Below are 140,732 nucleotides of genomic sequence, written 5' to 3'. Positions count from 1 at the left end.
TTAATCACAGCACGGCTGGTTTCTTTTGACGGAATAAGCTGTGTCCTTACAGCGGTCTGGGACCATGCGTTCAGAGCCGGGGCTCAGGTTTGTGTGTGGTGCCCATCACCCTGGGATCTAAGCTGGTACTGTCGGGCACTCAGTATTTCATGCTTTCCAGTGCTGCCTGAAAGGGGAAAGCCCTTGGTGAAGTGCAAAAGGCCAGGGAGCTTTGTCCCAGGATTCACTCTCTCCTCCTCTCTCTCAGAAACACCTCGTCTGTGGGCCAGTGAAGGTCGCTAACTCCCCCTCTCCTGTGGGGGCACCCCAGTATTTCCAGTAAGTTGGCACTGAGCAAGGACTCTGCTGCAGCCGTTCAACCGAGCGCGTTTCACTGTGTTCTGCTGAGGTGGCTGATAATCCGGGTGTTTTTTCCTTCTGGAAAAGGGCTGCCCAACCTGCCAGCGTTGTAGAATATTCTGTAACCCTCGCAGTGCTTCTTCAGCACAACTCCTCTGTACAGAGGTGGGTAGCACAGCCAGGGAGGAGGGTTAATCGAAGTTCCACAGGGAGCACTGGGAAGAGAACCTTGGTGCCATGACTTCCAGTCTCAGTTTCAAGCCGTTAACCCTGATCTGCATAGCCCTGCAGGGCGGAGGAGCAGGCCTTGACTCCGCCCCACTTGCTCAGTGGAGGGCTAATGCTGTGGGAGGTGGAAAGAGAGGGGAAGCCCTTCTTCCAGCCTCTGTCCTGCAAAGACACTGTGGGGAGGTGAGGACAGAAGGAGGCAGGCCTGATAGGGTGTTGCTGCTGGATTGACAGCTCCCTGCAGCATCTCTGACGGGTGGGTCTGGGCATGGACAGTTGCGTATCCAACCTACTGTCTGCCTCCATTTCTTGCTCTGCTCTGGCCAGAGATTCGTGCCCGGGTCCGTGGCTGATGCAGGGCCCCGGGCAGGAAAGAGGTCTGCATCCTTAAGATTCTAATCAACGGCTTTCTGATTTCCTCGGCCACTGAAAGGCGGGAAAGGCCACTTAGACCTCCACTCTTCTGCTTCCTGTGAGGGGCCCAGCTCGATGAGGTGTGGCAAAGGCCCAGCTGCCCTCACATCATGAAGCAGGGTCCCATATTACCGGTTCAGTAGCAGAGGGGCCCAGTCTCTGGCAGCGTGGTCAGGAACACAGCCTTTCAGAGAGTGGGTTTCAGTTTGATGCTGTCCTTGCTGCACGAAGCTCTGTCCCAGGTTGTTTTCACAGCCAGTTCCAGCTTGCTGGGTTGCCACTCTGCTGCCCAAGAGAAATGAGCCCTGGTCTCTTAGCCCAGCCTCTCTGGGCTGGCAGAGCTGGAGCCAAAACCCTGGCAGCCAATGGGAGTGGGCAGAGATGTGACCAAGGGGGGATTCATTGCTACAGCACGCCAGTAGGAGTGCCCCTTTCTGCAAGGTGGCTCTTTTGGACGCTGTCCGATCCCCAGCTCTATTGGGTGGGTGTTGCCATGGTACTCAGATGGGCCAGGGCAGTGCCAAGTGCAGCTGAGAGCTGGCAAGGGGACGATAGCCCTGGGCTCTCTTGCATCACTGCATTTATTCCTCCCAGGCTTCGCAGGTGCCAGATGTACGAAGCCTCAGTCATGAAGTATGGAGACCTTGTTCAGGGTAAGGTTTCATGCCTTTGCTTGGCCAGTGGATGCTTCCTCCTGCTCCTGCACCTTCATTGGCCCAAGGAGACCAGGCAGCCCCTGGAGTCTCTTCGCCCTCAGGTTGCATTAGTGCAGGCAGCCGCTCACCAGAGCTAGTGGCACCCGCGGCTCCTCCTGCTGCACATTGGCTGTTGTGTGTGTGTGAAGTCTCTGGAATTAGCTGCTGGAGGAGTAGTGCTCATGGCTCTTCTCTCCCTGGCAGCACTACACCACGCTGCCACAGGCCTGCTTTTTCCAGAGTTCAGAGCCTTTCAGTAGCGCACCCGCATCCGAGCCACAGACATGGTCCATGGATTTCAAGCAGATTTGCAGGGTTCTCCCAGCCAGATCAGCAGGGACTTTAAGTCATTCCCACCATGAGTGTCTGCTGAGCCTCCGTGAAGGGTGGACGTCCAGTGAGGAGGCGTCCAAACCACCATCACCAGGCTACTAGCTGGGGCCTCAGCAGAGACCAATCGCTTCACAAGCAACAGCCAGCAAGCTCCCTCTTGCCCCCAGGCCAGGCTCCTGGGCAGGGCTGAGATATGACGATGGGGAGAGAAGTAGGGAGCATGCCCAGCCAGGGCCAGCATGGCATGTGGAGAGAGGAGGCGCTGGCCCCCACAGCCGTACCCCAGCTTCCTGCACTAAGCTCACAAAGCCCGTGTTCCCCAGGTGGTGGCTGGGCTGCCACCCTGACGTGCCCTTCTCTTCTGGCGAGAAGTGGACCTGTCCCAGCTATGACCACGAGTGCCCTGCTCATGGTGTTTGACTAGGGAGTGTGCAGGCTTAGCAGGTGGCATGGCTGATGGGCTCAGCCAGGCACTTCGAGTTGTATGTTCTTTGCCACAATTTCTGTGCAGATGACTCTTGGACTGAGATCATCAGCGTCTTGACATCAGCTGCCATGAGGTTTGAAATGCTGAGTACAGCCCATCAGAGTCAGGTAAGCACAAGAAGGAACCACGTTGCTTTTCCTTCCTGGTTACTAAGAGGCAGTCCCTGTGTATGCTGCCCCTTGGCATTAGAGGGGCCACAGGCAGTGAGCAGCATCCCACCATCTACAGCAGGGGTCCCCAACGCAGTGCCTGCGGAGGCCATGGCACCTGCAGAGGCATCTAAACGCGCCCACATCCTGCCCGGTGGTTGAGCAGCCACCGAAATGCCACCAAAATTTGGCAGCGACGCCTCTGGATGACGCTGCTTGCCACCAATAAGAAGCATCATCTAGAGGCATTACCGTCACAATTCGGTGGCATTTTGGTGGATGCTCAAAGGTTGGGACCACTGGTCTACAGGGCCTAGGAATGTAGGGAGGACAGATAGCTGGGAAAAGGCAGTCAGTACGTTTCAGGGAAAGGACTCTGAGACAGACAAGAACCTGGAAAGCCGTGACCCTGAGAGACCGAGGAGATAACACACAGCAAATCAGAGAGGAGCTTCTACAGCGATATTGTAGTGGAACAAGTTATTCTGAGCTACAAACCCAGAGCAAGACAGCAACAGCAAGTCTCCTGCCAGTCACCTGCAGCAGCGGGTTTGGGTGTGGCTCTTAGCACCAGGAGGAGGGGGAGAAATTAGAGGGACCTCAGAGACAAGTAACAAAAATAGGGATGGGTCAGGAAAGGCTTAGGAGGAAAGGTTAGAGCTAGACAGCTCTCTTTTGGGCTCCTAAATGGCTAAGGAGCAGGCCTTTGAAGGAGGTTAACGTGGGGAAGGAAGGGAATTGGTCAGGGTGTGTGTCATAGCTTCCTACTCAGATCTGAACCTTAGAGTTCAGAAAATGAGATGCTAGTATGAAACCTCCAAGCTTAATTACCAGCTTAGATCTGATAGCGCTGCCACCAGCCAGGAGTTCCAGTGCCTGGCTCACTCTGGTCTCCCCCAAAACCTTCCCTGGGGGACCCCAAGACTCAGATGCCCTGAGTCTCACAACAAAGGGAAATAACCCCCTCCCTGGATGACCCTGGAAGATCACCCTGTTTCAGTTCCTTGAAACGCAAACCAGAGAGATCAGGTTTCTCTCACCCTCACTCAGAGTCCCTGCAAATGCAAGCTTTGTAACTCTACCCAAAGAGATTTTCTCTTCTCCCTGTCTTCCCCTCTACAATTCCCTGGTGAGCTGCAGACTCAATCCCTTGAGCCCCCACTAGGAAAAAATCACAGGTCTAAAAGAAATTTATATAAAAAGAAAGAAAAGCATAAAAAATGTCTCTGTCTCAAGGTGACAATATACAGGGTATTGGCTTAAGAAAAAAAATGAATAAACAGCTTATCCAAAAGAAATACAATTTAAATATTCCAGCAACTACACACATGTAAATACAAAAAAAACAATATAAGCCTATTGTCTTTCTACCTTTGTACTCACAACTTGGAAAGAGAAGATTAGAAAGCCTGGAGATAGAGTGATCCCCTCAGAACTAGAGAGCAACAGACGACAAACACAACGCCAACTTCCTCCCTGAGATTTGAAAATCTTGTTTCCTGATTGGTCTCTGGTCAGGTGTTGGTTCCTTTGTTAATCCTTTACAGGTAAAAGAAACATTAACCTTAGCTATCTGTTTATGAACGCCCCCAAATCGCAGACAGTGGGGAACTCACTGCGGTGATATCTTTCTAGAACTTAAATAAACAGATTATAAACACATGCACTTTTACATATACTACTAAGTATGTAACATACAAGATTCTACATTTTAAGGACATTTTTAACAGTGTATTCTGGGAAACTCTCATAGGAGAGTGCATCAGCTACTTTGTTAGAAGCCCTAAATATGTTGAATTTCAAATCAAATTTTGGAGAGCTAAACCCATTGAGAAATTTCTTATTTTCCTTGGAAGTATGAAGCACTTAGCGCCATGGTCCAGTTTGTAGCGGAACCGCCGTCCCAAACGTATGGGCGTAGCTTTTCCAGGGCGACACAATGGCATAGCATTCCTTTTCACTGACTGACCAGTGACTTTCCCTTCAGACATTCTTGCTGGAAACACCGACAGGATGGAATGTGATCCGGTCCTTCCTGCAGAGAACTGCTTTATACCCGCTTAGATGCATCGGTGGTTACTAGGAATGGTTTTGTCAAAGTCCGGGCCTTAGCACCAGGTCAGACATGAGCATCGCCTTAAGTTGGGTAAAGGCCTCCTGACACTCATCATCCACTTAACTGTATTTGCTGGTCTTTTTGGTCAAGTCGGTCAGTGGGCGCGATTTGGCTGTAGTGTGGTACAAATTGCCTGTAATACCCGGACAAGCCTAAGAAGATTGGACCTTTTTTTTGACTTTGGACAGGCCACTTTTGGATAGCATCCACCTTGGCCTGTAGGGGGTTTATGGTTCCTCGACCCACCTGATGTCCAGAAGTCACTCTGTTTTGGCCGATTTGACACTTTTGGCCTTAACAGTTAGTCCGCCGCTGATGCGCTTAAGACCTTTCAGTGTACTAGTGTTCGGCGCAGGAGTCTGAAAAAATGGCCACATCATCAGAGGTAGGCAACTGCATATTCGCCCAGTCTGCTAGTAGACATCTACCAGCCTCTGGAAGGTGGCAGTGCATTCGCAGCCTGAAAGGACAGTACATTAAATTCATACACCCCCGCCTGGTGACGAATACTGACCTCCTTGCAGGTTCATCTAGCGGTACTGCCGTACCCCTGGTTAAGTCTATTGTAGAGATGACTGGGCACGTCCCAACTTTTCCAAAGCTCATCGTGCGTGGCATTGATAGTTGTCCGGACGAGTTACCGCATTTAGCTTACAGTAGTCCAGCAAAGTGTATTTCTCCATCTGGTTTGTACCAGAACCAGGAGTGCCCATGCACTGGTGGATGGGCGGATATACCATCTTAGCATGTTCTGGATTTCCGTTTTATAGCAGCTTGGGCATGAGGAGACACCCGGTAGGTGTGGTCTAATTGGGGTGAGCATTACCTGTGTCAATGGGACGGTATGCCTGTTCAGTCCGTCCTGGGGTGGCTGAGAACAATGGGCGAAGCTAGTGCACAGCTCTTTGATTTGTCGCGCTGCAGACGTTCCGATGGTTGAGAGGTTCACCTTTCCACGCCACTGTCCTTTTTCCCTTCGTAGTAGAACCAATCAGGCCACTCAGGTCATCTCCTCCCTGCACTGTAAATACAAACCTGTAAGTCTCTGGAATAAAAGGCTTGAGAGAATTAACATGGTACCTCAGGGCTTTAGGAGGAATTGGGAAATGCATGATGGTAGTTCACAGTTCCCAGGCGCTCTTGGACTGTGAATGGCCTTCCATGATGCTTCCATCTTATGGGCCTGTTGTGCTTTAAGACCATAACCTGGTCTTCTACCTTGAAGAACGCTCTCTGTATGTTTTATCGTACGGCCTTTTGCTCTTCGAGTACCTTTAGGTTTTTAGCAAGGGCTAAAGAGTGTCGAGGGTGCTTTGTAGGTTGCTTACAAAGTCCAGAATGTTAGTTCCTGGAGAAGGCATAAACCCTCCATTGCTGCTTCACCAACTGTAATGGCCCTTAACCTCGTGGCCATACACAAGTTAAATGGTGAAAACCCTAAATGGGATGGGTACAGCCTGTAGGCAAAAAGCAACTGCTGCAACACAAGGTCCCAATCATTGAGTGTTCGTTGACAAATTTATAATCATGCCCCCAAAGTTCCATTAAACTTTCGACCAGGCCATTGTTTGAGGTGGTATGGGTGGCAACAAGTGATTCAGCCATGTTTCCCACAGGTCTTCATGGTTCCTCTAGAAATTAGAATCCTGAATCTGTAAGGATGTCAGAGGGCCAACCTACCTGGCAAAAATGTCTGTTAGGGCCTGGCACACAGCTCTTAGCCCTGTGTTGCTAGAGTACTGCTTCGCCATCGGTAGCAAAGTCCATAAAGTAAATACGTACTGCTTCCCTTGGGCGTCTTTTTGGAAAGACCCAGAATATCCACAGCTACTCGCTGAATGGGACTCAATTATGGGAGTGGCTGGAGAGGGCCTTGACCAATTTTGGGCTTTCCCACTCTTTGGCATACCTCACAAGACCGGACATACTTGCAACGTCTTGCCATCCCTCCAGTGGAAGGACTTCCCCACCTGTCTTTGTTCTGTTCACCCAGCATGGCACTGGGATGATCATGGGCTAAGCTTAAGAGCTTCCCTGGTACTTAGTTGGAACACCAACTGTTTTTGCGGCTGCCATTCTTCCTGGTGTCCACCAGAAAGAATTTCTTGTATAAAAAGTTCTGGTATAACAACCGGATCGGTTAGAAGAGCTGAGAGGCGATGGGGTGCTCCGTGCCGCGCCCAAGCTTTCTGAAGGCTGTCATCAGCTTCCTGTTCAGTCTGGAACTGTCCCTTGAGGCTGGGGACACCAGTTCCTCTTAGACTGTGGACTTGGCTTGTCCCTCTGAAGCGATGTAGGTGATGGGGTTGATTCCATTGCGGGTGAACTGCTCTCCGCTGGTGCACCTGGTGGTATTTCAGGCTCTGGCTGAGCCTTTGGGTATGGTGTCTGCGCTTCTGCCAGTTCAGGCTCGCTGGCGCCCTCTGCGTTGAGTTGAGATGTTGTTGCGATTGTGGTGCTGATTGCTGTTCCAGTTCCGGGCCTGGACTGGAGTGCTGTGGCTGTTTCAATTGTTGACAGGGGATCCGGTCACTACCTCTGTCTGGGTCTCGGGTAACACAGACGGGGCTCTGTGCGGCTCAGGCGAGGAATGGTCTGGAAGCTTGCCTGGCTTGGCTGCGTGTAACCATTCCCATTCTCTTGGCCGCTTCACCTGGTTGGCCAAGTCTTCCCCAGTAGCATGGGGATGGAATAATTGTCATAGACTGCAAAAGTCCACTTTCCTGACCAGCCTTGTACTGGACAGGCAGTTCAGCTGTAGGCAAATCTACAGCTTGTGACATGAAGGGTAAATGTCACTTGGCCTTTGTTGATGAGTTTGGGTCCATGAAGGATTGGTGGATAGCTGACACTTGTCACCGTGTCTCTCCATGTGGTAACCTTCTTTCCGCCCACCCTCAAATTTTCCCTCGCTCCAGGGGATTTGAGGCATCTGGGCCTTTGGGTCGTTGCTGTGAGGGTGGTGTATGAGTTGTACTCGTTGGGGTTCTTTGGGCAGTTGGCCTTTATATGTACCAGTTTACACTTAAAGCATCTTCCGGCTGACTGGTCACTGGGTCGAGGTGATTACTGGAGGAGATGGTGAGGTGGAAGAATAGGGTGTCTGTGGCTTTCCTTGGTTGTAGGAGGGTCTTGATTGCCCTCGTTGTAGGGTTTATTGTCGGTGTGCCCCCGGGTATTCATTTCCTTGACAGTAGCTTTCTTGCTTTCTGCACTTCCATCCATTTGGCTCCAACTCCCCGCCTCAGTAGATTTTTGGGTTTTCTCTTGTATGTACCGTGTTATTCCTCAGGAACACCGCCAAGAGACTGCTCATTTGTATGAGGAGGTGCAGTTCGTCCAGGGATTTAACATTGGTTCCTGATATCCAGGCCTCCATAATTTTCAACGTAATAGGCGTGTCGGAAATGAACATTGGTTTCCTCTTTGGTTCTGAAACGCCGACGGGCATGATCCGTTATCCCCATTCTGAATCTGGCCTTGGTTGAAACAGTTTATAATCGTTCATCTGTCTTGCATTTCAGCGGCACCTCTGCTAAGGGTCCACTGAGCTGTGACCTCAGCTCTACCATGTACTGGTCTTCAAGATGCTGTACCCAAGGCATGCTCTTTCAAAATTTTCTAAGAAGGCTCAGTGTCATCACTGCCTTGTAGGTGGAAATTTCTTGTGCTGTGAACCATATTGGCGAAGGGTTGTTAGGATTGGCTGGAGCATTTTGCCTAGCTCGCTAACTCCAGTTCATGCTTCTCTCTTTTTCCTCTCTTCACTTTCTTTTTTGTTTTTCCATTTCTTTTTGTTGTTTCTCCCTCTCTCGTTGGGGGCTGCATCTTTGGCTTCTTGTTTCTTTTATGGCTGCATCCTTGGTTGCCTGTTCTCTTTTGAGCTGCCAGTTTGATTTGTTCTTCTTTTCTTTCCACTCGACCTCTTTTCCCATTTGTCGCCTGTGCTCGCGTCTTTGATTTGTTCTGGATTCAGTTTTCCTGGAAGTCATGGTTCCGTTTTCTGTGTTGGGTGCCCTCTGGTGTTTATTGTCTGAACTGCTGTTCCTCTGCTGCCTGTTTGGTTTTGCCTAGCAACAGTGCCTTTTTTTTCTTCGTCTAGCTAATCTTTCAATGTAAATTAAACCAAAAACCATTTATTTGCATGTGTGTTCTGCTGGGTACTTGACTCACGTCGGAGTTCTATTGTTTAACAAATACCCTTTGTCAAACTTAATGGTCCTTGCTTAATATGCAAGCCAAACTGACAACGAGAGAAACAGAAAATATTTTTTTCCTCTGGATCCTTTCAAACCCAAACCCTTCTCTCTGCTTAAAACCCCTAGCAGAGAAAAAAATATAATATCCTACTGGTTCTGGATTCTTATCTTTATCCCACGCTAGCCAACATGTCATAGCTCCCTACTCAGATCTGAACCTTAGAGTTCAGAATGAGATGCTAGCAGAACCCCAAGCTTAATTACCAGCTTAGATCTGATAGCGCTGCCATCAGCCAGGAATTCAGTGCCTGACTCACTCTGTCTCCCAAAACCTTCCTGGGGACCCAACTCAGATGCCCTGAGTCTCACAACAAAGGAAATAACCCCTCCCTGGATGACCCTGGAAGATCACACCTGTTTCATTCCTTGAAACGCAAACCAGAGAGATCAGGTTCTCTCACCCTCACTCAGAGTCCTGCAAATGCAAGCTTGTAACTCTAACCCAAGAGATTTTCTCCGTCTTCTCCTCCACCATTCCCTGGTGACTGCAACTCAATCCCCTGAGCCACTAGGAAAAAATCCAACAGGTCTAAAAGAAAAAAAGACATAAAATGGTCTCTGTCTCAAGGTGACAATATACAGGTTATGATTTAAAAGAAAAAAAATAAACAGCCTTATCCAAAAAGAAATACAATTAAAACATTCCAGCAAACTAACACATGTAAATACAAAAAACCATATAGCCTATTGTCTTTTCTACCTTTGTACTCACAACTGGAAAGAGAAGATTAGAAAGCCTGAGATAGAGTGATCGCCTCAGAGACTAGAGCAACAGACGAGAACAAAGAAACACACACCAAAACTTCCTCCCTTGAGATTTGAAAATCTTGTTCCTGATTGGTCTCTGGTCAGGTGTTGTTCCCTTTGTAACCCTTTACAGGTAAAGAAAATTAACCCTTAGCTATCTGTTTATACAGTGTGACGACAAACCAAGGGATGAAACGAAGCAAAACAAATGGAGCTGATGATCGGGAATCCTTTGCTAGCAGGGAGCCTTTAGTAACCGTGCATTGGTCTCCAAAAGCATGGATGGGGCCCTTGTGTTGATGTGTGAATGGTCAGGGGAAAGCTGTGGCAAATCTGCCCTGAGGAAGCATTCCATGGTTCCAGCTGGGGCTAGGTGTGACTGTACTTGCCCAACTCTTCTTCCCCCAAAGAATAAATGTAAAGTAATGCACATTGGAAAAATAACCCCAACTATACATTCAAATGTTGGAGGCTAATTTAGCTACGAGTCAGGAAAAGTTCTTGGAGTCACCGTGGATAGTTCCTTGAAGATGTCTACGCAGTGTGCAGAGGCGGTCAAAAAAAGCAAACAGGATGTTAGGAATAATTAAAAAGGGATAGAAATAAGATTGAGTATCTCTTATTCCCTATATAAATCCATGTCCCATCTCGAATACTGTGTACAGATGTGGTCTCCTCACCTCAAAAAGATACACTGGCATAGAAAAAGGTCAGAAAAGGGCAACTAAATATTAGGTTGTTTAGAGAGTTCAATGAGAAAGATTAAAGAGGCTAGGCCTCTTCAGCTTGAAAAGAGACTAAGGGGGACATGATAGAGGTATATAAATCATGAGTGATGTGGAGAAAGTGGATAAGAAAGAGCTATTACTTATTCCCATTATACAAGAACTAGGAGTCACTATGAAATTATAGAAGGTTTAAAACAATAAAAGGAAGTTCTTCATGCAGCGCACATCAACTTGTGGAACTCTTACCTGAGGGCGTGTGAAGGCTGGGACTATAACGGTTAAAGGGAACTGGATAAATTCATGGTGGCTAAGTCCATTCATGGCTATTAGCCAGGCTGGGCTAAGATGTGTCCCTAGCCTCTGTTTGTCAGAGGGCGGAGATGGATGGCAGGAGAGAGATCACTTGATCATTGCCTGTTGGGTTCACTCCCTCTGGGGCACCTGAGATTGGCCACTGTTGGTAGACAGATACTGGGCTAGATGGACCTTTGGTCTGACCCGGTACGGCCGTTCTCATGTTGTGTTAGAAGGCCAGAGTCAGATCCCACCAGGGGAAAGTGGTGCAGGGGCTCATGGGAATAGGGATGAAGTAGCCATTGCTGGGCAGACCACTGAGGAAAAAGTGAGAGAGGAACGGAGCTGGTTTCCCCCCCCCTCAGATTTTCCTCGACCTGGAGGACAGCAGCATCTCCACAAAGGGAACGAAAAGCGGAGCCTTTGTGATGTACAACTGCGCTCGGCTTGCTACGCTCTTCAAATCGTACGAGCAGGCTGTGGAGCAAGGTGAGTGCCAGGACTGCCTGGCCAGTCAGCTGCGGGCAGGACGCTCTGCTCAGCTCAGGCCCCGAACCAATTCAGGGAACGACCTCTGGGAGTGATGGCAGCAATTGGCCAGGCTAGGTCTTACTGCTCGTCAGGGCCCACGAGAGGCTCCAGGGACTCAGGGTGGATGGACTCATAGCCCTCGGTCTGACTGAGCCAGAAGGCAGAGAAAATCCTTTGTGAATGGGCCTGCAACAAGCAGTCTGACAAAACCGCTCCAAGGGGTGGGGTCCAACAAGCCAGGCAGGCCCAGCCTACTCACCAAGCCCAGCAGGGTTCAGGCCAACGGCCCCAGCATCACAGCAGGAAGGGGCTGGGAAGGCTTCCCCCTGCAGTGGGCTGGAAACAGCACCAAAAGTGATGGATGATGTGACTGAGGCAGCTTCGCTCACTGGGAAGGATCTTTTATGTTAGATTCCTCCAGGCAACAAACCCCTGCCCATCTCTGAGCTGCTGCCAATTGCAGATCTTCCCCAGATCTGTGTAACTAGGCACTGAACTTCTATTCCAGGTGCATACCCGGCCTTCCCCCCAGCATCAGAACTGAACTTCTCCCTGCTCAGAGAAGAGGTGAGTGGCCCAGGGTGAGGGCCTGGACCAAGAGACCCAGGGCTGGAGGGGCTGCCAGTCAAGCTTATTCTCACTTCCCCCCTCACCCCACCCCCAGCCATTTCTTCCTGTATTTGGGAGGATCAGATCCACTGGAATCTCAGACAGCCCAGAGTTCAGACTGGCTCCCAGGAGAACCATCAGTGGGCCTGATGGCTCTGTCCTCCCCTGCTCTGGCTTCCAGTCCTCTCCACCTTCCAGTCCTGCGGGGCTATCCGAGCTGGGCATGGGGTGAGGGGAGAGAGCTCCGGGGGCTGCTGGGAGGTGACTGACATTTCTATTCCTTCCATAGGGCGAATGGCTTTTGCTGTTCAACTACATTCTTCCCTTCCCAGAGACCCTGAGCCAGGCAGCACAACTGCCCCTCTCCAGCAAAGGGATTCGAATCACAGCCAGCACAGAGGCGGTGAGATCAGCGACTCTGGGGGCGGGGATGATCTGCAGGCTACCATCCGCCCACCCCCCGCTGAGGGCTCTGGGCAAGCTGGCTTACTGGGGACAGAGCCCCAGGCGGATGCGAGAGCTGCTCCAGCCTGGAGGTTTGCAGGTTGTCTGTGGAGCACTGGAGAGGGCTGCTTTGGCGCTGGAGCCACTGTTCTTGAAGATTCATTATATGGCTGCAGTGCCTTGAGGTTCCAGTCAGAACCAGGGCCTGCTGAGCCCTGTAGAGTTCAGTCTGATCTATCACAAGCTGCAAATTAGTTTGGCAAACAGGAGTGCAGGGAGGACAAGTAAGCAAAAGCCTGCAGGGACTAAGCCTGGCTGCTGCTAAATAACCCTCTTCCAAACAGCGGCACCCCTTGCTGCCTTGCGGGGGGCACAGCATTGTGCCTGGCAGGAGGGGGGGGGTCTGCAGGAAAGCATGCTGCCCTTACACGTTCGTTCATGGAGGGAGGGACTGATTACAGGGCAGCGGTGAGCGAATGGGTGTCCCAGGCTGACAGGCCTAGCAGTGTGGTGGGGCAGTTCGGGGCAGGGGTGGAGAACAGGGAGCTAGTCTCTTGTGTCTGCCTCCAGGGCATTGCCCCAGGGGGACTGTCCGAGAGGGGATAACCCCAGCAGTCTGGCCGGGCACCTCAACAGCCTGGCGAATGAATGATTCAAGGCAGAGGCAGGCTGGCCACAGGTCCAATGGAGGCAGCAGCACAAGCTGCCTTGCTGAGAGCAAGAGGAGCTCATGCTCTGTGGCCCATCCAGTCCTTCGCCTCTCTGCTGAGCTGGCCAGGCCCAGGGTGCTGTGCAGCAACGTGTGTCCATGGGGCCCTGGCCACTGCGGTTACAGGCAGGCTGCTAGCCACCTTCTGCTGGGCTCCTCTCTGGGCATTTGTATAAAGCAGTCGTGCAAGCAGCCTCTAATTGTGGTTCTCCGCTGGGACTGAGGCCCAGGCTGCTCCCTAGAGCACCTCCTCTGAGGGCCACTGCTGCTTTCCCATTCCTGGGAACCCAGCATGTCAGTAGGAGCCCCCCGTTCCTAGCCCCAGGGAGGAGACAGGTGTGGAGCTGCTGGCTCCAGCCAGGCAGTGCTGGACGTAGGGGCAGTTGGCCAGGACCGCGATGGGGTGATTGACTAGGCAGACCGGGTGTCACTGTGCAGCCACCTAGCAGGGAGCGAGCACACAGTCCCTGACCACCCCCGGGAAGGAAGGTTTCTAGCAGCTCTGCTTTGTGTGGCAGGTGTGCAAGTTCCTGATCCACCTGAGCATGGACTTCAGCTCCTACTACAACCGCGTTCACATACTGGGGGTAAGCGGGGACCCTCCTGGGAAACAGCCTGCTCTCCCTCCCGCCCTGCCACGGCAGCAGCAGCTGCTGCTCTCCCTCTTGCCCTGCAGGCTTCAGTGCCCAACTGGGCGTGCCCCTCCATGGGAAGTGAATGGGATGGCAGTGCACTAACGGGGTGCCCAGCTAGGAAAGCCTGGCTTGCTGGCTAGGGCACACTCCCCCTGCCCAGCTCAGTGGCGGAGGACACCCATCCAGCAGGGGGGCTGCGACAATGGGGAGAAAAGGAGGAGGGACTCCAGGACGCCTTCCCTACACTGAGCAGGAGCTGTGGGGAGCCCTGCCCCTGGAGCACAGGGAAGCTGCAGCCGCTGCCCCCTCTCTTCCAGGAGCCACTGCCTCACTTGTTCAGCCAGATGTTTGCTCGGCTACAGCTGATGAGAGGAGTGAGAGACGTGATCCACAGGGCCCTGGCTACCCTCCACCTGCCTCCTCTCAGCCAGATCTGAGCCATGCGGCCACCACGCAAGTGCCAAACGGGAGCGCAGAGTCTGTTGTGAGGAGTTAAAGGGTTAACCCTGTTTTAGAGGGTGGGGGAGGGGTTCCCCACAGGTTTAGCTGCTCTCTGTTTTGGAGCAGAAGGGGTTAAATGCCCTTTCCACAGCTAGTGCAGCCGCACTGCTGGCCCCCCAGCCGCTGTCAGCCCTTGGCAATCTGGGGCACCCGCAGGCCAGGCCAGGCCAGGCCAGGCCTCAGTTGTGTTGGAACAAGTGCTCCTTTTGGCTGTTTCGCTCTGAACTGGCGCCAGGGACACGTGTCCCTGCCCCGAGCCTACAGCCTTGGTGTTTGGGTCCCAATACACATTGTTATGGAGCAGGGGCTGTTTTCTTGTTTAACCCCCGCCACACCCTCCGCCCTTCCAGTCCTGGGCCCCCTCCCCCAGCTCTGCCGTGCCCCGATAGAGACCCCCGCCCCACAGCTCTGCCGCGCCCCGATCCAGACCCCCCCTCCACAGCTCTGCCGCGCCCCGATCCAGACCCCTGCCCCCCAGCTCTGCCGCGCCGCGATCCGACCCCCGCCCCACAGCTCTTGCCGCGCCCCGACAGACCCTCTGCCCCCAGCTCTGCCGCGCCCTGATCCAGACCCCCCCTCCACAGCTCGCCGCGCCCCGATCCAGACCCTCTGCCCCCAGCTCTGCCGCGCCCCCGAGTCCAGACCCCCCCTCCACAGCTCTGCCACAGCCCCGATAGAGCCCACCGCCCCCCAGCTCTGCCGCGCCCCGATCCAGACCCCCCCTCCCAGCTCTGCCGCGCCCCGATCCAGACCCCTGCCCCCAGCTCTGCGCCGGCCCCGATGCCAGACCCCCCTCCAAGCTCTTGCGCGCCCCGATCCAGACCCCCCGCCCCACAGCTCTCGTCCGCGCCTGATCCAGGACCCCCCGCCCATCCAGACCCCGCCCCACAGCTCTGCCGCGCCCGATCCAGACCTTCTGCCCCCAGCTCTGCGCGCGCCCCGATCCAGACCCCCCTCACACAGCTCTCGCCGCCCCGCATCCGACCTCTGCCCCCAGCTCTGCCGCGCCCCGATCCAGCCCCCCCTCCACAGCTCTGCCGCGCGCCCGATAGAGCCCCGCCCCACAGCTCTGCCGCGCCCCGATCCAGACCCCCTCCACAGCTCTGTCCGCGCCCCATCCAGACCCTCTGCCCCCACTCTGCCGCGCCGATCCAGACCGCCCCACAGCTCTGCCGCGCCCCGATCCAGACCCCGCCCCACAGCTCTGCCGCCGCCCCGATCCAGACCCCCCCCCCACAGCTCTGCCGCCGCCCCGATCCAGAGCCCCCCCACAGCTCTGCCCCCCGATCCAGAGCCCGCCTCCACCCAATGTCTGCCCCCGCCCCACAGCTCTGCCGCGCCCCGATCCAGAGCCCGCCTCGCAGCCCAATCTGCCCCCGCCCCACAGCTCTGCCGCACCCCGATCCAACCCCCTCCACAGCTCTGCCGCGCCCCGATCCAGACCCTCCCAGCTCTGCCCGCCACCCGATCCAGACCCCCCGCCCCAGCTCTGCCCGTGCGCCCGATCCAGACCCCCCCCCCACAGCTCGTGCCGCGTCCCGATCCAGACCCCCTCCCAGCTCTGCCGCGCCCCGATCCAGACCCCGCCTCAGCCATTGCCCCCGCCCCCAGCTCTGCGCGCCCCGATCCAGAGCCCCGCCTCCAGCCCAATCTGCCCGCCCCACAGCTCTGCGCACACCCATCCAGACCCCCCCGCAGCTCGCCGCGCCCCGATCAGGACCCCCTCCACAGCTCTGCCGGCCCCGATCCAGACCCTCTGCTCCCAGCTCTGCTGCGCCCGCGATCCAGACCCCCCACAGCTCCTGCCGCACCCGATCAGACCCCCTGCCCCCAGCTCTGCCGCGCCCCGATCCAGACCCCCCCTCCACAGCTCTGCCGCGTCCCGATCCAGACCCTCGTGCCCCCAGCTCTGCCGCGCCCCGATCCAGACCCCCCCCACAGCTCTGCTGCGCGCCCGCATCCAGACCCTCTGCCCCAGCTCTGCGCGCCCCGGTCCAGACTCCCCCCCAGCCACCAATCTGCCCCCCCCACAGCTCTGCCGCACCCCGCCCAGAAACCCCACCCCACAGTTCTGCTGCATCCCAATCCAGACCCCCACCCCACAGTTCTGCCGCGCCCCGATCCAGACCCCCCCCTCCACAGCTCTGCCGCGTCCCGATCCAGACCTCCCCCTCCACAGCTCTGCCGCGCCCCGATCCAGATCCCCACCCCAGCCCAATCTGGGCCCCCCCCACAGCTCTGCCGCGCCCCGATCCAGACCTCTGCCCCACAGCTCTGCCGCACCCGATCAAGACCTCTGCCCCCAGCCCAATATGCCCCCCCCAGCTCTGGCGCACCCCAATCCAGACCCCCCCCACAGCTCTGCCGCGCCCCAATCCAGACCCCCCCCGTCCACAGCTCTGCCGCGCCCCAGTCCAGACCCCCATCCCAGCCCAATTCTGGCCCCCCCCCAGCTCTGCTCACCCCGATCCAGACCCCCCGCCCCCAGCTCTGCCATGCCCTGATCCAGTCCTGGGCCCCCGCCCACAGCTCTGCCGCACCCTGACTCAGACCCTCCCCTCAGCTCTGCAGCACCCCGATCCAGACCCCCACCCCTACCCACAGCTCTGCCTCAGGCCCATCCCCCACTGCCCTGTCTAGACTCGTCAGCCCAACACAGCCTGACGGGCTCAGCAGTGAAGTGAGGCCCTCCAAGCGAGCTGGCAGGAGTGGTAACCCTGTGCTCTACGTGGCACTGGCTGCGCCGCTGCTAGCAAGCCCCGACAGAAGATCCCGAGTGAAGCAGAGGCTGAAGCTTTCCTGCCCCAAGGACCACAAGACTCTCCCAGTCAAACACTAGCCCCTGAAACTCCCAGGGCAGCACCCTTGCACCGAGACAGCACCGTACCTGTCCTGGCCTGCTGGTCCCCAGCACTATCTTCCCCGTTTCTCCCAGGCACCTGGCTCCTCCCGAAAAATGGGGTCACTTCCATCTTTGTGGTGCAGCCTGGCTAGCTGGTGACTCCCGCTGTGGGCAGTGCTGACCCTCAGCCAACTGCACTGGTCACAGAGAACAGCGTGCCTGTTGCCTGCAGCCCCCGTGCCTGCCTAGGCTCCTCCAGGGGCTGCCCTTTGCTTTGCTCTCCTGAAGAGCCACCTCTGGAACGTCACTCGGGCTCCACCCTGTCTCTTGGGATGGTCCACGTCAGGCTGGTGTGCTGCGAGGGCGCAGAGCAGTGCACAGGCCACCTGCCCCTGAGGTGCAGTGTCCCTCGTTCTGTGCTCCTCACTTCCCCTGCAACTCACCCTACATGACAGCCAGAGCAGCAGCTCACCTGAGCGACTGGCCCAAGGGCCTCAGATCTGTCAGTGCACAAGACCTGGGCTGCACAAAGGGGCCTGGCACAGCCTCTGCAAACTGCAATCCACATCTATGAAATATGCATGTGACGCTTGGAGAGGATGTAACCCCAGCCAGCCCAGGCTGCAGGGCACTGAATTACTGACCCTGAGCTGCAAAGCCAGCAGTGCAAAGCATCTCCTAGCGCATTGCACCCTGGCCCCAAGACCTCAGGGCACATGGCAAAGTGCAGGCACCACCCACTGGAGGAGCCTGAGGATGGGTAACAAAACTGCTCATGGCAGTGGCACTTGGGGTCTGCTGGGCCCTGCGCCCTGTTAGCGTGTTCCCCAGCAGCTGCCATCTCAGCTTGGGACTAGGATGTCTCTTTCGTCCAGGTGGTGCTGTCAGACCCTGACCCACAGTGGTGGGACCCCTCTAAGGACTCTGCAGTCAGGACATGGTGTCCGGCACAGCCAAGCTAGGCAGCCCTCCAACGTCCATCCTGAAGCTGAGCAGCCGGCCAGCACACATCATGCCGAGCATGTATGCAGCAAGGCAAGAGTGCAGGGGTGGGTGTCAGAACGCCTGGGTTCTGTCCTCAGCTCCATGGGACCCTGCTTGTCACTCCCACATCATGACTCAGTTTTGCCATGTGGCAGACAGGGATCAAGCTGCCTTGCACCAGCTCCCAAGAGATATGGGGCTTCATCAGCATGTCAAAGGCTTGCAGACCCCTGGGGTACGGGGCTCCGGAACAGCCAAGTGTTATTAGGGTTACTGGTGGGCCTGGGCAAGGCCCCACTGGGTTCCCAGGCTGCCTCTGCCCAGAGGGAACTGCCAGCGTTTGAGATGCATCCTCAGCTGACGTGCCAGCTCCCTGGGGACTAGGACCAGGGTGAAGCGGCAGGATGGAGTGCCAGCTGGAGAGAGGGTTTAGAGGCCTGGTGACAATGGAAGCAAAGGGCTATGGGGGCCCTGCGGTTCCCGTGGCAACAGGCAGGCTGCCCCCCCCCCGCCCCCAATAAGGCAGCTCAGGCCTTGCCATGTGCTCTCCTTTATTCCAAAGCCCCGCAGGAAGGGAGCTGCTGGGTATCTGCTCCGGCCATGCACCAGACAATCTCCAGGCCCTGCCCGCAGAGCACACAGCCATAGCCCCGCTCCTTGGTTCCCCAGGAATCCAGCTCAGCCACATCTGCCACGTGGCAGAACCTGCTGCCCAGGAAGACGAGGCTGTCCTTGCCCAGACGCCAAAGCATCAGGCGCTGGTCCACAGAGGCAGAGACCAGCAGGTCTGGCTGCAAGACCCTGAGTCCTGTCACATGGGCCGCGTGGGCACATGGCCTTGAGAACGCCTCCAGCAGGAGAATGCGAGCCCCGGCACTGGCTCCAGGGGGCACTACGGCCCAAGGAAGGGAGGGGGATGGTTCACTCAGGGCTGTATCCACAGCAATGAGACAGATGTGGATGGAGCCGTCATCACTGCCACTGGCCACCAGGTACTGTCCTGCCGCTGTCTGCCGAACGTGGAGGCTATTCACGCCACAGCTGTGAGCCTGGACAGTCAGGGACGGGGCCGCCAGAGCTGAGAAAAGAAGAGCTCAATGACAACCAAGGGCATGCAGCAACAGTCACCTCTGCTGTAAAGGAAAGTGGCTGCTGCCATGGCTGCCAGGAGATGCCCCGGGGAGTCAGCCCCAGGCACCGAAAGCTGGGAAACACCTACCAAGGGGCTGCAGCTCTCCACTCTCCAACTCCCGGGCGGCTGCAGCATGCTCAATGGTGGCAGTTATATCCCAGAATGCAATACTCCCATCAGTGGCTGCACTGCACAGGAAGTGTCTCCTGGGAAACCAAACACATTGGGGGAGGTTCCTGGCTAAACTAAATGTAGACTGTTCAGTGCGCAAACCAGCTGCCCTAGATGGGACTCAATGGGGAGTCGGCAGCGATTCCAGCCCCTGCAGTGAGCAAACCTTTGGATCTCGGCTCCTCCGTTCTCCAGCCTTTAATCCGACCACAGAGCCATAGCACCCTGAGCCGCCACAGCGAGGCTGAGGCCTGCAGCTGTCCTGGCCCTGGAGTGCTGGTGAGGGTATGTTTGCCAGGCCAGAGCAATCTGCACACAAAGCATCCCTAGATCCCTGCAGGACGGAGACTGTGGGACCACGCTGGCTCCTACCCTTGCAAGCTCTGCTGGGATTAATGCCCTAGTTCAGATGGGAGAATTGGCGGTCAAGATCCAAGGCAAAGCTATCCTGAGGGTGAGGGGTGCTGGCCAGAGGGGGCATGAGCCTGCCTGTACCCCTCCCCTTTGTCTGCTCTCCTCCAATCACAGCTGAAAGCGCCTCTCCCCATCTAGCTGCAGGGAGGCCCGATGCGGAATAGTGCTCACCTCCTGTCTCCCGCTACCCTCTGCGTAAATGTCTCCACTTTCAGGACACAGCGCTGGTGGTGAAAGGAATCGGCCACAAGCAGCAGCTTCTGGGCAGACTCTAGCATCAGGAAGATCCTGCAGTAGCAGCAAGGGGAAGGCAGTCAGGGCAAGGGAGCGGGGGCTGGGGGGGCACAGATTTCACTGCAGCTCTGCCCAGGTGCCCGCTCTCCTGCCCCTGTGGCTAGATTCAGGGTATGTTCTCCCAACCCAGAGAGGCCGGGAGCAGCTGGGGAAGGGGGAGCACTTTCCAGCCCCTGCACACAGGTGGAGTTAGGAAGGCCAGGGGAGCAGCTGCTTTCATCGAGCCCACTCTGCTGCGTCTCTTCCTCCAGGCTTTGCACTCCTTCTGGATCATACTGTGTCTCCTTCCCCTGGCAAGCTGGAACAGGCCAGGCCATTGGGGGAAAGCAGGTCTCTGGGATCAGAGACAAGACTCTTCCTTACCGGACAGATCCATCACTGCAAGCAGCAGCCAGGAATAGGCAGGGAGCATCGGTACCAGCCACAACTGCAATGGACATGTACCTGGAGCAAACACAGCAACCAGTCAGCCCATTGGCCAGGCAGATGGCCAGCAGCCCCACAGCATGACTACAACCCCCAGCACAACACACTGCACAGCTCCAGCCTCTCAGAGGAGACAACAGGAGGGACTGAGTCCACACCCTTGTCCCTGCCTCCACCCTGGGGGCGGCAGAGCCCACCAGCCTGGCAATCTCCAGGTCGACTGGAGGCATGAGGGACACTGGGTGAGCTCTCCAGGACAGGAGGGCAAAGTCCCATTCCAGCTGGTCCCTCAGCTATGTGACTGGAGGGAGGGGAGAAGAGAGCTCTGGCGCAGACAGACTGAAGAACTGAGGACTGCAGGGGTCTTACGCTCGCTCTCCAAGGCCGTGATAGAAACTAGGTCCCCATCTGGCCCAGCCCACATCCCTGTTTCCCTGGGGAAGGCCGGGGTGTTACCTGGTTTCTGGGTCCATCTTGATGACTCTGTGCTTGTTCCTCATGTGATCCCAGTGCTCGTCCAGGTGGTGGGAGGCCACGTGGATGACCTGGCAGGTCATGCCACTCCTGGCATCATGGTCACAGCTGAGCAGGAGCCTGTAGCACTCTATCTGAGCCCTGGCCCCGGCAGAGAACAGGACAGCAGACCAGTTAGATGTCTCCTCCTGCCAACTGCCACTGGCCACGGCCAGAGCTCTCACGCTTGAGATGTGGTCGCCGATGGCTGCGAGTGGAGCCAATGAATGGGACGACTCACTGACGGCAATCACGTTGGAAGTCATGTCCTCACTGCTGGTCACAAGGATATCCACCAGCCAGCACCTGTGGGCCCTTATTGTGCCCACGTGCCGCACGCATGTCAACTCCCGCCCATGCAGAGGCTCTCTCAGCACGTGCTGCCTGCTGGGCCCGCACCTGCTCTGATAGACCAAGACGTCCCCAGACTTGACGTAAGCAAAGACCTCGGAAGCAAGGCCGCGGCCATAACTCCATGAGCGGTGACCCCCGCCGCATGGCACACAGTGCAGCTTCTCGTTGGTCCGGGTACTCCACAGCACAAAGTGGCTGGCGTGGAAGCCCAGCACCAGCAGGTTCCCATCAGGGGTGAAGTGCAGCTGTTCGATCCACTCCAGCCCTTTGCATGGCTTCTGCTTCCTGAGCACCTGCAGCTGCTGGTCCTGCACTCGCAGCTGGTGGTAGCAGCCATCCCTGCCCGTGCTATAAATAAAGCCATCATGACAGGTCACTGAGGTCACGCCCAGCTTCCCATGAAGCCCAAACAGCAGGGAAATGGGGCCTTGCATGGGGCGGTTTCCTTCCCCCTGGGAAGAAATCAAACCTGGCTTGTCACCCGAATCTTTACAGACCAAACCATGACCCATAGGGTCATCAGCAACATCTCCTTGTCCCGCCTTTAGCGTTTGTTCTGTATCTGTACCAGATCCCAGAGCTGTACTGCAGGGAAACAGCATCAGGGAGCCCCTGCGGTCACCACAGACTAGACGCCCCTCCTGGGGCAAGAAGGCAATGCTTGTATGCCACCGGTGCCTGCAGACTGGCAAGAGATAGCAACATTTCTCCACCACTGAAGCCACTCGTCCGGAGGAGCAGCAGGAGACCTCCAGCCAGAGTAGAACACCCCCTGGGCCAGAGGCAAAGAGCACATGCCTGCTGGGATCCCCACCTGGGCACACGGCCCAGCTCAGGCTGTGGACCTTCCCCCCATACAGCCTCTTCTCCTCACTTTCCGTGGGGCAGCAGAGGGGGAAGACTTTGACATGCCCTGTCAGATTGCCCATGGCACACAGCACGATGCCATTGGCTAGCTGCACAACTTCCAGGAGACTATAGGCCTGATAGTTTGCATCCTCCATGACCAAAGCCCAGCGTTTAGAGGCCAAGTCGTAGCTGTAGATGGCCCCCGCATCAGTCATCACAAGGAGCCGGCTTGCGTCCACCAGCTTTACGGCTTTAGGGGATCCATTCCTATGGGGCGGGCTGAAGTTTAGCTGCACAAGGCCATTCCCATTGGATTCAGGTCCTCTAATGTGCCAGAGTCTAACTCCAGTGTCAGCCCCACCTGTGGCCACCCAGCCCCGTGCCTCGTGGACAGCCACTGCCCTGACACTGCGCCCTTTGTGCCCTCTAAAGCTCTGAACAACCTCTCCCTTGTAGTTCCACACAATGCAGGCAGAGTCCTCCCCGATGCTGATGAGATAGTCACTCAGCAGTCTGACAGACCACACCCTTGACTGGTGGCCATAACACACCAGGAGGCAGTGCACCGGATCACGAGGCGCTTGCAGGTCCCCAACATCCCACACCCTAATGCTCCGGTCATCCGAGGCTGAGGCCAATATGCCTTTGCTCTTCAAGTAGCAGATGCTAAAGATGACTCCGTCGTGTCCACTGACCCTCCTCTGGGGTTTTATCCTCGCTTCTTCATCGCTCCCGTCAGCCACGCGCCAGACCAGAAGCTGGTTAAAGACTGTGCCAGCCACTACCACCAGCTCATCCCAGCTGTCTCCAACCAGATAAGCAGAGTAGAGAATACACTTCTCCTCGCAGTGCAACTCCCGCAGGGTCCTGTGACTGGCATAGTCATAGAGTGCCACAGAGTTATGGCCAAGGGCCAACCCAACATAAGTGAGGGTCCCTGTGTTGCCTGCCAGCCACTGCAGATCCCATATCCAGTCATGCAGCTCACAGAGCTGGCAGAGTTCAAACAGACTCACTTCCTTCCCTCGCGCACACAGCTCCAGGACAATGAGACCTTTGCCCCCAAAGACAGCCAGAGTCCTCTGCTCGGCTTCTGGGGAGGGACTCCTCCGCTCCTTGATCCCATGGATGCGATGGTTCCGAAGTACACTCTGCCAATGGATCCCCGCCTCTCTGCCGTCGGCATCCAGGCTGTACACAACCACATTGGGTCCTTCACCTAACAGGCAGTAAGCGATCGGCGTTAAGCCAGAGCCCTTCCCAGCAGTGTCCTCCCTGGGCCAGTGCAGCACCTGCCACCACACCAGGAGCCCTGTCACACCACAGCAGCACTTGGTGCCGCAGCAAAGGCTGCACCGGAGCTTTCCCTTGTTTGCCAGAGGCCTTCCCGTGTCTGCACTCACGGACGGGGGTCCTGCAGGCAGCAGCCAGCCAGGGTAGGAGATGCCTGGCATGGTGGAGGGGCCGCAGGGCTGAACCTTCCCAGGAAGGGCCCGTGGATGAGCTGCTCCCAGCAGCAGGCGAGCGCTGACCAGGCCAACCAACTCTGTGGTTGCCTGGGCGGGACCGAACCACGCAGACCCACCCATCGCTGCCCCACCGAGATACGCAGGCCTGTCTCTCCTTCTCCTACCCCTACCCCCCTTTCCTGGCTCAGCCCCCCCACAGTACCAGTCCCCTTCTCCCAGCTCACCCTCCCCCCTCAGGGTACCAGCCCCCCAGCTTACATCCTCCACTGCCCCCCTTTCCTGGTTCACTCTCCCCTCCCCGGGATACGCCAGCCCCAGCTCACATCCTCACCCTCCCGCCCCTCAGGATACCGACCCCCAGCTCACATCCTCCACTGCCCCCTTTCCTGGTTCACTCTCCCCCCCGGGATACCAGCCCCCCCAGCTCACATCCTCCCTCCCCCCTCAGGTACCAGCCCCCCAGCTCACATCCTCCCACTGCCCCCCTTTCCTGGTTCACCCTCCCACCCCGGATACACCCCCCAGCTCACATCCTCCCTCCCCCCTCCGGGTACGCCAGCCCCCCAGCTCACATCCATCCTGCCCCCTTCCTGGTCACTCTCCCCACGCGGCCGGGATACCAGCCCCCCAGCTCAACATCCTCCCTCCCCCCCCACCCCGGGGTACGCTCCCTCTGCTCACATCCTCGCCGCTCCCGCCCTCGGGCTACCAGCCCCCCGCCACATCCTCCCTCGCACCCCTCAGGATACAGCCCACCAGCTCACATCGCGCCACTGCCCCCCTTTCCTGGTTCACGCCTCCCACCGGAGTACCAGCCCCGCACAGCTACAATCCTCCCCTCCCCCCTCAGGAGTACCAGCCCCTCGCTCACATCCTCCCCTCCCCCCCCGGGTACCAGCCCCCAGCTCACATCCTCCCCTCCCCCTCTCCCCCGGGTTACCAACCCCCCATTCACACCCCCCCGCGCCGGCGGCCTCACCTGCCACCAGCCGGGCTCCCCCCACGAACCGCAGGGCCGTGATGGGAGCGCGCAGCAGCCGCGAGTCCATGGCGCCTGACCCCGCCCCCGGGCTCGCGCGAGCTCTCGGCCGGCCGGACACTGGGACCCGAAACGGGAATCAATTCCCCTCACGCGCCTCGGCCCCGCCCACACTCCACCCACCAATCGAGAGGCTCCTTACTGCCCCGCGTGCCGCTCCGCGTCCCGGTTCTCTGACGCTGCGCCCCATTGGCCGGCGGTCGCTAGGGCTGTTGCGTGTCTTGTTCCCAGCGTCCGCTGCTCACGTGGCCCGCCTGCGTGCACTCCTGGGAGCTCTGTGCAGCGCCGAGCACCCCGGCTCCCAGGCCGGCCCGCGGCAACAAGATTAATAGTTATATATCCTAGGCACCTGCGGCATTTCTAGGGGCCTCTCCTCCAATAATGCGGTCGCCTATGTCAGGTTGTCTTCTGAAGAAAGTCCTGCCCCCTGCAGCGTTTACCCAGACTGGTTTGTAACATTACAATCCAGCATCACAACATGCCACCCGCACCTGCTGAGATGACAAACAGTTAGCAGGGGGTCCTGAATCCTAAAGCTGCTGCTAAGGGTGGGAGTTTGCAGAAAACTGCAGTCCTACCCCAAGCACAGTCAGCACCTGGAAACACTAACATTACTAAGGACAGAGTCAAAGAGTTTTCAAAACTTTATTTTCAGGACAGACAGCCTGGCTTCTTTGCACATGGATACAATAAATTAAATAAATATTAAATAAGGGATGAAAAACTTATTGGGTGCACATGAGGATATGGAAAACACAGAAAACCAAGGGCAGACAATGGTCAGTCACTTGCACATGCAACTGACAGTGCCAAGACACTCAAACGAGCTAAGAGTAGCAAAAAGATTGATTGCAGGCTTGGCAGATCCAATAGAAAGTCATGCCTTCTGGAGAATAAATAAAATGACATCACATCACCCTGTGAAGAAAGCATCTGAGCTACAACATCTTGAAAAAATAATGTACAAAATCCTCCATTCTTAGATTAGTCTCTGCTGGTAAAGTGGAACAAACATAGGAAGGGGCAGCAACACCCCCAAAGCACACACCAAAGCCCAGAATCCCAGTCAAGTACATACAGCTAGAAATGGTTCCAACTGGTCAGATTCAAGTTGCATTGAACATGACCGGTCACTGGAGTCTTGTTTATATTCCTGCTACCGAACAACCAGGATTACTGTCTTCCAGAAGACCTTTCACAATACACTCCTGCTAACCTGCTCACTAAGTGGCAGCAGGGTTCCAGTGTGCACCTGGAAGAGAGAGAAATGTGATAAACACACTGTTAACCCTTTGCAGTGCCTTGATAGGAGATCCCCTACTGCAGGTTTGTTTCTGGATGCACATTCCTATGCAGGGCCAGCTTTAGGAAGCGCAGGGCCCAATTCGAACACTTTTGGCGGGGCCCTGGCAGGGATGACTTAAAAAGAAAAAAGTGTAAAAAAAAAAAAAAAAAAGCCTTCCATTTCTTCCATGTATTATTTACTTTCTATAAATATATAAATAATAAAATTGTATATTATGTACATTGCATCATATATGCTGTTGATTGGTTATTATGACTGCCATTTCACTTGTGTGGGTCCCTGCCACTCCCTGGGGGTGCGCACATGTGTGGGTCCCTGCTGCTTCCTGCTCCCCTCATTGAAGCAGGTGTGCAGGTTACTGGCCTGGGAACTGCAGGGCAGCAGTGGACATGGGGCTGGTTCGAGGCAGGGCAGGGGCTGACTGGAGGTAGGGTCTAGCTGCAGGCAGGGCAAGGGGTGCGGGGCTGGCTGGAAACAGGGGAGTGGGGCAGGCTGGCTTTAGGCAGGGCCACAGGGGGGTGCAGCACGGGTTGGCAGGGCTGGAGACAGGAGTATGGGACTGGCTGGCTTCTGGCAGGGGGGTACCGCAGAGGTTGGCTAGAGACAGGACAGGGCGGGCAAGGGTGTGTGGCAGGGGTTGGCTGGAGACAAGGCAGGGGGTTTGGTAGGGGCTGGCTGTGGGCAGGGGGTGCAGAGCTGGCTGCAGGCAGTGGGGGGCAGGGCTGGTGTGGGCAGGGCAGGGGGTGCAGCAGAGGCAGCTGGAGCCCCGTCCCTTTAAATAGCCCCCAAGTCCCCCGCTATCCCAGGGATCTGGGGGCTATTTAAAGGGCCCAGGGCTCCACTGCTTCTACCCTGCTCTGGACCTTTTAAATAGCCGCGGGAGCCCTGGGGAATGCATGGGGGCGGTGGGGCTCCGGCAGCTATTTAAAGGACCGGGGCAGAGGCAGCTGGAGCCGTGGTCCTTTAAATAGTCCCCAGAGCCCCCCGCTACCCCAGGGATCTGGGGGTGATTTAAAGGGCCCGGAGCTCCAGCCAGGGGCACAGGGCTTGCCGCGCTCTAGCCAGAACTCCAGCCAGGAGAGCGGGGCCATGGGGCTTGCGGTGCTCTGGTCAGAGCTCCAGCTGAGAGAGTGGGGCTGTGGGGCAGCCGCATTCCCACCGGCGCTTTGGTCAGGGGAGCGGGGCCATGGAAGACCCCGGAGCACACCGCAGCCGGGGTAAGTAAAAAAAATTCAAAAAGCGCCTAAAGCGCGGGGCCCTCTTAGGTGTGGGGCCCGATTCCCAAGAATCGGGTGAATCGGCCTAAAGCCGGCCTTGTTCCTATGAGAGACACAATGTTGATCGGGTCCTCTTGGTCTCCTTGTCTGGGAGGGTTGCATGGTGGCAACATGCATTACTAGCTTAGTGCATCTCCTATTTCTGCTTGAGTAGCAGTATAGTAACACAGGAATAACTACTAGCAACATACCCAGTTCCCTAGTGCTGGGGCTACAGGACAATCCCCATTCTTTGGGGCAAATGTTTTGTTGAACATTTCAAACTGCTCCCAAAACTCAGAGAGAGCAATAAAAGGGAATTAGATTTCATAGCAACACTTCACCGCACCCGCCTTCTGTCATGGCTAATCCCCCTGCTTGGCAGGGTAACTTGCAGCAGGACTGTGGTCAGACTTCCCTGATGCAGTAAGCTCTCTCTCACTAGCGTGGCATGTAACCTAAAACTATTACACTGGGATAGAGCTGTGATCATCAGTGCATCCACCTGGCCTTAGGACTAAACATCAGGCACTAAAGTAGCACACTGAGCCCTCTCCTCAGTTCAGCAGCTTTAAAATAAACAAATAAATAAATGAATAAATAAAGCCAACTCAGCCAACCCAGCTCCCACCTCAGCCACAACTCCAGCCACTTCCTCAGCATATGGCTGCACATCCAACAAGCTCACCCAGCCCTAAGGGCTGCATGGACCTTTGCTTGACTTTCTGGATGTACTAACCGGGAAGAAATCCCATCTCCAGAGCTTGCAGTCATGCATTCAGCCCATGCCCTATGCTGTGGCAAGGCAGGGATCTGTTCCACTCCTCATTACATTTCAAATTCTTTCCTTCCCACAAAGAGAGACCACTAACTGAAATCTAAAGCAGTTAGGGAAGAAAATGCTTCAAGCTGAGGTGAGCCGTGAGTGACCAACTCCTCAGCACATGATCAGATGACGATACACAGAGACCTCTTCTGTTCAGTTGTCCGGAGAGAGGCACTGGGAGTCACTCCCCCAATGCGCTTCCAATTTGCTACAGAGACATTGGTGTATATATACGTAGCTCTGTGACTGGGGAGAAAAGAATCACTTGGCAGAAGGAACCTTCAGGAAACACACACCTAACAAGGCAGCCACACAAATCACGAGGTTAAAGTGAAACTCTCCCCCTACACACACACTTAATCAGCTCTGCTGCTATTGCACATAAAAGCTTCCCTTCTCCTTGGTAGTCAACACAACATAAAAGCATTTCAGAACCACATCAACCCCTGAGAAGGATTCACCATTACCATTATACTCCAAGATCTCCACAGGCACACAGCCGCACCTGAAACACTTCCCTTCCTACTAATACAGGAGGACTGACACCCCTCTGCCCTGATCAGTCTTGCATCATGGGGCTGGAATTTAGGGAAGTGACTTAAATGCAGAAGCTCAGTGATCCCACTTCCCATGTTCCCTCCTGGAATATACAGCCTCCATACCAGAGGGCTCTGGCTTGGCTGACAATGCTGCCACTTACTGGTCAAGAGAGCCAAGCCGATGCGCTGGTGCTCTGGAGGGAGGAGGGAATAGCAGCAAGACACTCTAAGGACAGAAACTGGCAGGTGCCAAGGAAACCCTGGGAGGCAGCTAAAGAGAAACTGAATCCATTTCAATGGGAAAAAAAAAGACCCAGGATGAAGGAGTTGAAACTGCAAAACCCTTTCCCCTGAAGAAGGCCCTGCCTGGAGAGGCAAGAAGCCTCAGCTGGGCAGGACTCACTGATACTTGGACCTCCCACACAAAAAAACAAACCTTAAATAAAAATACATCTTGTCAAAATCTTCCTCAATCTCTGACTCATTAGCATGAGGCCTGCTTCCCAATGGGCTCGTTACTGTAGTGCTTTCCCCAATCTGACCAACAGAGATGCAGGCTACAGCAGAGCCTGGACTACTGCAGGGATGTGTGTGGGGAGGGTGGAAGGGTAGAATACCAAAGGACTTAAATCAATATAAACTAGACTGGCAAGTGCTAAAAGGGTCCCACAGTGTTACTGAAGAGGCATCTCCAAGCCCAGCTGCACTGGGACACTACAATTCCACATGCACGTTGCTGTAGGATTTATCTACAGTCCATTCGTTCTGGGCCTCATCCCCCTCTTTGGCATAGCGAGCCATCTCCTGCTGGAACTGGAGCTGGCGCCTCTTATTGGGATCAACATTGATCCAGTTGTTGGCAATCCATTTGGTTCCTCGAGTGACGAGGCAGCCTCCATGCAGGGAATATTCATCCAGGTCACCAACCCAGCCTGCAGAAGGAAAACAAACCACAACTGTCACTGCACTCTACTGTACCTCACAACCCCACAGTGTCTCCCTTAGGCAGTGGAGTGCAGACAGGCATGTGGCCGAGGACTAACTTCTGGCCTGCATATATAATTCTCCTGTTGACAAGTACAACAATCCAGCCCAAAAGGAGATGTCAGACCACGGCAGCTACTACAATTTTAGGACAGTGACTTGTTTAAGGGAGAACCCCAGGGATTAGCTTTGCCATAGCTAGCTAACTAATCACCATCTATGGACTGAATGCTGGTGGATGTGAAGAACAGTTTTCAAAGCAGGACAGAAATGACAGACGCTGCCAATAGAAGGCTCTGAAAGGCAAAATCCCAGGGTTGCTGGAAGGTAAAATCTGTCTTTTAAAATAATTAATCCTATCGTGTAAAAGAAACAACTGACTTTACAGAAGCTATAGCTGATCCCCAGCACTTTCCAACAGCACCACCGATTCTCTCTGCCCTACTCTGCATCAGACCCACATCAGTGGCTATTCTTTATGTTCTGTTTGTCTGCTATTGAACAGAGCCACTGGGATCTCAATGACAGCACACTGAGGCGCTCTAGTCTTGTGCAGTGCCTGGAGCCTAGATCTGTCCTTCAGTCTCCCCATGGCAGTGATGCCTCACTGCCCTTCAGTGATGCCCTTCCCATGGCAGTGATGCTGGGATTTCCTGCAGGTGAAACCACAAGCTGCTCACAAGGCAGCTGTAATCCCCTTTCCTCTCTGCACCATCTCAAAATCTAATGCAGCATGTCTCAAATGTGGCCACCAGGGGGTTTTCTTGCGGCCACAGCCTCCTGGGCTGTGATTGAGGGGGAAGGGAGAGAAAGTAGCAGCCCCTCCCTGCTGTTCCTGGATGCACCACCTTGGCATTGGTTGCTGGGGCCACCAGCAGTGTTGGGCCCTGCTCCCCCTGTGGAGAATCTGGGGCACAATGTTGGAGACCAGGCAGCCGGTGAGTTTTCCAAAGAAGTTAGGAACCATTGATCTTCTGGCTGTGAACAAAGGAAGATTTAGCCCAGCTACTACCAAGGAGAATTCAGCAGTGCTCATCAGTTCCTGGCTGCTGCTCCTTGGCCGTCCTTGCAGAATTCATGGGAAGAAATGCCCCAACCCACAACATACAAACAGCAAGGCCCAAAGAAACAGGCTGCTGTCCTCCCAAAGCCTCTCTCTCCCCCTCCCCACAGGCCTAGTGCTGAGGTGGGACAGTACCTTCCCCATCTGACAGGTAGTTGTACCAGAAGACAGCAGTGCCCTGCTGCGGCTTCACTCGCAGGTTGCCCTTATCACAATTTTTCCGTGTGTCTCGTAGATCAACATCATTCTGAATCAGAGACTGAGAAAAAGACATGAGAATAAACATTACCCTGTACACAGGACTGAGATGAGGAGCCTCTGCCCCCCTTCATCGTATCCCTCTTTATCAGCCCCTTCCATTAAAACAGCTCTACATTTGCATTAGGCAGAACAGGAGGCTCCCCTCACATCTGCAGCAGCCAATTTAGGGTGTACAGAAGTCAGGGAGCTGTCTGCCCTCCGCACCCTGCCCCAGGTGCTCTGCTATCCTTCTGGCCATCTCAATAGTGCCCCAGCTGGAGTGACAGCAAAGTGCGTGCAATGAGAAGAGCTTTCATCCTCCTGCAAGGAAATCTGCCAAGAGGCAATCAGCAAAGCAGAACCTGTGCTGGGCACTGGCTCACTCTCCCCAGGAGGCTCTCCAGTGTCCCCCTGTTAGTCACAGCCCTGTACTAGTCTCTTCCCTCTGGGCTTTGTCACATTCATTATCACTTGGTTTAGAACATTCTCTAGTCCCCTCCTTAGAGGGGCTAGCATGTGTAAACCCAAGCCCCAAATTCGCCTTTCCCCAACCACATCCCACAAACTCAGGGGCCAGCAAGAACACAGACGGGGGCAGGTGGGGAGAGGCTCCTTTACCATCTCTTCATAGGTTCTGTTATCAGCTATAGGGAAGATGGTCTCTCCTCCCCCCGTCACGTTGTTCAGGTAGAACAGCACTGTCACGTAGCTGTAAGACAGAGAGCACAGCCACTTACAGGGTGCAACTGGCATAGTGAAGATACTCACAGGCTTCCCTCAACTCCGTCCCCACAACCAATGGGCTAGATTTGCTGGCACATGCATAGGGGCTCAAGCATGTATCGCCTGGCCCAGAGCCTGAATAGAGTGTTCTCCAAGGATAAAGCTAACAGGGACCATCTCATCTGCTCTTAAGGGTGTGGCTAAAATGCAGGACTATCCCCACTATGGAGCACTGTTCTAGCCTCCAATGGGGACGGGCCAACAGCTTCCTGGAGCCAGTCAGTGCCTCTCCTTGTATTGGTTAGAGGGACCAAAGGGGTTGAGCAAGGTAGCAAGCAAACCCACAATGTATGTGCAGTGAAGTGAGCTGTCTTTAGCCCTACGTCTCACACTGAGATCACTTTAGATAGGTCTCCTTTTAATCTGCTTCTAGACTGAGCCCTGGCACCAAGCTGGCTTGGTGTGAAGCTAACAGCTGAGTGCACGACTCACCGACAGGAGGTCTCAAAGGGAACACTCTCGTTGGTGATCAGTTTGGTGTGGCTGCAGGCCGTCTCTCGGAACACCGGCCCGCTGTCCACGTGGGCGTGGTAGTGCCCTCCCTGGTCATACCGCACAACCTGCAGGGGCTCGCTGTGCTCCACAATCTCAGGAGGCAGACGGGTCAAGCGCATCACCCTGGGAAAGCCGGAAAGCAGGTTGGGCAGAAGCAGAACAAGCCAACCTTCATCTGTAGAGGTTTTTAAGGCCTGGCTTGAAAAAGCCCTGGCTGGGATGATTTAGTTGGGGATTGGTCCTGCTTTGAGCAGGGGGTGGGACTAGATACTTTCTGAGGTCCCTTCCAACTCTGAGCTTCTATGAATCCCACTATGGCCACCAGGAACGTGCACCGTGCTCAACAGACAGGGAGACGCTTCCTGCCTCAAAGAGCTAAGAGTACGACAGTGGAGAAGAGCTGCAGCAAGTGGGCCCAGTGATAACTAGTCAAGGCCTTGATAAGACACGTTGAAGGTTGTCAAGTGTATAAACTATCCCACAGCCTCTCTCCTTGGTCTTATGAGTTGGGAACTTCACGCAGTGTCAGGGTAGAAGAGTCTTCAGGAGGGATCCAAGTGCGGGGAAACTGGTTCCTCCCTTTTGAATCACTCCTGTAGGATCCAGCCTGCCTCACAGCCTCGGTCAACCCCAGCACCTGGTTTCCCCATAGCATATCATTCTCGGCTGACATGCACAGAATGTTTTCAACGGTTTAAAACGTTCCCCTTTCCCCTAGTTAGAGAGAATAGTGCGTGTGAACCCAAGCCCCCTCAATCCTGAGCAGAAGCCAGGAGCCTGACGTAAAGGGGAAATGTCAATGTATGTTCAAAAGCACCCTAGAGGGAGCTCTGCCTGAATGGATCAAACTGCATTAGAACAACACACAGTGTGGCAATCAGTCGGGGCGGAAGGTGATATTTGTCATTTAAGTCAATTGGTAGGTCACCTCGTTGCAGTAGCAAAAGGCCTCGTGCCAAGAAGAAAGGTCACCAGATACTCAAAGCTGCTTACAAGACAACTGCAAAACATGTTTCTGCTAAACACTCAGTGAGTTACTCACTGCACAGTCCGCATCAGCACGATGCAGTGGGTGAAACGGATCAGTGACCGACACCTCCCTGCTCTGAGGACCTTGAAGTCCAGCGGACCAGCAGGTACCGGGTATACTTTTATACCTGAGTTTCTTTGGAAAGACTGTGCACAACACCACACCTAGTGCATACAGAATGAGGGGACCCATCACAGAACTGGACAGCCAGAACAATGGAGCAGAAAAGCCTAGTCAGTGTTAATCAGAAACTTTCTGGCTAAGCTGCTCTCGCTCGGTAGGGCTGCCACTTGCTGGGAAAGATTTCTTTCTGTACACATCCCTGGAGACCTCCAGGTGCCATGTCCTCCCCTTCCCCAAGGTTCTGCAAACGGCCCTATAGAGCTCAGAGATCCATAGCAAAGCAGAGGGACCATGATAGGACTGCATGGAAGGGCAGAAAGACTTAGCTATCAATAGCCTTATCACATTTCTCATCTGTCCTCTGCTTCCTGTTCTGCACTATTCCCAACAGGACTGAGGTGCATGGGAAGCAAACACTGAGACCAGACCTTGGAGCTCTAGGATTTCTGTCCCCTTCAAGAACTTCCTACATCTCCGATCATCCCCAAAGCGAGCAGGAACCTCTCAGATACACTGTAAGAACACAGACTAGTTATCCCATTGGGACTGGAGAAAGGGGACTGCAGTGCTAGGCCTGGATCATGAAATCCATACCAGGATTATGTGGGCTCTGGCTTCTGAGAATCTCCAAATCCTACCAATGATTTTAATGGCAGCCTTTGGAACAGAAAGCTTCTGCTTCAACAGGGACATCCCAACACTGTCCAAATAAGGGTCACGCTGGCATTGCATCAGGAGCCCATGGGCTCCTGATGCAAACAGGCACAACCCACACAGCAGCTGCTGCCCCCCTCTAGTCAAGGTGGCATATAAAGCACTAGGATCAGTTCTCTTTCTGGGACACACTGAAGAGGAGGGTGGACAAGAGCCACTTTTAGGCCTTGAACCACTTTAGCCACCCACTGGCTAGGCCAAGACGAGCTGTGCATGGCTCAACTATTGGCCTCCATGGGCTTGAGAGAACATGATCTGCCGGGAGATGGAAGTGACTTTCAGCTGCATCTGTAGTGAATGAGCGTCCCAGATCAGAGACTGGCAGGAGGGCTGGGTCTGAGGTCTGTGCAGGGCTGAATCCAGTCTCAATGGAAGGACAAATGGGGCCACACCGTCACAGCGAGGCCTATCACTGGATGTACGCTCAGAAGATTAAACTGGCTTAGCTAAATTGGAATAAAGCTACACTTGTTAGCTGTCAGTGAGAAGATCCAGGTGAGATATACGAGTAGTTCAAGTAAATGCACAGTAATTACTGGCAAAGGGTAACAATTTCACCCGGTGAATCTTTCCATTAGTTATCCCATGTAACACTGAGCCTTTGTGATTCTATCAGGCTTCTCCCAGAAGCAAAGAGAGTTGCTGAAAACTTAATTTCTGTCCACGGAACAATGTGTTTGAGATAAATTTCAAGCCTTAATGCGAATCTCCCTCTTCGGTGTCAGCATTCACTGATCCTAGTCTACCAACGGCTCTCACTCCATGATGACTGAACAGATCACCACCACTTCATGTTGTCCTGGGACCTGAGGCACAGGTGCTTTGCACTATGTGTATATTGCCCCCTACGTGTGTGCATCCCACCTTTCCCCTGACACAATGGCAGTGCCTACACAGCATCCTTACCCTGCCAGTGCCTTTACCTTTGCCGTATGGACCTCATGACCTGATGTGCCCCCTCACCCTGGTACAGCCATGTGTGTTGGCTGTTCCGCACCAGATCGCTCATCTTCACTTTCTGGCTCCCCATGTACTTGTGGAAGTCACGAATGTTTAGCTGTTTAAACTCCTCCAAACTCAACACACCTATGAAAGAGAAGGAAAGCAGGCTGTCTCTTCAGCTTTCTGGTCCAGGTGCACGTTTCCCTGGTAGTGTCCAGCCTTCAGGGAGAGTTAGGCACCGTAGGGTTTTACCCTTCTAAAACATGCCATTCCAAGGCCTGCAACTGTGTCTGAGGGCTGCACTGGCAACTCATTGGTAGCCAGAGAGCCGCATCTGATAGGTGTTAGAGAAGATTGCACTTGCTCTCATCTCTAATATGGAGATGCACCTGTGAAGACAACAGGTCCCAGCATGCAATATTCTGTCTATCTGGGCAGAGGCCATGCTGGGAACTCTAGGAACACAACAGCCATGAGATGTCCAATTTTGGGGCTATATTTTGGCTACCCGCATTTTCATGTGAAGAGCTCTTAAAGAACACAATGTAATCTACTACAAAGAAATAAACAGCCTCTCCAGATTTGCCCTTTGAAATGCCTTAGCTAAAATGCTGCACTGCCCCTTTAAATGGACTTGTTACTTGGATGAATAAATGGACTCTGATTTGAAAACTCTGCAGAAGGACTCTGCCCACATTTCAAACAAGAATTTTATCTGCCAGTTTTAAACAGTGAATGCAAAACAGTTTATAAGTGGATTGTGAAGCTTTTCTGCATTTATGTAATTCAAAGAGAAATGTGAAAGGCAAATGCACAGAGTATGTTCTGGTTACTGTGAGAGTGACGATAATCAAGAAATGAGATGTAAAAGGTGGCTTCCATTAAAACACGGACATTTCCTTCCTGACATGCATGCCTGGACTCTCCCCTGTAATGGTGATGCATCAGTAGCAGAGGACAGGATTATCTTTTTGCCTTTCCCAGTTTATGGAAGACCCTGACATTTTCGATTTTAAGAAGAATCAGGTTTGGTGTCTAGCCCTGTGTGTCACACACTGGCAGTGTGGCAACCTCACAGGCCAGCACAGCAACCAGCATGTACCCAGACAGCTCTGCACCTCTAACTGTGGATTAGAAATGTTTGCCTCCAAATCGGTTGCCCCTGAACTTCAGAAAACTAACTGTGCTGACGAGAAATTATGGTTCATGGCCACAGCTAGGCTTCGACCTCCACTGTCCCCTTTCCCAAGAGGGAAGAAGGGGCCTTGTCAGAGGGAAAGTTAGGACGCTGGCACTCTCAGCTGAACTATTAGCTGTCACCATTTCCAGCTGTCTGCACACATCCCCTGTCCCCCGCTTCCGCCTGCCTCTAAGGACACAGTGCCACATCCAGGTTGTGACCTGGCCTGCCCGTTGGTCTGGTAACAATGGAGGGGAGCAGGACTCCGGAAGTGAGGCCCTGCCAGTGGCACAGAGCACGGCCCCGGGGGTAGAACTGAAGCTTCTCATTTATTAAAGTTCAGCATGGTGGAAACATCACAGACAGTTAGCTCATCCGCCCTTTATCCAGCCAAGGACATCATGAGCCAAGAGAGCACTGAGGCAAGCGTGCTGACTGGATATTTAGCCAAATTTCCCATTCACCAAATGCTGCTCCCCTGCTCCAAAGCAGTTCTTCAGGGCTGCCCAGAGAGCCAGGCCACTGGAAGTGAGTGGGCACAGACTGCATGTTTACTTAATTTGATTAGGAAATGGAGAGTCACTCAATTGACTGCGCTCTAATTAGAGCAGGAGAGGTTAAACTGCATGCCTGGGACAGCGGGAGCTCTTGGAAGGCCAGAGGAAGGACGGGCGGAACTGGGTTCTTGGAACATATTAAAACTCTGATGGCAAGAGAGACGGGGAGAAGCACCAAGAGTTGACTGAGGAAACTGCCTTCATGTCCACTGACCCCGACAGCCTTTCATCAGGAAGGGGAGCTAGCAGGGCAGCGCTCCAAATCTGGGAGCAGCAGGAAGGAGACATGACTCGCCCCAAAAAGGTGGGGGTATGGCAGCAGCATCTTACAGCTCTGGTGATTAAAGGGGCTGCAGGTCCCCAAGAACTAACTAAAGAGGAACAAAGCAGAGCTGCACCCAAAGGATTCTCCATTATGCAGTGACACAAATTAAGGCCGAGCTTACAGGGCCCCTTGTGCGTTACACAAATATACACACTTGTACACCACCACTCAACTAGGGTTGAATCATGTGCCTGAAACAGTGCAATCCTGGCTCCCCCCACACATGTTCACAGCCATTAGGCTACATCTACACTTAAAACGCTGCAGCACTTCAGTGTAGACACTCACTACAGCGACAGGACGGGTTCTCCTGTCACTGTCCTTAACCCACATCCCTGAGAAGCAGGAGCTAGGTAGAGGCAAGAATTCTTCTGTTGATCTAGCGCTGTCTACACTGGGGCTAGGTCAGCTTAACTGTGTTGCTCAGAGGAGGTTTCACACTCCTGAATGACACAGAGGGATTGATCTAGCTTTTCAGCATTGACCATTCCTCAGATACGCAGCGATCTCAAATGCCACCCTCAAAATAATCAGCGTAGATTATTATAATAGACCTACAGTCAAAAAAGGGTGTTAAGCAGTTAACACCATAAGGCAAATGCTAAGGGGTTGTAAGAGCAGGGGGAAGGGAGTCCGGAGGTGTGGGTTCTCTTCCCAGCCCTACAGGCAGCCTTTTGTGTGGGCCCAGGCAAATCACTTCTCTATTCTAAAGTAGAGTGTGTGTGTGTGAGAGAACAAAACCTACCTACTTCACAGGGGGGCTCTGAGGGTTGGTGGGGACTAGCCAAGGGAGAAAGGGGGCTTTGTGCCTGGATTTTGCTTTTTGGTATATATCGCGGTAAGCAACTTATGGCACATGTGCCAAAGGCGGCACGCGAGCTGATTCTCAGTGGCACTCACACTGGCCACCAGTCAGGGGGGCTCTACATTTTAATTTAATTTTAAATGAAGCTTCTTAAACATTTTAAAAACCTTATTCACTTTACATACAACAATAGTTTAGTTATATATTATAGACTCATAGAAAGAGACCTTCTAAAAACATTAAAATCTGTTACTGACACGCAAAACCTTAAATCAGAGTGATTAAATGAAGACTCAGCACAGCACTGCTGAAAGGCTGCCGACCCCTGGAATATATAAAGCAGGCTCACATTACAGCACTGCATCTGGTCTCCAGTGCGCTACAGATAAAAGGGATTCTCAGAGGCTGTACTTCAAAGCCCCTCTCACCATTGCCATCAGGATCTGCCTTGACTGCAGTGTACATCTCCCGGATACTCTGAGGGGTCATCCACCTGCCATTCCCTAGGCGGGTATGGGTCAGCACCTGAAATTACGAATAAGATTGTCACATCCTGGGCAATGATTTGTTCCTCTGTAATGCTAATTAAACCCTATGGGCTAGTAGCTCTGAATCCTGAGACAGCTTCTCTGAAGGACATCAGCTAGCAGGAGAAAGGGATACAAATGGAAGCTATTTTGCAACCTTAGCTATAGCAGTGTGACCAGCACCTGCTCTAACATTTCAATTTATGCCATCATAAAAGCACAGCTGAGAGTAAACCACCCAATAGCCAAGCAAAGGCAGCAAGTGTCTTTCTTTCCCTTGGAGGGGGAGTGAACTGAACAGCTACAGAGTTAATGATTTCACTTGTGCCATTTAAAGACTTTCGAAGGGAACGGTTCAGAAAGAAATGCTTGCTCTCTGAAGAGGATCCAGGAAGGAAACGCCTCAGAGAGCTACAGGCAGACTCCAGGCTTTGGAGGAAGAAGGCCTGTCCTGCAGTCACACTATGATCAAGAGCAATACTCAGCAACTACATAGCGCTTTTCAGTTGCATACCTGAAGGCACTTCACAAAGGAGAGTAAGTGTCATTAGCCCCATTCGAAATCTGGGGAAATGTGACATCCACAGAAAATGAGTTGCTCAGGGTCACACAGTGAGCCAGGGCATGACTGGGATCCAAGTCGTGACTCCCAATCCTGTGCTGTAACACTACGGCCGCATTCATTCTGAGGCCTTCTCTGCACTTGCTTACCCTAGTGGACTCTGTAATTCTAACCAGTGACTCTGCAGTGCCCTGCTCACCATGGGAAGGCATGGCTAGCTCTGCAGGTTTCACCAGACAAAGCCCTCCCAGTGCCAACTACAGCCCTGAAGAGACGAAACAACACAACTGCACATTCGCTCTTATTTCTGCATAGGAGCCTTTGCCCAGCTGATCACGAGACATTTCCTAGCAACTCCACAGCAGGATCACTGCTACTGAACATATCAGAGAAACGAAGTCTCCCTTCCATGCTGAAGTCCTGTAGAGACCTGACCTCCTCCAATTAAGTAAGGAAATGTGCTGGGCTGGGCTCGGCTCAGCCATGCCTTGGTACAGTTAACCATATAAGGATGAGCAACTTCACAACAGCCTCTCTTCTTGAGTCCCCATATCAAACCTCTTTGAGCTGCAGCTGCCCATCCTGGTTGTGGTCCAGCAGGTTGAAGATGTCCATTTGGCTGATTTCTATCATTTCCATGGCCTCCTCATAGTCTTCAGTAGGCAGGATCTGGCTTTTCTGCAGCCCTTTCAACTGAGCTAGGTGGATAATCAGCTTACACTCTTCTTCCGTCAGGAAATCTGGAATTTCTGCAGAAAAAAAAAGAGAAAGAGAGAGAGAGAGAGTGTGAATGAAAGACCAAGGAAACTGTTGCAGTGAAATCCCTAACCAAACGCAGACAACAAAGAAAGGAGGAGAAAATTAGAAGCTTTCCAACAGATTTGGGGGAGGAGAAAGTTTAATATTCTTTCCTTCAATGCACCCTACTCATCCCCATGGAACTCGATCCCAAAGGGGCAGCACAGAGCACTAACCATTGAGCTGCTAGGGACTCTACTAAATACCTAGTTGCAGGAAATTACTCTAGAGGAAGAGACCCCAGAGCCTTTGTGCTGGCATGTTTGCAGTGCTGTTACTCTTTCTTTGCCCTCATTTGGAGGGGAATTTGGCAGAGAACCAGGCGCTCTTCAGTGGAGCCTGGCTTAGAGTATCCACTGATGTGAAAGGGGAAGGCAGCCTCCAACCTAACTCCCACACCCTCAACTCCAAATTAAGATGACTGATCTCTGAGCACAGATTTATAGCACAGGTGAAGAAGAGAGAGTCCATCGACAGGGTCACAAAAATAAGGGGTAGGTGTATTATACACTTCACAGAATCAAGACACTATATCTCATCAAAGCCTCTCTCTCTCTCACACACACACATCCATCATTAGCAACACAAAGTTAGCAGTTTAGAGCCAATACCAAGATTATATACAATTTTCAAAGGAGAAAAGTTCCATCTGTGATTATGTGGCCAGGAAAATTCCAGTCAAATGGAGTTTGGGTTTAACAATCTTTTCAGTGAGATACTGGAGAGATCTCATAGGGCACACCAGCGACACTCAAACCTCATTAGCTCTGAAGATATTTTAGGAAGGGAGAAAGCACATCTGGTCCAGTTTTGAAAACTCAAATACCACACTCCTGCTTTCTGAACTACCTCCCCTAGAATTTTGGCAAGTCTCTGGGCTAAGAACAGACCACAGTTCAACCAAGAAACACACTGAAAAGAAAAAAAATTAAGATAATTACTTCTGTTTAGAATTGAGGTTATCTGCTAAAATCCCCAGTGAGCAGGGAGCTTCTCATTCGGTACAGCTGGGTGCTAAGTCTGCAGAAAACAACACTGCCGCTTGCTTCCCAGAAAGCCTCCCCAAAACACGTATCCACAACACCCCTGGTAGGGAACAATTCCTGTCACAGGCAACACACATAATCCTCTTCATAGAAATACTGCAGAGCTGCAACATCCACCTGCCACTTTCTAGTTAGTGGCATAACACAAGTTAAGAATTAACTGAGCAAACTGACAAGCAATACTCCCAATACTTTACGTTCCCTAAACAGGACTGAAATAACATCACAAAGGTTTGGTATTGAATTACAAGCTAGAGAAGGAACAACTTCTCCTAAATTACAGCAGCTGGATTTCATACCAAAAATACAATTTATATTCACTAGAATGAACTTTCTATGGCACAGGCTGCTAGATGAAGAGTTTGTCAATCAAATGCTGGTAATCCTGTGTGTAAACAACCTCCCCTATGGCTGCAAATGAATTGCTCTGTCCAAACTGGGCAGAAAGTTCCCTGAAATGGTTAACTTCTGAACACGGGGCCATCCCACCCCATTGCCTGTTTAACAATGGATCAAGCTAAACAAATGGCTCCTAATTGACTTGGGGAAACACTTGATTGCTTTTCCACAAAAACAAAAAGGGAGAAAAACACTGGCATTTATAAAATAATGACTAATCTGGGGAGAAGAGGATGGGCCAGCCTAATGGTGTAGAACAGAGAGCTCCAAGCCAGGGGGGCCCCCCAAGCCCTTTCACAGCCTCCCTCCCCCTCACCCCCCGCCAAACACCTGCTGATCTCAGCCAAGCCCCCTACAAAAATCCAAACAATCAAGGCAAACACAAACTGTGGTATTGTCTTCCAACAAGAGCTCCAAGAGAGTTGCATGTAATGAGACTGGATTAGCAGAGAGGTGGCTTCATGCTATAAAAACCATCTCCCAGTGAGAAGCAAGTCAGTCCACAGTGCACTGCAGAAGGCAGAGCCTTACCTGCTCTCTGAACATTTTACAGCTACTGGTCCGAAGAAAGAATGGATGCAGCAAATTGCAGATTTCCCAAACTAGGCATGCAGTGGCTGTTGGCTATCTTCATGTATCTGTTAACCTGGGGCTCCCCAGGAGTTCATGGGTACCTCTTGAGGAGCTCCTCCAGGTGTATGCTCATTCCAAGAAGTATGGCCTTGTGCTACGACATTGGATATTCAGAGATGCGCATCCCCAACCTGCTGGAACATGAGACTATGGCAGAGGTGATCCAGCAGTCTTCTAGTTGGCTGCCCTTGCTAGCCAGAGAGTGCCACCCAGATGCCAGGATCTTCCTCTGCTCACTCTTTGCACCTATCTGCTTGGACAGGTAAGGCATTTCAGATATGTTATTTCAACATGGTCTGTCAGATAAAGCTTCCTAATAGGAGAACAGGCTCCCGAGATGAGCTGGAGAACCCAATTATTGGAGTCATTTAGAACTAGACTGGACAAAGCACCAAAGTATTGTAAGGAACAGTGTGGCCTGGGCAAGGGGATGAATGAGATGACTCACTAGGGGTTTTCCCCCTCTACTTCGCGGCATTTCTGATGGGAAATAAAAATCCTGCCATAGAAGTGAAATGTGTCCTTGGTTTTGAATTTAGTTTGAAGAGCAGCTGCCTTATAACCCACACACTTCTCTAACTGTAATTACTTCAGAAAACCTGCTGGTAGGTGTCTACCTGCAGACCATGCTGGTCTTCACCCAATGCTCCAGCTTCTGTACAGTATGCAAAAAGCCCATCTTCTCCTCTCTTCACTTCCACACAGTGAGCTGGCCATCCCTGAAATATCAGCACAGTAATTCTCTCTTGTCTCCCACCACCAGCAAGCCTTGTATTCCTGCTTCTAAATTCTTTGCTCTCCTGTTCTAGGGCATTTCACCCTCTCCACATGTCTCTCAGACACAGCACATGGGTTCACCTGGAGTCCAGTTTCTCACACAGTTGCACACAATGAATTTCTATTGACCTACACACAGTAACTCCTCTCTCCTACTCCAGGTTTCCAGTAACTTTCCTATAAATATCCTTGGCTCCCACTCCTCTTGTCCTGAACAAAATAATCCTGCGCCTGCATCACTACCAGTAACCTCTCCTTACACAACACCCCCCCACCCCCACGCTCCAGCACTAGGGGTTCTTACAAAGGAAAAATTCTAGTTCTTGTGGTGCCTTGGCAACAAACTGCACAGCAATTTAGGAGCTCCAGGGACCTAGTTAGAACAGAACAGAAGTACAAGCAGCAGCTGAACCACTAGAGCAAGCGCTTTCACCTATGGAAGACGGGAGCTCATGGCAATACCCTACACCCTTCACAAGGAGAAGGGAATGGCTCTTAGCCCTTAATTTCATCCTATTATATCCTCTTCCATTTGTGCTAACACCCTTCAAATACTCAAACATGGTTTCAAAATGTGCATATTCACAGTGCATGTCAAAATTTCTACAGCACCATTAAAATGCAAACCTGTAGAGGCAATGCCTGTGGAAGTTAATCCCAATTTAAAACACCAGTACAGACAGTTTACTAATGGTTTCTGGAAAAATCAGTATCAATTTTTGAGACAAAGTACTCGGATGTTCCTTCCTAGAGAAACCCCCTGGGACCATAATTATTGTATTCTGCAAACTAAAGCTACTGTAGGGAATATGAATATCATTCCAAAGTACAACACAATGCTGTTAATTTAGGAAGGAAGGTGGTTTGAGCTTGCTCTGGAACAGTTAACTCTTCACTTGTGCTTGCAGCAAAAAGCTCGAGACTCAGCGCAGTCCTGTTTCTCTCACTAGGTTCATCTACCCCTGCCACAGCTTGTGTGAAGCTGTTAGAAACAGCTGTGCTCCAATCATGGCTTGCTATGGCTATCCATGGCCTGAAATCCTGAACTGCAATAAATTCCCTGCGGATCACAACTTATGCATTTCAACAATCACTGATGAAACCACTTCGAGCAGGAGACGTAAGACATTTTGCTAACCCACTTAGCCATATATAACATTTAAAGGTGAAATGCAAAGCAAAAACAGGAGCCTGCACCGTGTTTGGGCTTTTCTTTTTAAAATGACCTCTTTACATTCTGCTAGGCTTTTGTACAATGGAAATGCTGGTTTTGTGCACCTAGGAGAACTCTATGGTAACTGGAGAACTGAGGAAATAAGAGAAAACAGAGCAGCTAGGAGGGGAAAGAATTTTTAGTCAGACTATTTAGAAGTCCAGGTTTTTATTTCTGTTAAAACCTGTTCAATTTAAATCATTATTTAACATTTTGGAGAAACAAGGACTTTGTTCTAGATTTAATATGCCTGTCCCACCAAGCAACGCATGAGAGTTAATACTACACAGGCTCAGATAGCCACAAGATTCTCCAGCAAAGCCAATGATGTTCCGCTCAATATTAAAGTTAAAAAAAACATGCATAAGAAAAACCATTCAGGCCTTATTTGTACATCAGAAAACAGCTAAAAATGGCACAACTCCTCTCTTGGTCAGTGGGTGTAAAGCAAAATTCAAACAGCTTTGAAGTAAAATTTTAAGGGGAACTCCTACCTGACCCCACCTTTCCTGCATTCTGCGGGTGTTGCCAGCATTTCCAGAACAAGTGCATAACTGATAGTTCTACCACACATGAAGAACCAATCCTATCCACTAAGGCTGGCCCCTGTTAACTACTGTTATGTGACTGCCAGTTAACCAACACGAGACACTCTGCAAACATCTGTTCCCAGACACAAGGGTTTGTGGAGTGCCTACATTAGTACTGATAGCGGTGTCTGTGAACGTGAGTTACAAGAGGACATGAAGCTCTAGTCTAGACAAACTCTGACTGCACCTCTAAGCAGCACTATACCCTGCTCTCCCTTTTGAATGATGCTCTAGCAGTTGAAGCATTTGCTGGTGCTAGGCATCCTGGGCTGAAAACAGACTCTGGAAGACTCTGAGCAGAGCACAGAAGTGATGTGCTTTAATTTCAGAAGGGGTAAAGCAGCCAGACTGCCAAATACAGTACACACCCATCCTTCCTAGCCCATGCAACAAACAGCATTTGCATTGCCTTCAAAAGCAGCTGCCCACTGATTGACCCCCACAGTCTTCCAGCTGGAAGCTAGGGTAAGTCTTCAATGCAAAAAAAAGTGTTCTTAACTCAGGTTAGCTACCTTGGGCTAAAACAGCTGTGAAGACATGGCTTTTAGTTTGGGTGAGCAGCTTGAGTTAAAGCCTCCAGAGGAGCCTGGGGTCGAACATGAGCACTAACCCCCTAGCCCCAGTCAGAAGCAGAGCTGCTGTGTCTTCATTGCTGTTTTAAGCCAAGTTAGCTGATGAGTGAAGAACAAAACCTTTGCTTGTTTGTGGTGAAGACACCCTGTGATGCCATGAGCAGAAGGGAATCCCAAAGCTGAGCATAAGCAAAGCACAGAGAAAAACATTAATGAAGGGAGAAAACACAAAGGTAAATGCAGACAACGATGAACAGTGTCCCAGCAAGTTGGGAGATGATTTTTCCTTCTTTAATTTCTCACTATTGCTGCCACTGGTGGTAGTGGTGCTGTGAGCAAGTGTTCCCACCACTGTATTAATCTACACCTGCTCTGGGCAAGTGGTAGTAACACTGGGACGTGTGCAGGCAAAGATCCTATTATTTCCCAGTCTCACACAAAGCCCAAGGAGTGAATGAGTCAGAGGCTGCACTCCATCTCAACCTCCAGTGAGCCACTCCAGTTCGGAGGGGCAGCACACTGATGGTGGAAGCTGGCAGTGCCACTGCTGTTAGTGGGCCTGTTAGAGCCCTTGAATCTCCCAGGCTCTCAATGGCACATCAAGGTGCTTTTGGAAAAGTTCAAGAAGAATGTTATAACTTTGTCTCTGTTGCAGCAGTGCCCCGAGCCAGCTGTAGGGACTGTGAGCTCGAGGAAGCCAGCACCGCCAAGGAGATACTGGAAAACGTCTGTGCCAATGATTTCAGTGAGTACATACACCTTTTCTTCCAACCTCTGCTGCTGGCTTCTCCTCTGATAGCCAACCAAACAGCAGCATCCCCTGGAAGCCTCTTCTATTTGCTATAAGAAAGTGGCTTGGAAAAGGTACGGTTCCAGCTTTCACAGTTTTCATTCCTCACCTATGTGCTGAGCGTCAAGCGTCCAAACTGCTCAGGGCTGCTCTGGCAACTTGCCCACAATTCACAACTTGCACCAAGGCCAACATCCTGCATTATGCATTTTTTTTTTTTTATTGGTTTTGGTTCTATTCCCCCATATGCTGAGAGCGCCAATCATGTGGTTCACTTTGGAGACCAGAGTTCAAATCAGATTCCTATCAAGACAGATACACTTGGTCATCTCCAGCCTACACGTATCAAACCCCAAGACATGTATCCCAGAAATTCCCTGTTTCTGCTCTGAGACCAGAGACTGGAGCAGGTAGTGAGGCTGGGCGAATCAGTTTGCTTAACTTTCAATTTTCACAAAGTTCTACAGCATTCTCCACACAATCTTCATGGCTGAATCCTGGACAACTTTGACAAGGATATTAGTGCTTGCAGCCCCTGCTCTGAGGAGAAGGCTAAGACTGGAACAACGAAGGGAGTGCAGAGCAGGACTGAGGTGCACTGGGCAGATGCACAAGGCCACCTGAACAGCTTCTTCCTGCCCTGTACCTCTGCCTATCCAGTGGCATTAGTCTCCCTCGTGAGCACTCATCCTTCTCCCTACTCAAGGAACGGGGAAGTGAAGAGAACAGTTATTGGCACTAGAAAGGCTGTAATCACAGATTTGGAGGATTACAAGTTGAGCACAACCTCTTTGATTTGGCTGGGACATCACTGAGTCAGGGAAACATCTATAACGCTTACTGCATTCAAAACGGAAAACTTCTGTATGTTGCCAACAGAAGTGGTTGGGAAGTAGATAACCACCAGCAGTAAAGAAATCTCAGAGGGAATGAACATAAATCAGGTGGATAATAACAATCGGTAACTGTTTCCCATTTGCTTCTTCCAGCTGTGAAAATCAGAATCTCCAGGAAGAACACGACCTCCACCATCTCTGCTTTTGACCTGGACTCCAAGCTGGAGGTTTTGAAGCACGGCCCCCTCCTCCGGGTGGAAATCCACCCAAAACTGCAGCACTGGCTGGACCTAGATGCCACCTGTGTTCACAACATCATGAGAAGTACACACACAGGAGTCTATGTCATCAGTGGAGAGGTGCAGAATGACAAGGTGGTTGTAAACAAGGCCTATGCATGGCACAAGAAGAACAGGAACCTGCAGCTGGCTGTGCGGCGATGGAAACATCACCGGTGCCGTGCATAGTCTGGCAGGAGATTTCAGCAATCTCTGCTCTACTGATAGGAAATTGCTCCCCTCCCTGTATCTAGAAAACGATCCGTGACAACCAGAGCTTTGGGGCTGTGGGTCAGTACAGTGGCTATTTTTTAGCGGGATTCAGTGTAGTCGATAGCAAAGGTCTAGGGGCCATACCACAGAGCATTCCACTAGGGGATTGCTATACAACATGTTCGTTAATTAAGAGCTTAGGGAGTCACCTGTTGCTCCAAGAAATGGAAAGACACAAACATGCTGTGTTCTTCTTTATCTCCTCCTGCACTGGAAACCCAGTTTCTAGTAGATTTGGCAAGCTTGTGTAGTAGCAGGAATAAGTGAATTAAAGTCCTCATCTTAGAATGGACTGGAGGAGATACCTAATAGCTATTCCCATCTGTTCCCTTCACACTGAAACTGGTAGTAATTTCAGTCCTGTGGTTTGTCCCTGAAACACAAGCTTGCTGTAGGTCCAGAGATATTACAAAGACATTTCCACACACAGGTCACCTTGCTTGGTGGGACATGTGGCCAGTAGCCGTACTCACCACTTGCAACTACCCCCCGGGGCTGCCTATGTAATGGCTAAAGTTTTAAAGGACACCTGTGAAGGAAACTGTTGGATTTCTGCCCTTTTTACTTTCTGATAGAAAAAGATGGCCCCAAAAGGGTTAATTTGATAAGGGAATTAAAAAAAAAAAAAAGAACACCAGTTGACCTAGGAAGACCCTGGTGACTGAAGAACTAGTGATGTGAGGACTTCCCAAGAGTCAGGACAGAAAGCTGAACAACTGGGAGATGAAGGGATTTTTAGTCAGACTGTTTAAGAGTCTTTTTGTTAGTACCCACTTAATCCCAGTGACTAGCAGGCATTTTGGAGAAAGGATGTCTCTCCTCAAGATTCAATACCCCCTCCTTCAGTGAAGTACAGTCTGAGACCATTTGAGAAGTCCCCTGTCAAAACCTGGGAAGATCAGACTCAATGCTTCTGATATTTCAAAGGTTAAACAAAGCAGGGGGGGAAAAAAAACATTAACTATATCCCTCCACATCACCTTTCTTTATCCAAGAGAGTCAAAAATGGCAACAGGAGCATTTTTGCAAAATCCTTTGCAGATCCCCTATATCAAAAGCAGCACTTACAGCAGCCATCTTCAAGGACAGGTGTGGTTCTCCTGCTTTCCAGACAGGCATTGCCATCACTGTGGACCACAGGGCTTGAAGCAGAGCACAACAGCCATGTGCAAACAGAGTGAGTGAGTTAGTTTTCCAGAATTCCTGGTGAAAGTAAATGTCATGTCCAGAGGACTCCTAAACTAGAGCAAATACAGTAAATACAGGACTGAACTAGGGAAGCAAAGAAAACAAGCTTTGGGGGTAAATGGGTCTTCCTTGTACAGTGATAATTGACATGTTTACTTACAGTGTGAGGCTTGTTTTGTTTCTTGATCATTTTAACAACCATCCAGTGTGCTGAGGGGAGATGCATGGAACATTTGTTTGGACAGAGGTGCATTTCAGATACCATTGTCTCTAAATGCTCTTAAAGTGTTTCATTAATTGGCAACCAGATTTTCTCTTTAGCTCTGGCAGTACCCGAGGTGAGGCTTGCGGCCCCAGGACTTTCCCTGTTTAAATTCAGTTGGGGAAATTGGTCACATCCTGACATTTGTGCAAATTTAGCTTCTGGACCACTGAGGCACAGAGGATTTTATAGATTCATAGTCTAAGACCAGAAAAAAGGAACCACTGTGATCATCTATTCTGACCTCCTGTATGATAAAGGCCACAGAATGTCACCAAAATAATTCCTAGAGCAAATCTCCTCAAAAAACATCCAACCTTTCATTCAAAACTGCCAGAGATCCACCACACTTTTTGGTAAACTGTTCCAATGTTTAATGACCCTGACTATTGAAAATTTACACCATATTTTTAGTTAGAATTTGTCTAGCTTCATCTTCTATCCATTAGCTCTCTCTGCTAGACTGAAGAGCCCATTATTAAATATTCATTCCCTATAAGGCAGATTGTCTAATCCTTTAATCATTTTCCTTTAATCATTTTCACTGCTCTGCTCTAAACCCTCTCCAGTTTATCAGCATCCTTCTTGAATTGGGGATGTCAGAACTGGACAGCATTCCAGCAGCAGTCATGTCAGTGCCACATTCAGAGGTAAAATAACCTCTCTACTCCAACTCAAGACACCCCTCTTTATGCATCCAAGAATCGCATTAGTCCTTCTGACCACAGCGTTGCGCTGGGAACTCATGTTCAGCTGCTTACCAACCAAAACCCCCAAATCTTTTTTCACTCTCCCATCCTGTAAACATGCCCTGCATTCTATGTTTCTTGATGTACACATTTACATTTAGTGATATTAAAACACACTGTTTGCTTGTGCCCTGCTTACCAAGCCACCCAGACTGTTCAGTATGAGTGACCTGTCCTCTTCATTATTTACCTCTCTCCCAATTTGTGTGTCATCTGCAAATTTTATTGATGATTTTATGTTTTCCTCCAGGATATTGATATATATGTTAAATACTACAGAGCTAAGAACTGATCCCTCTGAGGCCCCACTAGAAAAACATCCACTCCATGATTCCCTACTTACAATTGCATGTTGAGAACTACCAGTTAAACCAGTTTTTAATCCTTTAATGGGTGCCATATTACTTGTACATCATTCTAGTCCTTTAATCCAAATGTTGTACAGTACCAAGTCAAACACCTAAAAAACACAGCGAGAATCCCTGCTTTTATTCCCCCTCCCTCGGCTCACAAATTCGAGCCCAAACCATATAGTTCCTTGCCAGGTGATCTCTTACAAGACAACTGCCTCAAAGCAGATTGCACTCTAAGTTATCACAGCATCTATAAAGACCGAAAAAGTCCTGTCTGGTGCTTGTTTGAAACTAACAGGATTACTTGATTACTAGTGCTTCTCATAAGGAGGAAAACATACAGGGCAAGAACCTTTCCTAACTCCATGAAATAATAAGCTTGGTTTCAACGGCAGATGATTCTTTGTCATTTGTAAATGTTTAAGTATTAAAAAAACAAAAAGAACAATTTCCCAGTAATGCCCTCTGCCACACACCCAAACACAAGGCTGCTGAGAAGTCTTTAATATGACATCCTTTGCCTGAAATCAATGTTGCACTGCACTTTCCCGAAGGCATTCAGAATATGGACTAGTCACTCACTTCTATACTTGTCCTCAAACTTTGCAAAACGTTTTGATAAATATAAACGCCTTTGAATTAATTAACTTGGAAAGTCCTTTACGGCTAGAGCCTCTATGCTTTGTCTGCACATAACAGATGTTGATTTCTTATTGATGTAAGTGAAAATAGATACACTTCAATCTGATGATGAGCATCAACACAGTGGGGCTGTTCCAACTTCACATCAATTTTTAAACCAATTTTGTTAAATTGAAACAACTTGTGGGTAGAGAATGCCTTAGTGGTCTTTTAAAGTCAACCCTGGCTCCTGGGAGGCTCAGTGGGGTGATAAGAGCTGCCTGTGAGCTGAAGTTCCTAAATAGGAACTCCTTATCAGAGGACAAAGCAGAGCAAGCTGAATAAGGCCCTAAAGTGCTGGACATCAAGCACTGTTCCAGGAGTGATGCATTTCCAGATAACAGGATCAGAAAACAAGGCCTACCCCAGAATCCGGAAGAGAGGTGTTAAACTGGATTAATAAAGTTGTGAGTCTACTATGCCATAAGTCTGTTTTTTGTCAGCTACAGCCGCTTTCCTGAAGGCCAGGATCAGCTCTGTTCGGTGAATGGCATCAATAAGGGTAAATAAGTTAGAACTGAGGACCCAAGGGAAACTTAATTAGTAAAATCAAACTGACCCCTCACACACTGTCATTAAATTAAGGCTTTTTGTGTGTATGACTTTTATAAGACACCAGTTCCAAACTTCAGAGTTTAAACACTCCCAGAGGGAAAACGATTTTGGAATTTACAAGTTATGAATACTATGTATTTAGAAACCAATGACAGAGCTGTGTGCATTTCTTAAAGATGCTTGTTGCATTAAAAGGATTTAAATAAGAAGGTTGCCTGGGTTTTTTCTGAGCTTTCACTTTGAATCAGGTAGTGTGAACTACAAGGGTCCTTTTCTTCTTATTCATAGCACACAACAACAATGAAAGTGCCATAAAGAATTCAGAGTAGCAGCCGTGTTAGTCTGTATCTGCAAAAAGAACAGGAGTCCTTGTGGCACCTGACAGACTAACAAATGTATTTGAGCATAAGCTTTCGTGGTGGAAACAGTTTCTCTCCACCTGGACATGCAAAACTTGTACACAATTCTGCCAGTAAGAGTTATTCACATCTTTTCAATATACTAAAGTGAGATCTAGCTAAGAGGAATCCTTGTGTACTGTGGAATGGCTAGGAACTAAAAGTGTGAGTAGCATGCCATGCCAAGGAGAGTGGAAGGCACTATTTCTACTACTATCTTCGTTATTCATTTCCTCTCCTAGATACTTAAACAGCAATGCTAAGTTGCCTTATCATTTACTTTCAAACGTTCCAGGATCCCTTATATCTCCCTAATATCTCAATCTCTAGCATCTTTTTGACAGGAGCTTAGGTCCATGGGATTTTAAAAAACCCCAAACATAGAAAGGGAAGGGCTTTGTTTGTTTGGGTTTGGATTTTTTTTTGGGGGGGGGTGGGGGAAGAGAGAGAAGAACCTGAGGGAAATTAACTAGTTTTCCAAACTCTCCTAAGTAGACTGTCCAAAATTAATAATCTCTATGGACAGTGGATCAAAACATCTTAAACACAAAGGGTGAACATATTTAACTAGGGTAGCACAACATGATTTAAGGAATTTAACTGTTGGAGGAGAAATGAACATGAAAACTTCCCTTCCTGATTAAAAATTAAAACAGAAGTCCCTTAAAAAACCCAAACCATTTGACTGTTCCAAGAAAAGTCAACCTCTATATCAATGAACGCACTAAAAAAATTAACAAAAACCAAAGTAGTGCCCTATACATGCACAATCCTTTCTGCCATATTGTACATAACAACGCTCCCAGCTGCACATTCCATGGCTTGTATCTTGATTCTCCAGCGATTAGGAGGTAAGAAAGCAAATTGAGATAGTCACCTTTTTTCTTAAATCAGTTTCCAACATTTTATGGAATTCAGATCTGTTCACTTATTCTTCAAATTATACTAAAAAATAAAAGCAAAAGAACTGGTAAGCAGCTCAAAAGTTTGACCCGATTCTTTCTGCCTTAATAAGTAAATCTTAATAAAGATCTGAACAAAAGTCTGAAAAAATCTATTTCCTTAAGGCAGGAGAGAAGAGCTACAAATGTTATAATGTCAGCATCAGTCACTGCTGCGTGCCCTGTTGGAGTAATCAGAAGAGCTACAATCAAAGCAGGTTGAAAAAGGCAAACTGGCAACTGGATTTCTGCCAATCTTCGGAATTCACACAGGCCTGTTTTTACTGCACTGGGCTGCGAACAATGTTAAAGGGGACACATAAGCCATCACATGTATATACTGTATAAGACAAAGCACATAAAGGGCACAATCATGCTCTGCCTCCTATGGAACATCAACTAAGTAACTGATATCAATTTTCTCTAACTTATCTGAGCAGAGACGCTCAATCTACTAGTCAGGTACTAGTTACCAATCCCTTGATGCTTCAAAGGTTTTGTCTTCATCGCAAAGTTAACTCAAGTTACAACTTGAGTGTTGTGCCTAATTTGAGTCCTCTCCACACACACACACAAGTTGTTAATTTGCGCACACTGATGCTTTTAATTCACATTTGCTGGCCTGAGAGGAGATGTAAGCTAAGCTTGAGTTAGTCCAACTCAGCAGCTTGCTAAATGACCACGCTGCTTCTAATGCCATCCCACAATTCCCCCAGCGTGCCCAGAAAGGACAGAGAAAGTTCTCACACAATTCACTGTGAAAGCATTTACACAGCATCTCATCTTACTGAAGTGCAAAGAAGTATGGGCTGTGCCCACAGAAGGGCCATACACAGCAAGTGCAGTGGCAGCGTGAACACAGCAACTCAAGTGTTATTTCACAGTATGGCTGCTCTCACTGGAGCTAGGTTAACTCGGGAGCAATAACTGGAGTGTAAATAACTCAAACTAACTCTTCAGGAAAGACAGATCCAATGAAAGGCATAAAATCTTCTACCACGGACAGTGGTTCTCACCATATACACTATTCCTTCTGAAGCTACCACTTAAAGAATTCAGACATCATTTCACACCAAATAACAGCATCTACAAGGACACAAACTCCACTTTCATGATTTACTGCAGAAGTTTCTCCTTTTTACAAAGATGTGTTTTTTATTTTATCAACCAGATTCTGAATTACCATAACATCCATGCTCTCTCTTTATTGGCTTGGGGCCCATAATGGCCACAAATATATCCAGACTGCAATGGGGATTAAAATACCAATGGGATTTCAGCCACTGTGTTAGCAGGTCTTGTGCGGTGCCTTGTCTTACCAAAGAGAAGCGGTTTCAAGCTGAGAGTTTTCATTAAATGGACTTTGTTAGGGACCAGCTCCACCTTTTGCTTATGGTCAACCTGGGGGGAAAAAACAGCAGGAGTTAACATACTACATTCCAGGTACAAATTTTCAGTACTTCCCCCCCGCCCCGCCCGCCCGCCACTGTGCATCCAACAATCACTATGTAAAAAAGCAGCAGCTAACCTGCAATTTTGGACTGCATCTATACAGGCATAGCAGGCAGTCAGGAGTCCCTTGCTATACAGTTCATGTGCTACTGCAACTGGATGTCTGAATTCAATTCTGGGCACCTCATCACTGGATCTGGACAGGTTAGTTCTTGGTTTAAACTCAGCTTAAAGGGGTTAAAAATTCAGCCAAGGTGCAACTGAGATCAGTGGCGTGACGTACATTTATAGCAAGGCCCAATTTACCCGAAAGTCGGTAAGAAACAGAGCCGAGAACGGCACCAAACTGGCAGAGCTCTGACCCCGATAGGCTGTTTCTCGCTAAGTCACCTCAGGCCAAACTTCAATGAGCCGAGCCAGGCCAGCCTGTGCCGAGCCAGGCCAGCCTGCGCCAAGTCCTTCCAAAGCGCGCAATGCTGAGCAGGCCGCACCCCCCAGCGCCACGCTGCCCTGCCAGCCCACACCTAAGGCGGGGGGCGCGGCGTGCCCCGATCAAGGCCCAGCCCGCCCACGCCAGCTCTTGCCTGAGCCCTCGCGGCGCGGCGGGCTCGCTGGGGAGCGTGGGCCCGGGGCCCGGGCCGTCCCCCGCGCTGAGGTGCACGAAGAGCAGCAGCCCCAGCACGTTGAGCACGTAGAGGTGCGCGAACACCATGAGCACCACGAAGTAGGGGCGGGAGCAGATTTGCCGGGGCCGCCCCCCCGGGGGCCCGGGCAGCGGGGACCTCTCCGCCCGCGCCGCTTCCGCCGCCATCGCCCGGCCCCGCCAGCACCCGGAGCGCCCACACCGTCACCCCGGCAACCGCCCCGAGGGGGGTGGAACTACAGTGTGATGTCGTCACCACGCACGGGGGGGAGAGCGAGCGTCACAGTACAGACGAGTCACGCTGAGGAGACTGGCCAATGGCCATCGTGACCCCAGAGGGGCGGGGCTGGATGAACTGCCTGACGTCAGCGCGTCTAGGACACGTGGTGGAAAGGGCGGTCGGAGCCGCCCCGCCGCCATCTTTGCTGAGGGTAGCCTGGCCTCAGGCCCACTGGGGATGGTGGCGGCCATCTTCCTTAGGGCGGCCAATTGACTGAGGCACCGTGCACCTTCAGCCCCATTGAGCATAGGGGGGAGCTCGCGGCCACGCTTAGTGAGGGCAAAGACGTGCCTGAAGCCAAATGACGGCTCTTTGCCCTGGGGTGCCCTTAGGGCGCCAGCCGTTGCCATTAGCCCCTTTGTCACTAGGTTTACTGATGTTTTGGTTTCCCTAGTGAGAAAATGTGTCCAAGTGACCAGTGACAAATCTAGCGACTTTCACTGCCCTTCGCAGTGACATTCAGAGACGTCAACAAGCTCGCTAGTCACCACTTCATTCACCAGCAGCTCAATGCTAATAAAATCCAGTCCAGGTGCACCCCCACGCCTCCTGGGGTGGGGCTCTGTCCCCTCTAGTGGCACCGACCCCCTTAGAGAGAGAGAAGCAGTCTGCTCTGCATCCCTAGCTAACAGCCAGCTGGCTTTTACCTCATGCGGTACAGGCCCATGCGCTAAACTCCAGCAATCCCAGGTTTGCTCCCACCGCTGACCACCGGGCTCTGTCAGCGTTACGTGTGCCCTTCCTCCTACATTCTGTTACACACCAAGTCAATGTCAGCACCTCTCACCCCAGCACGTCCTGGGAAGGAATCGCATTCCAGGGCTTCTAGGGCTGAGATCACTATCATCTGCAGGCGATGAAAAAAAGTCTGTGGAGGCTAATTCAATACTTGCTAAAGCCAGGTGCACGCTGGAGAGAGCAGCACATTAGCCATTTTTACCCACATGTTCTTTCTCACTGCTCTGTAGTAGATAGCACATCCTGTGATGCAGGGAAAGATGCCTAATGATGTGAATAGGGCAGGGGAGGCAGCTTAGCCAGCAAGGAGAGCTGCACAGAGGGAAGGTGGGGTAAGATGAAACAGAGCCATGTACCCCAATGGGGCAGGGGGCACTGTGCCTCCAGGGATGAAGTTCTTTACTCCTTCCCCTGCCTTGGCATGGGGTTAGCTGCCCAGAAATGAAACCTTGGAAGCAGGGGGAACGTGTCTGGCTAGGAGATTTTTGTTTTGAAATCTACTTTACTGGCTCCCTGCAGCACCAAGCTCAGGTCAGATGAATGGCCTCTTCCCCCTGGCTCTGGGATCTGCCCTTCACTAACCTGTCGGCTCAAGTCCAGGCTGGCACGAAAGGAAGGCTCGACTGAAATTAACTAACCCGATGACCTGGGCTGGCATGTACAGAGTGCCCTGCCCAATGAGCAGAGGGCACCCTCCTGATGATAGCGTACTGTTGTAGTTGCTTCTGGCGCATAAGAGAATGTAGTAAGGAGGGAATGGAATGGATTTTATTAACTCTGCTGAGCTGCTTGTGAATGATTTTGTGACTATAGGTGTGTGTATATAAATAAAATTCTCTGAGAATTTTGTTCAGTGACATTTTTGACTCTTTTTGAGTGCGTAAACAGCTACATGTAGGGTTTGTCTGGTGACTTCCTGCTATGTGGAATTGGCAGCACTGTTGGTGAGCACTTGCCAGCAGGTGCAGGCCGCCCGGTCGGGGAGCGGGAACACATGGGGCCCAGTCCTCGACACAGAACGAGCAGCCAGGTTCAGGGTGGGAGGTGCACATTGACAACATGCATTAATAGCTGTGAAGGGGTAACGCTCAGCCTCGAACTGCTGTCATTAAATGGGGGTCGGAACCCCCCCCCCCCCATACTGCCACTCCTAGGAGAATCTGAAATTTAAAAAGTTACACCTCTCTTCCCTCCTCCAGCCCCCGTTCCATGCAACTGAACATTCAAATAAGTAAAAATCTTAAAATGGTCTCCCTCTTTCCCCTCTCAGTTACAAACAAGGACACCCAAATTCTGCCAGGCCCAGCGGGCAAAGTGCTCATCAGCTCCAGCTGGGACAGCACAGAGCTGCAGCATGAAAATTATTGACGAGCTATAGCCTGACCTGACTAGATTTCTTTGTCCAGAGGTGGGCACAGAGCCATAAAATGGCATGAAGGCCACCACAACCAAGCCTTCCCCAGAGCAGCTACAAGGTTGAGTTCTTGGGAGGTTAAGCCTTTTGGCCCCCAAAACATGAACTATTTAAAACTAGACAAGCCTTCATTCATATGTGCTCCATGTTGAACAGATATTGTAGAAATGCTTAGCAGCAGCATAGGCATCAAGCTTCGCAAGCTTGTGTTCTTTTAAAAGTGATCTGTTGTATTATAAGATTTTTTTGTTCTGTTTTTAATTTCAACTTCAAGGAGTTTGATAGTTTTGGTGATTTGAATGGAGCCTAGTTACCTGCAACTAGTTCAAGATACCAAAACCTTTGGTAATGCTGCTTGTTAATAGTGTATGTTTAGATTTTAGAATATCTAACTAATTAGACAAAAAATATTGGCTATTCTTCATTTAGAGAAAGTCAGCAAAAAGGGGAACAAGATTACTGCATATTCGGAATATCCTCCAATATGCAACAGTCCCATGCTTGTTACTTATAAGAGTTTGTTTAGAAGGTGACACTATTTTACCTAAATTGGACCGAAAATTCAACACCATGTGTGTTTTTAAAAATCAGGAATTACAATTGGCATGATCCTCTTCCTTTATGCTAATATTTTAATACATCAACCCCAAAGCTGTGCTTTGACTTTTCACATTGCTTTATAGGGTTTTTATGGCACTCTTCGTCATAGCTGTCAAGAGCTTCGAAGTCCAGACTCTGTTTCTAAAATACCCTTTGCAGCAGGGTAGTATTTTCTCATTTTACAGATGGGAAATGGAGGCAGAGAGATTAAGCGACGTTGCCAAAGTGTCACAAAATCAATGGCACAGCCCGGAACAGAATCTTCCATGTGCCTTAATCCTAAAACTTTCCTCCCTACCAGCATTTTAGTACTGTTGTAGCACTCCAATTATGATTTGTCTATTAGCTGCTTCATGTGATTCTAACAGCCCATATCTCACTGGTTGACACATTAATAAGAACAAAAATTAAGCAGAGGTTTTTCACCTAAAAGCTGATGGAACAAAGACACTGTACACACCTTTAAAATTATAAATTCACAATTTATTTCATATAAACCACTCCACCTCTGGGAAATATTTCAAGGGCATTTTCCTTTGCCCCTTCCCCTCCAATGCCTATAAAGAAAAGCTAAGAGTGGTGTCAGTTTCTTGGAGAAGACCTCGCCAATGGAACAAGGCAGCCAGGAAACAGCAACACTCTCCATAATACTAAAGCTCCTACAGCAGCAGCTGCTACCTGAAATCCTGGAGAACAATCCAACTGAGCAGATGCAGGTGAGAAACGGATTCCCTAGAACAAGTCTCATTTAAAAATAAAAGTTCTATTTATCACCTGCTTAAAAAGTTTAAAAGTTTGAATGTGAAATTATAGTACAGAAACCTCCTGCTGTTCCTGTCCCACATAGGTACAGTGAGCAATTCATGTGTGGAGCAGCAGTCATGCAGTTTATATTGTCAGTAGAAAAAACTTTGTACGGTCCAGGAAGTCTGATGACTGTTAGAGATCTGAGTCACCCAGTGCATTAGCATGAGCAAAGCAGAAATAAGGAGCATCAGATGCAAGGATGGAGAGAGACGTCAGGCTGACCTAGGAATAGCAAGCAGCTGCAAAAAGAGGAAGGGACAAACACTGCCAGAATACCATGTTACTGGTGCCGGGGAAAATTTGTACCTTTAGAGTTAATAGCCTAATCCAACTTCTATTCTCAGGCCACCTCATTGACTCGAAAGGGGCTGTGTTCACAAAACAGAATTTGCCCCTTTACCTTTGATCTTGAGAACACTAATTTCTTTCCTATCAGTTACCCACCTCTCAAACAGCAGCAGCTTATCCTTTTCAGATGCCAGAATGAGCAGGAAATGGGGGATCTCCCCAGATTTTAACTGTTCCTATACTACAGCTGCACAAATGTTACCCTGTTTGGGCTCACACCGCAAAGACACAATCCCACCTTGTTTTCTACACAGAGGATGGAAGCAGGATCTGTTCCTGGGAACCAGGAAATTCACAGCCTCCTTCCAGGAAGAGTTTTGGAGAAACAAAACCTTGTTGACAAAGCTTGAGTTTTGTGTACCTCCAAAGAGATGGCTTTCAAAGCACTCTGTGTTTGTACGGATTTCTTAAGTGCTCTCACCAAGGTGTCTGAGCAGTCTGGATTGCGAGTCAGCTCTCAGGGTCATTTGGCAATTGATTCCTGCCACCTGACCTACACTGCTCCAGGAATGAGGATTTTAAAATACTTTTATGCTTATCCTGGTTCAGAGCTAAATGCTTATGCGATGTAAGTGAGCAGGGAGGAAAGGGCACCACCTGGCAGCAAAGCTGAGTATTTAGGATTAGAAAAGATACCTCCCTACACCTCTCTGGCAAACAGGCCAACTTTCACCTGACTGCAGCTAGCTTAACTAGAACATCAGTTCATATCCTATATTAGTACTTTGCGCTTTACACCTTTAAGCACTGGATAAACATTAACTCTGCACAATACTGTACAAGCTCTGTCCACAAGATTAGTTCATATAAGAAGTATCCCTCTCAAACTGAGGGCCCTCTCTTTTCTCCCACCTTCACATTGTTAAAACCTACATACCCAGTTCTGGGGGCTAGAGTCATATGGTGCATGTGGCTCATACAAAAGAGAGTAGCTTATTTTGTCAAGCAGGAATTAGGAAGACTCTCAGTCAGTCTTTCAGCCTGTCAAGTCAAAAAGGGTGAAAATAAGAATATCCTAGTAAGGAATGTGTCAGGGCAACATTCCTCATGAAAATGGCATGGAAGGGAATTCCCTACTTTCACACTAGACTTGGGGATTTCCTCAGCACAGACACTCAGTTACTCCATTTTTCCCTGCCTATAGCAGATGCACGTACAAGTCCCTGTGTTACATAGGCACCTGCACATGGTTCATCCACCGTCGTAAAGTGTTGGCATTTAAGCCACTGTTTTGAAGTGACTCCCTTGTTAAGATGAATTGGCGAGGTCACTTTTTAAAAAAATTGTTTATATTTTACATTAAACATGCCATACAAAAGCTCAGAGTCCCAGACAATAATCAGACTTATTATAACCATCCAGCAGCTTTAATACCAATATACACATAAATTAACTCCACCAGTCAGTTTTCAGTCTGGCTTGATGCAGAACAATGTTAGCTCTAGCACTTCGATTTGAGTGCCTGTCTACATTGCCAAGATGTGTGTCAGGGACCACACTATGCATTACTGTTCCCCCTTGACTTGCAATGTGGCTTAGTCTTGCCTGGGTAAATGGGACCAAAGTGATTTGATCATGTTACACTCTATGTATGACTGATCTTTACAAAGCTGTACACATTGAAGTAACATGGCTTGTTCCACTCTGCCTAACAAGACCAAGCCTATTTAACACTGTTAGAACAACTGTTCTAACAGTATCCCAAACACCATAGTTTTGGCAGCACAGAAAACCCCTAAAAACCAACTAAAGCAAAAATCCACATGGAAGACCTTAAATTCACTGAATGCAAAGATCTGAATTACCGCTAGGCATATCTCCTATGTTAACTTGATCTCTGCCCTATAACACTTCCATTTGCTTTGGTTCATGCAGCACAAACTACTGCTGAGAGAAGAAATGCCACACACAATTGTGCTGATATGTAGCCACCGCTGATGCTGTAAGGCGCAAACACAGCAGCCGCCACCCTCTGAGCTCCAGCCACTCTCCTCGTGCAGCCACAGGCCAGTGCTACAAAGCACATTAGAGGAAAGGGAAATATAGCTGGGTTATTTCATAACCCTCAGTGCATAAAAGGATTTTGGGACACAAGCCCATTTAATTTACAAGCAGATTATTAAGGAAAAACACTCCACTGCCAATTTATTTTTTAAAAGGGTTGTGTGTTATTCTAGGGTTTGTTTGTATAATTGTACAACCGTTGAAAATTACATAAATTGTAATGATCTAATACTATTAACAGCCATTCAGAAAAATCCCCTCTCTCAAAAGCCATTTGGGGTAGGAGGAAACATCCCATGAACGATGCCAATCTGAACTCCCAGCCTCTAACCTGGCAGAAATGAAAAGCAGAAAGATAAAAAACAGAAAGGGACTAGATGAGGTGTTTGCACGTGTCTGTTTTGCAACGGGAGGGGATGGTTTTGTCCTTGGCTGGGTTCTCCCACAGGCAGTGTGCATTTCTCTCGAGGCAGCCACTGTCACCTTGCTTGCTGCTCTCACCTCTGCACCTCATCACCTCCTTCTGCCTTATGTGTCATGGAAGTCTTTAAGCAAGGTCCTCCTCCTCTGTTCTGCTATATGCATCTGATTCTCTAAGTCCTGGAACAAAGAACAGCAAGGCAGAACCCCATTAATCTGAACTCCCCAGAGGAAAAGAAAAGGCACTTCTATGGTAGAGCGTGAGGCCCAGTCACTGCTTCTCAAGCAAATTAAAGACTGCAGGGACCCTTCCAATTTGATAGTGTATAAAAGGAATGTCCCTCTGAACCCAATTCTCCTTACATTTCCCTTCTCAGAGGGTTTCTGATGCTCCCTCCCACCTCCCAAAAGCAAAAAAACCCCACACACGAGGGTCATTTCCCCTCCAGCAAAGGGCTGAATGCACCTTCCTTCAGAACCTGTCCGGCCTGGTTCAGTCAGCCAGGAGTCATTGCTGGAGAGCAGCAAAGTTCTCCCCCCATCCCCTCAACTAGGAAGCAAGCATCTGCAGGCCAAGTGAACAAAAGGACAGACTCAAAGCTAATCTGATTGCCTTCACCTGCCTGCCAAGCTGGCCTGGGCCTTTTTGTGCAGGTACTAAGCCACCTGTAAGTGAAGGGCTGCCCAGCAGCTGCAGGGGAACAGATAACTTACTCCTCTGTCATAGCTGTCCGCTCGTTCCACCTTCCAGGAGAGGTTTTCTATTTCAGCTTCCAACTGAGCCTGCTGGTATTCAAACTGATCAACAGTACAGACAATTAGAGAAACCAATCTACCCAGAGCAGCTTTATGCCACCAAACAGGTGTGGTGAGAGGAAGCACACCCCCCTAGGGTCCTTCCTCTCCGCAACAGGTTTGGTGGAGCAAATCTCTGGAATACTTGGGAAAACAATGAGCACTACAATATGGCATGTCCAGTGACTTCAAAATCCTAAGGAAGATGGATTTTTGTACATTCAACTTTTAATTATTCAAGCATTAGGATACGCCCAACAAGGAGGAAACTGACACCACCAACTGGTGTTTGCAGTCTGGTGAATCTCCATCCCACTTACGGGCTAGAAACACAGTTTCTGCCCTGCACACTCCTTCATGTAAAACAAGGCCCAGCGCTATGGCGTTACCAACAGGGAAACTTTACCCCAGAATCCCAGTCTCAAAATCACTTAGTGTAAGTCATATGTTCGGCTTACCAAAGCGGCCTCCTTGATAGTAAAGTGATTTAAGTGACTGAGCAGCTGGGTTGGCTAGTAATTAACAGGGGCTTCAGTCAGTCGTGGAAAGAATAAGGTTCATTTATTTGTCCTGCCCCCACTACAAACTTGGGAAAGAACCAAAAGTCAGCAAACGTCTAGCTGAAGGTTATGTCTACACGGCCCTCAAAGGTGTGTCTGCAGCACAGGTAGACAAACTCCAAGCTAGATTTGATCTCACTAACTCAAATACTAGCAGCAAAGCAAAACTCAAGTCAAACAATAGCGTGTAGAGCCCCAGATGTTGGCTTGCCAGCCAGCTTTAGTGCAGCACACCCTGGCTAACGCCCTACCACTTGCACGGAGGTTTACTTCCTCCATTTTTATACAGGTTCCTGAAAGGTTAACCTGCTGCTGTAACTCTCCCATCTCCCAGGAGCTAGGAGCCAGTAAAAACCAATTCAGATTCTAGATAAGTGTGTTTGCTTATGATGTGAATCCTTATGGGGAAAAATAGTTTGACAACTAGTTTGTCATTCACACTGTAGTACTGTTCTATAGTAAAGTCTGTAAAAATAGGGACGTCTCTGGAATGACAGCCAACAAGAGATTTGCTAGTAAATCTCTGACAGGGAGTAGGGGGGAGGGTTTGGAGCTGGTTATGAAGTTTGAGGATACGTGAGGTTCAACGTCACATACATGTCATTACATGGATTTATTATATACACGCAAACTCTGGGACTGAAGACACAAATCTAGGTGTCTGCTTGGCTTACTATGCTCCCTAGCTAGATGCCAAGAAGTCTGAGCAAACACCTTACCAATTTCTTCCTGGGGCCAGACTCCATGTAGTAGGCATACGGATATGTGTACTGCAGGGTGTAACGACACTACAACAGAAGAGGAACAGAGTTTTAGACCTTGATGTTGTTAGCACAGCTTATTTCTATGACTAATATAGGGATACACGAGTTGCCAGACCAGTCCAGTATAGCAGAGGCCATTATCAGATGCTTCTGAGGAAGGTGCAGGAAACACCTGTCAGGACCAATTATGGAATAACCTGCTCAGAAAGGCATCCTCCTGCTAACGTCAGGCAGTTAGTGTCTGATTCAGGGCATAACATCCTTACAGATCTAACCCCTGAATTGCCTCCCTCTTCAGTGTGCTACTCAGATGGAAGTGTTTTGGTGTGTAGGCTCTCTCCTGTGGACTGAAAGAGCCCCAAACACCCACCTTTGCAAGCAGCTTTGCAGCGTTCTGCAGGTACTGCCAGTCTATCCATGTTCCCAGGTTGTTCATCACCCTTTCCTGGATCTTCTCCTGAATTCGCTGGTATGTCTGTGCCTCTAACTGCAAGCTTTTATTGTGGTTCTCCCACTGCAAATGTAGAAGAAAAAGGGCATGAGATCAAAGTACAGATACAAGCTCCAGCAAACAGGAAGTAAGATGGGGCTGGAGTCCAGCAGGATAGGATATGCTGTAGGCAGGAGGACAGCAAGGCAGCACCCCCCACTTGCAAGCCCATGGAGGTTGCGTATACTGTAAGAGGCAGGTGGGAGCAGGGAGCAAACTCAGCCCCTCTGTAGAAATGCCCTGTGGTCACATCAGCATCTTGTGAGTGACTAGAAGGAGTAAAATAATGGGAATTTCCCCATTTAAGAGGCCTCTACCAAGATATTTAGATTAACCTTTAACATGGGCTTACTGAAAGCTGACACATCTATGCTATGAAACATCATTGTAAAACACGGTCATTTCCCAGAGTCCCTTGATCTGGAAAGTCAAGATTATTAATTTATTATTATTTTAAGACTAGATTAATGCTATGAATAAGCAGCCGTTGATCTCTGAATTAGGAAACGAGTGCATGCTGACCTCACAGAAAAGTGGCAACCTTGGATCTACAGTGTTTTCTTTTAGCGAATCTGCATTAGACCTGTACAGTTTGAGCAGTCCTATTCACGCTTGCTGCGGGAAGAGAGGTGCTCTGACTGTCTCACTGGTTAGTGACAGATTCCAAAAGCCTTTCTTTAAACATGTCTTGACATGAAATCCCCTTAACATTTCATTAAACCACATGATGGAGTTTTAATTTAAACAACCAAGATTTGTTTCTTCTTGGTCCCTACAAATTCATGCCATAAGAACCTTTGGAAAGTTCCCTGGTCCTGTGAGGAAATGGTTGCAGGGATATTGCATGAGTGCAGGGATGGGATTAGGTCCCTTCCAGTCCTATGATACCTATAGGCAACAGCACAGCAGCATCTTGCAGAGGGACACTACATTAAAATTATTATTTTGTGTTATTTGTATCATTTTAGCACCTAGGAGCTCTATTTGTGGATGAGAATCCCATTGTACTAGTTGCTGTGAAAGAAGAGAAAAATGCAGGACATTAAGTTTCCTGATGCTGCAGAAAATCAGGAGCAATCTCATATGGTTTGCTTCAATGGAGAACAAAAGTTAACAGCTTGGTAGGACTTGTTGGGCGGAATTTTGAGTCTGAAGGAACAAAGACGACCTAAACTGGGACTCCAGAAGCTACTTCATCTGTACCGAATCCTTTGTTTGTGTATTTCTTACACCGACATTGCACCAGGCAGGGACATTAAAAGGCTACAGCAGCTCTGGCCAAAGAGATGTGTCCTACCCGCTCAAAATAGAACAAGTACTTCTTAAGGGCCTCCCTGGCCTGTGCTTGCTGACTCTGGTTTACAATATCAGGATTCTCTTTGTACCGACTGCATTCATAGTACTCGCTACCGTGGGTCTTCCAGTCCCCCAGACACATCCAGCAGAAGTCTGCAGAGAACAAGGCACAATCACTGTGATGCATAGAAAAAATGAGTTTCCAGAAACCAAGTTACAGAGAAACAGCCCCTCTGTTTCAGGGGCTTCCTTTAGCCAAGCAGCATGTAAAGTTTATTTGTGCCATCTTGCCCAGAGGGAAACAGAATACAGCTTGTAGGCCAAATACAACCCCATCTTAGGGGTCTATAGCTAAATATGCAGCTTGTGGGGCAACACTTCCAGCATGCGCTAAGGGGACAATGCCTGGATCCACAAGGAGTGTTGGAAACTGGGACCTGTAGTCTCCGCAGGCTGCACCTCATAGTTAAAGAAAAGGGCAGCTGCAGTCCTACTAGCTAGTGAGCTGCAGCTCTCTCACTACTGGTAAGTTGCCAGCATGGGTCTCTGCTGGATCAGATTGGAAGGATCCTAATCTGATCCAGCAGTGAACAAACCCACAGAGACAATCCACTTTCCATTCTCACGGGTGCACACTGGGTGGTGTTGGTGACTTGTGATACACAAGTCAGACTAGATGATCTGATGGTCCCTTCTGGCCTTAAATTCTGTGACTCTAAGACATCTATCCATATCCAGTGGTTTAGGAGAGAGCTTCAGACCAGAAATCCCTGAGGACAAGCCTACACTTGAAACACTGCATTGGCACAACTGTGCTGCTGTAGCACTTAAGTGGAGACACTCCTACGGCAGAGAGCTCTCCCGGCAACCTAGTTAATTCACCTCTGCAAGAGGTGGTAGCTATGTCACGGCGAGAAATCTCTCCTGCTGACACAGTGCTGTCTACACAAGGGATTGCGCTGGTATACCTATGGTGCTTGGGGTATGGGTTTTTCACATCCGAGCCTCATAGTTATACAGATATATGTTTGTAGTGTAGACCTGACCTGAGTGGGAGGACGTAGGTAAAAGCTAAGGAGAAAAAGTAGAGCAACGGCTAAACCCACGAAACAGAAGTGCCTGGTTTTAGAGGTGGGATACTTGCAGTGTTCTGGCAGGAAGGAGAAGAGAGGAGGTTAGACAGTTGCTGTACGAATCACTTCTGGAAGGCTTGCCTTTCCCATTCAATGGGGTTGGAATCTGCTAAGTCCACCCAAGGGCTAGCCTGCTCTTTTTCCAGTTTCAATCACTGCGGTATCTAGAAACTTGTTGCTCACCTACTCCTGATACCACAGCATCCCACCAAGTCACTATCATTCCTGCTGACCTTCTATCAGAAAAGGAAGTGAACTGCGAGGGGTAGAGTCTAAATGTTTTCTGAAGTGAGTTATCTTCCTCAGCCTCCCTACTGGCTGGTAACAGAGTTGCAACATGCGAGCCCCAGCAACAGGTAGTCTCACTCACTTCCCTAGGGTTAGAGAAATTTAGCATCCCACAAAAGCCATTTGCTTTGCATTCCTGATATTTTTCAGGGCTTTAATAAGGACTGAGGACAGCCAGGCTGCTTCTTGCATGGGAGTGGACTGAGGAGCAATCAAGCGGATAAGGTTATAGAGATCAACAACAGACCTACACCTGCTTCTGTGGCTTGGTCTATGTAGGGCCTCATTTTGTCCATCAGTGAACATAAAGACTAAGTCTAGTTTGACATAAAGGCTCAGAGAGTTCCATTACAATGCAAGTGGTTTCAGCTGGTGGGGCAGAAATCAATGTACAGAACAAGAACTACATCAGGAAAGCTTTTAAATACCAGAGCACATTTCTGAGGAGCATCAATCTCATGACACAAAAGGAGCTGAAGACCTTTTTACAGCATTAAATCTAAATGCCACCAAGGAATCAGAAACCAGTTAAGAACATAGCAAGTGAAACAATAAGCCTTTATCACCAAGTTAGATGTGTAATTAGAATCCTCTTCATATTTGTACTGGGAATGGTTAACTGGCTATTTAAATCAACAACATTTACGACTGGGGTAATAAAGGAATATTGCCTTTCCCCAACGGATTCCAGATACTGCTACTTACCGTGCTTGCATTTGGAGCATTGCTGAAACAGAAGGAAAGAGGAGGCATTAGCAGTCTGCATAAGGACAGAAAGGTTTCAGCTAAGGACAAGGAAGCTCTGAAGTATTCAGGGAATTGCTCACCATGTGATTGCAGCCTCCATTCTTTTCAATGCAGATATTGCACTTGGGACACTGGGAAAACCAGAAGCATTCATTAGATCCAGCTGTTCTCTAATATTCCTCAAGAACACAGCTCCGGCTCTATTATTACACATTCGCTATTCCTGTCACACCCATTTTAAAGTGGGACGAAGGGGGGATGGACGGATGACTCAGGGCACCAACAACAGATCAGTGGTTCGAGATAACAGTTCCAAGAAGTGAGGTCATTATTTTTAGCATTACCACTTGTGAACCAAAGTTCACTCTCAATAGTTACCATTAACTGGCGGGTCAGGTTTAGCAATTCAACCAGTTTACATAGAGAGACAGTACTGCCCATAGTGACTCACACCATAGGACCATCTAGTTCTGTATCCTGCCTTCAGTAGCAGCCGATGGGTGACTGCTTCAGAGGAAGTACAAAGCCATCATACACCTGCCTGACTATACAATGCTTTACCTAGGTTTCTTTGTTCCACAGGTAATCGGCTGATATTCTGCACAATTTGACTGTTACTATATTTTCTTGGTTTGCACAGCTATAGGAAGTAATCCAACTTTGCCAGTTTGAATCTGAAGACACCAAATCATATCACAGTCCAGAATTATTACTACCACCAATCTGGATTAGACTGCGGTCTCTGACCTAGAAGCTAAGGGCACTGAATCCATAACCATTTTCCTGAATCATAAAGTCCTAAATTAATCCAGCTACAATGAATTCTACAAGTTCACCATACGCTGCATAAATAGCTCCTTTTCTTGAGTCTAAATTTGTTGGCTTTAAATTAATCAAGTGCTCAGAAAACCAAAGTTACGGACAAAGACCTTTTAAGTCATGGAGTCCCTCTGGCTCCCCCAGCCAGATCAGGACTAGGCCTTCCAATAGGCATATTCCTTTTCATACCGCCCTGCATATCTGTGCATCCCCCACTTCAGGCTAGATAACCCTAGCCTTTGCTTAAAACCTCATCCTGCAAATGGAAATTGATGCTCTAGGGCTTTTCATTCTCCGAACTCCATGGTTAGAAGCGAAGCTACACACTACTGCAAATGGGGATAGGCTAGATTATCTACCCTTTGTGTATCCACGCATTCTTCTTTAAAAAAAAAATTAACTGCAGCTGCACACCAGACAAGTGTTTGAGCCAACCACCATGCTGCTTCTCTGCATTAGAGGGCAACAGACCCAGCTGCAGATTGATCCTCGCAATGAATTTAGCAGAATGAAGACTAGCATATAGAGGGGGAACTTCAGTACTCAGTCCTACACACAGATGAGTTTCCCAGTTTAAAGTATATTTGCAGTAACAGAGTCAGCCACAGAATCACAGAAATGTAGGACTGGAAGGGACCTCAACAGGTCGTCTAGTCCAGTCCTCTGCACTGAGACAGGACTCAGTAATTTCTTCCAGTGCTTAACCACCCTGACAGTTAGGAAGCTTTTCCTAATGTCTAACCTAAATTCCCCTTGCTGCAATTTAAGCCATTGCTTCTTGTCCTGCCCTCAGTGGAAGAGGAGAACAATTTAATACCCACCTCTTTACAATGTTTTACAAACTTGAAGAGTTATCCAGTTCCCTCTGAGTCTTCTCTTCGCCAGACTAAACAAACCTAATTTTTTCAAACTTTCCTCATAGGTCATGTTTTCTAGACTTTTAATCATTTTTGTTGCTCTTCTCTGGACTTTCTCCAGTTTGTTCACATCTTTCCCAAAGTGTGGTGCCCAGAACTGGACATAATACTCCAACTGAAGCCTTATCAGTACTGAGCAGAGTGGAATCATTACTTCGTGTGTCTTACTCACAACACTCCTGCTAACACATCCCAGAATGATGTTCACTTTTTTTGCAATAGTGTTATATTGTTGACTCATGTTTAGCTTGTGATCCACTGTAACCCCCCAGATCCTTTTCTGCAGTACTTGTTCCTAGGCAGTCATTTCCCACTACTGATTATTCCTTCCTAAGTCCAATACTTTGCATTTGTCCATAATGAATTTTATCCTATTTATTTCAATACATTTCTCCAGTTTGTCAAGAACGTTTTGAATTCGAATCCTGTCCTCCAAAATGCTTGCAAACCCTACCAGCTTGGCATCATCCACAAGCTTTATAAGTGTAGTTTCTATGCTATTCTCCAAATTATTTATGAAGATATTGAATAGAACCAGACCCAGGCCAGATCCCTTTAGGACCCCACTTGATATGCCTTTCTTGCTTGTGTGAACCACAGATAACTACTCTCTGAGTACAATTTTCCAACCAGTTGTGCACCCACCTTACAAGAGCTTCATCTAGGCTATACTTCCCTAGTGTGCTTAAGAGAAAGTCATGTGAGATAGCATCAAAAGCCTTATTAAAGTCAAGATATATCACACCTACTGCTTCCCCTCACATCCACCAGGACTATTATCCTGTCAGAAAGCATTTTAGGCTGCTTTGACATATGTTGTGACAAATCCATGTTGACTGTTACTTGTCACCTTATCTTCCAGCTACTTATAGTTCCAGTCCAGATTTGCTCCATTCCCTTTCTGGGTACCAAACTTAAGCTGACGCTGACTTGTCTACAGTTTCCTGGGTAGTCCTTATTCCCCTTTTTATAGATAGATACTATACATGCCCTTTTTCAGTCCTCTGGGATCTCTGCCACTCTCGCCATGAGTGAGTTTTCAAAGATCTCTTCACCCAGTTCCCTACGTATTCTAGAATGTATTTTCGCAAGCTCTGCCAACTTGAAGACATCCAACTTGTCTAAGCTTTGTGTCCACTAGCACTTTTGTTGGCATGAGTTTCACCGACAAAAGAGCTCTCTCCCACCAGCACAGAGTGGCTACACAGGAGGCCTTACAGCTGTACCACTGCAGCTGCAAGGTCTGTAGTTTAGACATAGCCTAAGTGATTTTTAACTTGTTCTTTCCCAAATCAGCCTCAGATCCTGCCTCATTTACACAGATGTTCACTAGGTTAGTCATGCTATCACTGCTAACCTTTCTGGTGAAAACTGAAACAAAACAGGCATTTAATACTTCAGCCATTGCTGCGTTTTCTGTTATGGTCTTTCCTTCCTCATTGAGTAATGGGGCTTACTTGGTTCTTGGTCTTTCATCTTATGTGTTTGTAAAATGTTTTCTTGTACCCTTTATGTCCCTAGCTATTTTAATTTCACTTTGTGCCTTGGCCTTTCTAATTCTGTTCCAAAACGCTTATGGGTTTCGTTATACCCATCCTTTGTAATTTGACCTAGTTTCTACTTTCTGTACAACTCTTTTTTTGAATTTCACGTCATTGAAGATCTCCTGGCTAAGACACGGTGGCCTCTTACCATACTTCCTTTCTTTCCTAAGCATTAGGGTAGTTTGCTCCTGTGCACTTAATAGCGCCTCTCTAAAAACTGCCAACTCTCCTGAACCCTTGTTTCGCTTACACTTGCTTCCCACAGGATATTACCTTCAGTATTTGCTGAGTTTGCTAAAGTTCATCTCCTTGAAATCCATTGTCTTTATTCTGCTGTTTTCCCCCTTACCATTCCCTTAGACTCTTGATCGCTATCATTTCCTGATTGCTTTTATCCAAGCTGCCTTCCACCTTCAAATTCTCAACCAGTTCCTCCCTGTTTGTTAGAATCAAATCTCCCCTAGTCACTACCTCTACCTCCTGTAATAATCTGTCTCCAATGTATTTCAAGAATTTGTTGGATAATTCGTCCTCTGTATTATTTTCCCAACAGATGTGCAGGTAGTTGAAATCCTCCATCACTACTAAGCCCCGAGCTACTCCTTTTATCCTCAACTATCTCAACCTCAGTTCAAGTGTATCTATCTGATAGACACAGCAACACCTCTTCCCTGTTTTCCTTGCCTGTCCTTCCTGAACAAGCTGTATCTTTCTATACCAGCATTCCAGTCATGTGAATTATCCCACCAAGTCTCTGTGATACCAATGATGTCATAACTGTGACTATTAAGTAGTATTTCTAGTTCTTCCTGTTTATTCCCCATACTTCTTGCATTAGCATACAGACATCTAAGATGGGCATTAGATTTCAAGGTATTCAAGATCTTTGCACCAAAACCCCAAGTGGGAATTTACTAACATTATTAAAAAAGCAGCATAAAGTCTACAATTGCATGGAATTGCCTCCGCCCCCCACCCTTCTCAGCAGGACTAGATGCCTGAAATGAATGTTGACGTGCTCTCCCTTACATCTTTAGTGTGAGCACTGATGTAGTTGGCTGTTTCAGAGTCGTCTGCACACTTGGTGAGCCATTTCCGGATGGTGGCACAGTCTGTGGGCGCGTGGTACATCTGCCGACACTTGAAACTTAACAGGAAGAGAAAGAAATACCAGTGTTTAGGAGAGTTAATACATTGCATTAATAACCAAGAAGTCAGTCTTTCCTCATGACCAGGATCTGGACGGGAAATAGGCGTGAGGAGACAAGCAGTTCGTTCCTAAATACCACAATGAGAGGGGCTGGTTCAACGTTTAGAATTCCCGCCAGGTCCTTCTGGGAATGATCACTTCCTTCTCCTGAAACTCTTAACATATCACTACCTCTCTTCTGATTGGAAGTGAACACAGGGCTCCCTCTCAGATAAGTGAGCATCTGGCTGTCTGATGAGCAGCCATCATCTTTTCCCTGGAGCCCCAGCATCACTTTTAAGATAATGGAGCAAGCCTACGTCATCCCAGATAAATTCCAAATACGCTCCTGTTCAGGGTTAATTGCATGCAACTAGTGGGAGGCTTGGTTACTAACCCATGTATATTACTGTCCCTGGACACTCACGATGCAGCTACACCTTTGGAGTAAGGGGTGTCAGAAGATACTCCAGCAGCAACCCTTTTGATATTACTCCTAGTTCTGTTACTCCTCTCCTGGACACTGCAAGCCAGGAAAGCACCATTAGCTCTCCTATCCAGTGGAAGTTTATTCTTATGCTGGGGAGGACCTCACGCACATAGAAGTTTAAAGATATTCTAGCCTTCATATACAGAAATCAACTGACATCTTATCCGAATGGTACACTTTGTTTCTATGCATGTTTAGGAGCATTCATACCATGGAAGCCTGTGTGTGTATTTAGGATATCTGAGTCCCTTGGCTTTATGGTTCTCTGGATATTGGGAATGCACTAGAGACTCTGGGAACAAAGTATACAAATATACAAACACAGGCATCAGACAGGTTCCAGCAGCAGCCATTAAGGCTTCGTACCCAAGATCACTCACCAATGCTTGTATCATAATTTGTAGATTAATCCAAGCTACAGAAGAAGCTAGACAAGACTTGTTTCCCTTGATTACTAAAAGCTCAATTTTCAGAGGTGCTCAGAACCCACAGCTCCCATTGAGTTCAGCGAGAACTGACCACCACTGAAAGGCAGGCCCTGCCCTACACCCCTATTACACAGATGCCTCAAGTTACAAGCAATTCTAGTAATGTGTCCGTGATGCCTCGACACACTAGACCTGTTCTCAGATGAAGTGACCTTAAAAGAGAGCATATGCCTGTGCCACATGCTTTCCTCACAGCCTGTAAGCCTTTTACTTTCTTACCAGAAAACTTCATTGCATCGATTGCACTGCACTCGTCGAGCTTTGGGCTCCTGTACCTGTATGACCATGGGGCAGTCTGCACCGGGACACAGCTGCAGCTGGTAATGGCTCTGCAAATACACCGAGTGGCAAGGTAAGCAATTGGTATGGGAGAATACTGATCTCTATTCTTAGAGAGTAAAAGTCATGCCTTTTGTTAATGTGAATTCGTAGTTCTTAGATCTGGAGAAGACAATGGAAAGAGCCACCAGAAGATGCCCAACCAATCTCTTCTACATGCGGAGCAGGTTAGTTAGTTATTAAGTGCTTGTTCCAACAAAAGATTTGGAGGCTTTGTATTTTGCATTTGTTCAAAGCTGAGGTTGATGTGGTTAGTCATGAAACGAGGAAATCTGAGATCCCATCCAGAATGTCAGGAGACCATGATGAGAAACTCCAAACAGATCTAGCATCTCACTCTCTTTGAACTCCTCCCCCCCCGCCCCATATTCCACCCCCCTGCTGCCCCAGGGCACGGACTCTGCTTCTCAATTGTGGCTAGTCTGTCCCCTTCCTGTGACTCCTCACAATTACTGGGGACAGGGTGTCACTAAAGTACTTCCTTCTCTGTCCAAGTCACTGAGTTACTTCCTCTAAATCTTGTCTTAAACACTCTCGTTCTCTCTAGCTTAGATACGACTCACGAAGCTTTGCAGAGTGAAGGCACGTACAAAGGATGCTGTATAATAGTGACCTGCAATGCATCAGGATGAGGGGCAAGTCTGTAGCTGCCTAAAAATATTTCTTGGTCTTGCACCAATATTTAACATTCAGTGTAAGTTTTCTGCTTTAACACTAGAGCACTCTGCTTCAAGATAGAGACCAGGCACCAGCTGCTGTCACTGGGATGACATTAGAGGAAAATTTACTCTGGCAAATCATTTGAGAACTCTGACAGTGAGCCCTGCACCACAGCACGAGCAACAGACAACATGCCTGTCAGCTACAACCCTGCAGCAGCTACTGCATCTCCAGCCCCTGAACTCTCTAGAGAGGCATCATCAAGAAGCCCAGACACCAAGATCAATATTTTACAAATCACTAGTGATTTTGGGTGCCCAGCTTGGGACACTTGACAGCAACATTTCTCAAGTGCGGCCACCAGGGACTTTTCTTGTGGCCACAGCCTTCTGGGCTGTGATTAGGGGTGGGGAGGAGCAAAGCAGAGGCCCCTCTCACTTCCTGGTGTTCCTGGATGTACCACCTTTGTGACGGTTGCTGGAGCTGCCAGCAGGGGTTTGGTCCTGCCCCACTCTGGAGACATCTCGGGCACAATACGGGAGGACCAGGCAGCCAGTGAGTTCCCCATCTTCCCCGGGGCTGCGGGGCTCAGGCTTTGGGCTTGAGCTCTGGGACAGCAGGGCTTCAGGCTCCAGTCCCAGGCTCCAGCTGCACGGTGGTGGGCCCCAGGCTCCAGCCGCATGGCTTTGGGCTCTGTCCTCCGGCCACAGGGCTTCAGGCTCCAGCCCCTCTCTGCCTCCCCTGACCTCCCATCCAGGGCTTAATTTGTCCCCAGACTTGCCAGGGCTGAGTAATTCTGCTGTGAAAAATAATACTTGTATGTTTGTTAATATCATTTTTCACAACAGACTTACTAGCTAGCAATAAATACATTACAATGATTTGGATGTGTGTATGTGCATATTTAATTAGCTTTAGGAAAAACAAATAAATAATTTAGGAAAAAGTGTGAGCAGCCACCAGCAAGAGTCAGTGGCCACACTCTGAGGCCATCAAATAATTTGTCTTGGGAACCCAGGTTTACATGGTCCTGTTTTGCAAGGGGAGGGTGCTCAACATTTTTGGAAAAAAACAAGCCCTTTTAAGAGGTCTCAGTTTGGGCCCTAAAAAATGAAGCTCTCAAACTAGTCACTTCTGAAAATCTTGGCCCAAATATCTGACTACTGGGAAGGGTCAGGGCACAGTCCTACAGGAATATGAAGCAGAAAATACCTCCACATAGTCCCTGAAAAGGTAGCGCCGATATTTGTCTTTCAGCTCCTCACTAGGCAGCAGCGGAAACACAAAGTCTTCTGGTGTCCGAAGTGGACAGTCCTGAGCCATGCAGGAGACCCCTATTAAAAACAAAGGACAGTTGCTGCACAGTGCTATATGAACTGAGAAACTCATGCATGCAGATCAGAGATGTGCTGGTCCCAGTACTGCTTCTCAGGTGCAATTAATTGTTCTGATGCAAGTGATTACAGCAAGTCCATTTATCAGGGCTGCTGAAAAGCTGGAGTCCAGCTCCTTTCAGTGGAAGATGACAGAGTCAAGGGTATCTTGGGCAGTTCAGTTACTGCTGTGCAACTGAAGGTCAGGTGAGGAGAAGCCAGTCACCCTGCAGTAGCAACATACCGGGGGCCCATGGAAATACACTCAAAGACCCCTACACACTCAAATGCCAACAGACATCAAGGACAAAGTGCTCATGAAGAATTGCAATCTTTACACACCACAATCTTGCAGCTTCAAACACCTCAATGATGATGTGATAATTGGGCCTACAAATTTCCCCTAATTGTGAGTTCAGCTGTAAGGAGTGAGTGAAAGTTCGTAAAATGTCACAGTAACCTATAACAATAAATGTTCATGGAAAAAGGTGCAAAAAGTCGACAGAAAACAGAATTAGTACAAACAAAAAGGCCTCCTGACATAATTCCAGGACCGTGTTAAGGTAATGCCTAGAAAACAAGAACAGTGAGAGTCTGGGAGTCAATGAACCTAAATTGGTGGGAGAGTAATTAGGCCTAATTGATGGACAACAAAATGAGGGGATGGGCTATTCCACCTATCACTCCCTTCTGGAGCCCTCAGAAAGAGACCCTGGGGGAACCAAGCTGACTACCAAAACGCTGGCTGACTGAAAGACAAGAGAAAGGGAAGGCTCAAGCTTCACTATCCTGGTTGCCACCTGCACCCTGAGCCTTCTTCATCCTATCCTGAAAGGCGTCCTGGCCAGGCTAGACTACAGGGAGCCAAATGACATTCACCACCAACTCTAGCTAAATCCCCAGTACCACCTGGGATGTGAAACTGTGCTACTTTCCCACCCTGCGGAGTGTGTTTTTCCTTCCCCACTTTATTTCTTGGCCTGCCTAGCCCTCTAATTTTTCCCTCTATTTACAAGAGTCTGGCTTAGCTGGCCAAGACTGTATACAGCCACACTGCGGTAAGTCTCTGTCCAGAAAGAGGCAGCTAAATGTAACACCTTAGACAGCTCAAGGCTGGTACAAGTTTGCCAGGTCTCGGGGGGGGGGGGGGGAGGGCTGATAAGATCACATGCTATGCCTATGTTTTTCCAGTAGTGAGACTGCAACTGAGTCCATCTCAGAGGCAGAAGTTGCATTTTCTACCTGTGCTGTTCTTTTCTCTTCCTCTTTTGTGTGTGTTCATCTTATTTCGTCTTCTACAAAATGGCATTAGATTTTAACAACTGCTCCAGCCCATCTTAACTAACTTTTCTCTTTTCCCCAAAAAGAATCATTACCACCATCCAAGAGAGATTCATGTGTGGGTTTTTCCTTCTCTAAAGACTCTCCAACTAAAGGGGCAGGGTACAAGAGATGTTAAGATGAAAGCCTTACTTAATATTTTACATTTCAAATGCTTTAACTGTCCCCCCCCCCACACACACACACATTTTTAATACAGAGCTAAAGAGATTTTTAATGATGTTTGCACCATGGTACTAAGCAGGCTGAGGTCTCTGTATTCTAAACTGTGAGCCTTGTTTAACACTGTTTAATGTTGGACATTTACAGGGTCATGATAAAGCCTTCACCTCTTTGGGCCCATATTCCACCTAGATTAATACAACAGTGACCTGTGATCACAGCCTGGCAGGATCAGAAAGATGAGAGCAAGAGAACACAGACCAAAGCTATGTCCAATCTCTAGCAATGTTTGCCATAAGTACTGATAATTGAGTCCATTTTATAAGTGCTATATACACCCTTACAGAAGTACTTTTAAGTACAAGTATGCTGTGGAAATAGGACTTACAAATAGATAAGTAAAAGTACAAGAACTTCCAACTCCTGTATTCCCTGCAATTGTTAGGTCAATTTATGGACAACTACTTCAATAATATAAGCACAGAGTGGAAGAGAAAAAAGCAGCAACAATGACGTTGTATTGATACACATAAATAGCAAAGGAATAACCATGAACAAATCCCCAATTTCCCAACAACCCTGCAGTGTTGGAGCAGGCCCAGGGGCTGGTAAGCATTTCCTACTTCACCTGCAGGGGATGCAGCGATTGGTCCTGTTCTCTCTGTGCTGGACATTGAGAGGTATCTGTCTCCCCGCTGCTGCTGGCCTGGGCCAGGCAGCAAGTCTCTCTAATGCCAGCTGCAGTGACCTATCAGCAGTGAAGTGGTGGGGCCACTACACTCCTTGGCTGGTGCACCAGCCAGGCTAACAGAACAAAGCCTGGGCAGTCAGAACGCAGAGCCTGACGGTCCCAAGTCAGGGCAATGGGTCCTGGACCTGTCAGAATCCAGGACAGTCAGGAGAGATGTGATTTTTAAAAAAAACCAAACCAACGCTGTTTTGAAGAAGTACTTGCAGATTAGGAAAAAGTTATGTATGCTTGAAGTACCTTTAAAATGTACTTAAATCCAAGTGCTAAGTACAGACTCTTTAAAGTACTTGATTAGAAGTATATGGAGCACTTCAAAATATGTCAGTATGTACAAATGTACTTAAGTACACAGAAGTGGTGCTTTATAGTTCCTTGTTGGGAGGCAGTGGCATCCTCTAAGGACCAGGCTAAGATTACTGAATCCTGGCAATTATGGATTCAGTCCAAACCAGTTTAAATATTTAAGACACTGATTTTCCATACAGATCAACTGCATGCTTCATTTTCTCAATATTAAGATATTAAAGTGACTGGTCCAGCTGCGTTGGGGAGTGGGGGAGGAGGTCAATGCATCAAATAAAAACCCACCAAAGTGTCTGCCTTGAACTCACCAACTCCGACACCATCCTTGACGAGTACTGTACAATGCTGCTCCCAGCAGCTACGGCAAAACTGGTGCTGACAAGCCAGAGAGAGTAAGTTCTCCTTTCGCACAAACTGCATACACACTGCACAGTGATGAGAGGAATGTACCATTGCCTGAAAGAGAGGTGCAAATCAGAGTTGGGCTGAAATGGGTCCTGGCATCACTTAGCTCTTCTGGCCCTATAAGCCCAAAATGACCCCCACCTGCCCTTACATGGCACTGTTGTGGAAGGAGCCCAGTATTGTCTTTAAAACTTTACCCCAGGACAGACTCACTTTCACCTAATTCAGACAGCCTTTGGCTTCTGGGAGAAGGAGCCATCTAGGAAAGGAGCATGCTGCTTCACCAATTAATTGTTTTTAGGAGCCTTTTAGGTGTCAGAGGACAACAGACAAGTCTCGCTTTTCTGATCCCGGTCACTGGACTCCCTATGCCTCGGATCTGGTGTATTACCCACAAGGAGATTTGTTTTTCTGCTCTCCATCCTTGTCCTGCTACCAAATGCAGATTAACCATCCCTTTGAAATACACCATTGCATTATTTCTTTTTTCAGTTAGTTTTTCCATCTACCTTGTTAGCACAAGTCAGTTCAAAGGGACTTGTTCATTCACTGTCTGGCTAGATCCCAGGAAGCAATCGTTCTGGGAACTCACATATCAGTGTCTGTTTGGCTGGACAGCAATTTCAGATAACAAATGATGCAAGCCAATGTAGCACCTTTATGCACATCAGTGTTTGTGGGGTGGGAAAGCAGATCCCAGTTCACTGTGAAGTTCAAGGAACCTCTCCTATCTCTTCACCTTCACTTGTGCCACATATTGCATGCAGACACCATCCTTCTGGCTGAGGAGGAATGGGCAGGATTCATTGCAAAGTCATTGTTACTCCCAGGCCCTGCTGGTCCAGGAAGCAGGTCACTAGGAAACAATCTGGATCTCCCATGTGGTCGTGCAGAACGAGCCACTAAGCAACACATGCAGCCCTTAGCTACTCACGTTATGTTTCATCTCACCCTTTCAAGCTGAAGGGGAAGTAGGTTAACAGAGCACCACCAGAAGTCAGATTCTGCCTCCACATCTGGAAGCAAAGTTTATACACCCATTTGTCCCTTTCAGACTGAAGCCATAATGCAAATCCCATTCTAACGCCTTAAAGCTTTGGTACCTTCCAGAGAAACCTGCATGGGATAACTCACCTCCCAGGCCTGACTATGCACTCTGAGAACACAGCCATTGCTGAACGACAGTGCAAGGGCCTGTTCACACTAGGCGTACAACACTGTTGTAGCATCGTTGTCTGCTACGGTAGAAGCATCTTTGTTGTAGGAGACCTATTCCTATTGTTGCTGAGAACATTTCTCTAACAGTGTTAGGGATCACTTATTGCCTAGATCAAGTAAACATTTATTTGGGCAGAAGGCAGTTTCCCCAGTTCTAGCTAATTGTCTCTCCTATAATTCTCTTGTAGACTTGCTGCAGAAGGACTCACTGTTTCTTGGCCAGTACAAAGGATTTCCACCATTCCCATTTTTATACACATCATAGTTTCACTCCAAGAAAAGCAACTTTTATCATGTTTGAGAATCTGAACCGGACTCTCCCCTCGAATCTTCTAGCTGGTGCCTTTCCCTATGGCATTCTAGAACACATGCTCTCCCCCCACTTCTCCCATCCACGTAGCATAAGCAGATTCAGAAGAACACTGAAAATACTTTCCCCTCTAACCTATGCTGGAGGAGTTCTCCGGGGCAGGTGTGTATTCCTAGGTGGCAGCATAATGAGCATTTTCATTTAGGGTTGTGTACAGAACTTTCACAACCTGGGGCCTATATTCTGCATTCAAGACATGGTGCATTCCAGAGCATTTAATGTGTTTCCACAAACTGTGTAAACACATTTTACAATACAATCTTAAATGCATGAGACCTATTGGGACCAATACCTCAGTTTAGACAGCTTGGAGTCAGAGTGGGTCTTTCCACTGACGAAGAGGGAAAATTCCTCCTTCCATAATGTTGCCTTCACATGTGGAAAAATCTGGTTGTTCACAGAGGGGCACTACTATAACAAATTACTTTGAGAGTAGCACCTAAAGGTCCCAGCCAAGATCAGAACCGCACTGTAACAGGCATTGTATAAACATGGTAAGAGAAGTCTCTCCTTGAAGAGTTCACATGGTAATAGACCAGGGAACTGACGCAGTATGCTCATTTTACAGAGAGGGAACTGAAGCAGAGTGACTTGGCCTAGCAAAGCATGTAGCAGAGCTAGGAACTGGACCCAGATTTTCCAAGTCCTAATCCAATGCCTTAAACTACCTCACCCTTTCTCCCAAAGGCACAGAACAGCATTTCAAAGGAGGACACCTAGATGAAAGCAGATACAAGAAAACTAGATCAAGTTCATATGTGCTCAGGGCCCTTTTCACAACGTATGTAGTAATAAAGATTAAGTTAGTCTGGAACCCAAATATTCAAAGATTCATAGATTCTAGGACTGGAAGGGACCTCGAGAGGTCATTGAGTCCGGTCCCCTGCCCTCACGACAGGACCAAATACTGCCTAGACCATCCCTGATAGACATTTATCTAACCTACTCTTAAATATCTCCAGAGATGGAGATTCCACAACCTCCCTAGGCAATTTATTCCAGTGTTTAACCACCCTGACAGTTAGGAACCTAAACCTCCCTTGCTGCAGTTTAAGCCCATTGCTTCTTGTTCTATCATTAGAGGCTAAGATGAACAAGTTTTCTCCCACCTCCTTATGACACCATTTAGATACCTGAAAACTGCTATAATGTCCCCTCTCAGTCTTCTCTTTTCCAAACTAAGCAAACCCAATTCTTTCAGCCTTCCTACATAGGTCATGTTCTCAAGACCTTTAATCATTCTTGTTGCTCTTCTCTGGACCCTCTCCAATTTCTCCAGATCTTTCTTGAAATGCGGTGCCCACAACTGGACACAATGCTCCAGCTGAGGTCTGACCAGCGCAGAGTAGAGCGGAAGAATGACTTCTCGTGTCTTGCTTACAACACATCTGTTAATGCATCCCAGAATCATGCTAGAGAGTTTATTTTAAGTTTATGCAGCCTTACACTTTTAGCTTTATTCCTTTTTCTTTTTCATCAGTGATAGCTACAAGTTGACTCAGATTCAACAGCAACTATCCATTGTAAAAAACCACCCTCCTCTAAATCCAATATTCTGTAATCTAGCTTCTGACAAGTCACAATCCATTCCCAGCATAACCATTTGTGACATAACACATTGGATTGCAACACCCACAGCGAATGAATCCTGTAAACATGCAGTAGGAAGCTTCTAACAGAGAGGCAAATTTCCAAGGACTCTGGCCACCACTGCTTCAGAACCTAAACTGTGGGTTCAAAGGTCACTATGAAACTGGTTGGGAAGAAGCATCCTTTGGAGATTAGCCTCAACATCCTCGAGCAGAGCAATGCAACCACCTCAAGGCAACACCCAATTTCAGTAACAAATAGGCCTTATTTTCTCTATCAACTCACAGTTCTCCTAAAGCCTCTTTTACAAACAGAGAGCAAGATGAGAAGAGCCCTCTTGGGCCATGCAGTCTGCTCCTGTGGATTTTGCAGAACTCTCACTCCAATGTTTTATCTAACCTGCTCTTGAAGAGCTACGGTGATCTAATTTACTCATCTGTAGAGGTTAATCTTAAACATTAACTGTACCACCATATGAAGGCTTACATTTAAGTGCCAGAGACATCTTGGCTATGTCTCACCGTAAAACAGCAGCAGGAGGTATTGGGTTAAAATTTAAAACACTAAGTCTGCAAAAAATGTTAGTGTGAGGCAGGCCATGCAGTGAGTAAGGTGATCCTAGGATCGGGTGGTGCAGACTGAAGTTGCCAGTTACTTACATGTTTGGATGAGGTGGGTTGAACTCGTGCTTCCACTAGCAACTGGGCAGAATTGGACTTGTGCCTGGAAGGGTGAATTTAAGAATTAAATTCTTGCACCAAAATGCATTTTGATTTTACAAGAACCATTTTGCGACTAATGAAGAGTAGCTTCTGGTTGAACTGGAGTGGAGTCTCACAGGATACTTGATCAAGGAACGTCTAAGCCCATTCTTCATGGAGGCTCTTAATGCAGCAAAGTGGACTCTTGCAAATAAAACTCTCCTTTTCTGGACATAAGTAGCATAGGGTTGCCAACTTTCTACTTGCATGAAACTGAACACCCTCGCCCCACCTCCACTCAGTCCATCACCCCTCCCTCTGTTGCTCACTCTCTCCACCCTCACTCACTCGCTCATTTTCACCAGACTGATTCAGGGGGCTGGGGTGCGGGAAGGGGTGAGGGCTCCAGGGTGGGGACAGAAATGAGGAGTTCAGGGGGTCCCGGGCTGAGGCAATGGGGTGGGATGCAAGAGGGGGTGAGGCCTCCATCTGGGGGTACGGGCTCTGGTATGAGGGGTTTGGGTTGCAGGAGGAGGTTCTGGGTGTGGAGCCGAGAGGTTCAGAATACAGAAGGGGGCTCTGGGCTGAGGCAGGGGGCTGGGGAGTGGAAGGGGGTACAGGCTCTGTGGCTGGGGGTGTGGGTTCCAGGGTGGAGTCAGAAATTAGTGAATCAGGGTGCAGAAAGGGGGTTCTGGGCTGGGGGTTGGTGTGTGGGAGGAGGGGATGGGGGTGAGGGCTCCGGCTGGGGGTGCAGGCTCTGGGGTGGGACTGAGGATGAGGGGTTTGGAGTGCAGGAGGGTGCTCCGGGCTGGAGCTGAGGGGTTTGGAGGGAAAAAGGGGGATCAGGACTGGGACAGGGGCTTGGCGTGCGGGAGGGGGTGAGGGGTGCAGACTCCAGGTGGTGCTTACCTCAAGCAGCTCCTGGAAGCAGCAGCATGTCCAAACTCCGGCTCCTACACAGAGGTGCAGCCAGGCAGCTCTATGCATTGCCTCATCTGCAGGCACCGCCAATGGGATCTGCAAAACCAGGGCTTGGGGCAGGGGCAGGGGCAGGGGCAGTGCGTGGATCCCCTGGCTTCCCCTATGTGTAGGAGCTGGAAGGGGGACATGCCGTGCAGAACTACTGCCTTAGCCCAGACTTTTAACAGTCGAGTCAGCAGTGCTGACTGGATTTCGACCGGGAGTTCTGGTCGAAAACTGGACAACCCTGAACTAGCACTGGCAGCCCACCTGGCAACCCTAAACTAGCGCAGTTCAAAAAATAGTGACTATGCTTAACATGGTGGATAAAAATTGTTTTTAATAAAAACACTAGATTTATCTGTCCGTTTAAAATTTACATTAAATATAGTTTTATTTAAAAATATATATTTAAAATTATAATTTGAAATTATATAGGCCTTTACTTAATAATTAAAATGTTAAAATATTAAGCAGAACATGTTTGCTGCATAAGTTTTAAAGAAAATCAAACTATTGAACTGTTGGAAGTCACTGGTTAAGAACCTTGGAACCACAGTTTAAGCACTAACCTAACTTTTAGCAGCAGTTCCTTCTGTTGGTGTAGAGAGAATATTTTCTTCATTTCAGTTTATTCAGCTAATTCAGTTCAGTGCCTAGTTGATTAAAGCTAAGAAACTAATCGCAAGTTGAAAAGAAGGAAAGCTTGTTTTCCTGTTCAAATTGCAGAATAAAAAACCCGGTACAAGAAGGTCAGGTTTACTAATTCTAAAATCCTGAAGGAAATAGTGGCCAGAAACAATCAGTTCAATTCACTAACTACAGATATTACTTTCTTTGTTTAATAAATCAGGTGTAAATGCAAAACCCGTTTTGATAAACTTTTTTCTTATGTATGCAGCACATTTTGGGTAATTTTATTTAACTAATTTTTTAAAATGCTGGTACGGTGCATCTGAATTCCCATCCAAAAAGCTTGACATACATCAAAAGTAAAAAATTAGTTTAAACAAGAAATGCATCATTTGCTATAATAAAAATGCAAAAATTCAGAATCAGACTAAGGAAGAAGCTGTATAATTGCTTAAATAAATCTCAGACACACAGATTCAAAGTCCAAAAGGGACCACTGTGGTTAGCTAACATGACTCCTGTATAGCACAGGTCACAGAACTTCCCAACAATAATTCCTAGAGCAGATATTTTAAAAATTGCCAATGTATCCTCCTGGTTAGCAAAAAGCAGCACAAACTAGCGTAAAGTTGTATTTAGCGGCAAATCATCATATTTTAATGGTTACCAACTAGTGAGAATAAACTTTGTAATAAAACAACAAAAGTACTCATGCAAAATGAGGTTAAAAATCAATTATTTAAATGACCGTTTCCTGCTTTCTGATTTAAATCGCTTTGACTTAAATCAGTCCAGCCTGATGTTTAATCCAAATGTGAACTAGATTTCCCTTATATTCTTAGACAGGATAGACCAACCGAATTTTCCTAATCTAAATCCCCTTTCAACAAAGGCTGTTGACATTTCGCACTTCAGTTTCGACAGTTTGGTTTCACTTTGATTCTAATACATTATCTAGCTAAGTATTTATGCAATTGTATCAGAGCCCCCATGCCCTCCAAGAACACCAAATAAGAAATAAGCAGCATTAGAAGTAGTCACATGTTGCTGTTTGGGGTTTCCAACACTGCAGAGGAAGGTTTTCACAATGGATGTAAACATCACTAAATTAAATCAAAGTCATTTCAGTTCATATTGGGATACGTGAACCCCCTCTTCTCCTCACTCCACAACTTTTAGGGATTGAAATTAGGGCCTCCACTGAATTTATATCAAGTGCAGCTAAGGAAGGAAAATGGACGTTTGACATTAGCTTGAGGACCAGATGCACTAAGAAACAATCTGTAATGCTGCAATTTTAAAAATAAAGCCCCTCCCCGATGTACTCCTGTTCCACATCTGACCACTTACATTGCAGAAGAGCAGTGGCTCCCATGCAGAAATCCCACCTTCTGGAGTTAGTTCTGGACTCCCCGGGGACCAGCTACGTGCTGTGGGAAACTTGCTTGCTCGCTCACTCAGTGTGAGCTAGACATCACATAGAGAGAGTCATGAACCATGGAAACTGCATTTCTCCCACTCTCTCTAGAAGGGGTTGATTGCTAACAGGGACCAGTCAGAAGGAGATGCAAAGAGGCACTGGCCGCTGGCATGTGCTTCTCAGATGAGTTTGGACACAATTTACACTCTGCCTTTGCAGCTTGTTGATCTGCTATAAGAATTGTTCAGCACTACCTGAGTCGCTCCTAAGCCAGTATCCCACTTCCCAATACCCTGACTCAACATCTTCTCAGTGCTCTCCAGAAAAATCATCAATTGTATCCAGAAGAAGCAAAAAGCTTTAATCCGAAAGCATGACTGCCTGATAAGCCGGCACTAGTTCAGTACCTGTTTATGGCCAGGGATCAGATTCTTCTCTCATGGAAAAACTTACTAGAAATACAGTTAAGAATACAAAGGAGATTCTAAAGGAAATTTTCCCTTTCTTATCATCAATTACTGCTGCAGTTTTCTCAATATACAGGTTCTAATTTAAAGCAAAATGCATTTGCATTGCTTAACAATCCCTTAAAGAGATGGGAGCCCTCCAGGACAAACATACCATTTCCCTCCCTTTATTCTACCTACATTAGCTGGTCAGCTAGGGGAATTCATCTGACCAAAATGCAGCCTTCCTCTTCACCCCCGGGGTACAGTATGCAACCACCCTGCTGGCCCAACTGTTCTCTTGTGTAGACATCAGTGGGAAACAGCCTGGTACATTCACATTTGCAAAACAGTGAGAGTGAAAAGCGACTAGAATGGGATACATACAAGTCAGTCACACTTACCTTTCCAAAATCTCTGAGACTTGCCAGTGGAAACTAACTAATACAAGCTTAGCAACTGCATGAGACACCTGAGAAAAAAAAGAAAAAAAGAATCAAGAGGTATATTTCCAGAGCCCCACCTTGTACACTTAGGGGTTTGTGCGTGCGCGCGCACACACACACACAGAGCCCCATAATGCAGGTCACTGTTCAGACTTTTCCGTGCTAGTGGTCTGGGCTGGAAATTATTACTATGAAATTTGTTTCTCAAACCATCACGCATAGTTCATGCTTTCACTCACTGTCAGGTGTCGGGGCCAAAAGAAATCTACAGTAAAACACAACGCCTGCCAGTATTTTCATCCAAAACCTGCAGGCCATTAATTTTCCAGCTCAGGCTTTAAAGAAGGGTGCCAGTTTAAACAAGGATAAACAATGCCACGGGTGGGGAAAGGAGCTACACATACAGCCGTATCTAAAGTAATCCCTGTTCTAACTGATGCAGCCAAGTGTGAGAAACTCAAAACCTGACTGTTGCTTCCCCTGGCTAAGCCTGAAAAGGGTGAGATTCAAGAGAGGAGGCAGGGGCCAGGTCAGAACTACGGGTAAGATTTTGTCACCGTTATTTTTAGTAAAAGTCACGGACAGGTTGTGGGCAACAAACAAAAATTCACGGGAGCCCATGACCCGTCTGTGACTTTTACTAAAAATAACCGGGCCGGGGGGAGGAATGACAGGTGGAGCCTCACAGCCTGAGCCCCACCACCATGACAGGGGCAGGGACACACAGCCGCAGTCCAGGCGCCGACAACGGAAACCGGAGAAGTTACAGAGATCCGGTAAAGTCATGGAACCAGTCGCCCCCATGACTAAAGTGTATCGTTACTCATAATAGAGCACAATATGCCATGTGACTTGTGCCTGAGCAGACAGACACCCCTTAACGAGCAGAGTGGAGGAGAGGTGACCAGCTGCACATGGGGCACAGATTATGGTAAGAAAGAAAAGGAAACATTTAGCTTTCCTGCCACAGGACTAGAGACGGGACAACTTCCAGTGATGGGTTGATGCACTGCAACAGATCTGCGCAGAGGCTAGAATTAAATAATTTCTACTGGCCTGAGCAGGGTAACCCTGTGTAATTTGAGAGAAGGGATAAATGAAAAATATTCCCAGGTACCCCCGAAGAGGAAGCAAATTAAAAGTTTCAAATCTGACATTGTTTATCTTGGTGCAATATTAATAGGAGCATACAAGTGTGATGGGACTGTGGGGTAAAGCTGGGGTCTGAACTACAAGACGATACAGGTACTGAACACTTGCTTTTAAAATGCGAGGTTGTGAATTAGAGTCCCATCTAGAAATTCCGATACCTTGGAGCAGCTCAGGAGAACGGGCACGGTTAGCAGGACCAGCCTTTAGGACAAGCACTGTGCACTGCCTGCTTCGTTTTGACTGAGAAGGATGTTAAAGAGCTGCGTGGTAACTAGAAGAGTAAGTAAGTGATTATCCCTGGTCTTGGCCAAAGCTCCACAAAACCACCCCAGATGAAATGCATCAGTTTCAATTATTCATAACTAAGGTTAAGATTTTGTCACAGTTATTTTTAGTAAAAGTCACGGACAGGTCACGGACAATAAACAAAAATTCACTGGAGCCTGTGAGCTGTCTGTGACTTTTACCAAAAATAACTGGGGGGGCGGGGAAAAGAGGGAGAACGACAGCCCAAGCCCACTGCAGGAGTGGGGGCACTGATAGCCCAAGCCTCACGGCAATGGGACAGAGGGCACAGCCCCAACCAAGCCATGGGGCCCTGGCCACACCACGGGATGCAGGGTAGCCCCAGCTCTGGCCATGGAGGGGAGGGGGGAGCACAGCCCTGGCTTCAGTCCCACCGCTGCAGGGGGGGGTGGGGGGTGGAAAGCGAATACAGCCCTGGACACAGCTGCTGACAGCCAAAGCAGTGCCAAACTGACAGCCCCTAGACACTAAAGGACTATGCTTATCCTCAAAACACATTGCAGCATGGGCAGCTGAAGTGCAAACTCCATACACTGAAGGAGTGGGGGCACAGCGCCTCAGCCCCAACGGGCAGGAAGCTACTCTAGATGAGCAGGAGCCTCCATGGCAGAGTTACAGAACAAATTAGCAAGACACTATAAATTGCTGGGCAAAGGTAAGTTTCTCAATTACTGAAAACAGGTAATGCAATAAACACTATCAATTTCTGCATACAGAAATTGAGACCGTTGTTTCACCCCACTGAAGTAGCATATGAGACAGAGTTCTGCAGATGAGGTGGTTTGTTGATCTCCAATATATAAAGCCCAATAAGAAAAATTTTCACCTATTCTGACTTCCAGATTAATCAAGTTGGGTGGTTTGATCTGCTGTCCTCAGGTTCTTGTCTTTTTTCAGGAGAAGAAAAAAGACTCCTCATATTGGTGTGTCCTGGAAAGTTTATCTTGCCCAAGAGAATGTTGAAACAGCTGAAGGATTGGATAAAGAAATTCTCTGGGTGCTCTATTCCTTCTTGAAGGTTGAAGAGCATAGAGTTAATTGGCTGTGTCCTCAGCTCATTTTCCTAGACAGGCCACCTTATTTTCCAGCAGTTGCAGCCTGGCCCCCACCTATGTGGTCTTGTTCAATATCTTCATCAATGATTTAGATAATGGCATAGAGAGTACACTTAGAGTTTGTGGACAATACCATGCTGGAAGGGGTTGCAAGTGCTTTGGAGGATAGGATTAAAATTCAAAATGATCTGGACAAACTGGAGAAGGATCTGAAGTAAACAGGATGACGGTCGATAAGGACAAATGCAAAGTACTCCATTTAGGAAGGGATAATCAGTTGCACACATCCAAAATGGGAAATGACTGTCTACGAAAGAGTACTGAGGAAAAGGATCTGGGGATCATAGTGGATCATAAGCTAAATATGAGTCAACAGTGTAACACGGTTAAAAAAAAAAAGCGACCATCATTCTGGGATATATTAGCAGGAGTGTTGTAAGCAAGAAATGAGAAGTAATTCTTCCATTCTACTTCATGCTGGTTAGGCCTCAACTGGAGTATTGTGTCCAGTTCTGGGTGCCACATTTCAGGAAAGATGTGAACAAATCGGAGAAAGTCCAGAAAAGAGCAACAAAAATGATTAAACATCTAGAAAACATGACCTATTAGGGAAGATTGAAAAAATTGGGTCTGTTTAGTCTGGAGAAGAGAATACAGAGAGGACATGATAACATAAAAGGTTATTACAAGGAGCAGGGAGAAAAATTGTTCTCTTTAATCTCTGAGGATTGGACAAGAAGCAATGGGCTTAAATTTTAGCAAGGGCAGTTTAAGTTGCACATTAGGAAAAACTTCTTAACTGTCATGGTGATTAAGCACTGGAATAACTTGCCTAGGGAGACTGTGGAATCTCCATCATTGGAGGTTTTTAACAACAGGTTAGACCAGGGGTAGGCAACCTATGGCATGGGTACCACAGGCGGCACGCGAGCTGATTTTCAGTGGCACTCACACTGCCCAGGTCCTGGCCACCAGTCCAGAGGGCTCTGCATTTTAATTTAATTTTAAATGAAGCTTCTTAAACATTTTAAAAGCCTTATTCACTTTACATACAATAGTTTAGTTATATATTATAGTCTTATAGAAAGAGACCTTCTAAAAACATTAAAATGTGTTACTGGCACATGAAACCTTAAATTAGAATAAATGAAGACTCGGCACAACACTGCTGAAATGTTGCCAGCCCGGAGTTATACAAACACCTGTCAGGGATGATCTAGATAATACTTAGTCCAGCCCTCAGTGCCGGGGACTGGATTAGAAGACCTCTCGAGGTCCCTTCCAGTCCTACGATTCTATGCAAGACACATCTGTGACTATAATTTTTCAACCATTGCCACTTGGCCTTGAGAGTGGTCCACCCAGGTAGAAATTTGATCCAAAGCTTAAAGAGTGTTTCATGTTTGAGAACTTAGAATCCTTAATGGTGATTAATTTAGTGGAGTAGCTGTGCAGCTCCCCCATCCTCAATGTCTTCCAGGTTTGACTTGCTTTTCTGGAGCTCTGTTTTCATTGTGGATTTTGCAGAGATCTTCTGATGGAGTTTTAAAGAGAATTCCTAGGGACAGTCTTAGACTAAGCTCTAACTGGTTCACAGAAAAATCCAATTGTCCAACACACAGATTTTGAGATGTGCTGAGTGGGAGCCCATAAGAGTGCAGCTTGACCCCGTGCTCATTACATGACCACTCAAGGAGAGAGTACATTAGGGCGAGTCGGAGTCAACAAATCCTGTGATTTTAAGTCAGGCTGACAACGTCCTGCAAAATCAGGGTTGTGTTTGGAAGTGCCTGGCCAGAGAAGAGAACAAACCTAGCAGGAAGGAGAAAGGAGAAAAAGAAACATTTAAACTGTTTGGGCTCACTACTGCTGGGGCTGGGAATCTCTCCAGGGAGAAACCAGGAAGAAAGTCCTCTTTCCCCAGTTGAGCCAACACTGGGTTTTAACTACTGTAATAAAAATTTTTCTCTAAGTCACAAAGGTAAGAAAATATTTCTGAGAAGTTTTTCTTTTAATCCTAGAACGTGACTTTCCAGTGGTTACAACTTTGGATTGTCTCATCAAAAGAAGGTAATTGGTGACCAAGATAAATTACTGCTAGATCAAACCCTTACAGACTTAACACCAATACTCTGGCATGATCAAAGCAACCCACAAAGAGCAAGAGTCTCCGCAATGACCATGGCTGATGAACAATGAAGGTAGAGTAGATGAGGTCAATTTAGACAACTCCAGCCTTCCGAACCTTACCACCACAGGAAACTACGGTAACTCCCAAAATTAGATCCCAGCTAGGAAACACTATATTTTGCTGAAAACTTCTAAAGATGCTTGACCTTCATATACTGTACTAACTACAAAGAAACATATCCAAGTAAAAGTCTAACCTGAAAAGGAAAAAAATAAATCTTTTGTGCTTCTTTATCATTCATAAAGAAGACCAGAGATATTTTCACTAGAGACAGACATCAACTTCTGTGATTTTGCTGGAGAATTTCTTGGAGAACTGTAGAAACAGTGGGACTGAGACACTACCAGAAACTGAAACCTGGGCAAATGAAAGGCTTTTTTCATCATACTGTTTACAACTTTTAATTAACACCTACTTAACTCAGACTTCTGACATATTGGGTAAAAAATTTTGAAAATTCTAAGCATTCAGCATATTGCTTAGAATTAGACTGACATTTCAGCCTCTCCCTCAGCTATAGATTGTGAGCTTAGAAGAAGTAGGAGACATGCAGTTCAGACTCATGAGCTGTAGCCCTGATATTATGGAACAGTCTTGACAGCCTGCATGGCACAACTATTTCTAAATCGGAGGGTTTAATCTCCCCCATCACCTGGCCACAGGCATGCAGACACCCAACGTCAGCCCACAAGATTAGAAACATATTTATGAGTCAGAGTGCAGTGAAGGACTGATAAATACTACAAGTGCTGCTAAGCAGGACTTGCAAGTGCTTTCAGTCCACAACATAGTTTGCTGCACACTGAATAAAGAGGATCTCACGTTAAGTTTTAACTCCTTGTTCTCTGTACATAATCATTTTACATTAGCCTTAATCTACCTGGTCTCATGCGCACACAGCAGAGATTTCAGCTGCCAAGTAGGATAAGTAGTGTTTTAGTTAGGGAAAACGCAAAGTGCAGCATTTCTCAGACTGCAAGTTATTTTTCCAGGGGAGACAATGCAAGCTCAAAAGAAGTTCTAAGCAAGACATTATACAGAGGGGTTGTGTTAGCTGCTGCTGAGTTGATCTCACTCAAGCCATACCCTGTGCCCCAGCAGACCAGCCAACTACAGTTAAAAGCACCATCACACTCGAGTTAAGAGTGTGTGTGGTCACGACTTGAGTTCTCTGCAGTAAAGACAAACCAATCTTCTGCCCCATTTCACCACTTCTCTCTTCAAGAGGATCCCAGGTGTGTTTTTAAGAAACACAACTGAAGGAAAGAGAAAAAATTGCTCATATAAAGGCCATCACTTCAGGGTACACAGAATGGCACTCTCAGCTGAACTATTGAATTTGACAGCCATAGCATCTATTTTAACTGCCTCGCACAGCTTCTGTGGTCATCTGGTCCAGCTATAAGATGGCAATGTGAAACTCAGATTAGATATTTCCATAATGCTCTCTCTTCCCTCCATCTCCCACCAAGATCAGACTCATCAACAGCTGTGAGCTGCCACGTTTGCTCAGTGAAGATCCAGACAGGCTGCAAGTTTTAGGTGATGCATGAATCAGAGAAAAGAAAAGGAATGGGATTTAATCAACCCACACATCTGTAATTAGTTTTTGCATCAAGCTGGAAATAGCAACAAGCTGAAGACTTGGGTAGTGAGGACTAAAACTGACTTTCCTCAAATAATCCTGTGAAACTGCTAACTTTGCAAGTCCTGGGCTTTCCTGCCAGCTCTATGATCTTTCCAGGCAAAGGTTCACTCCAGACATTCTGGTACATTGGATTTTGAGGTAATTGTTTAAGGAGTATTGTTTTATTTTGTCTCAAAATATTTTTTGAGCAGATACTGCACACTGAAGACCAAAACCTTACAAGCCTTATATGAAAGGAATAATCCTTTTCCCACTGAAGTTGAGTTTATTATTGGGACTCCCCATATTTTACACATTTGCTAGATAACATACAGAACTCCTCTCTGTTGTGTGTAAGCAGTAACAGCAACAGCTCAGGGTACAAAGTCTCAGAAGATATTATTTGTACTCCAGTAGAACTCAAGGACCCAATCAGGGACTGATGTCTCCTTGTGCTAGGTACTAAAGATTAAACAACAAGCTCTTGGTGGCTCGGTCTATCTAGTTCAGGGGTCAGCAACCTTTCAGCAGTGCTGTGCCGAGTCTTCATTTACTCACTCTAATTTAAGGTTTCGCGTGCCAGTAACACATTTTAACGTTTTTAGGTGGTCTCTTTCTATAACTACATAAACTATTGTTGTAAAGTAAATAAGATTTTTTAAATGTTTAAGAAGCTTCATTTAAAATTAAATTAAAATGCAGAGTCCCCAGGATCTGGGCAGTGTGAGTGCCACTGAAAATCAGCTCGCATGCCGCCTTTGGCACGTGTGACATAGATTCCCTACCCCTGATCTAGGTTAATGTAGCATACATGCTTATCATATGATGAGTGCATTCATATACTTGGTCAGACGTGTACTATGTGATAAGGAGTCTCTTCAGTTGGGTAGCTAACTTCAATAAGAGTTACGCCAAGCCAAACTTCACATAGAAAGTGCCACGTAACTTATAAGGGATGGAGGGCTGTAGGTGGGAGGAGACAGCCCAGGAGTTTTCTAGGATGGGTCCACTATACCTTACACTGCAAAGAGAAAACAGACATTCAAGACTGGAAGCTAACCTGGACAAGCAAGAATGCTGTCAAAAGAAATAAGTCACCAAAGCAGTCAATTCACAACTGAATCAAATTCCCATTAAGAAATATCAGTATCTGTTGTAAGTGTGAGGACAAGGGTAGAATACTTGCTGTAGTGGCCATGGTCACAGTGCAGCCCAGTCACCATCCTGTAGGAAAAAAATTGTTCTAGAAGCCGTCAGAGAAGGAATCCAAAGAATAAGACAAATGGAAGTGCAAGGCTCCCTGTACTACTGGGCCCTTGTGCAATGCTAGAGTGATAGCAAGAAGTGTGAAAAATCCTCATGCAAAGGAATGGGCTGTTACCCATAAGTACAATACAACTTATGAAGAAATCCATCTTAACGGGAAACTGCTATCGATTTGTTAAGACCTTAGAGATCAAGGATATTACTACATAAGGAGTCTAAGAGAATTTCTAACAGTTCTCAGCTACTATTTCAGTATCTCAGGACCATGAATAGCAGAGGATCTCTCAATGCGGGCAGGGGAAGATCACCATTCAATGATACTATATTGTTTTCTTAACAGCAGCTATCCAACGTCCCCCATCTCCATGCTTGCTAATGGGAGCTGAATTTTCTTCATCCTAATATGAAGATGACAAAGTGGCAGTCTCTCAATTTTTTAAAGTTTTTATTGAAACAGAAAATAAGGGGACAGAAGAGTCTGCATGTTAGACACACATGAAAAGATGAGAATCCTAAGAAATGGGCAACTCTTGTTCTACAGGGTACCAGTGACAAAAACATGAAGGCAGCAGAGTTAAAGTTAAAAATTTCACATGGAGTGGGCATTAGAGAACAGCAAGGAAAGAGCAGCTTCCCACTTGACAGTAGTTCTATTTCTGACACTCAGCTAAACATTTTTAGTGACTTTTGTGACTAGATGAAGTTGTTAGAGATCTTAAACATTACAATGGTATCCTTTAAATACTCTCTGCAATAGGCTATACCAAGCCAATAAATGCCAAGAACTGTACTGAGAGGTACTCAAATACAAACCAGACACAGCCTCTAGAGCAGTATGGTCAATATCTCATACAACACAATATAGGTACAGATTTCTTAAGGCATAACACAAAACCCCATATATTCTCAGCTTGCCAAAAACAATGTAATCTTAAGTGATGCTAGCAACTAATTAACGTCAGATGCGTCTAACAAGAGGGTGGGCCCATTCAGATTTAGAAGGGTGCTAGACTAGACATGCCAAGCAAAGCCAGTATTCTGTTACCACTCAGATTGTTGTTTATATCCGGCATGTCCAGAAAAACGGAAGTCATATCCTGAATATGAACAGGTACAGCAACTCAAATGCTGAAAGGAAAACTGATTCTAACTGACTAAAGCAAGAAGGACCCTTCATCTCATAAGCAACAAATTCCTGAGTCTTTGGGATGCATCCCACAAGGCTGCTCTTAATGCACAAGCAAAAGAAGAGAATAGGAACGATTGAACTGTCTCAGATCTGTGAAATGTCTCCCAGTAGACACCTCACAAATGAGTTTGTGTGTATGGTGGACCAAGTTGGGAAGAGGTAGCTAGGCTGTTCATGCAGGGAAAGAAGGTTAAATTAATGTCTTGCTACAGCTGCATCAGAAAAGCAACCTATTTGGTTAAGAGCATAAGATCCCAAGGGTCAAAATGAATGCTCTTTACTGCCCCCACCCCAATGCCATTCCCACTTGGTGGGCAACAGGTAATTAAAAGCTTTACTAGATAAAACCAAATGTATTATGTGAGCTCTATCAGCTTTAATACGGGAGATGTAGCCTGCGCATGGGGTTGACTACTCCATTCCAGCCCAAGCAGTGGTTGTTCTAAGCACAAGGGAGTATTGCTCACTGGGACCTGTAGCCTTCAGGAGCCACACCACTTTATTAAATGGGCACATGTTAATTAAAATAAATCATTCTCTATTACAAGATTATTAAAACAATTTTTAAAATACTATCTGCCCTTCAAGTGATTTGTTTGCTCTTTGGAGTTCAATCAGCTTGGAAGAGACAGACTATTTAGCTTCACTTTGTCTATACTGAGTTTCTACAATTTTATTTTCATGCAGTCGCCAAAAGCTGCAATGTTTGGTCTCTGAGCCTATAGCCTATCAAGAATATATACATTTGTCCTGAGGTCCAGGAGGAGGTGAGGGCAGACCAGCTGAAAGTCTCTGGGTGAAGACAAAAGGAGGAAAAAACAGGAGTGAAATTGAGGGAGGGGTCTCCTATAGATCAGCAAATTAGGAGGAGGAGCATTTCTAGCACAGCAGAAATACCCAAAACACAAGATCTATTGGTAATGGGGGCTGTGGTAGGGCAGCTGCCCCACATAGGTAGATGGAGGGTTAAAACAACCCTCAGGGAGACCACACAAAACCCAACGAATGAGAAGAGGGCTTGTAGAGAGCCAGTCAGGAGAAGGTTGGTTGGAGCAGCCAATCAGGGCCGGGGGAGCCATATAAGAAGGGCTGCTCAATACCACAGAGTCAGTCTCTTCCTGGAGTGCAAGGGAGAAGGATTAGCTGCCTTACAGAGAGCAGTTTTGGGTGGAGGAGCAATAGGGAGCTCCAGACTGAGGCTCCTGATACAACAGGCTAGGATGGTGCTAGGTCTATAGGGAAGTAGCCCAGGAAAATAGGCAGCCGGAGTTGGAGGAGCGGCAGTATGTGGCTGCTGGCTATAGGGTCCCCGGGTTGTGGCCTGGAATAGCATGTGGGCCTCCCCTCCCACCCTTCTCCCCCACTTGCCACAGAGGGTGTGCCCAGTATTTGGACTGCAGTCTCGCCCTTGAGGTGAGGGGCTAGACTGAGAGCTGCAGGAAGCCACAGTGGCAAGTACAGGACTAGACATAGCCAGTTCCCCCAGAAAGGGGGAGAAAGTGAAGTGGGGCACAGTCGGAGGGCTGTGCCCAGAAGAGGACGCTGCGGTCTGGGGCGTGATGTGGGTCTTAGAGGTGGAGCAGAAGTGATGGCGGTGAGACACCACTAGAGGAAGGTGCACTGGCAATCAAGAGCTAATTCCTCGCACGGCCAGCAGGAGGTGGTGAGTCACATCCCATCACATGGACTTTAGGTACCCAGATAGCTCTTGGAAAAGTAATACCACAAAAATATAAAATGTCCAATAACAATTTGTTTCAGAAAGTGGAGGCTGTAACCAAGGGGATGGCAATTTTAGATTTGATTATTTATAATAGGAAGGAATTGGTTGCAAATCTGAAGGCAACTTGGGTGAAAGTGATCAGGAAATGATAGCGGCAACAGAATAAAGATAATGAATTTAAAAAAGACTTAACTCAGAACTGATATGTAAGGTCCCATGGGAAGAAAATCTAAGGGAAAAAGGAGTTCAGGGGAGCTGTGAGCTTCTCAAAAAGATATTAAAGGCACAAGAGCAAACTATTCTGAGGTGAAGGAAAAACAGGAAGAATAGTAAGAGGTCGATATACCACCATCAGCTCTGTATTTGCTTGAAAAAGAGAGAGGACAAAAATTGCAAAGCAAAAGTACAAAATAGCACAGACGTGTAGGGACAAAATCAAAGTTACACCTCACAAGGGACATAAAAGGAAACAACAAGAGGCTCTTTAAATACATTAGGAGCAAGTAAGATTAAAAGAAGTGAAGGGGCACTACTTAAGAGGGGAAGGAGATCTAATAACGGATTAGATCAAGAAGGCTGAGATGTTTAATGCCTATTTTGGCATCAGTCTTCTATTCTGTATCAGTCTTCACTAAAAAGGTTAATAGTAACCAGATACTTACAACAAATAAGTATTCACCCAGGAAAGCTCATGCTCCAAAACATCTGTTAGTCTATAAGATGCCACAGGATTCTTTGCTGCTTTTACAGATCCAGACTAACACAGCTACCCCTCTGATACTTAACAAATATGAAGGGGCAAGGTATGCAAGCCAAAATAGAAGAGCCAGTTAAAGAATATCCAGATAAGTAGATGTCATCTAGTCAGTAGTGCCTGATGAAATTGATCCGTGGCCTTGTCTACTCTACCGCTTAAGTTGACGTAAGTTATGTCACTCAGGGGTGCAAAAAACTCACCCCCCCACAAGCGACATCACTTACATCAACTTACTGCGGTGTCTACACCATGCTATGTCAGCAGGAGATACTCGCCCATTGACAGCTTCCGCCTCTCACTGCAGTGGAATAATTACATCAACATTGGAGCACTCTCTCATTGACCCATTGAGTCTTCACCAGATCCGCTAAATTGACACCACTGCATCAATTGCAGCAGTGCTGATTTTGCCCTGTAACAAAGACAAACCCTTAGGGTACTTCGGGAACTAGCTGAAGCAATGCTGGAACCATTTGTGTACATCTTTGAGAACTCATGCAAGCGAGGTGAGGTCCCAGAGGACTGGAGAAGGCAAACATAGTAGCTATCCCCAGAAAGGGAAACAAACAGAGGACCTAGGCCATTATGGACCAGTCAGCTTAACTTCAATACCTGGAAAGATACCAGAACCAATTATTAAACAATCAATTTGTAAGCTCCTAGAGGACAATAGGGTTATAAGGAATAGCCAGCATGGATTTGTCAGGTGCAAATAATGCCAAACCAAGGTAATTTCCTTCTTAGACAAGGTTACTAGCCTAAGGGATAGGAGATAAGCTGTACATGTGAAATCTTGATTTTTAGTAAAGCTTTCGATATAGCTCATAAGAATGTCACATGGGACAAACTATGGAAATGTGGTCTAGATGAAGTTAGTAAAACGTGAGTGCATAACTGGTTGAAAGATCGTACTCAAACAGTAGTTACCAATGGTTCACTGTCAGACTGGAAGGATGTATCTATTGAGGCCTGGCAAGGGTCTGTCTGGATCCAGCAATATTTAATATTTTCATTAATGACTTGGATAATGGAGTGGAGAATATGCTTATAAAAGCTGCGGATGACACCAAGCTGGGAGGGGCTGTTAGGTTTTTGGAAGGCAGGATTAGAATTCAAAATGACTTTGAGAAATTGAAGAGAATTGGTCTGAGACCCTGGGTTTTTTGTCATCTTCTGCAGTGTGTGGCACTGATCACTTGATGGTTTGAACTAGAGTAAATGATGGATTATCTATAATTTAAAAGTCTTTAGATCAAGATTTGAGGACTTCAGTAACTCACATCATAGCATATACAGAAAGGAATGGGTGAGGTTCTGTGCCCTGTGATGTGCAGGAGTTCAGATTAGATGATCACAATAATCCCTTCTGGCCTTAAAGTCTATGATTTTACAGATGAGGGCAACTGTAGTCTTCACTGTTTTAATATAAATTCGATGCTGTCCTCAGGTAAGGATACCCTCAGACTTTAAAACTGAAAATCTAGTGTTTTCAGTCATTTGATTTAATGGACAAGTCACTTACCCCTTTTAAGTGGGTACATCATGAGTCACCCAGGCATGAAGCAAAATGACTATTTCTAAATATTTACTGAATCACTTAAAAATGACAGTGACTGGAAGCCAGATCCAAGTGCAGGTCAAATCCTCCCATTTACCCCCTCCTTTTGTCTACTTTATCTAGACTCTGTAAGGGATGGGGGAAACTCTGAACTAGAATGTAAGTGTTCTAGAAAGAATGATGTGAGCAAGAGCCAGCTAGCTATGGTGGGGGAGAACGGAATATTAAATTGCTTTAAGCAGTAGATGATTAAAGTGGGCATCAAGGACAGCAGGATCAGATAAAGGTGTGGGTGGCATGTTGGTGACTATGCTGTACTGCTATCAAAACATTACTCAACTTTTGTTTAGTGTGATTGTTTCTCTCCAGCTTCCCGTGGCCAAGGGTCCACATCACAACATGACACCATCACATCTGACACAACATGGCAGACCCATTGACAGCTTTAGCTGAGGTGTCAAGGTCTGAAAGCATCTTAGAGACTGAATTCTCCTCTTACTTCTACAAGCTGTTCCTCTGTGATGGGAACGATGCACAGTGGTAATGCAGTGCAAGAAAACTTGTATTGCTACTAGCCTGTAATATACTACCAGTTGCACAAAAGGGATAATGTAGTCTCTCGAGTACTACTTAATGTCAACAGGCTGACTTACAGAAGTGGAAATCTTCAAGGAGGAATTAGTCATTAGTATAACAGCAGATAAGCTCACCACCCTTAATCAAATAGCTTGTCAATGTAATGATAGCTCAGATCTCCTGCACCAACCCTATCTTTCTGAAAGTCTGTGATTATTCTCTCTCTCAAACTGGCGGGGTATGTGAGCTGAGCTTTATGCTCTTAGCATGGCTTGCCTCTGGCCAGTCATTTTCTGAACAAACATAAGTACAACTATTTGTAGTGTCTGTGATGTCTTTTCATACTTCTTTCTCTTTGCTTTACCCTGTTTTAGAACTCTCCAGTAATATTAATGAAATAAGTTCAGCTCCGAAAATTCTCAAAGGATCTGTAAATAGCTTTTTATGATCAACACCCAGACCCAGTACGCTGTAAACTGTGTAAAGCCGAGTCGGCTCAGAACTACTAATCTTAAACACCACTCTCCCTCAAGTAGTGATCCAAATCAAATTTGTGATCAGTATTTGCTGTTTCAGTCATACAGCCTTATGTGCACACCTGATGAATGCAGAAACATTTGCTCACCTTTAATGTGGAGGCCAAGCTAACCATGTGCTCATTCAAGGTGCTCTCCGACTCCTTGTAGGTCAGGCAGGTAAACTGATATTCTTCTGGATCAAAGGCATCTGCTCCCTGCTGCTCCACATCATTAGCTACCCCAATATAATAATCCTCAATATCCCCAGGATCCTCATCTTCCTCCTCCTCCTCGCAGTTAGGGTCATAATCCTCTTCATTGCTGTCAGAGCCCTGGCTGTTCATGTCCACAGACATCTTAGTGTCCTGCCAAACTGCGGACCAGGAAAGCAACCACAGCTTCTCTTTCTCCGCCACCCTTTATCACTCCTTTGAATTCATCTGACTTCTGTCTCCTAAATGGGGGAGGAAAAATATTGTTTTTTCTTCTGCCTAAGAAATTGTAACAGAATATTTCAATACCACACAGATGATCAAACAGTCAGAAATGCACTGACCTGATGCTGAGCTAGAGAGCAACATTCTATCATGAAGTACCTGACTAGAGATCAGCTCTGACTTCTGCACCTGCAAAACCTGGGCACGTCTCACTAGCATGGCTCTCAACCAGGGCTTACTGCACTGTTTCCTAGCACTTCTACCAGGACTTAAAGATATCTTGTCATCTGGGAAATAGCTGTATAACCTCTACAATACAGTTTGGTCAGGGATGTAACTAGATAATATCTAGTACGTCACATCTTCAAAATACTTCAGCTATTTCTTACACCCTTCACGTAAGGTAGTGTAGGCACATATGGGAAATGGGTTGTCACAGCAATTCAGTGGAGAACCCAGGAGCCCATGCTCAGCCCATGCTGCTTCTAGAGCACAGAATTTAACTAGCAGCTCAGGAGGAGGATGGGGAGAGAATCCTAGAGCTCTGAGCTGCACCCAAAGCAGCGGCTCAGAAAGGCAAGAGCTCCTCAGTATGTTCCGTTACTTGGAATCTGGCAGACGTCTTGGCTTACACTTGCCTGGGGCCTTATATCCAAAGAGGGGAAAACTACAGAAATTAGTCCATTTTCTTGATATTCTCAGTAAAAAATGAATGTTTAGCTACTGAAATTACACAAGGAACAACACAGAAAAATTATGCTTTACGTTTTCATTGCTGTTGGCAAAGTAGACAATTTTATCTTAGCTACCTGTCTTGCACAACTTCTACTCAAGTCACCAATATAATGACCACAATGTATTCGTTATAAGAGTCATCAGACAGCACAAGCTGATAAATCCCTGAGTTGTGAGTATCTCTGTAATAAAACAATCACAAGCTAGGATCTAACCAAGTTAGTTTTGTCTCAAGAGGGTCTGTATTAAATACAAAAAATAAAAGTTGGAATACACTGATGTCACTGAGTTTTACACGCAAAAGATTTAAAAATTTCAAAGTTACTTCCCAGGGGAAGTATAAATTGGGCCCTTGCATATATGTGGTATGTTGAATTGCTGTTTGTTGTTAACTTTAATCTTTTAATATATATGTGCAATTTGGCAAGTTACTGTTGCTGTGGGAACCAGAACACTGAATTTCCTGACTTCAGTGCATGGACAACCTCAACCAGAGCACTTCGTTATTTCCCCCCGTCTTTGTTTCTTGATTTAAACACAGTTAGGTGCTCTAAGGCATTCAGGAGCCAACTTAATGTATAATTAATCTGAGGCACTGCAGTCATTTCAGGAGATTTAAACCACCTCCTATAGGAGAGGATGAGAGTTGGAAGCTAGTCACATTAGACTGCTGAATTCAGTTCTCCACACCCATAACATACGTCATGATTTCTTGACTTATTTGCAATATGTCACATCCACTTTTTTTATATCATTCAGTTTCCTCTAAACCCAAAGGAGTGGAGGGTCGGGATTATGGAGAGAACAATGACGTTTTGGTATAACTTTATTTTGCCAGATTACATGGAACTCTGAGTAACAGTCTTCAGCAAATGATGTTCCTATACCACAACACTGATACTATAGTGATGAGCACTATAGAAACACCAATAAAACACGATACTCAAGTTGCCATAGCCAAATATTCACCTTTTCTGACAAGAGTCCTCAGGCTTCCCCAAATGGAAACATTTAGAAATTAAGGGAAGGAGACAAATGAGCTTTAAGGAAAATATCTGGAAAAGCTGATGTATTTGGTAAGTATGTTTTAAGTGCAGCTAATGTCTCTCTTATTGGGTTTCCAAGCAAAGATTCCTCACTACTATATTTCATAATCAAGGCTGAGTTCTGCTTTTGCCAAGTCCAAAGCAAATATATACTTTTGTGAGTGTGTATTTTTTTTTTAAAATATATACATACACACACACACACACTTTTTTGAGCCTCTCCACGAAAAGGTTAGTCACAGATTAAGGCTAGAAGGGACCATTATGATAATCTGATCCCCTGCAACAACGCAGGCCATAGAACCTCACTCAGTAATTCCTGCATAGAGCCTGTACATTCTGTTTGAGTGATGCACGTTTGTCTAAAAGATATGCTAGTCTCCAGGAATCTAGAACCACCTGAGGGTAGTCCTTAAAATCACCCATACAAAGTCTTCAAGAATCTAATGGTTATGCCAGTTTTATCTAGCAGATCTCATTGATCACTCAGGACAGACATACATTACTAGTTAGGAAAGCCTTCAATGCTACCCAAGGAGTCATGCTCATCCTGCAGAGAAAGACGAGCTACATTTAAATTATGATCTGTTTACTCCTTCAGCGTACAGGGGGTTCACACTGATGTCGTGGGATGTTTTGGGAGCAGAATAAGGGCCTTATGTAACAACTAAACAGTTGTGTTCCATTCAGGGGAGAATGCAAGGCTTTTAGGAGTGGTGATATTTCTGTCCTCCTGGGACATTTGCCTATGCAACTTCCCTATTTGCATTTACAATTGCAGCACCTGCATGTACAAATCAAGAACATAATAATATGTCTGAGCGATCTGACACTGGACTGATATAGATTTGGGAATGTACACCTCTTAAAGCCATTTCAAACTAAGACAGGCATACATCAGTTCACTTTCATTAGATTTTCTATTCAAGGATGTCAAACTTTGGGAAAAAAAATAAAAAAAGAACTTGCATTTTGCAGATTCTGAACCTGTCATAGAGCCAAACACTTATATCAAGTAGATAGCATCCAGCCAGTAGGCCAAGAGTATGCCACTCCTGTCACAACCGTGGGAAAGGATTCCCCTTCAGCATGCCTGCTGAAGTTAGAGTGCCACATGTGGAGGACAGAAATCATTATCAAATTAAACAGAATCCTTTCAGACCTAATTTCATTTAACAGCACTACAGTAGAGATGCACAGAAAGCCTGTAGTAAGTTGCACTTAAAGTTTCCCCATTTTCAAGTTACCCTATATAATGGTACACAGCCCACAATTTTATCTGAGAATCCCATTAAAGCTTTTCTTAAGAATCAGTGTATTGTGCTCCTCACTATCTCCCTTGGAGTACCACTATCATCTAGCACACAGGTGGGAGAAGGCTATATTCCCAGATGGGCGGGGGGTGAGCGGGCACCCCCCAGCCCCCTGGCGGGAGCAGTCTCTGCAGAGGGGGCACCCCGCACCGGGCAGGGGTAGAGCAGTCTCTGGGGAGGGGGCACCCTGCAGCCCCCCCCCCGGGGGTAGAGCAGTCTCTGGGGAGCGGGCACCCCGCAGCCAGGCGGGGGGGGTAGAGCAGTCTCTGGGGAGGGGGCACCCCGCAGCCCCCCCCCAGGGGGGAGCAGTCTCTGGGGAGGGGGCACCCCGCAGCCCCCCCCGGGGGGGAGCAGTCTCTGGGGAGGGGGCACCCCGCAGCCCTCCCCGGGGGGGAGCAGTCTCTGGGGAGGGGGCACCCCGCAGCCGGGCAGGGGGGGGTAGAGCAGTCTCTGGGGAGGGGGCACCCCGCAGCCCCCCCCGGGGGGAACAGTCTCTGGGGAGGGGGCACCCCGCAGCCCCCCCCGGGATAAAGCAGTCTCCGGGGAGGGGGCACCCCGCAGCGCCCCCCCGGGGGGAGCAGTCTCCGGGGAGGGGGCACCCCGCAGCCCCCCCCGGGGTAGAGCAGTCTCTGGGGAGGGGGCACCCCGCAGCCCCCCCCCGGGGGGAACAGTCTCTGGGGAGGGGGCACCCCGCAGCGCCCCCCCGGAGTAGAGCAGTGTCTGGGGAGGGGGCACCCCGCAGCCCCCCCCGGGGGAGCAGTCTCCGGGGAGGGGGCACCCCGCAGCCCCCCCCGGGGTGGAACAGTCTCCGGGGAGGGGGCACCCCGCAGCCCCCCCCGGGGGGAACAGTCTCCGGGGAGGGGGCACCCCGCAGCCCCCCCCGGGGTAGAGCAGTGTCTGGGGGGAGGGCACCCCGCAGCGCCCCCGGGGGGCAGCCCCCGCCGCAGGCTCCGTGCCCCGCTCGGGGGGCAGCGGTGGGACACGGCCCAGACCCAGACCCAGGCCCAGGCCCAGGCCCTGCAGCCGGGAGCAGCAGCCCGGCGCGCTGCCCGTCTCCAACAAGGCCCGGCTTCCCTCCGACTTACCGGGGCTGCGGGGGGAGCGGGGCGCAGGGCCGGGGCAGGCCGCGGGGGGGACCGCCGGGAAGGGGGCTCAGCTTCCCCCCGGGCTCCTCCTGCCGGGCCGCTAGTGCCTGCGCACCGGAAGCGCTGGCGTCCGGCGGAACGTCATTTCCGCCGGCGCGGCGGCGGGGGGGGCGGCAGTCAGGCATTCGGAGACGGTACCGTGACCGCGGCGGGAGGCCGGGCTGAGCCCCCCTGGAAGGCGGCGGGGCCCCCAGGGGGCTGGGCACCGCCCCGCGGATCCCGGCTGATCCCGTTCGCACTGGCAGGAGAGCCAATCCTGCTTCAAAAAGGGCCCGTGATGGAGCATCCACCCCGATCCCTGGGAAGTTGTTTCAAACATGCTTCTTATCTGCCGTCTGAAATCGTCCGCTTCCAGGCACTGGACCTCATTGCACCTTGGCTTGATCGAAGAGCCCCTTAGCAAAATATTTGTTCACCGCATCAGTACCTACAGACTGGGTCTTTTACCAGAAGGCCTGTTTTCCGATTCTTTAATCATTCTCACTGCTCTTCTCCAAACTCTTTCCAGTTTATCAACATCCTTCAATTGTGGACATCAGAACTGGACACAGTATCCTAGCAGGAGTCACACCAGTGCCAAATATGGAGGGGATATAATCTCCCTACTCAAGATTCCCATTTATACATCCAAGGATTGCATTAGCCGTTTTGGCAACTGCATGGCGTTGGGAGTTCACTTTTACATGATTATCCAGCGTGATCCCCAGATGTTATTCAGAGACACTGCTTCCCTGGATGGAGTCCCTCAGTCCGTAAGTATGGCCAACATTCTGTGTTCTTAGATACGTTTGTTTGGTCAAAATAACACAAATATTCTATGCTTATGTCCAGCTTACCAAGCAATGCAGATCGCTCTTTAACAGGGACCTGTCCTCTTCATTATCAATTTGTGTGTTATCTGCAAACTTTACAGTGATGATTGTATATTTCCTTCCAAGTCATTAATAAAAATCTTTAATAGCAAAGGACCAAAAACTTGTTCCTTAGAAACACACCTACTCAACGATGATTCCTCATTTACCATTATATTTTGACACCTATCAGACAGTTTTTAATCTAACTAATGTGTACCATGTCAACTTTATGTCATTCTAGTTTTTTAATCAAAATGTCTTGTGATACCACACTAGATGCCTTCCAGAAGTGGAAGTATATTTCATCAACACTATTATCCTTATCAACAAAACTTGTAATTGTATTTAGAAAAATGTTATCAAGTTAATTTGACAGGATCTGTTTTCCATAAACTACCTACCCTTCTGTAATTATTAATCCAATCCTGTATCAGTTGTTTCATTATTCTTCTGGTGAGCAATGTCAGGCTGACAGGCCTATAATTACTCTGGTCATCCCATTTGTTCTTTTTATAAATTGGCACAACACTAGCATTCTTCTAGTCCTCTGGAACTTTCCTATTGTTCCAAGACATACTGAAAATCAACATTAATGGTCCAATGAGCTCATCAGCCAGCTCTTTAAAAACGTCTGGATGTAAGTTATCTAAACCTGCAGATTTTAAAATGTCTAATTTTAACAGCTTCTGTTAATATCTTCCTGAATTGCTATTGCAATGGAGTTTCATTGTAGCTGTATGATATGATTACATAATCTGTTTTTTGCTAAATACAAAACAAATATTTATTTACTATTTCTGCTTTTTCTGCATTATTACTAACCGTTCTAACATTTCCATTTAGTAATGGACCAGTACCATTGTTAGGATTCTGTTTGTTCCTAATACACTTTCAGAATCCCTTCTTATTGTCTTTAACTTTGCTGGCCATATGTTTCTTCTACGTTTGTCCTTTTGCTTCCCTTAAGAATTGTAGAAAATTGGTATCTTCTGATTTTTATTTATTGCTATCAACTTCCCCGCTCTTCCGTTGCATTGATGTGGCTTTGTTCTCTCCTTACATAGATTCCATGAGGTTATAATTAATCTTCCTTTTCACTGATGGCTTTCACTTCCTTAGTCCTTCAATGCGCAGTCTTAAGATGCTAGGGGAGGATCAAGAGAGAGGCTACAGTGCCCTCATGTTTTCTAACTTTGGCCCTGATAAGACTTGTTCATATTCATGGACAATCAAACTGTAGCACTGATCAGAAATGCTTTTTCCCAGCTTTTGACTTTGCCCTTTCTTCTCAGGTACAGACTTGAGCACAGGGAGCTATGCTTTTGATGTATAGCATAAATAACATTCATAAGCAGGAATCAAACCTGGGACATTCAGCACCGAAAAGGAGTGCTTGAATGAGAGCTTACTGATAGCAAACACTCCTCTAAGTCAAGTAGTAGGTGGTAGGGCCTTATTCTTGCTAGGGCCAGCTGCTAGAGTGAGACAAGATCACACACTAGGCCAGTGAATCACACTTCTATCACTCCTAGACTGAATTATTGCGATTACTTTGGGCTAATTCAGAAACTATAACCAGCTGCCTTCCAGCTAGGTAGGACAGACTAACATAAGCATATCACACCCATCTGTTGTACTCTTATCTTGTCATCATATCCAATAGTGGGATATCGTCACAGAAAGAACGGCTTTTGTTTTGCACTGCGTCACAGCAGCTGCATTCTATAAAGATACTCAAGCTAATGGAGTCCAGATTTGTACATGCAAGTACTGGGGACAGGCTATTCCCACTGGAGGGACTTTAGCTGGGAATGCACAACTACTGGAGACCAGACTGAGTTCAAGACTTGCCATCTTTAAAATGTAATGCAAGATTCACCTCTTTCAGCAAGCCTTCTCCTCCAGTTACTTTTGCTGCAGTCCCTTGTGGGCTTTCTGATGACATTAACAAACCACCCACCATTACCTGAGAATAACATAAAAGAATTGCAGCTAAATACTGCAAAGCTGTTGGGTCATTATTCCTTATATCACTTACTAAAATATTAAATTGGCTGGGGAGCAAAGCGACTCTGGGACACCTCCTGGCATTGCCATGCGAGAATTGTGGGTTCAGTGTAACCTTCTGATTGCCTCCATGGGATGAGGGAAACTAGGCAGCATGGGCAGGTGGGGAAGTGACTGAACATCTGTATCAGGGCCTTTTGGATTTATTAGAGACTAACAGTCTCTGAAGAAGTTCACTTTTCCAACTCGGCCTTGTCGACACTCGGAAAATTATTACAGTAGAACCTCAAAAATACAAACGCCAGAATTACAGACTGACTGGTCAACAGGACACCATGTGAAACCAGGAATAATCAATCAGACAGCAACAGAGACCCCCAAAAAAAGCAAATAGGTAATGTGCCTGAATTGCATCTTAAAGGTAGGCACATCTGGGCTGCCTGTCCCCACCCCCACACAGTGGGCCCCCACTTACAGCTAGGAGTTGAAGATGCTGAGATTTTCAGGCAAAGCTGTGAGCCCTGCGCAGAAACAGCATTGGTGTCTGCACTGCTTTCCTGTAAGACATTGGTGCTGTTTTCACATGCAATCCTCTCCTGGCTGGGGGTGAGGTCACTGGTGCTGTTTTCACACATACACTCCACTGGGAGGGGGCACTGGTTTCACCACCACCACCCCTTGGTGGGGAGAGGGACAAGCTTGTCCGGAAAGAAGCTATCTGCAAGGAAGCTGCCTAGCTGCCTCTAGAACCTGGCCCAGAGTGTGAACTGCTGGAGCCGGAGCTTTGTTTTGTTCAGAGTTACGGACAACCTCCATTCCCGAAGTGTCTGTAACTCTGAGGCTCTGCTGTACCCATTGTCCAGCAATGAGTCAGCCGTGCTTTACTTCCATTGGTGTAAGTGCTGGGGTAGACTGGGCTCAGATGCTTTAATTACAGTGCCAGGGAAAAGCCAGTGGTAAAAACACTTCAGCCTTGTCTACGTTAGTGGCTGCATTACTGCTCCAAACCAGAAACAAATTTTCCTCTCTGAGGGCAAGAGCTACATGGTATCAGCTGTCTCAGGAACAGGGGTTTCCTAAAACTGTACCAGGAAAATTGCATAGCAGCTAGGCCTTACCCCTACTGCGACACGCCTATGAAGCAGTTTGTGTTACAGAGACCCCTCCACAGAGAGTCCTTTCTCAAGCAGGGCTAGTTGTTCCTCAGCTGTGCTCTCATGAAGCTGACCACACAATGCCACTCACCAGACCGCAGTGCTCTGCTGGGGCAATCGGAGAGGGTGAAAAGGCGATCTGGCCCGGAGCGGAGAGCCGCAGCACGCCGCCTTGTGAGCAAGGGGAGCGAAGAGAGCCCCATGGCCAGGGGCTTGCGGGGAAGCTAGAACTCGGGCCGGGCCGGGCTGGGCTGGGCCGGGCCGGGCCGGGCCGGGCCAAGCTAGGGAGCCCAGGCAGCCAGTGCGAAGGGCGGGGTGACAGACACTCTGTCAGGAGCAGCGCCGAATCGGGCCCCCTCTCACCCTAGGCCAAGTACCCGTGGGGCGCCTGTGAAGCGGGGCCGCGGGGAGGCGCAGGATCCCTGCACGGCTCCAGGGCGCGGGCCGGCGCCGGGCCGGGACCCGGGCACGCAGCGAGGCGGGCACCCGCCGGCCAGCGGGAGCAGAGCGCATGCGCATCAGGGCGGTGTGCCGAGAGAGCCAACTATCCGTCTAGGGCGCCGCCCCGGCAGCCCAGTCCTCCACTGTCCCGCCATGCCTTGCGGCGCGGTACTGGGGTAAGGGTTAGCGCGAGGGCTCCGCTCCTGCCACGGCCATGGCGAAGCAGCCGCAGCCCATCAGCCCCGTGAAGAACTTCTTCGCCGGCGGCTTCGGCGGCGTCTGCCTGGTGTTCGTCGGGCACCCGCTGGACACCATCAAGGTGAGGGGGCCGCGCGGGGAAGGAGAGTACTACAGCTCCCGGCCTGCACCGGGCGGGGAGCAGAGATACTACAGCTCCCGGCCTGCACCGCGCGGGGAGCAGAGATACTACAGCTCCCGGCCTGCACTGCTCCGGGAGGAGGGGGGAGGTACTACAGCTCCCGGCCTGCACCGCGCGGGGAGCAGAGCTACGACAGCTCCGCCGCACCCGCGCGGAGCCGAGCTACTACAGCTCCGGCCTGCACCGCGCGGGCAGAGTATATGACAGACTTCCGGCGCCCTGCTTCCGTGAGGGGGGGAGGTACCACAGCTGCCCGGCCTGCACCGCGCGGGAGCAGAGCTACTCAGCTCCGGCGCCACCGCGCGGGGAGCAGGAGATACTTACCTTCCGCCTGATGTCCGGAGGAGGGGGAGGTTACTACAAGCTCCCGGCCTGCACTGCGCGGGGAGCGAGATTACGAAGCTCCCGGCCTGCGCGGCTCCGGGGGAGGGGGATACTCGCTCCCGCCTGCATGCTGGGGGAGGGAGGTACTAACAACTCCCGCGCGCACCGCGCGGGGTGGGGGAGGGGGATACACTAGTCCCGGCCCTGCCCGCGCCGGGGGGGAGGAGGGGGAGATACTACAGCTCCCGGCCTGCACTGCTCGGGGGTGGGGGGGGAATACGGGGGGCGGTATAACCGCCCCCCCAAGCTTGTTTCTTTCGTCAGCAGAGATTGGGCTAATAAAATATATTGGCTCATCCACCTTGTCTGTCTAGTGAGCCGTGGTAGTTTCTAGTTTTGGCATAAAACCGCCTGACCAGCCTGAAGGGTCCCCCTCTGGGCAGTGGAATCTAGTAGCATCTGAAAGAGAGCTGGTAAAGATGCCAAAAGTCCCTGTGTGCCTTAGGTAAAACTGACACTATGGGATTCACAAGACCAGGCAGCCAGTTTTGAGAACATCTAACCGTGAGGGGTGTGCAGAGACTCTGGCAGAATTGTATCTGGACATGGATGCTGTGTATCGCCCCTCCCCTTTTTTCCCCTTTATTATTCTTATTGTATGAAAATGGGACTGACCTGAAAGCTTTGTGTAGTCTGACCTGTGATATATCCTACACACACAGTATTATCACAGGGCGTGACCTCTTATCTTGGCGGCAATATTTGCATCTAGTTTCTAGCAACTGTGGTAGTGTTTAGAATTCCTGTATCCTCTAGAATGGTACGTGACCTCTGCAAATGTGTGAAGTCCTGCTGTTTTTGAGAAGCCCTTCATTTCACCAGCTAACTCGGTCAATTTAAGGTGTACACTTCCTACCGCATAGAGGCAGCACTGATGTGCCACTCACCATCAGCTCATGATATCAATGATCCTGTTTTGTTAAAATTTCACAGGCTGATCATTATTGCTTTATTTTAAAGGAGAGACATGAATAGGATATCTGGTACTCTTTGTTCTATCACTTTGATAGTGTATACAAGTGACTTTTTTAAAAAGAGAAATTACTACACTAGTATATGAAGGCAACTCCGCTTCGGTCTAAAATCAGACTGATATTCTCTTTGGAGCATTCCCACTCTCAGCCTGTCGTAGCTGGAACTCCCTTGGCCTCCCTTCTGCCATTAATTGAAATAAAAATTTCCCTAAGCTCACTTCTATCTGAGTGTGAACAATTTCATTATGTTAGCCTATGGGGGGAGGGGGGGTCTGAGTGTTCTTTGTACCACTCTGTTTTTGTCTGTTTCAGACACTCAGGTGGCTCCCAGTACCATACTATGTGAGCACCTCACAAATGTTAATGTATTTATCCTCACAACACCCTGGTGAGGTAGGGAAGTGCCATTATGCCTGTTTTACACTTGGAGAACTGAGGCACAGAGAAACTAAATTACTTGCCAAAATAACAAAGGAAGTTTGTGGTAGAGCTGAGAATTGAACTTGGGTCTCCTGAGTCTCAGGCTAGGCCCCTAACCACAGGCTCACCATTACTCTCAAAATGGTAGCATCCATCTGTTTTAACTATGTATTTGTTCCAATCTGTGTTTTGCTTGTCTTCATCTAGCCAGCACATTCATCTTAAGACACTCAGAAAAGTCCAGTTAGCGTCCAGAAAAATCAGTGATGACTGGAAATCAAACTCTTGTTCCAAAAAGCAGTTACAAATTAAGGGACATTTGTGACCTTGAGCCCCAATAGCTAATTGTTACATGTGTTTAAACACTGTTATGGCAAAGGAGCCTGGAACTTGAGAGGGGGAAAGGTAGGTAAAGAAGTAACTGAAGACCAGGGAACAGCAAAGGTCTCCTCTTTAATATAAACATCAGACCTGTGGCGAGTACAACTTCTAGAGCACGATGGCCCAGCGTGATGCGAGTGGGAGCTTTTTGGAATTAAACAAGTATTTGCTCTGCATTATTGATCTATGAATTGATGAAACTGGACATGAGATGTTTCCTTTCCTTTTAATTATATTCTTTAATCTGAAGATAAATAAAACCAAGTTTCATTGGTGACTGTACTTGCATACTGAGTTTAGCAGATGGGGAAAGAGAGCAGTAGAAATGGCACTGGATCTCAGAAGTGCTTGAAGCAGCCACACTGCTGTTTAGAGAGCATTAACTTGAATTTAAATTAATATTGAAATAACTTAAGGTATTTGTGTTCTTTTTTAGATATTTGCACAAGCTAAAATACTGAGTTTTAACCCTTGTACCAATATTACAATGTCCGGTTATAAAACCTATGACTTTAATATGGCTCTCTGGAACTAATTCTAAAAAAGTCATGTATCTTAAAAGAAAAGAGCAAACTTTTTTTTTTCTTGTTTTACAGGTCAGACTACAGACCCAACCAAAACCTCAGGCTGGGCAGCCTCCACTCTATTCTGGGACCTTCGACTGTTTCAGACAGACTCTCGTTAGAGAGGTACTGTATACTGGCATTTGCTATGCCTGCCAAAAATGTCAGTTGCTCATGTATGTCATTGGAGTGGAATTTTGTGGGAATCTGGCCCCCTTGAGACTATAAAATTCTCAGGTTATCAATTCAAATGGTTCTAATCCAAATTTTTCATCACATTACGAAATTTGACAGAACTGGTAGAGGGAGAACATAATAATCTTTGGAATGTGTGATTTGATATATATGTGTTGTTTTTTTTAAGTCAGCAATGTGGTGTTAATACCTAAAGTTCAAGGCTGTAATGAATATATTTTTCTTAAGCTGTGGTGCCCAGCACTGGATACAGTGCTCCAGCTGAGGTCTCACTGGTGCTGAGCAATTACCCCCAGCATCTTGCATATGACACTCCTGTTAACACACTGGGCTGTATTAGCCTTTTTTGTAACTGCATCACGTTGTCTGGTATTCAATTTGTGATCCAGTATAACCCCCAGATCCTTTTTCAGCAGCACTACCCTCTAGCCACTTACTCCCCATTTTGTAGCTGTGCATGTGATTTTTTCCCTTCTTAATTGTACTACCTTGCACTTGTCTTTATAAAATTTTATTTGATGTGTCCTGTAAATCTTATAAGCACACTTTTCACTCCATTATCCAAGTCATTCATGAAAATATCGAATAGTACTGAACTCAGGACTGATCCCTGTGGGATCCCAATAGATACGTCATCCCAGTTGTTGTCAAGAGGTGTGTTGTCAGATGCTACCGGTGTGGTGCTCTGCTCTCTTCTTGTTGGTATCATTCAGCTGCGTGCGTGTGTTCCCTCTGTGTGCTGCCCGAGCTGCGCAGCTAGCTGACACAGCAGACCCGAAGAGAATCCCCAAAGACCACAGAGTCTAGTAAGGTACGAAGGCACGTCGGCCAGGTTTATTGCCGTATTGGACACAATAATAGTTCCCTCCAGATTGTTACTCTACAGGGCATACTAGAGTATGCCCACGGTCAATGACTCGGCTCAGTCAGTGGCAGGACTTTCCAACTGCCCCTCGCTGACAAAGACAGCGCCCCATGGGTATGACATTCTTATACACAGTACAACACAGTTACACATCACTGCCTGACGTATTGAGGGGCAACCCTCTACGTAGCGGGTACAACCCCCTCTACGTAGTAAGTGCCGCCTTCACCTTCTGTACATGTTGGTTTGAAACAGAACATCCATCATTACCCTCTTTCGCCCCTGTCATTGGGGATGGGTCAAGTTGTTCTTGTTTCTGCTGTGGAATGTGCAATTATGTGAATGTTCTGATCCTTAGTGTTCAGTACCTTCTTATGTCGTATCTCTGTTGCAGCCATCAGACCTTTCCTTGCAGTCTTGTGAGCAGGGCCTTGCTCTGGCTCACGGCTTCACTTTGCTTTATGTTAGCAAAGTCTTGACCATTACTTTAGTTCAGGCCTTACGCCTCATACCAGGCCTCTGATACCAAGGTTTATGTCTTAGGGCCTCCTCTTACTACACCAGTATGACAGTGAACCCTTGATACAGCTACTGTCTATCAACCACTTTATAGTAAATTTATCTCAATCAAACGTCTTCAGTTTGTTTATGAGAGTGTCATGTGGGACTGTGTCAAAAGCTTAATTAAAATCAAGATATATCATGTCTACAGTTTCCCTCCTATTTGCTAAGCCAGTAACCCTGTCAAAGAAGAAAATTAAGTTGGTATGGCATGATTTGGTTCTTGACAGAGCCATGCTAGGTATTCTTGTAACCCTATTATTCTCTAGGGGCATATAAATTGTTGAATAATTGTGCTCCAGTCTCTTTCTAGGTGTCCAAGTTTGGCTAACTAGTCTATAATAATGGCCCAGGTCCTCTTTGTTCCACTTGTTGAAGATAGGTACTGTGTTTGCCTTTCACCAGTCCTCCATGAGTTCTTGAAGATCATTCCTAATGGTTCTGACATTGCTTTAGCTAGTTCCTTAAGGACCCAAGAATGGATTTCATGAGGCCCTGCCAGCATGAATACATGTAACTTACTTAACTATTCTCCAACCTGTTTTTCCCTATTTGGCATGCTTTTCTCCCCCCATTATATATGTCATATATTTGGTCACAATTAATCTTTTTAGGAAAGAGTGAAGCAAAACAGGCGTCAAGAACGCTCAGGTGTTTAAAGTGATCTGTTATTAGCTCTCCTTCTCCACTAAGTAGAGAAACTTTTTATTCATCTTTCTCGTGCTCCTCACTTATGTGTAAAATCTCCTCTTACCCTTAGGAGGGGACATGAAAGGCAATAACTCCTTTTGTGCAAAATCTCCCTATGTGCCTTTGCTATTTTGTACTCATCCTTAGCAATTTGTCTCTGTTTCCACTTCTTGTAGTAGTCGATTCTGGAATTTCATATCATTAAAGAGTTCACTATGGAGCCATACTGACGTCTTACTATTCTTGCTATTTTTCCTTTGCATTGGGGTAGTTTGCAGTTGTGCCTTTAATATTGTCTGATTGAGAAACTACCAACTCTCCTTAACTCTTCCCCCCTCCTTTACATTTTCTTCCCAGGTGCCCTTACCTCTCAGTTCTGACTTTGTTAATGGACTTTAGAAAAGCAGAGTTTGGCCTTATTCTGCTCCTCTCACTCCTTTTCCTTAGAATCCTGAAATCCATGAGTTCGTGTTCATTTTCACCCAAATCGCCTTCCACCTTCACATTTTCCACCAATTCCTCCCTGCTAGTCAGAATCGAGGTTGAAATGGTTTGTCTCCCTGTTTATTTCATCCACCTTCTGAAACAAAAAGTTGTCCCCAGTACATTCTAAGAACTATTAGTAATGGCGTTTTGCCATATTACTTTTCCAATAGATGAGTGGGGGGTTAGAGTCCCTCATTGCTATGGAATCTTGTGTTCATCTAGTTTGACTTTATGCATAACATAGGCCATTGACTTTCACCCCAGTGGCTCCTGCATCAAGCCCATATGTATGGGTTTTAGAAAGGCATCTAGTCTCCATTTAGAGTCTTTAAGTGGTAAAGAATCCACTGTCCCCTTTGGTTAGTTGTGCCGGTGATTAATTACCCCCCCTGTTAATAAATTGTGCATTCTATCTAGTGTGAATTAGCTTCAGCTTCCACCCATTAGATCTTGTTTTCCCTTCGTCTGCCAAACTAAAGAGCACTGTGGTATAAGAAATCTCACTCCATACATGAACTTGTATTCTGTGATCAAGTCACCTCTTAACCTTGTCTTGGATAAACTAAATAGATTGAGCTTCGTAAGTCTCTCATGATAAGAGAGACTTTTCAAATGTCAGATAATTCATGTAGCTCTTCTCTGTACTTTTTTTTGTTTTTTCAATATCCTTCTTGAACACCAGAACTGGACACAGTATCCACTAGTGGTTTCACTACTGTTAGGTACAAAGGTAATCGTACCTTCCTACTCCTACTTCATGTTAACTGTTCTTGGCTGTATAAGCTAGTAAAGTCTTTCCCTTTTGGAGGCCCTCTTGGTACCCTCCTTGTGTGAGCTGGCCAAGCAGGACTTTCAAAGGTCTGTCTCACACAGAGTTTCTTGCACAGTGGAGTCATACATGGTTGCCAGCCAGTCATGCCTTTCAGTGTAAGGAGACATGTAAGAATGTGTTGAAATTATTAGGGCTGTCAAGCAATTAAAAAAATTAAGCATGATTAAAAAGATCACAAGATTAAAAGGATTGTGCCATTAATCGCAGGATTAAACAATAATAGAATATCATTTATTTAAATATTTTTGATATTTTTAATTCCAACGCAATACAAAGTGTACAGTGCTCACTTTATATTCTTTATTAGAAATATTTGCACTGTAAAGAATAAAATAGTATTTTTCAATACACCTAATACAAGTACAGTAACTCCTCTCTTAACATTGTAGGTAGTTACTGAAAAATGCTACTTTAAGCGAAACGATGTTAAGCACATCCAATTTCCCCATAAGAATTAATGTGAATGGGCGGGGGAGGAGAATTAGGTTCCAAGGATTTTTATTTTTTTTAATTTATTTTTTTTTGCTAGACAAAGGACGTTATATACACATCAGTATTAAATATTTGTTTAAAACTTAACACAGCAATGATGATTGTGAGGCTTGGTTGAGGTGGTGGAGTTGGAGGGTGGGCTATTTCGCAGGGAATGCCTTACTGCTAAATGATGAACTAGCACTTGGCTCAGCCATCAAGGATTAATACATTGTTGTTAATGTAGCCTCACACTCTACAAGGCAGCAGGAATGGAGGGAGGAGAGACAGCATGGCAGAGAGAGACAGAGACAGGGATGCATTGTGGATGCATGTGAGAGAGAGAGAGAGAGATGCGCATTGCCCTTTTAAGTACGCTGTCCCCATTCTACGTACATTGCCTTTTTAAGTAGATCAATAGGTTGAGACGGCAGCTGCTGCCAGCAAGCTTCCTCCATCCTGAGCCCTGTCCTGTCAGTGGAGATGAGGTACAGGAGTTGGGGGAGGGGGACGCTCTGACATTAGCACCCCTCTTTTCCCTTCCTCCCCTTCTGCACAGCAAGCAGGAGGCTCCCAGGAGCAGCTCCAAGGTAGAGGGCAGGAGCAGCACATGGCAGTCGGGGGAGGGACGCCTCACTTGCCTGGCAATTGATAGCCTGCTGGGCAGCTGCTGCATAGGAAACTTAGGGGGGCTGCCGGACCACCCTGGTTCCGGGTTCCAGGCCCCCCTAGCTAGCTCCAAGGGGCTGCTCTTTCTGCAAGCACTGGACAAAGCAGGCGGCTGCCAAACTACATTATAAGAGAGCATTGTGCAACTTCAAACAAGCATGTTCTCTAATTGCTGATCAATGTAACAACGTTGACCGGGACAATGTTAAGTGAGGAGTTACTGTACTGTAGTGCAATCTCTTTATCATGAAAGCTGAACTTGCAAATGTAGAATTACGTACCAAAAAAGAATTACACTCAAAAATAAAACAATGCAAAACTTTAGAGAACAGCCCCTCTGTATCACTGCAAAGCCCTTTCATTCATGCAGCTGGCCGCCTTTGCTGTGATCATCTTGTATAGTAACTTCATTTGCTTCTTGATGCGGTGAAATATTTATCCTCCTGAAGAATGCTTCATGAAACCTAAATAACCCGCTGTGTCTTGCAGGGAGTCCGAGGCTTGTATAAAGGAATGGCAGCTCCGATAGTTGGAGTGACTCCCATGTTTGCTGTGTGCTTCTTTGGATTTGGTTTGGGGAAAAAACTCCAGCAGAGGAATCCTGATGACATTTTGACGTAAGTTCTGGGTTGTTCAGACGCTTGGGATACCTTTTCTACGGCTCCCAGCCTGCTGTGTTGAATTACACGTTCGGCTGTAGTGTAAATGTGGCTCCTCTCTGGATTATAAATATATTTAAAAACAAACACTGGGGGTGGTAATACTCCTAAAAGCGTGGGACTGATAGCACAGGCTAAAAACAGACAGCAGGTGGGCAAGTACTGTGCAATTCCCTCCCTGTGCAGAAAGACAGTCATTAAAAAAACAGCTCAGTTGTAGCTGAATACCATATGTATTACATACTGATAATGACTTAGAACAGCCTTGCTGTTAAGGGAAACTGAGTGGAAAGATTACATGCATATTCCAGTATAGCCACCTGACAGAGCTGGGGGTCACAAGACATGACCTTTCCTTCTTGCTAGTGGTAAGTGGGACTCTCACTGCATCCACCTCATAGGTTAGGTTATTAATCACAGGAGTGCTTCTCTTCGTTATGGCTGAAGAGGCTTTTCTACAATCGGCCTCTTTTCAGGCACACTGACCCTTCTGCAAAAATGACTTTTTGGAACAAAATTTCTCCTGCTCCATTTTTGGCCCCATATCGGAATTCCGTGGATGGCTGATAAAATTTTATGCATCTGTGACAGGTTATTTGTGAATGAGAAGTTTTTTAATAAAAAAAAATGATTTTTGAAATGTTCAGCTTGTCATAGACTTAGTCTCTAGTGAGGACCAGTGTGTAACACATCTGAAGAAATCTGGCTTAGGTGTTTGAAAATCCTGTACCACTCATGCATACTACTCATCCACTTGCTGGGGTTTTTAACAGAAATAGCACTCCGGATGCACATATAATATACTTGTGTGTGCATTTGTTCAAGAGCTTTGCTCACTCAACTGTTCCAAATCCATCATGGTTCTCTCAAGTTTTCTTATAAATCAAGAAATGTAAAGCTTGTTTCATTTACTTGCTTCCCATTGAACTCAGTTGTTCAGTGCTTTACTGAATTGGGCTTTAAGGCTCATAGTTCTAGAGCAGTGCTTCTCAAACTTACTTGATTGTGTTCCCCTTCTTCGTGTCTGTAATTGCCTCCTGTTCCCCCCCATACATGCAGCAGCACAGAAGTAAGGGTGGCAATGTGGGTGGATATTTGTCAGGATCACTTTTCACAGCAGACTTAGCACTCCATTGCCACCCTTCTGCACTGCTGCTGCCACCCCGAAGCTGACCGCTAGAGTCCCGCCACTGCCTCCTGGTGAGGGATATGGGGACCCTGGGCTGCAGGGCTCTGACTCTCTGCCCCTGAGCGACGGGGCTCTACCTGTCGCCTTTATCCCATGCCCCCGCCTCCTTCTCCCAGCTGTGCATGGCCCTTCTGTACAAGCTCCAGCCACCCGGGGCTGACAGCCAAAGCCAAAAGGGGGGCGGGGGGCACACAGCTCGGGCCTGCCAAATGACTTGGGCACACTCTGTATATTGTAGCATAAAAGGTAAGCACATTGAGTAATACAAAATACTATGAATGCACAGGAGCAGAAGTATACTTGCTGAGGGAACCAAAGCTTTGGATTTCCAAACTCTTATACATTTAACTGTAATGTTGCATTGTTAAGTTCTTTCATGCTGACTATATTAAATGCCATGTTTATTGGATTATTTATCTTGGGATCTTTATTTTCCTATGTTCTCTGTACAGATATCCCCAGCTGTTTGCTGCTGGCATGTTATCTGGAGTATTCACAACAGCAATCATGGCTCCAGGAGAGAGGATCAAGTGCCTTTTACAGGTAAGACTTCGTGTTTGGAGGGGGAGAAATTCCCGCCCTTTAATTTTAGGAGCATTGTCTGATTTAAAAAGCTCTTGCTAGGAAGATATAATTCCTCTAATTAGCATATTTACTCTGTACTGAATTTAGAAAGTGCCCCTTTGAGCAGGGCTGAGGCATAACTTGATGCAACTCTGTCATGGAGAAGCATTATACAGCTTCCCTCCCTGACAATCTGTTTGGTAAATACAACATGCACTCCTATATATACCATTCAGCATATATGCATCCTCACCCTAGGATACCAGCTGACTTCTTGGGCACTTTTGAAATCTAGAGAGTATCCTATCTTCTTACGTAAAACAAAGCCTTCATAATAACAATCAGGTTCATGAAACTCTTGCGTGACAAAGATTTTGCCCCTAGTTCCCTGGAATCCTTGTATGTAACAGAAGGACCTATTTCAAAAATATATAAAACAAGCTATTCTAAAACTAGTCTAGTGACCAGAAACTTTAAACCTGTCACAGCCCTTGGTTTTTGAAACCCTGGCAGGAAATGTGAATTTGAACAAATGAAAATACTGTCTGTGCCAGACCTGATCTCTACTCTGTCTCACGGTGACTGCTGAACTTAGTGTTTTAATGGATGTTAGATATTGATTCCAACATGCAAAGCATTATCACAGGACATCTTTTATTCAAAAAATATTGTCTGAGTTCTATGAAATTTTCTTGGAGTCATTGTCAGTGTAAATCTGGAGTAACTTGACTGATTTCAGCTGAGTTATTTCAAACTTAAACTAGTGAAAATTAGGTAAGCATCGATTCTTAATTTGGCACGATCCAGCCAGTGCATGGTTCAGTAAACACCCATGGAAGCAAATCCTTAAATCTGGGTAGCAGAGAAATTTTAATAAGTGTAAACTATGCAGTGGCTTAACACAAAGGGGAGTGTTTATTAGATCAGCAGTTCCCAAACTGTGGGTCAGGTCCCCAAAGTGGGTCTCAGCCCCCTTTGAATGGGGTCGCCAGGACTGGCTTAGATTTGCTGGGGCCTAGGGCTGAAGCCCAAGCTCCACTGGGGTTACATTGGCCTATCAACGTTTCTCAAGTGCGGCCACCAGGGGTTTTTCTTGCGGCCACAGCCTCCTGGGCAGTGACTGGAGGAGGAGCAGCAGAGGCACAGACACCAGAGGAGCAGACAGCCAGTGTGAGTTTCCCCACCTTTCCAGGGACAGTGGGGTTCAGGCTTCTGGTTTCAGCTCTGGAGTGGTGGGCGCTGTCCTCCGGCCACTTGGCAGCCGGGTCCATCCAATGGCTTTGGGCTCCGGCCCCAGCCCTGGGCTCACCGCCCAATCGCCCCTGGTGCTGCCCCCGCCCCCCCCCCTCCCTGCTGCCAGCTTACTCACTGCCCTATTCAAGGATTAATTTGTCCTCGGCTTACCAGGGCTGAGTAAGTCTGTTGTCTGTGGTATCTGTATGTTTGTTAATATCACTTTTCACTTTCTTCTAGCTATCAAGTCTGCTGCTATGAAAAGTGATATTAACAAACATACAAATATCACTTTTGCTAGCTAGTAAGATTGCTTCTGTGAAGTCATTAAAAAAGTGCCCCCCAGCATGAAACATAAATAATGTACTTTGCAATTATCTTTAGACCCAGTAAGGAGTACATACAACTATAAATTATTTTTATTATTAGGTCTACAAAAAACCCTACGTAAATAAATTACTCTGATTTGGAGCTGTGTATTTGCATATTTATTTGTTTCTCTAAAGTTAATTAAGTATTTTAGGAAAAATTGTCAGAGCGGCCACCAACAAGAGTTTGTGGCCACACTCTCTGACGGCACCAAAATTTTTGTTGTGAGAACCCCTGGCCAACATCACAGGGGTATCTGCCAGTTGAGGAAAGACTACTGAGTAAAACAGAGGAAAAGCAGGCTGGGAATATGGTGACTTCACATGCATTGTACCAGTTTGTGTCTATATCAGCAGGAGCCCAGTGGCGTTCATTCCTTGGGTGGCTTTTGTTTACAGGAAAAAGGGCTGAGCTGGTAACTTCCACTTGACAATGTAGCTTTAGAAAGCACAAGCGTTCAAATTACTAAACCATCACTTTTAATTCTCCAGATCCAGGCTGCTTCAGGTGAAATTAAATACGGCGGCCCAATGGACTGTGCAAAACAGCTGTACCGTGAGGCTGGAATTCGAGGCATATACAAAGGAACCGTGCTCACCCTCATGAGAGGTAATTCTAATGGTACCCCTGCAGGAAGAGAAGCATCAGAACAAAACTGACCCAACATCATAAATCTCGCCCTGGGCCATCGAGCTATGTTGTGCATCAGGTTCATGCGCTGCAGTTTTCACAGCTACCCCTGTGTCTCATGGGGATTGAGAATTGCAACTAGGATGTGTCGCAGTCTTGGTAGGGGTGGTGAGAGGGAGGGAATGAGGAGAGGAAGGCTAGAAATGGACACAAAGGGACTTGAGAGGTAAAGACCAACCAAATCCAAGACGCAGAAGGCTACCACAGACTTCCAGAACGGGTGAGGGATGATGGGTCTGGGGAAAGAAGCGGAGAAGCAGAGAAGAAAAAAGCAGCAGCATTTTCTTAACTTTGGGATGGGGTTTGTACATGGGACTCCCAGTCTGTGATGGTCAGTTGGATTGGTTAATGAATTATTCTTTGTCCCAGCTTGAAAGTGGTGTTTATTCACTCATTTTTAGTGTGGAGGAAAAATACCTTGTGTGTCCATCATGTTCCTTTCCCTCTCTGTTTTTTAAAGGCACCTATAATGAACAAATTAAAGCCCCATGGGTCAGGTTAGAAATATGTTTGGATCCTTTCTCCCCAAAATGAGGTTAAAATACGCCCTGTCTGGGGGCAGTGATTTCACTTGAGCATCTTCAAATAGAGAAACTGTAGGCATTTTGCACTTCCACCAGCCCAGGAAATGATCTGTCCCATGACTCCCATAGGATTGTAACAGCTAGCAGCATGGACAACATGCCTGACAGAACTGGTTGTCTGATCCTAGCTGTGGGCTTGAGCATTGGCTACATGAGGATATAAAAAAGTAGAAAGTTTGGTTGGAACAAACTGGCTGTGAACATGTCACAAAGCTACTGAGACTGGCTTAATCTGCCCAGTCTCCAGTTTGGGGAGCTTGGACCTGTCTCATAGTCAAGGTAACAATGTGATTGGAAGGGCTGGTGACTCAGGGGTTCAGGAATAAGTGTTTCTGCAGCATGCCCCTGCTCTTTCTGAAAATGTTTGTGCTGTTCCATCCAGAGAGACAGCCGTTTGCACTGGAAGGCTCAGAAAGAGAAATTAGTGGTACTTGATGGCATTGCTGAGGCTGGTGCAGAACAGTCCCAAAGGTTGGCAGCTGATGTGAGCCCAGAGCTTCCCCTTAGGGGTGAAAAAGAGAGAGGAAAGGAAGTTTTCCCCTGCGTGCGGAAGCGATCAAGTGTCATTCTCCTACTTCTCTTTGTTGTTCTCCCAACTAGATGTTCCAGCCTCTGGAATGTACTTCATGACGTATGAATGGCTGAAAAACATTCTGACCCCTGAGGGGAAGAGGTTAGTTAAATCCTAAATCAGGGCAATGCTGACTTTCTCCAGACACTTCCAGTCAATTTCTCCTGCTAAGCAAATGAGAGCAAAATCACCAGAGTAGTGTCTTCTGTGATTGCTGAGGAGTTTGCTGTCAGTAGCTTTCCCATCGAGATGACTCATCTCACTGTGGGATTGGATTGATTGTTGAATGGTATTTGAAGCACTCCTCTTAATGGCACAATTAGAAAAGCATTCAGTGTGAGATGCACCCGTTCTGCGTCCCTGCTGTGTGCTAAAAGCTGGTCTTTCAGGCATCCTTGTCATGCTGCAAGTATGAGAGAGCAATAAGAGTTGAGCCTTTCTCGTGGAGAGACAGCACATTATGGCCACAAGTTTCTCTGAATTCCTACAGTGGCTGTTCTCACGCCAGGTCTGTACCATTGTAATGTCTTATATCTCAGCCAAGCTGCCTTTCTGGTCTTAGTTTAAAGATAGACACCTTTTCAATTCAATATTTCTGCAGTGTCAGTGACCTCAGCGTGCCTAGGATTCTCTTTGCTGGGGGTATGGCAGGGATCTTCAACTGGGCTGTTGCCATCCCTCCGGATGTGCTGAAATCCCGCTTCCAGACTGGTAAGTCAGATGTCAGTCGTGTAAGAGCTCCACAAGATGGAGCATTTCCGTGGGCCGGGTGGACAATCCAATAGAGAAGCTTACGGCTGGGCAGAATTTTAGAAAGGAGGCAGTGTGGCCTAGCTCCTACAGCACTAGACTGGGACTCAGGAGACCTGGGTTCTATTTCCAGCTCTGCTACAGGTTTACTGGGTGACTTTGAGCAAGTTACTTCATCTGTGCCCTCATGTATAAAATGATACATCCTTTGCAAAGTTCTTTGAGAACTGTGCTGAAAGGTGCTGTAGAAGAGCTGGATGGTATTTATTACAAATATACCCCCATTGAAAGTGCTTAATCATTTCAGATAAGACTGACAACTTGCATTGGTTCAGACAGGTGATATTGAAAATAAAATCACAGTGGAGCAGGGAACACCATAGCTATGCGTGTCTGTCACAATCCATTGCTTTGTGACTGGCAAATCTGCAGAGCTCATGGAAATATCTGCAGTCTGTGCTCCACAGAATTGCAGTAGAGACAGCCCAGACACTTGGGGTACTGGGCTCCAGCAAAGGCTGCTGTGAAGGTTCTGGTTGATTCCTTCAGCATTCCTCCCAGAGGAATATTCCTGTACAACAGAGCTCTGCAGCAGCCTCTAGCAGGACTATCCTCTGGCTCTGCCTTGCATTGACCAGATCCCTGCATCGTCTCTGTCGCGCATCAAGGACATAGGCAGAGCTTCTGTCCCTGTGCGTCCAGCAGTGGTTGCTGACACAGGAAAATCCTTTTGTTTGTGGTGTGTTTTTTGTTTTGTTTGTTGGCTGTGTAATTTAGCTTCCGTGATGCTCCAGACCAAGGGAGCAAAACCTGAGTGGGATATAGCAGAATATTGCAGCCCCTGCTCCATGAGTCACTTTCCAAAAGTTGTTTGTGACTCTGGAGGGTTAGTCTGGAGGAGCTGGTCAAGGGCCCCATCATGGTAATACTTTCCAGTGGCATGTCACATGATTAGGTAACTTGTTCCTATAAAATCACTTTCCTCAAACACCTGGTCAGATCTGTGTAACATCAGCATTAAAATGAAGCCTATCGTTTTCACTGGAAAGCCACTGCCATTGCTGGCTCTAGTGTGTGGGAGGATATTTGTGAGAACAGACCAGCGTTTTCTTTGCAAACCAGCTTTATCGATTGATGCACCACTGACTCTCCACTCTGCCGATGCTGTTAGCGTGACCAGCAGTAATAACACTAGATTGAAGCTCCCAGTTTTCTAACCCTTTGCTTAAGTTCCTCTTTTTTTTTTCTTCTCCCCCAGATGACCTGATTATTATTTAAAATCATTACAGTGCTGGTGAGCCTATGGCGCCTGCTCACTGGGTCTTTGTTCAAGTTGTCAGTGAAAGGGGGGGAAGGATAGCTTAGCAGGCCAGTGCGCACACCACTGAACACAGGGTTGGGAGTTCAGCCCTTCAGGGGGCCATTTAGGGATCTGGGGCAAAAAATCTGTCAGGGACGGTACTTGGTTCTGCTGTGAAGGCAGCGGGCTGGACTCGATGACCTTTCAAGGTCCCTTCCAGTTCTGTAGATCAGTATATGTTCATATAATGAAAATAAATTAAAAAATAGTCTTTTGAAATCATTTGTTACTTGGAAAATTTATCCATATGAATTACAGTGGAAGGCCACAGTGTAACCATTAAAGTCTCAGCCGGCTGCATTCGCAAATCATAGATGCCATGTTCTGCTTCTGTCAACAGCTGCTTCAGGGAAGTATCCTAATGGCTTTAGGGATGTGCTGAGGGAGCTTATCAGAGAGGAAGGAGTCTCATCCCTATACAAAGGGTTCACAGCCGTTATGATAAGGGCCTTTCCCGCTAACGCAGTAAGTAAACCATGATATCTAGTGGGCTGCAGGGAGCTGGCTACTTGCACCCTAAATACCTAGTGAGTGTAAAGGAGGCAGTTTACTCTGATTCCAGACTGTTTGACTGTTGTATTATCTCACTAGTGCTGCTTACCTTAGAGCACACATCCGTGGGTTTATGGTCTGGGGGATCTGTTTCCAAGCTTTTAAAATACTGGCTCAAATCTGTGTAGCTGGGAAACTGAAGTAGGCTGTAGGGATACCGCTAACAGGAATAGGGTCACAGGCTTTGCACTAAACCCCTCTTGGGTTAGAATAAACTAACAGTTCTACACATCTGCTAACACCAAGTGCCAGAATCTGCACCTGTTTTACATGGAAGGGTCTAACAAATGACGCTGAAGATCAGAAATTCTGCCTCTGCTATAGAGAGACCCAGTTATGTCATCACTTCCAGTTCAAGATCAGTCATGTTGGGGGGGAGGGGGGACAAACCATGTTTGGGGTTTATAATGCTGCTGCACGCCTCAGCTTTGAGAAGACCTTTTCCAGACACTCCAGCTTTGTGTGCCTAAGGCTCATCTGATCCTCGTGTTCTGTCTGTTCCAGGCCTGTTTCCTTGGTTTTGAAGTTGCTATGAAGTTCCTTAACTGGATTGCACCAAGTCTGTGAAGACTAGGAAATGTCCTCCTGGGACAAGAAAAAAAGACCATGGTGATGGATTTAAGGGTGACTTGAAAAACCATAGGAATTATTAGCTTTCTAATCCCAATTGCCTTACGCACATCCTCTGGATGTGTAATAGGTGCCACTCTGAACCTTGAGCCATAACTCTGATGTAGAGTTTTCATGAGGAAGGGGAAGTATGAGTACACTTACCTTCTGAGCCAAATGCGCCATAGCAGTGATGCTGCTAATAGACACTTATCGCTATTCCAGTGAGAGTCCTTAAGTACTTCCTCTGGAAGAAGGGGAGACTTTTAATTTCTTTCTTTGTTTACTGAAGAATCAGTTAGTGCTGAAAATCTTTCAAAATTGTAATTACCAGCCAGTGTGCACTTAATTCTCAGGATATAGCTTAACACTTTATTGCCAGTGTTGAGGTGAGACACTATTTTCCGTCAGTTTTAGATAGTCTCATCAGCTGTAAGCATGTTTATGGTGCCTTTATTTTATGTGCGTGTAATGAGGGGCAATATGGAACAGAACAGATTATAGCTAAAAAAAAATCCTAATTCTGGGCAGAGGGGGCAGGGAGGGATTCTAAAGCATTCTGGAGGACCTTGTATGGTGACCATCTTGAACCGATGAAAGGTGCACTGTGGAACTAAGAGTTAAAGTGAATTACACCCATCTTCCTTGACTAAGCACTGTTAACCCGGTTGGCAGGGGCATTCAGCAGAGAAACAAGTTCTAACTGATCTCATTTCTCTGCAAAATCCTCTTTCCCCCTCTGAAATCCCTTTGGTATTTACTGATTCACTGATTATATCCAGAACACAACTTCACAAATACCATATGATTCATTGCAATCTGTGCTATATCTGATGTCCCTGAATGATGCATTCTGAGAGATGGTGGCCTAGGAAGTATAGAGCGGATTTCAAAGTGGGAGAAGACTTAAACTTATTTTGGTGCTGAATTCCTTCCATGTCTTCCTTAATGGGAACAGTCAGCCCTGAAGTCAGCATCTGGCTCCTCAGCACAGCATTAAGAGATCTTGTTAAACAACAAATTTTGAGTTGACACGATTGGTGCAAGAGACAGGCAAGACAGTCTGTAACCTGTTCCAGTTGTGATTAAATGATCCTATTTTATCAGGACTCAATAAAGTTTGCTGCTGCTCAGCTAGAATGTTTGCTTGTGGTTTTGTGCGCTCTGTATTTTGGTGCATGATTAGAGTATGCAAAGGGCATACAAATATTCCCTTACACTTTGTTCGGAGATCTGCCTACCTTAAAGTCCTGCAGACAACTTACGTATGGATGGGTAGCCTGTCTTTGGTGGTGATAATTCTATGCCTCTCAGCCTTTAGACCTGCCCCTCTCTGATACAAGCCAGTGAAATGTGTGACAAATGGCTGAAATGGGCAACACCTGAGGGTTTTTTTGTTGTGTGTGGTGCCACCACTACTAGGTTAAAATGTTTTTTTAAGGCTGTTTTCTCATGGTGGGATGCAAACAAACCAGCTGTTACAGGTGTGGGGACGGGGAGGGGAATTGGGTTAAGGAGAAGATCCGGGCCTAGATTCCTCAGGAGGCACCAAGGGAAGTGAGGGCTGGGGAATGAGGAGTTGTCCTTAACCAGGCCCACTAAGGTATACAGTTAATTTAGCGTGTTTTCCATTAATGAGGCTGTCCCTGCCAGGCTGCCCCCAAGGATGTTGTTTTAAAACACTCCCTTTCTCTTATAAGGAGCAGAGAGAAATCATCCAGCTGCTTCTGTGTTACCCTTTGTTTTCCCAGAAGTTGAGGAAGCAAGGTGTTTGTTTTGTTTACATGGGTGGGGAGGACAGAGTGGATCCTCCCACTGTTTGAAGAGCCCCACAACTCAGGACTGTCTCCACTTTCCCCTGCAACCCTGGATGCTCTCTCTCCTCCCCAAAATACCTTGCCAGTTCTTCCACCTTAGGAGCCTCTCTGCTCCTTGGAAGAGAGAAAGGGAAGCAAGAGGCCCAGAGCTGCTGAGGAAGGTGAACATGGCCCTCCTTTACCTGCTACTGCTTCCTGTCCTCCCATACGCTGCCTGTGAGCGTGACTGTGACTGTGCGCTAGCCTGTGACACGTTCAGTTTCATACACTTGAGATCTGGTTAATCCAGCTGCTTCTGAGACAGCTCAGATCAGTAAAATCAGTAATTTTCATGCTCTCCTGGGAGTGATGTGGGTTTAGCCAAGTTCTAATAGACGTTGCTAGCTAAGCCCTATGTGCTTACTGGAACTCTTACAGCAAAAGGCTGTAGATCAGGTTCACTTTCCATTGTTTCTGATGACCGTTTGAACTTAGATTTGCTAAGGATCATCATGTAGTTACTAACCCCAGGTACCACTTATTAATGATTAAAAACATTTGCATATGCAAAGTGGCAGACTCACTCCTTGCACAAGGCTCTGTGCAGGTTTGTACTGTCTGTGCTGCTTCCCTGGGTGTGAGCAAGAAGGAGAACAAACTCTGAATGTTTCAGTAAATATTTATCGACCAAATATTTTTTGGTTCCCTGTGCTGGGAGCCTGTCCTAGAGCAGTTCAGATCCTGCCTTTACTTTTCTAATATTTATTTGCTGGAAGCTGCCCTCCTCCTCTCTCTCTCCAGCCTTTTATATGTTTAAGGAATTCTGAAGTTGGAGTAATCCTTTAAATATGTTCCCTCCCCCCTGGGACACTGGAGACAAGTGAATTAATTTTCAATCCCTTACCTGCCCCTAACTCCTTGCTTGAGCTACACCACAACCAGCTAAAATTATTGAAAAGAGGGTTCAGCTGGGTCTAGTTAAGGTCCCTTACAATTAGGTTAAGCTAACGAATCGTCATACTGGGTCAGACCAAAGGTCCATCCAGCCCCATATCCTATCTTCCAACAGTGGCCAATGTTAGGTGCTCCAGAGGGAATGAACAGAACAGGGAATCATCAAGTGATCCATCCCCTGTTGCCCAGTCTCAGCTTCTGGCAAACAGACTAGGGACACAATTCCTGCCCATCCTGGCTACTAGCCATTGATGGACCTATCCTCCATGAATTTAGCTAGTTCTTTTTTTAACCCTGTTATAGTTGTGGCCTTCACAACATCCTCTTGCAAGGAGTTCCACAGGCGGGTTACACCTGACAAGCCTTTGGCTACGTCTACACTACCGCCAGATCAGCAGGTAGGGATCAATCTGTCGGGGATCAATTTATCGTGAGGCGAGTAGTGTAGACACGATCAATTGACCCCCAATCACTCTCTCGTCAACTGCTGAACTCCAGCAGTGCGAGAGGCGGAAGCAAAGTTGACGGGGGAGCCACGGCCGTCAATCCACCACTGCCAGGACGTGAAGTAAGTAATTTTAATTTGATCTAAGATACGTTGACTTCAGCTATGCTATTCTCATAGCTGAAGTTGTGTATCTTAGATCGATTTTTCCCCCCCAGTGTAGACCAGGCCTTAGAGTTTCCCCAGGCCTAACCCCCACTTAGGCTTCTGACTCTACGCCAATTGCTTCCAGACAATTGCCTGCCAGTTCCTGGCCTGAGGCAATGTTTGAGATGCTTTCTCCCATGCTGAGGGAGGAAGTATGGCTGAGAACTGGCTCTTCCTAGATTCCCCATCTGCCCCACTTACTAGCAGGCAGAGACTGTCCCACTCCTTGCTACAGCAGCATTTAGTGGCCTGGGTAAACCCTACTCCTGGACGTTAGCTAGTGTGGCAATGTACAGTCTTGCACAATTCTTCAATAGCATTTTGGACAAGGCTGGTTTGAAATGTTTCCTCAGATGGACAATAATATTGTCTGCTAATTCCTTAATACAAGGACTGGCTCTTTGCTGATGAAAGCTCCTTTCCTGAGTGTGTAGCCAGCCAGAGACAGGGCCCGTTCCTTTGTGACAGAAACTGCCTGTTCGAAATATTTGTGAAAGGAACAGGGCACAAGGCAATTAAGAGTAAGTGTCACTCTTGACGTTTCTCGTTAACTTCTGCAAAAGGAACCTGTCTGCTAGGGTTGTTTTAACCTAGGAGTTTAGGATTCTGAGAGGGATTCTGAGCATTTCCCCCTCGGTTAGAAATGGGGGAACAATGGCTAAAGCAAAAGCCTGACATGAACAGCCTGGCTGGTTACGCCTGACAAGCCCTGAACTGAGGTCAGTTACCACTGCAAGGAAAAGGTCAAGGGGCTCTACCAGCCAGAGTGACAGCGTTAAAGCAGTATTCCCCAGTAACTGTGGTATTGAAGCAAAGGAGTGCAGTTCCGAACAGGGCACATACAGTTTAATAACTATGGGCTTGGCTACACTGGAGAGTTGCAGCACTGGTGATGGCTTTACAGCACTGCAACTCACTCTCCATCCACATTGCAAGGCACATACAGCACTGTATCTCCCTGGCTACAGCGCTGCATATACTCCACCTCGGTCTGGGGAATAACGACTGCAGCACTGGTGATCCAGCGCTGCTTCGCCCGTGTGGCCACCAAAAGCGCTGCTGTTGGCTTCCAGAGGTATTCGGAGGTATCCCAGAATGCCTGTTCAGCCACTCTGCTCATCAGTTCGAACTCTAGTGCCCTGGCCTCAGGTGACCTGCCCTTTAAATGCCCCGGGAAATTTAAAAATCCTCTTCCTGTTTGCTCAGCCAGGTGTGGAGTGCAATCAGTGAATCTTTCCAGGTGACCATGCCTCCATGTGCCAAACGAGCCCAATGGAGCAAGTGCCAAGTTTTGCGGACCTCATCAGGTTGGGGAGAGGAAGCTGTGCAGTCCCATGCTCGCGCTCGCAGCCGTAGAAGACGGATACCTATGGGCAGATATCAAGGGTCAGCTGAAAGGGCCTATAACCAGACCGCTGCAAGTGCAGGGTTAAAGTGAAGGAGTGCTGGAGTGCCTATGCACAAACCCCGAGGGAAACCGCCACTATCGGCGCTGCGGACCTGCGTTTTACAAAAGAACTGGATGCGAGACTGGGGTGACCCCACTGCCAACCGAGACTACACTTTGATGGAACTTCAGAGGGGAGGAGGGGGAGAGGAACCGAGAGTGAGGGTAACTGGGGGGAGACACTCCATGAGTCGCCTGGAGCGCACGCAGCCAGGGATGCTCTGTTCTCAAGCCAAGATGAAGGTAAGCCATGGCGCAGCAGCCGGTACTTGGAGGACAAAGAGGAGCGGGTCGTAAGCGCTTTTATTTCAGACCTGGAAATTTTCGTTGAGAGAGAGGGTTAGGCTGCATCATGCCTAGATGTGAGATAGCGTGGCAAGGCTCTTGCACAACGTGTTATATGGAGCCACTGTGGTCCTGCCAGTCATGGCTAAAACGCGTCCCGTGCCACGGCGCGTGAGGGAGGGGGGACCATTGCAACACATTAGCAAGCTGCATAGGGACCAGGCGGAATCCGCATTGCTGCAGAAGAACCTCTTCCGCGCTTCCCACAGTGACTCCTCACGGAGCAAGATACTTCCAGATCAACGCCTGTGGAAAAGTGGGGAGAGTGTCATGGAGTGCCTGCTGCAGCTGTTTGGCTTCCCCAATACAACAGAAAACCCCGAGGAAAATACAGCCCTGAAGCCAATCAGTCCCCCTTACCAGCATGCGGGGCTCCTGTGGGTTACTGTTCTGTTCTTTGGGTGACAAATATCGCTATTTGTGAGACTGTCTACTGTCTGCACGCGTGGAAAACTGCTGATAAAACAAGCTGCCTCTGTTTAACGTGCCCTTTTTGTCCCTTCCCAACGCAACCTGAGATCTTGGCTTGCCCGTCGTGATCAACAGCTTCAACAGACTCCAAAACCTCTGGAAGAAGCCGGAAAAAGCAATAGATGACCTTGCAAAGCAGTATCAGCACTCGTCAACAGCGAATCAAAAAAGTGCGGACTGGAGGAAAAGGAAAGCAGATCTGCCAGAGGAAAATGCAGCAGCAGAGAAAACACAAAGCAGCTAATAAGCCACCGGCTACGCCAAGTGGACGAATCAGGGCGCGCGTAGCCATGCAGGCAGAGCACTACTCGCAAGTCTCTCCCCATTCCACAGCCTTTCCCGTGGCCCAGTGTCCAGCCCAAACCCCTCCCCAGCATCCAGGTTTACTCCACCCGCTCGCCTCCAACTCCTGTACGTCACCAACATGCCCTGGAATATGACCTACACCTCTGCACTCACCCCTGCTCACCATCAGTCTAGCAGGCTGAACGCCAGCAGTCATTGCCACAGCAGCTCCAGACATGGAACTGACTATCAAGACCTGTGACGTACAGTCCCCACCACACCCCCCTAGACCCTTTAAGTCCCAAAAGTATGGTGCGCAATAAAGTTAGTTCCTTTTCAATAAATGATATTCTTGGTCTTTGAAAACAGTCTTTACTATGCACAAGTCAAAGCTAACCTAGCCCGAAAAAACAGCACTTGGCGAAACCACTAGGAAACACAGATTCCTACTAACAGTAACCCACTGCACTCATCCGTGCAAGCGCACCAAACATACTGTTGGTCAGCCTCAAATTCCTCCCTCAAGGCACCTAATGCCTTGAGCCCTGTGCTGGGCCTCTAGTATGCCCTACCTCTGACGGGCAAATTCATCCTCCAGCATTGAAACTTCCAGAGGTCCATGCCTGCGAATGTTCACTACCCTCCTCAACAAGTATTATGAGGCACAGCTACGTGGATATAACTGCAGGATGTGCTTTCCCAAGGTCTTAGCGTCCCATACAGAGATCGCCAGCGCCCCTTAACAGCCAAAAGCACACTCCACAGTCATTTTGAGCACCGGCTCAGCCGATTGAACGGTCCTGCTCCTGTCAACTCCTGTATATTCGGTTCATGAGCAAGCACTTAACGTAGCAGGGTCCGCTCAAGGATCACAATGGGCATCGTCTTGACGTCCCCTATCTGTGATCTTCGCGGGAAAGCCCTCGCCGTACAGCTCCGAACACGGCCAGTGTTCGAAAAGATGTGTGCGTATGATCTTCCCAGGCCAGCCTGTGGAAAGTCAATGAAACGCCGACGTGACACAAGCCCTCGAAGAACCATTAGAGAATTACCCCCCGTTAACGACCAATGCTAGGGGTGGTCCAAAATAGAATATGTGTCCCAGCGATGTCCCCCACAGTTAGGAAACCCATTTGTGCAAACCCATCCACAATGTCCTGCACGTTCCCTCAGAAGTCCACGGTTCTTCTAGCAGATCGATTAATATGCTCGCACAACGTCATTCAACACGATCCAAGGTCGACTTTCCCACTCCAAACTGTTCGCGACGATCGTTAGCCGTCTGGGAATTGCCAGCGTTCCAGATTGCAAACCCAGCCCGCTTCGCCACCAGCAGGGCAGCTTGTCAGTCCTGGTCCTGGCGCGTAGGGTGGGGGGAGGCCACACACGTCCCATAAGTGGCTTTTGCATACTGAAAGTCTGCACCATCTGGCTTCACTCCCATACTCATGACGATGTGATCCCACCACGATCATGCTGTTTCCACAAGCCTCAAATGCGCGTTCCAACGTGCTGGAGCATTTCATGAAGCAGAAGCCAATTTAGTGTCATACGGCGTCCCCAGGCAACTCCACTATCACGTCGACCTCATCACTTTGGAGCTTAAGGAATAGCTCAACTGCCAAACGTGATGTGCTGGCGAGACTCATCAGCATACTCCTCAGCAGTTTGGGCTTCATTTCCCACAGAAATCGCGCTGCACAGAAACCGTTGAAAGAGTCAAGATGGTGCCAAACGTGGACGGAAAAACGGGGATTGCTGGGATGTGAAGTGATGCATCACGGGGCTTTGGGACAGGAAGCAGAATGACCCGCCCCCTCCGCCCCCTTCTGACAACCCATGGCGCCAAAATGGGACAAGGTGCTCTGTGGGATAGCTGCCATAATGGACCACTCCCAACACTGCTGCAAACGCTGCAAATGTGACCACACTCCAGCGCTTTCCCTACACAGCTGTACGAAGACAGCTTTAACTCCCAGCGCTGCACACCTGCAAATGTAGCCAAACCATGGGTGCTGCCTGTGGACTGTGTAGCAAAGAAACCCTGCATGTAAAATGGGATGCAGCACACATTTGGAAGTTCAGGCATTTTTACAAATGCCATAGATATTTATTAGTAAAGGAGACTGACACACTACCCATGCCTAACCGATGCAGCAATCTCTAGAAGCGGGCGAGGAGATCACATATATGCAGAGAGAAAGTAAAATCTAAGGAAGAAAGTGTGGCCCATCCAGTTCTCCCACTGGAGTCTCAAGGCACTGTACCTTTCTACTTTGTCATCCCTCTGATCATGCTAATATCCTGCTGATTTACTTTATCTGTTTCACTGCCCTTACAGGGCACTCCTGCCGGTGGAGAAGCGGGTGGGTATTGCAATCTGGAAGCTGGCAACTCCAGTCTGGGCTGAGGCACAGAATATATGGTTCTTCCTGATTTATGTTAACTCTTCATGGCTGCTGTAAAATTTGTAACTTCCTAATTTTCAAAGTATTCCCTGAATTCTCTTTACATTTCTCCCTCTGTGGAAAGAGTTCACAGCAACAAATGATAAATTGTGTATGTCCATTAGGCCATACTTACTGAGTGGGATATAACAGATAAGTGGGGGGAGCCTCTTACCAGTTCATCATGACATTACATTAACTCCTCACTTAACGTTGTAGTTCTGTTCCTGAAAAATGCTACTTTAAGAAAAACGATGTTAAGCGAATCCAATTTCCCCATAAGAATTAATGTAAATAAGGGGGATTGGGTTCCAGGGATTTATTTTTTTTTTTGCCAAACAAGAGACATTATATACGCAGTATATGTTTTAAACAAACAATTTAATACTGAACACAGCAATGATAATTGTGTTGCTGGATTGAGGTGGTGGAGTGGGAGGGTGGGATATTTCCCAGGAAATGCCTTGCTGCTAAATGATGAACTAGCACTCGGCTGAGTCCTCAAGGGTTAACAGGTTGTTAATGTAGCCTCACACTCTGCAAGGCAGCAAAAATGGAGGGAGGAGACACAATAGACAGCAAACATTCCCTGCGGAAACTGAACGAGACAATGAACCCAGGCTATCCCACTGGAGCGCGCCGCTCCTTCCACTTTCCAAAGTGCCAGGGGGTGCATGTGTGTGTGACAGAGATACACTGTGTGTGTGTGCGAGAGAGAGAGAGACACAGATGCACATTGCCCCTTTAAGAATGATGACCCCACTCTTAAGTACACTGCCTTTTTAAGTAGATCAGCAAGTTGAACAGCTGCTGCTGCCAGCAAGGTCCCTCTGTGCTGAGCCCTGTCATGTCCCCCCTCCGTTCCGTGGAGCTGGGGTCCAGGAGTGGGGGAAGGGGACACCCTGACATCAGCACTCCTCTTTCCCCCCACCCCCTGCACAGCAAGCAGGAGGCTCCTGGGAGCAGCTTCAAGGCAGAGGGCAGGAGCAGCATCGGCAGTGTGGGGATGGACACCTGAACTGTCTGGCACTTGATAGCCTGCTGGGCGGCTGCCACACAGGGATCTTAAGGGAGCTGATGGGGGGCTGCCAGCCCACCCTGGTTCCAGGCCCCCCCAGCTAGCTCCAATGGGCTGCTCTTCCTGCAAGCAATGGACAAAGCAGGTGGCTGCCAAACAACATTTTAAGGGAGCATCGTGCAACTTTAAACGAGCATGTTCTCTAATCGGTGACATAACAAGACGACATTCACCAGGACGACGTTAAGTGAGGAGTCACTGTACTGCGCTGCCCAACTGGCCACAGTGGCAAAGAGTCACATGGTTGTTAGAGGGCAGGACTCCCGCTTCCATTGGAAAACTCCATGTAATTTGTCACTAAAGACTCATTCTTGTTCTCAACAAACATGGAGGAGGGATTGGTTAAAGTGCTTCATCACCAATCTTAGTTCCCTCCCTCCTTTAAAATGCTCTCATGTTGGATTCTAGCAGTTGTTTCCTTCAATTCCAAAGATCCATTTAGTTTCTAGAGATTTCTCTCTTATGGACACAAAAGCTGAATTTAATGTCTGAGCACTCCTTCTCTTCCATTGGTCCAGAGAGGGCAGCCCCATCCCCCTGTTCAATCATTACTTTTCCTTGTAACACTTTGGGCGTTTGACTCACCATTGTAGGAGTCTGACTCAGTGAAGTCAATCTTCTGAGTGACGCTGAAAAGAGCGATCAGAAATTCAGTGGATTTGTGCCCCAGTGTGTGTTGAAAAAGAATAAATGGAAATGACCAAAAGGCTCTACCACATGATACTTGCAATCTAGAGAGAGGATCAGGGAGAAGTAAACTCTACTTCTCTGAGCCTATTTGACTTACCGTACTGATATAAAGGAGAATTACACTTGCAATATAACACAAAATGTTAGTAAGCTAGGACTGATCAGAGACCATATTTACCTTTCTGTAGTGTGTGTAACTCAATTGTACCCCCAATAGTAAAAATGACGCTGTGTCTTTATGAACTGCACATAGAGGCCAGGTTGTGTTGTGCATTAACTGTGATTTCTAATGTTCAAAATCAAAGCAGACTGAGTTAGGAATCCAAACTATTGTTGAAATCACAGAACTACTAATGAGGGCGAACTCTCACTGAAGTCAGTGGGAGTTTCTATGGGGAGGACCAAGTTCAGGAGAGTGGCCATACACACGGGAGATAGGGAAAGACCTATCAGGGCACTTGACATATCCTGTGGGATGTAAGTCCAGGACAGCTCCTGCAGAAACATTTTTAAGTACTCTGTTTAGTCCTTGTTAATTTAATTTTTAAATCCATGTCAACTTGAAATTTTGTAGAGCTTCCATGTAAACATCACTTCCATGTAAACATCAGCAAGAAAGCATTAATCATTACGAAAATGAGCTCATCCCAGATAAGAGATTAATTCTTCATTTCTTTGAGGATGGCCAAAGGATCATTTGGTAACAGATAGCCAACACTTTGTAATGTGTGGTTACAAACCGCACCCCAGCACTCTCTGACTGAACATCTGCACCACATATGCATAAAATCTCTGCTTTCACCACAATTTCTCCTATACGTATCACTATTCAATCTCTCTCTATATTTTAACTAGACCGGTGCTAAGTGAAACAATACAAAATTTTTCTTTTATCATAGCACAAACTGATGTTGTTGGTCTTCTTTTCCAGATCAAGTCCTCTGGGGTAATTTGTCTATCCAAATCCTTTTCCCACCGTGTCATATATGGACATTTTCCTTGTTAGGAAAGTTGCCTACAAAGATTGATGTGTTATTTTTGGTTTCGTAATTGACCAGAAGTCATTGCGTTTACTAAAGTTAGCTTTCTGTTTAAAATAACCTTATAGAAAAGTTGAGAGATGTTTAACTTTAAGGTACTGGTACCATGGGAGAGTTCGCCAGTTAAAGCTGGTTTTGTTTGCTAAATAAGTTAGAAAAGTTTATTTGATGAACAGCTGGCTGACTGTATGTATTCCAGGGCTCTCCCAATTCTTGAATCTCTCTGGTGTGTAATTTGAGTTAAAATCTGAATGATTTGCAATGAGGACAATAATGTATCCTATCCCAAGTTCTGTTCCAAACCTATAGAGTACCCTTTGCCAAAGGATATGTATACATTTTTGGAGGGTGTGGTTTTTTAAAATTAATCCATGGTAATATAGCAATATTTACATGGCCACAATTTTCTTATTCAATAAAGACCCAGTTTTGGCTGAGTTAGTGCACCCCCAAGCCACTAACTGCTTTGAGCTGGCTGGCTTGACAATATCGTATGGCATTTGGAAGAACTAGTCCACCCTTTTTAATAGGTCTGTACAAAGCATCCAAATTCAGCATTAGTGTGATAGATAGATAGGGCAACGTCCTGAGCAAACCCCACCGAATTAAGTTTATGTATTTTTGTGGGCCAGAGACTGCATGTAATTACAGAGAGAGGGATATCAGCCCTCCAGGAATGTATAACAGTTGGGGTGATTTAGGCAGATTCACTTAGGTTGTAACACCTCCAGAGAGCTCCCCCTACCTGGAGAGAGACTCACATGTACTGGCAGAAATTGGATTCTTCAGGGACCAACCGACTAAGAAAGGACTTTTGGTTAAATAGCTTGTGTTAAAACTGACCCAGGGCCTTCATGTCTGTTTTTTTAATCAAAAAGATTTTCTGTCCCAGGTGGGCCCCTAATCCTTCCTGGGAAGGGCTGGAAGGACTTGGCCCAGTCTGTGCTCTTGTTTTGAGGAAAAAGGGTTATGAACGTGCAACCACACAAAAACTTCTTGGTAGGGTTTGAAGGACTGTTCACAGGCCAGCGCCCTTGTTGGAGTCCGGGTGATCTCTAGCAGGTATGTAGAGTCTTTTATCGTTTTTAATATGTATTCTTTGTAATGCTTTTACCTGAAGAATAAATGTACTTGCTTAGAAAGAGCTGTGTGGTAACTAAACTGTGTCAATTACTATTTATCATCTCTGAGGAGAGATGTAAAGCAAGCCTCCCTAGGCACTGCAGTTTTGCTAGGGAATTCACAGGATAGGCAGGGACCTGTGCAGGCTAGAGATACCTGCTCAGGAGGAAGAGAGATGTATGTCTCCACCCAAGAGAGGCAACGGCTGGGCAGCCAGAAGCTTAGGAGTAGGTGTCGCTTGCTGGACCATAGAGGGGGATACATGTGCAGATGCCACGAACTATGGCACTGGGTCTTTTCTTATTCCACATAAATTCTAACAACATTCTCTATACTCCTGCTAGTGTTCTATCTCAGACGACTCGAGGAAGATTTTGAAACAAGGAAGATATCCTTTGCAAGGTATTCATTTTGTCTGTGGATATTTTTATTTTCTTCATACCCAAGAAACTGCATACTTCTCCCACCGCTCAAAATATTTTGTTTTTTGATGAAATAGAGGTTTGACATCTAAATCATAGAGCCCGAGCTTGAGATTTTAATTCCCAGGTATCTTACAGAACCTGTTGCCCATTTGTATCCAAATGTTTACTGGAGGGATGATTCTTCCAAGTGTGGCAAACTCATAGCTAGTATTTAAGATTTAGCATCTTTTTCTTGAAAGACAGATGCTCTCCTGAAGTCGTGGATTTCTTTGATACTAATTTCAGAGAAATGCTCAGGTCAGATCAAAAAAATCATATAATTGCCAAACAAAACGATTTTCTTATGTGTTCCTGCAAGCTTTATTCCTTTGATAGAGTAATTATTCCTTAGCCTCTGCAAAACGCTCCATGGTCAATGCAAAAAGCAAAGGCAACAATGACATCTCTCCCGTGCAATTCAAAAGAGGGAGATTTAACTTCACTGGCTTCTGAACCTATTGAAGAGGCGGGTGGGCTCAAGCCCACCCGCATCCTAAGGCTCCTCCTAAAGTATAAGGGGAGGAGGTACTAGACCCAGGATTCAAACAATTACAGGGGACACTGGCATCTGTTAGGCTGTGTGATATGGTGTACTCCCCCCACAAGCCCAATCAGCCCATTAAGCTGCAGGTGGGGAAGATGTAATCTGTGTGGAGGAACAAGGAGGAAGCTCACCTGTGAGCGAACGGGCAGTGCTTCTATAAACGCAGGAGGGAGAAAGCCTGCAGTCCCCCTCTGTGAGGCGAGAGAGAAACCCTTGAGAAAAGAGATAGGAACCTAGGAGAGAAGGTTTACCTAGCAGGCCTAGGAGAGAGGGGTCTGACTAGGAAAGCTGGAGAATGAAAAGCTCGGCAAAGCACGATAGGAAGTAGTCCAGACCTTAGATGTAGCTGCAGACGGTAACTGCTCGCTATAGGGCCCTGGACTGGAACCCTGAGTAGAGGGTGGGCCTGGGTTCCCCTACCAACCACTGCAGAGTGGTACTGCTAAGGGCAGCAAACGGGAAGACTGCCTGAGTCACTGTGGGAGTAACCTAATCAGGGCAGTGGGTGTGAGGACTGCCTTGATGCTGCTAGTACAGAGAGATTTGGAAAGATACCCCTGGGGGTCACAAAGCAGCCATACTGAAACTCCACGAGCAGGAGATCTTCAATGGTGGAAGAGAAGAAAGGGGGCATGGGACTGGATGGAGCTAATCCCCAGAATTGCCTGAAGGAGGCACCAGCTAGCAATGAGTAGAGCACCCTGTGACAAGCTAGTATAAAGAGCCACCATCTCTTCGAGGAAGTGGGGGCCAAATGTCCATACGGGATGTGAATTTAAACATGGAGTTCCACTCTATGCTATCAAAAGTTTTCTCTCCAGCAAGTAATAACAAAGGAAATGGATTTCATTTTCATCTGACACTAGGAATACAATCAATTAAAATCTTTGTTATATGATTCAGCACAGCTCAATGAGGTTAGATCTTTTCCAGACTCACTTTAAATCAAAAAATAAAATACCAAAACCAGCATAGAAATCAGTTCTCAAACTACCGTGATCTGTTGAACCATAAACCGCTATATTCTCCCCATGAATATGTGGGCTGCTTTTCCTCTTGCAATGTAGAGGTACTCTCTCCACCTAGGGTACATCAACCCTCACCCTTAGAGACAGATTACCATCTGATCTTTTTGAGTTACTCGTGGGTATACAAAACAGCTAAGGGCCCCTTTCCATTCCCTCCACTCTCCTCCATCCCCGAGACTGCTACCCAGCCATCCACTTGCCCCTTATTATCTTTTCTTTTCTCTATATTTTAAGATACAGAACACAGCGATCACAGTTATGATCACTCCGCTTAAACTTAATACAACTTTCTTTACAACAGTAACATGCCGATCAGCTATTTGTTCTTGATGACTCCCAAGAAGTCTTTTCTGGTTAATGATTAGGTTACTTCTCAGGCATCTGAGTCCTCTTGTTCAGCTTTACTTCTGCCATTGCGAATATGTTCTCTAGTCTTTCACCTTTTCTTTTCCTGCCAGTCTTTGCTGGAGTTGTGTTGTCAGCCATATTTTTTTTTTCCCCTGGCAACCTCTGGAGCATCCTCGTGTGCGTCTGAGATTTGGATTTCTATCCCAAGCAACCTGAGTCTATATCCCCCCTTGTTTAAAACTGTTGACTGTGTAATACCAATTCTAGAAGCAAACGAGTATGTAAACAGGAATCCTGATCTACTGTGGATTTCTGCCTATGAGACTGCTGCTG

At 47.6% G+C, this 140,732-nt stretch overlaps 6 protein-coding genes across 13 annotated transcripts in view; 3 read left to right on the top strand and 3 right to left on the bottom strand.

The window, feature by feature from the left end:
- The window catches only part of DALRD3 (DALR anticodon binding domain containing 3), a 17,529-nt gene extending 3,335 nt beyond the window's left edge, over positions 1-14,194 (top strand). For 2 of the 3 annotated variants that reach the window (XM_032781785.2, XM_032781781.2), the window contains 8 exons: positions 248-318; positions 1,576-1,634; positions 2,521-2,603; positions 11,155-11,278; positions 11,829-11,887; positions 12,219-12,332; positions 13,601-13,669; positions 14,035-14,194. In XM_032781785.2, coding sequence (XP_032637676.1) covers positions 248-318; positions 1,576-1,634; positions 2,521-2,603; positions 11,155-11,278; positions 11,829-11,887; positions 12,219-12,332; positions 13,601-13,669; positions 14,035-14,154 — 699 coding nt within the window. In that variant the 3' untranslated portion in view covers positions 14,155-14,194. The remainder of the gene's footprint in view (positions 1-247; positions 319-1,575; positions 1,635-2,520; positions 2,604-11,154; positions 11,279-11,828; positions 11,888-12,218; positions 12,333-13,600; positions 13,670-14,034) is intronic. The other variant, XM_032781784.2, reaches the window with a different exon arrangement.
- Positions 14,195-18,578: 4,384 nt separating this feature from the next.
- WDR6 (WD repeat domain 6) lies at positions 18,579-26,053 on the bottom strand. Of its 2 annotated transcripts, XM_032781780.1 has the most exons (6): positions 24,646-26,053; positions 20,938-23,416; positions 20,419-20,499; positions 19,933-20,049; positions 19,264-19,382; positions 18,579-19,122 (listed from the first exon to the last, which is right to left on the bottom strand). In XM_032781780.1, the coding sequence occupies exons 1-6, from the start codon at positions 24,713-24,715 to the stop codon at positions 18,596-18,598; spliced, it is 3,393 nt and encodes a 1,130-aa protein (XP_032637671.1). In that variant the 5' UTR covers positions 24,716-26,053; the 3' UTR covers positions 18,579-18,595. The 2 variants fall into 2 exon arrangements, with proteins under 2 accessions (XP_032637671.1, XP_032637670.1); XM_032781779.2 differs by lacking the exon at positions 24,646-26,053 and having other exon boundaries at positions 20,938-23,864.
- Positions 26,054-27,361: 1,308 nt separating this feature from the next.
- Positions 27,362-54,779, bottom strand: P4HTM (prolyl 4-hydroxylase, transmembrane). Of its 2 annotated transcripts, XM_075073220.1 has the most exons (10): positions 54,359-54,779; positions 54,197-54,222; positions 53,614-53,695; positions 39,521-39,711; positions 38,302-38,398; positions 34,988-35,150; positions 32,135-32,320; positions 31,538-31,628; positions 30,815-30,938; positions 27,362-29,564 (listed from the first exon to the last, which is right to left on the bottom strand). In XM_075073220.1, the coding sequence occupies exons 1-10, from the start codon at positions 54,555-54,557 to the stop codon at positions 29,347-29,349; spliced, it is 1,377 nt and encodes a 458-aa protein (XP_074929321.1). In that variant the 5' UTR covers positions 54,558-54,779; the 3' UTR covers positions 27,362-29,346. The 2 variants fall into 2 exon arrangements, with proteins under 2 accessions (XP_074929321.1, XP_032637678.1); XM_032781787.2 differs by lacking the exons at positions 54,197-54,222; positions 54,359-54,779 and adding an exon at positions 53,823-53,999.
- On the top strand, positions 41,680-48,801 carry LOC116825635 (secreted frizzled-related protein 5-like). The gene is made up of 4 exons (XM_032781789.2): positions 41,680-42,100; positions 43,566-43,735; positions 45,646-45,735; positions 46,770-48,801. The coding sequence occupies exons 1-4, from the start codon at positions 41,778-41,780 to the stop codon at positions 47,081-47,083; spliced, it is 897 nt and encodes a 298-aa protein (XP_032637680.1). The 5' UTR covers positions 41,680-41,777; the 3' UTR covers positions 47,084-48,801.
- A 3,103-nt stretch (positions 54,780-57,882) lies between the features above and the next one.
- On the bottom strand, positions 57,883-104,432 carry ARIH2 (ariadne RBR E3 ubiquitin protein ligase 2). 3 transcript variants are annotated; one of them, XM_075073337.1, is made up of 15 exons: positions 104,191-104,432; positions 99,664-100,010; positions 85,597-85,664; positions 81,692-81,755; positions 77,758-77,905; positions 74,732-74,853; positions 72,740-72,849; positions 71,383-71,500; positions 67,154-67,204; positions 67,032-67,053; positions 64,907-65,058; positions 63,490-63,633; positions 63,075-63,143; positions 61,715-61,798; positions 57,883-61,180 (listed from the first exon to the last, which is right to left on the bottom strand). In XM_075073337.1, the coding sequence occupies exons 2-15, from the start codon at positions 99,910-99,912 to the stop codon at positions 61,109-61,111; spliced, it is 1,473 nt and encodes a 490-aa protein (XP_074929438.1). In that variant the 5' UTR covers positions 99,913-100,010; positions 104,191-104,432; the 3' UTR covers positions 57,883-61,108. The 3 variants fall into 3 exon arrangements, with proteins under 3 accessions (XP_074929438.1, XP_074929437.1, XP_074929439.1); XM_075073336.1 differs by having other exon boundaries at positions 104,173-104,405; XM_075073338.1 differs by lacking the exon at positions 104,191-104,432 and adding an exon at positions 102,744-102,870.
- A 4,326-nt stretch (positions 104,433-108,758) lies between these two features.
- Positions 108,759-126,828, top strand: SLC25A20 (solute carrier family 25 member 20). 2 transcript variants are annotated; one of them, XM_032781793.2, is made up of 9 exons: positions 108,759-109,007; positions 111,823-111,915; positions 117,048-117,175; positions 118,859-118,949; positions 121,064-121,181; positions 122,447-122,519; positions 123,019-123,128; positions 124,868-124,992; positions 125,584-126,828. In XM_032781793.2, exons 1-9 carry the CDS (start codon positions 108,903-108,905, stop codon positions 125,644-125,646), a joined length of 906 nt encoding a protein of 301 aa, XP_032637684.1. In that variant the 5' UTR covers positions 108,759-108,902; the 3' UTR covers positions 125,647-126,828. The 2 variants fall into 2 exon arrangements, with proteins under 2 accessions (XP_032637684.1, XP_032637685.1); XM_032781794.2 differs by lacking the exon at positions 124,868-124,992 and having other exon boundaries at positions 108,856-109,007; positions 125,584-125,715.
- Positions 126,829-140,732: the final 13,904 nt, after the last annotated feature.

The sequence above is a fragment of the Chelonoidis abingdonii genome, chromosome 17 (assembly GCF_003597395.2).
Source record: "Chelonoidis abingdonii isolate Lonesome George chromosome 17, CheloAbing_2.0, whole genome shotgun sequence".
Classification (NCBI taxonomy): domain Eukaryota; kingdom Metazoa; phylum Chordata; order Testudines; family Testudinidae; genus Chelonoidis; species Chelonoidis abingdonii.
The sequence above is the reverse complement of the archived record's forward strand: the minus strand, read 5'-3'. Positions and strand labels throughout refer to the sequence as shown.

Coding starts and splice junctions, on each gene's coding strand:
- P4HTM (XM_075073220.1), bottom strand. CDS start 54,557: ATGGCGGCGGAAGCGGCGCGGGCGGAGAGGTCCCCGCTGCCCGGGCCC. Junction 53,696..54,196: donor GCGCTTTGGAAGGACTTGGC/GCAGGCTGGCCT, acceptor TTTTCCCCCCAG/GTTGACCATAAGCAAAAGGT. Junction 35,151..38,301: donor GGCAGATCCTGATGGCAATG/GTGAGAGGGGCT, acceptor TCTCTTTCATAG/GTGTGTTGAGTTTGGAGGAG.
- ARIH2 (XM_075073337.1), bottom strand. CDS start 99,912: ATGTCTGTGGACATGAACAGCCAGGGCTCTGACAGCAATGAAGAGGAT. Junction 77,906..81,691: donor AACCCACCTCATCCAAACAT/GTAAGTAACTGG, acceptor CCTCTCTTTCAG/GCAATGGTACATTCCTCTCA. Junction 72,850..74,731: donor TTTTCAGGGACTATGTGGAG/GTATTTTCTGCT, acceptor GTGTATTTGCAG/AGCCATTACCAGCTGCAGCT.
- LOC116825635 (XM_032781789.2), top strand. CDS start 41,778: ATGGATGCAGCAAATTGCAGATTTCCCAAACTAGGCATGCAGTGGCTG. Junction 42,101..43,565: donor GCACCTATCTGCTTGGACAG/GTAAGGCATTTC, acceptor TTCTCTCACTAG/GTTCATCTACCCCTGCCACA. Junction 45,736..46,769: donor CGTCTGTGCCAATGATTTCA/GTGAGTACATAC, acceptor TGCTTCTTCCAG/CTGTGAAAATCAGAATCTCC.
- WDR6 (XM_032781779.2), bottom strand. CDS start 23,786: ATGGGTGGGTCTGCGTGGTTCGGTCCCGCCCAGGCAACCACAGAGTTG. Junction 20,050..20,418: donor TGCAGTGATGGATCTGTCCG/GTAAGGAAGAGT, acceptor CTGCTACTGCAG/GATCTTCCTGATGCTAGAGT. Junction 19,123..19,263: donor TGGAGAGCTGCAGCCCCTTG/GTAGGTGTTTCC, acceptor TTCTTTTCTCAG/CTCTGGCGGCCCCGTCCCTG.
- SLC25A20 (XM_032781793.2), top strand. CDS start 108,903: ATGGCGAAGCAGCCGCAGCCCATCAGCCCCGTGAAGAACTTCTTCGCC. Junction 118,950..121,063: donor GGATCAAGTGCCTTTTACAG/GTAAGACTTCGT, acceptor TTAATTCTCCAG/ATCCAGGCTGCTTCAGGTGA. Junction 122,520..123,018: donor CTGACCCCTGAGGGGAAGAG/GTTAGTTAAATC, acceptor ATATTTCTGCAG/TGTCAGTGACCTCAGCGTGC.